Here is a 124,105-nt window from a genome sequence, read left to right as displayed (position 1 = left end):
CAGCATGCCAGTTGATGGTCTAGGCTCATTTTTGTGGTTTTGTAAGTCATGTAGTTCTTTGTATTTCGTGTTCAACATGGCTTTAAGTAGTTTTTTTCTGTAAATTTTGGATATTCAAAATCAACTAACAAAAATAAATATATCCCACGAATTAAAAAATCACGAAACCATATACTGGTGCATACAATATATTCTCGACATCAGCAGAAAAATAACCAACATTTGGCAAAAACTAGTAACAAAATATGACATTCCAGTTAATTCCAAATTTAGTCAAAAACCACGCACAAAACTAAGGTCTATACTATGTAAAAACTACACTGACAAACACCACAACAACATTATTTACAAAATACAATGTAATAACTGCCACGAGTTCTATATTGGAGAAACAAGTAGAAAAATGGAAACCAGATTCAAAGAACATAAAAAGTCACCTTCACACGTTTTCGAACACTGCAAGTCAAATAAACACAACATAACCATAGAAAACACTCAAATACTAAATAAAGAAACAAACATAAACAAACGCAAAATTAAAGAAGCCTTACTTATACGACAACTCAAGTCCAAAATAAACTAATTCAAAGGAACACCTTTATACGTATATTAATAAACATAATCAAACATTTAAGCACGTCTTCTACATTCCTATACTCAGTTACACAACCACCTTCAAACATGTGGTCAGCTATCGGTCAGTTACCTCTTTCTTTCTTTGTGAACCTGACGATGACCGAAGAAGGTCGAAACGTTGTTCGCTCCTCAACATAAAACATTTTCTCAACCCAAACCAGCCGTTTTTTACATATATATATATATTTCTCTACAAGTGGGTTTTCTCGTCATCACTGATTATAATTAAACAGATAACAATCGCCATTCAAATCTTGCAGTTACAACATTTTCAATAAAAAACTACGAATAGAATTGTGTTAATATTCCGAAAACTAAATTCATATACATCTTTACGTTTCCACATGTGTTAGTGCTATGAAGTATATTCGCTTTCATTCAGTAATCTAAGTAAATTCATTCAGAAATAAACAACATATGATGTATAACATCAAAAACCAATAATGTTACCTTCCCATAACATATAGAATTAGACCATAGATAGATTTAAGATTCAATGTTTATCGCGGACAATGTTTTTTCCCTTAAATGTCGCGTGTTTAAATATGGGAAGACAAGACTTAATTTCTTATTATTTTAACTTACCCTACCTGTGATTAACGTGCCAAAGAAAAGTGGTTAATTGGTTTATTTTGTATTTCGCGCAAAGCTTCACGAGGGCCATCTGCTCGAACCATACCTAGTTTAGCAGTGTAAAACTGGAGGAACAGCACCTATTCATCACCACTCATCGCCAACTCTTGGGCTAATCTTTTACCAACGTACAATAGGGTTGTCCATCACCTTATAATGCTCCACGACTGGTGCGACTGGGATTTGAACCCGCGACCCTCAGATTATGACTCGTGTGCCTTAACCACTTGACCCTGCTGGTTAATGCTTAAACACCTATTCGGGTGTTTTACTGTAGCAAAACTATGTGAGGCTATCTGCTGTGTCCATCGTTGGTAATCGAAACCCCCGACTTTAGCGTTATAAATTAATAGACTTACTGCTGTCCCACCAGAGGGACTACTATTTGAGATATGCCAGTTCTGTTTCATTGTAGATAAGATCTATTTATGAAATTTATTCATAGATTGTGACGTTCTTTGAGATCGAGAAGAGCAAGTAAACTGATAGGAAAACCTGAAGTTTTAAAATGTTAAAACTCGGGTTTCGATATCCGTTGTAGGCAAAGCAAAGTCACTGTGTAGACTTGAACTTAACGACAAATAAACAAACGAATTATCTCAGTCGATTTTGAATAATTTTATCTTGTCTTTATATATTTATTCTAAAGTTCACAACATTAAAAAAATGATTTGTCTAATTAAAAGTGTTAGATTTTCGAAGAGGGGAGCTCCCCCCAAAACTTTTCTCGGTGACTTATAATGAACTGTAAGTTTTCATGGATATTTTGAAAGAGCGTTTTTATTCTATAACATCAATAAACACGTTTATATAGTCCATAATTTTTAATCCAAGCGGCTCCTTAAAAAAAAACATGTGGACTAAGCAGCCAGATATGTCTTGAACATTGGATCCTTTGATCCATAGTTCCGCACGCTAGCCACTAGATCACGTTCTGTATTGATATCTCATGTTTATGTATAATTATATATATAAATATATTGTAATTTAATCTACAATGTAACACATTTTCACTTTATTAGCTTACGAATATTGTTCGCATCCCCGTCGCGCCAAACATGCTCGCCCTTTCAGCCGTGGGGTGTTATAATGTAACGGTCAATCCCACTATTCGTTGGTAAAAGAGTAGCCCAAGAGTTGGCGGTGGGTGGTGATGACTAGCTGCCTTCCCTCTAGTCTTACACTGATAAATTAGGGACGGCTAGCACAGATAGCCCTCGAGTAGCTTTGTGCGAATTTCAAAAACAAACAAACAAGCTTACGAATAACTACAGGTTACTTTCTCTTACAAGTTTGTAATCTTCTTTCACAGCTTCAATCCGTGTCAAAAATTATAAATCAATACAGAAGTTCTAACACATTCATGTAGTTTAGTTTCCAAGTGCTGTTCAGGCGCATTTTATCGTCTTGTGAAGTTAAGACTACAAAGGAAATCTAACTCTTACTTATTTAGCGTAACTTGAAAAAACAAGAACATCGAAATGTCCCAATCAATGAGGCTATATTTCACTTTGGCAAATAACTAGAAAACTGATATATAAGTGATACAACAGTTGTATGATTAGTTTTAGTAATATACAATTTTCGTAAGACTTTTCTTATGTAATAACGTACATCAGGATTTAGCGGCATTGGTCCTTTATCTGTTTATTACGTGAAGTACCAGGAAACTGTTTCTTGAAGCATATTATACAATAGCGTAACGAGCTGGAACAACAACAACAAAAGAACTATATAAGAAATGGTTTCCGTGCTTATAACCATTTCACGTACACAAATAAGATGGTATTGGCCTCGATGACTGTCGAAGTAATCTACCAATAAGGATGAAAAGACTACATATGTATTTTTTTAATTTTTGCAAATGAGTCGTTGTAATATACAGCGTATATCACAAATCTATACCTGTACGTATAATATGTACTAGAAGAAAGGCCACCTGACTGGCGGATATTTGTGTTAGTGATTATTAATTGTAGAAGTCATACGCCATTATAAAAGAAAGTGTTTTTTTTTCTGGGAATTACTTTACGTGAAAAGTGTTAGGGTTGTACTCTTTACTCATACACAGTTTTACTGACACAAACTGTAGTATTTTTATATATTAAAATTGGTATCATTTATTAATAACAATAAAAGTTTATTTTAAGAACTCCGGATTTTTAGTACTACATTGCAAAATTTTATCAATAAAGATATAATGAATCCCTCACGTACAGTCCTAGTACAGATCGTATTCTTGTTGTGAGGAGGATGTTTTTATTTAAAATCGTGTTCCGTTATAAAGAAATGGTGAATTTTTATATGGAATGTTGTTTGTGGTGTCATTCAATAGATGACGCTACATATCACAAATCTCAAATCATCATTTCTGGGATTCAGATATTGTATGTTAACACAACAGTTTGCAAAATTGTATCTATTATTTGGGTCACATAATAGATAGATATACAGACGGCCACGCTATTGTTTCATTATAGTAAAATGCTAATCAGTCTAAGTTTCTAAAAGGCTTAACTTGAATAAAACACTCGTTTTTAGAGACTCAGGAAATGCTGTTTTCCATCTTCTGGTTTTTCAGTGTTTTATAAGAAAAACCTCTGATTAGAATATACAAGATGGAAAACGATAGAGTCGATGAAAGAAAATAATCTTCCAAAATAATGTCGACATAAAAGCTAAGGTTGAATTGTAGAAAAAATTATATAAATGAAAGATAAAGAAAGAATTGTTCTGAATGATGATTAGTGAAGATAATCGTACTTAATTTCACCTTCTCGCTGTTTCAGCTAAAACTAGGATTTTGATACCACAGTGGAAATAATACAGATTGTCCCTTGTGTAGTTTTACAATTTTCTGGAATAACTTACTGGATGGGGAATGGAAACGTGTTTAGTTAATACACTGAGTTTGAAATAGGAAGAATTATACTAAATATCTTACTAGATTTAATATTTGCAAGGTTTGCTGGACAATATAGTGATTTAATGGTGTAACTGCGCATAATAATATGGAAAATTGAAGATAAAAATTACTAAACCCAAATCATTATTTTAACAAACGTCCATCAGTGGCGAACGTTTGGAATGATTCTCATCAAACCTATCATGCATTCTTAGAATCCTCAGAAAAGGGCATAGAAGAATTGGCACTCTCCGGGGGGTATCTATGTCTTCTGTGTGCGTTGAACAGAAATATCAGCTAGTATTGTGGTAAAAGACGGAAAACTCACTACATAATGTAATATAGTATAATATAGTATTATATTACATTATTATAATATAATATAATAGGTTGAACGTGGTAAAACTGTTCTAAAAGTAAACGGAAAATATCTCTTTTTATTTCGGTAAGGACTATTTGCGCATAGCTGTTGGTTATTTTAAACTGATAGACGAGAGGGAAGGCAGCTGGTCAGCAGCATCCATTGCCAACTTTTGGACTACTCCTATCTGGTCAAATAGGGATAGTAAAGTTCCTTTTATAGCGTATCTATGGATCCAGAGTGCAAAGTAAGTTTGTTTGTTTTTTGCAACGAGACTCGAACTTTGAACCATCAGATTTACAGTCTGGCCTAAGAGAGCTGTAACGTTATTTGTTGTTTTGTCTGATGTTAAAGTTATACAACAAGGAATTGTATTGTACAGTTTTATATGAAAGCGGTCATTTACATGCACATAAGTTACTTTCATTATTCAAAAATCAAAGAAACATAACTGCCTAAACGACAATTTTTTCATATATTTTTAGCAAAAAAATCGTGCAATACATTAGTTGTAAAAATGATTCAACAAAAGTAATATTTTCTTAGATGAAGCCATCAAATCAAGTGAAGGTAAACTTAAACCATCGCTGTCATTATCTTGAAACCTACATCATGATATAAATAACTATTTTAGCAATGTACTGCAATAAAAATAATATAGATAAATTTAATCTCAATTTCATAATCACAAATCACTGTGGTGCATAGACTGTTATTGTATTATCAAAGAGAGAAGATAGAACTTAGAGAATTATTTACAGATATGAAGTTCTAGAAATCAACGTATGCGTAAATATTGTTCAAGTATGTCAAGGATGGTAATGTCTTCAGCGTTCTATGGCTAAGAACTTCAAAATGATAAAATTATAAAACAAGCCATATCAAATCCTAAGTTTCATTGTATGAACCTAAATATATACAATCTTGCAAAACATCATAACAATTACATAGTTACAACGATAACAATTTATATGGACATATTAATACACTGTGAAAAAATATGACATATAAGATAAGATCTAAACTTATAATATAAAAATTAAAAAGATTCAACTATAACTATGTAGTATTATAATATATATATATATATACACAATCGTTATTACATAGTCTAATTTGGTTAGCAAATGGTGTTTGCCGCATCATGATAAAGTAACGTGTTTTCTCTTTATAGAGTGCTTTTATTAATTACACATACACATAGAATAGTTTTGTCACTTCGTTTTCACCGTTGTTTAAGCAGGTATTGTTTCAATACATTCAACAAACAATTAAGGTTAAATGATATTAATATACTTACCATCGGTGACCGCCATTTTAAACTCATGAATCTCCTTGTCCTTCCAGACTCTAGTCTTTCAGTAAATTACACGATTAAGACTTGAATCGTTTGACTACCATGACGTCCATTAAAGTGCACAATCAAGAATTAAACCTTCCGAATAACATGACGTCCATTAAAGTGCACAATAAAGAATTAAACATTCTGAATAACATGACGTTCTTTAAAGTACACAATAAAGAATTAAACCTTCCGAATAACATGACGTCCATTAAAGTGCACAATAAAGAATTAAACCTTCCGAATAACATGACGTCCATTAAAGTGCACAATAAAGAATTAAACCTTCCGAATAACATGACATCTATTAAAGTGCACAATGAAGAATTAAACCTTCTGAATAACATGACGTCCATTAAAGTGCACAATAAAGACTCAAATCTTCCGAATAACATGCCGTCCATTAAAGTGCACAATAAAGAATTAAACCTTCTGAATAACATGACGTCCATTAAAGTGCACAATAAAGACTCAAACTTTCCGAATAACATGCCGTCCATTAAAGTGCATAATAAAGAATTAAACCTTCCGAATAACATGCAGTACATTAAAGTGCACAATAAAAAAATAAACCTTCCGAACAACATGCCGTCCATTAAAGTGCACAATAAAGAATTAAACCTTCTGAATAACATGACGTCCATTAAAGTGCACAATAAAGAATTAAACCTTCTGAATAACATGGACGTCGGTCTAGAGAACACCTTTATTATTTCGTCTTCATATTTCCCTATTCTGTTTCCTACACCTGGTTTATTGTGTTTCCTACACCTGGTTTATTGTGTTTCATACACCTGGTTTATTGTGTTTCCTACACCTGGTTTATTGTGTTTCCTACACCTGGTTTATTGTGTTTCATACACCTGGTTTATTGTGTTTCATACACCTGGTTTATTTCACTGAAAGTTTTTCCTTTTATGTACATCATGTCGTAATATATCCAAATATATATATATATTTTCAGTTTTTCAGTGTTTGTAACAGCTTTCGAGAGTTTGAAGAACATCCAACCAGAAAAAAGTCGTACAATGACGGAATATTAATACAATCTGTATTAAACTATAACCAGTACAAATAAAATAACATATTATCAGCCAAAAGTCTAATATATAATTACGTATTTCCAGAATTACGTTTAATATTTATTTATCTATATTGAAATTTTGAATCACAATTTCATAAATTTAACATACTGAATCATTTTAAGTAAGTAGGGAAATAAGAAAAACATTTGCTATATTTTTAGTTTTTTTTTTTTCCCAACAGCGTCATTTTAGAACAATCTTTCTTGGTTTGTTTCTTGTCACCTGCATTTACTCATATTATGTAAAACTGTGAAGAGATATAGTACAACCATAAGGATAACGAATAACAGACACATTTCTAGTGATGACAAACTATCTAATTCATATCTTCTATTGAAATTAGTTAGTAAAGAACAGAATCCATCAATAATTATGTGAGAATTAAAACGTTCGATATTTAATTTTCTAGCTACTTACCTGTTATCTATAAGTACATACAACGTAGCAACAATTTGCAACAGGTCCTTATTTAGTAGCCAACATTTGGGGAACTAAGTTTATCTTTCCGTCTGTGTCTGTATCTCACTCTTAGCTGCATTATTACTTTCAGCGCCATATCAGTTTTCAAGTCTTTCACACAACACGATTGGTTGAACGAATAGATTGGCGAATTGTTACACAATTGACTATTTCCACACTCTGTCATCGGGAACTGAATTTTGAATTTTTAGCATTGTAAACCTGCAAACGTACCATTGACCTGCCAGGACACAGATTAGTGAAGCGATACAGTTCGACGGCTTTTTTTTTTTTTAATTTCGCGCAAAGCTACTCGAGGGCTATCTGTGCTAGCCGTCCCTAATTTAGCAGTGTAAGACTCGAGGGAAGGAAGCTAGTCAGCACCACCCACCGCCAACTCTTAGACTACTCTTTAACCAACGAATAATGGAATTGACCGTCACATTATAACGCTCCCACAGCTGAAAGGGTGAGCATGTTTGTTGCAATGGGGATTCAAACTCGCAACCCTCAGATTACGAGTCGAACGCCTTAACCCACCTGGCCATGCCAGACCCAAGTTCCACTGAGTGAAAAGGTTACTAAATCCGGAAATTAAAAAAAAAATCCAAATATCTAAATCCAAAAGGTTATTTAAATAACGGTATTTAACCATCTTGAAGTGTTATATGTATATATTTTTTCCAATGATGAACTAATTTAACTTAAAATACAATACGTATCTATTATCTAAATATTTCAAAAAATAACATAAATTACTTGCAACTGTATTCAGTTCCTGAAGGAATGAAATAAGAGAAGCAAATTAACATTTATAAGAAAACGCTATTGATATGATGCAATTAACAAACTAAAATATTGAAAGAAAAAAATAAATTTCTCTTCACAAGATTTTTTACACCGAGACTGTTTGTTCCGTGTAGTCGCATAAGGTACAATAAAACCATTTGCCAAAGACAACACGTCCTCTCCCTTCTAAGTGGCTTGGTGATAAATCTGCAGGTTTACAACACCAAAAATCGGGTTTTAGTATATAACTTTTGTTCAAAAACATCAAACCCGAGGTATTTGTTTACTTCTTTATTGTGTTAACTGATTATATCTGGAAATGTAGAAAAAAAAGACTTTAGTTCAATTATAAAGCGTGCTCAGAAAATGGCGCTGAGCTGATGTGGAATACATAACATCTAGTTTTAATAGGCAACAAACCTAAGGTTTAATGTCTTTAGCACTGGAAATTCTATCATGAGCACCGTTACATTTATCAACAGAAAGATCTCGTTGGTGACTCACTAATTAAAATCTGAGAAATGCTTAGGTACGAAAACCGTTTCATTTACTTACTGAATCTATGTAATTAACGTACAATAACTAACACTAAATACGAATATTGAAAGTACATTGAGGTACACAGCAATTTCCTGGACTAATTCTAGGATACAAACTTGAAGTCTTAGAGGCTTACTCACATGATGGTGACAGCTAATTATACTACTATAACTACGCAACACTTAAGTTGTTCTTACACTATACACTGACGAATGTAACCAATAAAGAGTGCAGTTATTTATACGTCAAAATCCACTTTCTGTTTCATTGGGTCCTCGCAGACATATCATTGAATGACTGGATTTTTCTACCCTGTAAACGATGTGGATGTCTCATACGTCACCCTTTTTAATATTCTAGATTGCACTTTATTGGTGTTTCGTGAAAACTATCATTCATATATGAACTTACAATCACGTGTTCAGCTTTCTCACTATATATATATATACGTTCCAACAGCTACCTTTTTTCCATATTCTCTTAGAAACAACACATCTGATACAAACACATATCTACATCTGTTTGACGCCATATTGAAAGATTACTACTGCAGCCACCAAGATACCGGATTCTCGTAACAAAGGAATTATCCGTGAAGTGGCGCCACTGCTCATACATCCTGGAACCGGGTTCACGTGAGGAGCTACAAAAAAGAAGGTAAAATAAAATAGTTCATATTTCTTTAAGGGAGACAAAGAAAGATACTTAAATACTATTATGTTCACACTTTCAATCCGAGGTTAATTTTGATTGGTTATTGTTCAATAAGGAAAAGTTTCTTCATAAGCAATAGCCAAATTTCTCTGAACATTTACAATTTCATTCATTTAAATTGTAAAGTAAAAGATGTGACACTGTAATAAGAGAGAAATTTATATTTCATTTTAATAATACAGTTATATTTATTGCTAAAGAACGGTATAGCTTTCTAATACGGCTTTTAATACATAGTTCTAAGCTTAAAAACAAAATCGCATATTTTCCGCACCTGGTTAAGAATTGCTACTTTTATCCTAAACGGTACCTTATGCGACACGAAATAAATGATCAGGCCAGAGACTTCTCGGATCCAGGAATAGCAGTTCATAGCTGTGAAATGCTGAACCGTAAGGCTATTCTAACACACTCAACGCACTGTAAGGCTATTCTAACACAATTAACGCTGAAAGTGTGGGACGCATTAAGCGATATTACTGAATTGACATTTAACCTTCCCAAGTGGCAGGTCATCAGGTTAACCACAAGGCTACTTCCAGTATTCTGATTAAGATAAAACGCACCACAGAAATCTGGGCCGTTACTTAGCACCAAGAACTGGATAATTGGTCTAACTCAGTTGTTTGGTCTTAAGATATTTGATAAATTGTTTTTAACTCGTGATATTTATTTAATTACTGTATCGAAATTAGAGCACGGAAGGAAGTTATCATGGTAATGGAAGAAACCTGCAAAAATATGAAACCTAAAAAATTAGGGAAAAACCCTCGGTTTTCTTTTTTTGTTTCATCGATATCTTTTAGCAGTATTGAAACAGTTTGCTGTTGAAAACAGTAACAGACTATTCAGCATATCGATAGAAACGTTTTCCTCGCCTAAGAAATAAGATTCCAGTGTCACAAAGTTAACCCCTCATTATCACTATGTTTATTTTACTTGCTTGTTTTTGTATTTTGCGCAAAGCTACATGAGGGTTATCTGCGCTAGCCGTCCCTAATTTAATAGTGTAAGACTAGAGATCAGGCAGCTAGTCATCACCACCCATCTCAGGTTCATATACTACTCTTTTACAAAAAAATTAGCGAGATTGATTATCACAATATAATACCTCCACAGGCGAAAAGGCAAGAACAAGTCCGCAATCTGCAGATTACATGTCAAGAGCCCTAAAAACCAGGTCAAGCGCTGATAGCTTTTGTTTCAGCGATAGTTTACACAATGGGTTATTTGTACTGTGCCCATAGTGTTGATCAAGCCCCGAAATTTAGCATCATAAGCCTTCAAGCTCATCGCTGAGCTTCCAAAAAACACAATATGAGAGTAACAAGTAACAAAAACTGCCGTCTTTAAAACTGTGTCGTAAACATTGTGAATTCAAAGAGTACAGAATAATTAAAGTCAGGACGGTTGACGTTTCGGGAATCGTCCTATATCGTCTTAAAACAGTGCGCACTAAAATGGAATTCATGTGAAAGACTGAAACTTTAGTTTCACTTTGATTAGTTCATAAATTTCTAATAATATGACTATTCAAATAGGATTTACAACTAAAACAAAACAATGCTAAAATTATTTTTCAATCTTATGTCCTCTGTTACACAAAGAATTCAATTAAATGAATTTGTGTCTTTCGTAAAGTGAAATTTGATGTGTTTCGATTTTAACTATAAACTAATTCAAATTATTATTTTTGTCACACAATGTTAAATATATATATGACTACTTATTTCAAACTTATTAAAAGCCCTAGACAGCACTCGGATCGTTTGGTGAACTCTCACGCAATCTTGAAATCAACGTGTAGCCTTACCTCAGTTTTCTTCTAAACATTGAAAATCGACAAGGACAAGAAATACTCTAGGCTTAATCTTTCTGTCTGTACCGATACTGTATGCTCTAGAGCAGTAAAACATCTATGAATGTGTACTTTGAAAATTGATTAGAACAGCTGGGCTGCTCGTTTACTACAAGTCCTCTAACAAATCTCCTTTATCTGCTTACAGCAAGATTGAGAATTTTTCGTGCAGTTAGTTCTATTGAACATGCCAATGACATATGTTACATCTAATTGGTGCATGCTTTTCAAGACGCCTTTTGCTCGTAAACAGATATTTAAATTCATAACTCGAATCTATGTTTGTTTTGAATTCAATGTTAAACACGATAAAGAAAACAAAAATGTATTATATTAATGTATTTTCAAAAGGGAAAAAGTCTGGAACCGATTCAAACTTTATAAGTAAATTTTCTAAATAAATTTTGGAAAAAAATGTTTTTGTCTTTTACTACAATTACGTCATTGTAACAAAACCAAAACAACAATAACAAAACTTTCCAATGAATCCATTAATATTTAAATTTTAAAACAAAATATTTTTCCTCCAACAAAGACAAAACTTGATATTTATATAAAAAAAAAACATGTGGTAAAAGTCAATAAAAATTCAAGCAGTCATAATAAGTAGCTCAGTAGTAGCAGTATGGCTTCAACTATTGATCCAAGCACTGAAATACCGTGTGAGAAGCGGGTATAAATCTATGTTTTTACTCGTCAATGATACCTCGTGCGAAAAGTTGCAGCAAGATACCGTTTAGTAAAAGCTGTGTTCTATACCCTGAAGAGGGTACGCGAAACTAGCTTTTGTGATAATAGAAGTAATCGAGAAAGAATACTGAAATTATCTTAATATCCTAAGATATAATTTTTACAAGATGGCGGACGTTTGATTACAAATCTTGCCAATGATCTTGCTGTAAGTACAGGACATGTGTAACAAGTACCTTGAAAGTAAAGAAACATGAATGTGTAACTACTCAAACACTGCTACTGAGAATCAAGAGGTAGTGATGGAAAGAGTAGAATAAAAACGATGAAGCCTTATGTTCTTTGCAGATGAACTCAGGTTTCAATTTTGGACAACTAATAGCAGTTTGTTCTTCTGTCGACAGGAGAACGGTATCATAGTCAATTTACAATATTTAAAGTGAATTGTAGGGTGAAAAAAGTACAAGTTTGGATATAAATCGCCGTAATAACAATGTGTCGCTGACCTGCACAAAATTGATAACACCTTGACTGCTGGTAAGTACAGGTCTATATTTCCATTTTCTCAGGAACCAAATTCATTGGCAGTGGATTCATTTTCAAGTAAAACAATAATAACAAGCATGCAGATAATGTGGTGAAGTGGCACGTTGACATTAAAGAAATCAATGAACGACAGTCATAGTTTATTGTGCCGAAAGCCCCGATATGAACATATTCGAAGCTTTATGGGCTTGTGTAAAATTGTGGAGGTCAAAAGGCGACCAAAAATTGGCTGTATTATGGAAAGTAATATATATACATATATATATGGTATGTGATACAATATTTCAATATCTCACCTTCACAGAGCCCAGCATGGTCAGGTGGTTAATGTATTCGACTCGTAATCTGAGGGTCGCGAATTTCAATCCCAGTTACACCAAACATGCTCGCCCTTTCAGCTGTAGGGGCGTTATGATGTGACTGTAAGTCCCACTATTCGTTGGTAAAAGAATATCCCAATTGTTGGCGGTGGGTAGTGATGACTAGCTGCCTTTCCTTTAGTCCTACGCTAATAAATTAGGGACGGCTAGCGCTAATAGCTCTCGTGTGGCTTTGCGCGAAATTCAAAACAAACAAACAAACTGCATTTGCTATCTTGTTTTATTTTGAACATAATGTTAATATTTTTTTTACTTTTCCCCATTCATAGATAAGCCTGACGAATGACATTTTTGTCACAAAACCTGTCGAGAGTAGTGTGTTGTTTTATCAGTAAAGGTGAAATTTGTATGAAATCTTTTTACATCCATTTTGTTTTATCTTAGAAACATTATATATATATATATATATGAAACTAAACAAAGTATAATATAGATCTATGTTGCAATAAATACATTTAATTTGTAGTTTCTCTATCTTCCCGATCGTTAGTAGTAAATGTGTTCACAAGACAAAAGTCGAAGCGTTTAAATAAAAATTGTAAAACAAATACGAATCGTGGTTCCCGTCTGTTTATAAAAGTTTTGTGCTTTTCAGTACCAGAAGAGCTCTGATATATTAACACCAGGTGCAGGAAGAAGTTTCGTAAAGTAATGAAAATTAAAAACATCAAGTGATAGAAACAAAAAGTGAAGAAACGAAAATCTAGGACTCACTGAGTGATAGAAACAGAAAGAGAAGAAATGAAAATTATAACTCACTGAATGATAGAAACAGAAAGAGAAGAAATGAAAATTATAACTCACTGAGTGATAGAAAGAGACAAAATGAAAAGCTAGGACTCACTGGTAGCAATTGAGCACACAGATCCCCGTAAGAAATAACTATCAATAATTTAAAATGCACAATACAATTATATATATGTATCTTTAAGGCATAAGAATTTAATAAAACAAGCACAGTAATTATTGACTTAAAAATCCAACAGATAGCGTTTGGAGAAGTAAAGTAAAATTATTTGTTATTAAGTGCATTATTAAGTTACAAACATTAGGACAAGAACTTGAAACTTTGATGGTTCAAATAGAACATTTTTAAGATAAGATTTAATCGATCTTGCAATAAGTGCAGTAAGAAAGCTTAGTTTTAGTTAAATACTGTCAATAAAATAAGATCTTGACATAAACGTATTATTTCAGAGGACCGAGAACAATACAATACAAAAACAAAACGACAACATATTTTCATAAATAAATATACTTATCTCTGTTAAATAACTTAAAACAATTGTTTTGTAGGCTGTAGAGAGTTCAGTCACTAATAGATGGATGTATATATTTTCCTATTATTCATCAAATGCGATAGTAACTTTTTCTTTCCACAGCAAGTTTGACCTTCACTGTTATTAAACAGGACCATAACTTATATTCTACATATTTCAGTTTAGAAACAAAGTACACGTCTTCGTAACCAAAGCTTAAAAAAACCAGGAAAATGAAGCGTCTACATTTACAAATATTAACTTATATTCGCAGAACAACTGTACGCCATGAAATAACCGTGATAAACTGTTCAAAAAAAAACAAAAAACACGCTTGTTTTGTTAATGTTGGATTTTACTCAAAGCTACCCGTTGCACTTTCTTAATTTTGAAGTGATGGACGGGAGAACTTCAAAAACAAAACAAACAAACAAATATAGGTAAATCGATGTTTGCAAAAGTTTGAGTTTTTCAATTTTACTTCTTTTGTGTAACAGATGCTACTTTAAGTCAGCGAATGGTGTAATTAAGCATTTAGCTTATTTTAATTTTTATCCACAGTTTTTTCATAAGCCATTAAAACTAAACGTTTTTCGTACCTTTGGAAGTAGATCAAAGATATTAATATTTATTGGAAGCCAAAAACTGTGGTTTGTTGTGTATTGTATATTACATGTATGCACGCAAACTGCACATTGAATGCAATATTAAAAAATAAATGTAAAAAAAAATATTTTTTCTTCGTATGGTCGATAACTTCCCATTTTTCGCTCACACCATAACGCCAAACACGTAATTTAGATGTTGTAACCTCCATACCGATAACCGAAATAGCAAGTAACTTGAAATATTAAATAGTAGCGGTTGAAATAACACGTTTCAACTACTACAAATACAGGATGAACGATGAGAGATCATCTTTCTATTAATTTCTGCAGGAAAGTTGTTAAGAGTTCCATTTCAGGAAACAGAGACTCAGTAATGGTTAAACCATTTCTTGTTCGGAACACAATCTTCCGAACAATTCCGGAATTGTTCAAAGAACTCTTATAAGAAAGAAAAAATGTTCAATTGAACTTTTATATGTTTGTTTGTTTGTTTTTAATTTCGCGCAAAGCTACTCGAGGGCTATCTGTGTTTTATATGTTTGTAGTTAATCACAAAGCTACACAATGGCATATCTGTGCTCTGCCTATTACGGCCTGTTTGATAACAGGCCTCTGTTATCGAAGGTGGACGGAGGTTATGTTTTCACCATTTGTGTTTGTGTGTTTATCAGTTAGTTTTCTCGTAAATAATTAAATGGATTTCGATAAAGGTTGGTATACATTTGAACTATGACTAAACTTAGAGGTGATTAGTTTTTGGAGGGTCGAGGTCAAAGATCAATGTCACGGGTATCAAAGAAATTCCAATCTGTTAGTATGGACACCAATTTTTTTACTATTTTCTTTATAACTTAGTCAAAAACTAACGGAATTTGAATAAACTTGATTGACCTGTGTAGAATATTATTGACCCTCCGAAAAAAGGGCCGTGTCCATTGAAACCGGCCCCTGCATGGCCAGGTGTTTAAGGCACTCGAGTCGTGATCTGAGAGTCGCGGGTTCGAATTCCTGTCACACCAAACATGCTCGCCCTTTCAGCCGTGTGGGCATTATAATGTGACGGTTAATCCTACTATTTGCTGGTAAAAGAGTAGCCTAAGAGTTGGCGGTGGGTGGTGGTGACTAGCTGTCTTTCCTCTAGTCTAACACTGCCAAAATAGAGGCTGCTAGCGCAGATAGTCCTCGAGAAGCTTTGCGCAAAATTCAGAACAAACCAAACAGTTGAAACCGACGGACATAAAGGATACGTTTTTTTTTCCTTTAAAATCCGAATATGATCAATATTCTATTGAATGCTCCTCTAGTGTGTTACAAGGCTGAAGTAAGGATATGGTGCAGACATTACTTTTCAGAGATTTTGTAATTATTTTGTCAGCTGAAAGTAATGTTAAAAACCATCAAAAAGGAACTACTTTTCTTTGTAAATGTTTAATCTTAACTTATTTTAAGTCTTTCTCTTTCTGATTCAAACTTATTCATAATTCACTTGGCTCATGAGAAATGTCATGAACCTGATTTGATATGTTTCAACGTGCTGATCATTTCAGATATGAAAATGCATTATGATAGCTGTGTTATGTTCTAGAAAACGTTATATATTAGTTCATATGTTGTTACGAGCTCAATATGCTCTTAATTTAATCGGTGGACCCAATAGATAGCCCGATGTGGCTTTGCTACAAGAAAACACACACACACACACACACCTGTTTAATAAAAGTCTGTGAATGAAAAAGTGAACATATAACGTTAACATATATCACATAAATCTTGTAAAATTTAATACGAAATATTATTTTGTGCAGGGTTTGCGTTATAGTCACTTTTTAGTTTTTGCATGTACGTTTTGAATTCTTTTAGTATTTTTTATTACCTATTTAAAGAAGGTGTTTATTAAAATTAGAAGATATTAATTTATTTACAACTACGTAGTAGAAGGACCAACTGCAGTTGAGACAGTTTTCTTTATAATTTCGGTGAAAACATTTTGTAAACTTAGTTTTGGGCACATCTGTATTTTCTTTATTAAGTTTAGTAGTTTAAGAAAGTGAACTTTTTTCATGTAGTGACGAAGATTGGCTATTTATGCATTTATATTAGTGCAACCAGCAATACTGTGAAAAATCAATTATGATAATCAGAGGTCTTCATTCTGCGACGATCCTTGCATTAGTAAATACTGTGGATGAACAAATTAAGCATGTCAAGGATATAGCTCATCTGGTTGATACCCAATAAATCTTCCAAGAATTTTCTGCCGGCCATGCACCAAATGAACTGCTAGTATTGTAAATCCACCGAATAGGCAAGAAACAGAAAAAATTATGAAGATAACTGCAAGAGGAGAAAATCACCCCACAACATTGATGTTGAAAGAGACTCAACAGTTTTTGGTGCCCTGGTTAACAGAGATAGCTCTAAAGAGTTCCGTCAATGGCACATATTTCAGGCCTTTAGCTTTTCTTTTCTGTTGCCCAGAACCCTTTGTAATTATTGTATCATTCACTGCTTTCTAAATGTTCCAATTGTCTTCTGTTATTATTATTATGTTTCTCGAGTTATGTTAAGCTTCTCAGCTCACCTTAAAATTAGCATGTTGTCTTCCGTTTCTTCCACGTAGGCCACAAGGATTGCAACAAGTGTTGGTAACTTCATCCAGTTGTGTCGTGTAACTAACACCCAGTAGGACTTTAAGTAGGTTTCTTCCACTTTGTTTTCTGAAAGACCTTTCCTCAAAGGTTAAACAGCAGTCTTCTTTCTCATTGATGCTTTACTTTCTAGATCTAGGAAGCAATATCACCTAATCTTTACTCACCATCTTCGTTTCTCTGCCTGATCACCCTCTTGATATTTCGTCTCTTCTGCCTTCTTTTCATGTTTTGATACTGGTTCTTATACAGTGTAACATTCATCTGCTTAACGGTATTACTATATGCCTCAAGTCTAATTTAGAACTAGTTTCATTAGTCAAAAATAATCCAGTGTTCGCTCTTTTCAACCTGTTACATTACTTAATTCTTACTATCTTCATGATGCTTAAATATTTGTGAAAGTGTCCTCGTTCTGATGTTAGCACAGACCTATTCTGTTACCACTCTTCAGTACTTCAGATGTGATCGCTTAATCCATCTACATAAAAAACCCTTTATGATATATTTCATTTTCTTTTTGTATTCTGCATTGTTTAGCGCAATAATTCATTTCCCATTTACAACGTAGATTTGTTCACCATGTATAAACGTCAAGAGAAAGATATTTGTTCATGGTTTTCACAAAGATGTCCACAGTTTTAACGATAACAACCTAAACAAGATGAAAGCTAAAACAAATGTGATGGAGCGTTTCTCCTGAGCGAGTAACATAAAGGTGGTGGAGTTTTCATTAACATTAAACAAAATTACAACTACTAGCTACAAGTCCTTAATGTTTGTTATCATGTTTCATTACAATATTGAACATTATACGACTCGTACGAACTGTGATGCCTTAAGACAATCTAACAATATCCTGTTTAATGATGACTGTTCATGTTCATTACGACATTCATTCTTCTCACAGCTTAAAACATTACAACTTAGACTATTGTAGGTGTTTACTTACTTTTTCTATTTCATGTACGTTTGATAAAATTAAAAGAAATACGACAACAAGATTTAAACTACTATGGGTATCATTATATTACAGAAGTGGTACTGTTTGTTTTTCAGATTGAAGGAAAGCGTTGAAATGAAAAATTAGAATTTGGGTTTATACAAAACAGAATATTTCAGGAATGGCATCTTTATTTATACGTAGAAATATAGAAATATAACCCTAGGATTATGAGTCGAGTGCTTAATCCACCTTGCCTTGCCGAGTCCGAAGCCAATGATCATGACCATAGTGTAATAATCTGTCACTTGGTTACTGCACAATAAAACGTATACTTAGAAACATTATAATTATCATAGTTACATCTAATCATATGGTGTACAGTGTAATGATACCATTCTTTTGTTGTCAAGCTGAGAAGAAATGTTTTTACTTTAGATAGTGTTAAACAAAATATCGTCATCATGTTTGTAGTTGTCAGTTGATTTGTACAATGTATTATTTTATTGCCATCTCCAGCAATGTGAAAATGTTATTGTGAACAGGAGTTTAGAATAATGGTATAATGCTTCGATTCGAAATGTTTACGACAAAGCACGATAATTTCAAAATAGTGGCTAACGTGTCAGTCTGCAGATGAGGGGGGGGTCAGGGTTAAAAATCTGATGCCACACAACAAGCTTCTCGCTTTTAGATGTGAAGGCTTTCTAAAGCTGACTGTGAAGTCCGTAATTCAATTCCAAATACCGAAAGAAGCGCTGGTGATAGGGGACGCCATTTACCGGCTACCACTTCTCCAAGCAATGGTTCAAAAATTACAAACTACTGTACCTAAACCTGACCTTGTTGTTTAACCCAAGTGAGTATAAGGTGCCGTTTAGATTGAATAAATCCAGATTTTTGATATCAAATCGTTGGCCGTTGTGGTGATGCAGTCCAGAAAGAGACAAATAGTAAATCGAGTGACAATGTACTTTATTTGCATTTCAACGATTTACATGGTTCTATTCATTACAACTGTAAGCTCGCATGTTAAATATTTTTTAGAAAATTACGCGTCAGAAGATTGAAACATGTCCAGTGTAATGGTATCTGTAACTCAGACCTTAATAAAAATATTTATTGTCTAAACAAAACGAAGTTTCTGTTTAAAACTGTAGTATTTAGTTATTCAGCCCCTTAATGACTCAGCAGTAAAACTGAAGGCCTATAATATTAAAAAGTAGGCTTCGATACCAATGGTGGACACAGCGCTGTGCAGATACTTAACAACAAATTAACTAATTTATTTATTGGCTTCTTTTTCACATTTCTCGTCTTTGGTTTCTTAGATTAATTTGTATCTAAAGACCACAACATTCACCGAGTCACACTATCGACCACTTACTTATAAGTCTAACATTTACCGAGTCACACTATCGACTACTTACTTATAAGTCTATTCTAGAATTGATGTTATTTCCCTAATGTTCTAGTTTATTCTTGATCCGTGTATAGTGAGAGAAAACTTATAGATACACCATTATTACACTTACACGTGAGTTGAACTTTTGTGACGATTACTTGTCTAAACTGCAGTTTATCTACGTGAAGAATATTGTGTTTGCCTTTACTGTTTCGTCCCCCACTGGAACAGCGCTAAGTCTACGGATTTACAACGCTAAAATTAGGAGTTCGATTCCCCTCGGTGGACTCAGCAGATGTAGCTTTGCTATAAGAAAACATCCACACACACCTTAACTGTTTCAAGTCGAATCTAATTATGTTTTACGTATGTGTTTAATCAAACAAGTCTAGATGAAATACAGACATCTAATTCCTCTCTTTCTCTTGGTCCACTAGTTCCGCACAATCAAATAACACACAGCTGATTGAATAACTACACATATTTTACTTGAATGTGTCGTCGTTTATACTTGTCATACAACTATTGTTCTTCGGAAATGTTACTGAAGATATTATAAGCATTCCGGTGAATAACAAATTTAGGAATATGCTTGTTTGAAAGTTAAGCACAAAGGGTAATTTGTGCTCTGCCCATCATGGGTATCGAAACCAGGTTTTCAGAGTTATAAGTCTGCAGACATTTGGTTATGCCACGGGGGGGGGGCGTTAGGAATGTTGCAGGTAATTTTTCTTTTAAACGAAACTAATTAATTATATGAGTTGAGAAGACTTCAATCAATAAAACTCTGCTTCTGAATGGATCAATGAGTGAGGTTTAATGCAATTAAACGAGTACTGGCTCATAAGAACAAAACTTCAAACTTGAGTGGTAATCAATGTGAGCATATACACATTCCTTTTACCACATCTGCGAAACTAATATTAAAACTTCACAAGTGACCAGTTTCTTAACTATTTCTTCAAAATTTCAAAACTTAAAAAACACATCACGAAAGCATTATTATAATAACTTTTACTCAAAACTTTACTTTGTTTTATATGATTATTGCATTACAGCCAATCACAGGAGATCATTTAGCTAAACTAGCAGCAACGAAATACACATTTATCTGAGAAAATTACGATGTAGTTTTAGAAATTTGTGATCCTTGAGTATATTGCTATATTTATAGAATAATAAAAGTTAAATTTACATATATTTGTGTTTCAGATGAATTATTTAATGAAATGTTATGATTATTATTCTTTAAATACGTTAAGCAAGATCATTTATGTTTAGTTCTTTATAAAGTCGTAAAAATTAGTTCTGTAAGATTAATTAGTAATCACAATGAAGCTACAAGGTCAAGGGATCGTTCACGTATTCAATCAGTACGTTGGTTACAACAGTTTAGGAAGTTACTTGTTTCGGATGTTCGCGCACAGCTACGCAAGGGCTATTTGTGCTAACCATTTCTAATTTTGAAATGTTTGTTTGCTTTTTTTAATTTCGTGCACAGCTACACGAGAGCTATCTGCGCTAGTAGTCCCTAATGTAGCAGTTTAAGACTAGAGGGAAGGCAAATAGTCATCACCATCCGCCATCAATTCTTGAGCTATTCTTTTACCAACGAATAATGGGATTGACCGTTACATTATAACGCCACAACAACTGAAAGGGCAAGCATGTTTGGTGTGACGGGAATTCGAATCCGCGACCCTCAAATTACGAATCGAGTACCCTAACTATTTGGCCTTGCTGGACCTTTTTTTTTTTTTCTTGGAAAGGATAGACTAGAAGGAAGGCAGCTAGTCAACACCACACACCGCCAACACTAAAGCTATTCTTTTAGCAACAAATAGTGGGACTGACCTTCACATCATAAAATCTCCACAGGTGAAAGGGTGAGCCTATTTAGTGAAGGGATTCGAATCCGTGATGCACAAATTGCAAATTGAGGTACAGGTAGCGCAGATAACCCTCGTGTAGCTTTGCGTGAAATTCAAAAAAACAAACCAAAAACAGAGAATAAGAAAAATTTACTCACATGTTTCTTTCACAAGCTTAGGCAGATAATGTTGCCAGAAAGCGCAGTATTCAGCACGTGGGCCTCGACCAGTCTTTGTAGAGTTAATGTCTAGAGTTAAGTACTCTCGACCGTAGGGGGTGTACATGGGCCAATAGATTTTCTCCCATTTTTCACCTGGACCTTGACTTGGCTTTCTATAGTGAAAATGCAAGATATAGATTAACATACCTGTATGGCAGTAAATAACTAAAACATATTTTTCAATTTTCGATTCTTATTTTTGAAAACATTTTACGCCATTATGCCAAAGCTCGAATAGATATTTGTACTGTTCGAAGTATGTGTGAATAATATATTCTTCCATTAACGAGGTGTTTTACTTCTGGAATTAAATTAACAGACTGCTGAAAGCTGGTCCTCATAAACTGAATGAGTGAAAAATTATGACTGTTAACAGTGTTTAAAGAGTTGAGTTTATGGTAACAAATCAGTTTGTGTCACCAGCTGTGTTGTCTATGTGAATTAAAATTATCAACCTGAATGCATGTTTTCTAAGCGATAGTCAAAATACTGAAAAATCTTTTTTTTCTTCAAATGAAAACAATAAAATTAGTTAACAGGAAAAATATTAATGCTTTGTGGACAGGCGGTTAAATTAACTTCTCAGATCAAACCATCTGTCAGATAACCATTTAATAATCACAGAAATAACAGTTTTTCGTATAGAATTTTACATTATTTTCTTAGGTAAAACCGTCTAAGAAGTAACGTGGAAATAGTATTGGTGTTTTGAAGTTGACCGCACTTTATTCGCACATGGGCTAAACGAACATGGCAACAGTCTCTAGGAATCATGTGCAGTTATGTGTTGTGAACTACTGACGAAAGGAAAAGCAGCCAACTTTGTCTGTTTCGTTTGAACCGAGTAACTAAATTAAAAACAAGTTTTATACCACAGCTTAGAATGCGGAATACGTTATGTAGTATCACGTATTTAGCACCTTAGAGTTTGAGCCGCAACCCAATACGTAACAACAGGCAACATTCACTAGAACTTTAAGTTTGTTTTTAAATTTATTTATTGGTTATTAAACACAAAACAAACAATGAGTTATTTGTGTTGTTTTAGCCATAGAAATCGACACCTGATGTTCAGTATTATGGGAACAGATGCTGGTCGCTGAGAAACTGGAATTAGGTATTTATCTTTTTAATGTCAAGAACTCTTGTAAACATATTTTCGGTTTCAGTTGTCTGTTTACTCTAACACTATAAGTCTATATCTGGTCAGGAATACATTGTATTCGTGTGACAGTAGACATTGCGATAACAAGGCAAGCAGGTATTCTCACTTCCAAGATAATTGATGGACATTACGGTAACAAAGCACATCTCTTCTGGTGTGATGGCCACTTCCAAGACAGTTGATGGACATTAAGGTGACAAGGCGCATCTCTTCTGGTATTCTGATCACTTTTTAAACAAATTATGACAGCAACAAGGCGCATCTTATGTGGTATTTTGGTTATATCTCAAGAATACAATAATCTGAGACAACAACCAGCCGATTTCTGGTGTTAGATAATAGCAAACAATGTGTTCATTCACAAGGAAAATGACTTTATCTTGGAAGTGTTTCTCCAAAAAGTGTTTCAATTAAGGACCACCATTTTGTATTAAAACTGTAATGTCTCTCCAATTTTGTTGTTACAGTATGGAAATCACATTGATTGTGAGCATGGCTTGAGACTGTGCAGCACTGATATATTGGTTTACAGTACATGCGGCAATGGTTCTTCATAGAAGTGTGGTTCAATAGTTAAGTCGTATGTGAAACCATACCACGCTGTTGTCTTACCAACATGGATTTGTGCTGGAAATGTTCATGTGAATTAGTTTCCAACCAATTAATGAAGTTATACGTGTTGACATTCCATAAAGGATGGAACTTTTTAATCAGTTCATAAGATATTGGTAGATCACTGCTAATCTTCTTTAAGCCTTGCTAAGATTTACAACATTAAATCAACACGATGGGTTAAATTCGTCTCCATAGAGATTGGATATGATGCAGTTTGTAAGAAAACACTCGCAAAATACGTCGAAAAGTATTATGAACAGATGAAAATGGCAAATCTGGACAATGGGCGATATAACGTGCACATGTGCTGGCTTGTTCTTCCACGGAATAGCTGACTTTTAATAGTTTCAGTAGTGTGTTTTACTGTCTGTACGTGATATAGGATAACTACAACCTGCTTCCTTAATTTCTTATTAATTGGTGCACAACAACACTGGAACAAAGCTTTCTGCAGATGTTACGCACCCTTAGAGTTGCCTTGGCATTATATCCTTTAGTGAAATAACATTTCACAAGTCCACCAGTTGCTTGGTGGTTGAACGATCTTACACTATAATCGATGTACTTGTTTATGCCGTGGGAAGTATACTAAAGAAACCACAGTGATACACTTGGTGGCGACATGTAGCAAATATAACATCTGCTTCGCACGTTACCTTTAAGACCCCTGTTCAATTGCACCTTCTTTTGTCTTACCTTTGCTTATAGTTCGTCTTAGGTTAGTTCGGATAGGAGAGCCGAGATAGGCCAACAGGTCCCTTGATATCCGTAAGCTTTATGTTGTGTTACCGTTTGTGAGCTATAACACAATAAATTATTTGAAATAATATAAATTGTTTGAAATGTGTATCTATAGACGATTCTTATTATGCTTTATAACTCTTAGCAGTTGTCTAATAATATGACTGTATGGACATATTATATTTTAACGGACTCTGTACTTTCAGAAATGGGTGCGTTAATAACGTGACAGTCATTTCCATTTTTTACTTCAAAATTGGACAAGGGCCTTATGGTAGTGGGAGGCTGCTAACTAACCATCTTTCCTCTGTTGAATAGTGTTCTATGTAATTTTTTATTTTTGTCTTGTTTTGTAAAAACGTGGCCTAAAATGTATTTTAAAGAATCATTTCACTTTAAGTTTACGTGTGTTTTTTTTACCTGAACGTTTAGCTCGTGTGCCTCATAAGGAGCCAGTGGGGTTCAAAGTACCAATACAATGATTTTTTTGTTCTTGTTCTAGTAATATTTTATCCTGCTATATAAAATGACAAATCTCTACAATGCTAGGGAAGTTTCTGCCTACATCCAATGCTTATTTTAGTGCAACTTGTTGAAATTCTGTAACTTTATTTCAGAAATTCGAACAAGGGACAATTGTGCATATTTGTATCTAATTTTAAACTGATAGAGTAGATAAAAGGTAGATAATAGACAGCACCTGCTGCTAATTCTTGGACTACTTTTGTCTCGTCGAATAGTGGAAGTTTAGAGGTCAGTCTCAAAGCACACCCGCAGCCCCAGAGCACGAGCAGCGTTTTTTGGCAATGAGTTGGGAACCATGAACTTCCGAATCCAAAGTTTGGACATTCTAACAAATACTCCATGCCTGGCTCCTTCCAAAATTAATTACATCTGAATGGGATGATATCAAAAGATATCCTTTAAAAATATGTATTATTTTAAAGGTAGTTCCTATGCACTGCTGTAGATAAACTTTCACCTGTAAAAACAATTTAGTGTAATTTCATCACTCTCCTTTCTCATGTTAGGCTAAATCTGTCAGCTGTACACCCCATAAAATTTCGTCACTCGCATCTATCCAGATATAATTCTTGTTCCTCTTATCAGGCTAAAGTTTGTTAACTGTACGTCCAATTAAACTTCGCCATTCGCTCCTACTTTGTCTGTCTACCTTCTCCAATGTTGTTCCTCTATTTCCATCCATTTTTTCTCCATTTCACCCTTCGTCTTCTAAAGGGCCTTCTTTCGATTCGTGTCCACTCCATACACTCCTTCAGGTACATCTTTCATCCATTCGCTTGACATGACCATAGTATTTCAAGTGACTTCTTTCTATAAATTCAAAAGCTCTTTCTTATATAATAATTTGTTATTTTATTTCTGTGAGTAACTTCATATAAAAGCCTCAACCTTCTGGCTTCTGTTAACTGTATCTGACTCTTTCTTTTCTAGATTAACACCCATGCTTCCGAGTCGTATATCAGAAATGGTCTTATAAAAGACAGTTTATACTTCCGCTAGCATTAACTTTTCTTTAAGTAAAGGGTACAGCGTTCTTAGGTCTGTACCGTAGTTTCCATCCCTTGGCCTTTCTCTCTCTTCCCATCAATCAGTTCTTCACTGCTGAGGTTTCCTCGCCTTCGTTGGGACAGTGGTAAGCCTAGGGAGTTACAACGCCTAAAATCCGGTTTTGATTCTGTGTAGTCGACACAGCATATATTCCAATGTGACTTTGTTCTAGAAATACACAAGCTAACTAACTAATATATTTGTAAACTATCAGCCTTTCTCAAATACTATTTACCATTTCATATATCACAACTTATTTCCCGAGTAGAAAGTACTATTGTCACAAACTTACTTGCATTGCATTTCATTCTGTTTATACCCTATACCCTTTTCTCTATACCATTTATGAACGCATTATACAAGCTTTCCTTATTTTATTCATCTATAAGATAAACAACAATCAAGTTATAATACTCCTTTTCTTTACACCACGTATAATATCAAACCATTTCTCATTGTTCTTTTTTGACTATGCCACTACTTAATTGTTATAATGGGGACTGCTATCTTTAATCCATGTAGGATATCATAACTTGGACAATCTAAAACTTTCCAAATTTTTTTTCTCAACACTCTATTAAACGCCTTTTTAAGTTCCAAGAATGATACAATATGATATATGCTCCGTCCCAAGGATTTCAACCATGATTTTGAGAACAAATATCAAACTTATATTGCTCCCCTTTAGGCTAAACCATATTGACACTATCCATTTTCTTGTAACACATATTCTTTCAGTTTTCCTTCCAGAACTCATTCATACTGGGAACCTATTCCCATAATCGTCCAATTCCCATCATTACAAATGGGGATATTATGACTTTCCTTCATTTTTGTGAAATCTTTCCATTTTTCCATTTTCCATTAAATAACTCAAGAATTCCACTGAGTAAAACATCACTTCTTTCTTTGAACAACTATGTAGGGCATTCACCCCATCTTGGGGTCACAATAGTTTTCATTTGTTTTAGAGTTTTCTTAACTTCTAACGTAATTTACCCATTTCCAAGCTGACTGTCATTAGTTTGTTAATTTAACCCTCACATCTACATTGAAGTAAAGTTAAGAGTGCAGGTAAATATTTTCACCATATTTCATCAAAGTCAGTCCATTAAGTAATTTTTTTCAAAATCAAAGCAATTTATTTTAAATTTGTTACACTGGTATAGTAATAATATTTGTATCAAGTGTCGAAAAGTCATTTGTGATACCAAATAATAATACTTTAATAATTTTTAGCTCAAATATACTGGTAATTATATTTACAAATGAAAATAATGCGCAAATAAATTATGTTATGTTGTCGTATATTTTAATGAGACGCCATAGTTCGTCTAGGAAAATTGGAAAACAGTGGTAAACAGACATAAAGTTCCTTAAATAGAAATATCCATATAACTTTTAATTATTTTACAAATTTTTAAATCTAGAAATTTCGCAATAATTTTCTTTTCTAAAACACCTGTATATAAGTCTGAATGTCATATGCTTATTCTTTAAAAGAAAACTATCAAAAGAAAACGAGAACTGCTCTAAAAGAACAGCTTTACAGATGTTATGTACTCTACAGTATTTTCAGAGAGTATTTCGGAATTGTATCGTTTGGTGTGACAACATTACACTAATTCACCAAGAACTGCAACGCTAAATTTGTCTGTTTTAGGGCTTCAACATGATGCAACTTGTAAGAAACATTCGCAAAGGCAATCAAAGGGTCCTACGACAGTTCATCTGCCAAATCCAGACACTTGATGAACATAAGGTGTAATGCTCACCTATGTGCACTTATGCTAGTTTCATACGCTACGGCATGGCTGACCCCAGTGATAGTTTTAGTAGATATTTGTGGTCTGCTTGTACGTGGCTTATTATATATTATATTATAACTTTAAGAAGTAGAAAGATAAACAAAGCTCTACCCACGTACATAAAGATTGCACACCTTTACAAAATAGAGATCAAAATTAAAATATATGTCGCAAGGTCAACAAAGTAACATTATGACATTAATATTTAAATTATTCCATAGACTTTTCCACAGATTTGTTTCACTCTACTGCTGTTTTTTCGTCAGTGACCTAACTTTGGCTAAATGTATATTTTTACATACAATCTCGCAACCTACGTTAACACCTCGCGCATGCGCAAATAAAATGCAAAATATATTGCACAGTTAAAACGTTTCGTTTGTTTTGAATTTCACGCAAAGTTGCTCGAGGGCTATCTGCGCTAGCCGTCTCTAATTTAGCAGTGTAATAAGACTAGAGGGAAGGTAGCTAGTCATCACCACACACAACTAACTCTTGGCCTACCCTTTTATCAACGAACAGTGGGATTTACCGTCACATTATAACGCCCCATGTAACGGGGATTCGAACCTGCGACCCTTAAATTACGAGTTAAGTGCTTTAATCACCTGGCTATGCCGGGTCGGTTAAACACTACTAACCATAATAATGCTGTATAGTTTATGCCAAGGGGAAATAAGAATAACCGCAAACTTTGGAAACCAGTAAATTTTAATGTCTAGCTCCATAGAATAGTGAAGCAGAGAGTCTAACTAAAACCATCTGGAGTGGTAAAGAAACGGCATGCTCAAACAGTGAAACTGACAATTTTTTGTTCATCACGAGTTAATGCAAAAACGGCGAAATCCGACTGTATGATAAGTCAAAATTACGTTGGGTAACTTTGCGCGAAATTATGAAACATATATAAAAACATAACCAGCATTTTTACTGGTCTACTCTCATTAAAATTTACGACATGTGTGACTAGAGAAAACATTGCACAAACAACAAATATTCGCCGTCACGAACCATGAATTATGAAGTAAGTTTGACATTTAATATTTTATTTATCGAAAAGGTATGTTATGATGTTAATATAGGGTTTCTTTGAAACCAGCTAAACTATGAGAGAAACATAAACCTATCATTTCTGAAATTGCTCATTAAAACTGTTTTATGACTCGTTTGTCCGAAATAACAACAAGAAAATAATTGCGTGTGTGTGTATATTCTTACAGCAAAGCCATACCGAGCTATCTGCTGAGTCCGTAGAGGGGAATCGAAACCATGATTTTGGTGTGTTAATCCACAGAAAAAGAAACGCATAGTTATGAACAAACGTATACAGTGCACAGTGAAGTCAAACAACACAAGCTGAGTATTATTGAATGCAGTACATTACATTATTTACTTTGTATGTGTGTGCTTACTGAGCAAACAAGGACATTTAGTAAACAATTTGTTTTCACGGTATGTGTAACAGTGGTAGTTCACCATGTTCTATTGATGATTTTCATCATATAGTTCATTCACTGCTCTGAGAAAAACACTTATCACAAAATCCCATAAAAACTAGCCGTAATATAAGAACAAGTTAAGCCTAAGTGAATAAAATAAACTTTTTTGGAGGTTCTTACACGAAACTGTAAAAGCAAGAGATACATTTTCATATTTAGTACAACATGAACTTGGTGAAAGTGTTTGATTTCAGCAAACAGTTAATATTTTGTGTCGCTGTTTTGCTTTAATAACTGTAGGTATAGTTGAATGCACTTAATCAAAGTGTCCTTTGATATTTTACTTCAAATGTCTCTAATACACTCCCATAAAGCTTCTTTGGATTTGTCAATTGTTAATTTGCCAGCTTTAATTTGTCAAGTTTTTGATCTATCAAACCCATTCAATTGGATTGAGGTCGGGGTTCTATAGGGACCATTGCATCCTTTAAATGACTCCAGCAGCTTCTTTTTAGCTAAGTAGTTTCTGCATACGTTGGATGAGGGTTTAGGGTCATTATCTTCTTGGATGTAAAATCTTTACCAATAATAGTACGCAAACGATTGACTTGTATACCATGCATTATGGTAAGTATCTTTCACCTTTCTTCTGTCCAACGTACAACCTACGCTTTGAAACTGGTATTTCAGACTTGGAGTAATCTGTCCATAAATGCCTGGCATGACCAGGTGGTTCGGGCGATCGACTTGTAATCTGAGGGTCGCAGGTTCGAATATCCGTTACACCAAAACATGCTCGCCACTTCAGCAGTGGGGGCGTTTATTATAGTCAGTCTCACTATTCATTGGTAAAAGAGTAGCCCACGAGCTGGTGGTAAGCAGTGATGACTAGCTGACGTCTCTCTAGTCTTCCACTGCTAAACTAGGGATAGCTAGCGCAACTTTGGCGAAATTCAAAAACAAATAAACGGTACATAGCACCTTCTTCCAATCATCATCAGTGCATTTGTACATTTTAGAAAAATTCAGTCTCTTGACAATATCTAGAGACTGAAGTAAAAGTTTTCTTGATATTGTAGATCTGGACTCTTTTCTGCATGATTTGATACATGGTTGTCTAACTCATGCAGCATCATTGAGTTTAGGTATTCTGCTTTTTCCTCTCCTATTTTCAAATTTGCCTGTCTTACTATCACGATCTAGAGTGTACTTAATAGCATTTTGGGAGCATTTTAAATCTAGAGCATCTGTTAGAGAGTCCAACAAGAATAACGTAAAGCTTATATGAACTCTCTATTCTATTGACAATTCTCTAAGCTTCTGGGGCATGACGAAGAACAGTGTTGAACACTGTTTGCATCAAGGTTTATTTGTGGAATGCTACTAACTTGATTTGCTCTAGCACATACTGGTACTATATGCTAGCTCCTTTCTAGCTTCTTTCATTATCCCACTGGAACAGCGGTAAATCTACGGATTTACAACGCTAATATCAGAAATTCGTTTGCTTTTGGTGGACCCAGCAGATAGCTCTATGTGACTTTGCTATAAAAAAAGCATACAAGCTTCTTTCTATATTGTTAAAAAACTGCATGGGGTACCGTGATAGTTATTTCAGATCTTAATTTTGATCAGTATGTTCATTTAAGCAGAATCCTTATGGCATACCCGTGGTACAAGTATGTGGGAATTATAAACAATGATAAGTATTATCACATTGGCTCATTCAGTTGTTAACAGAAATCAGTGAAATATTATCATAATGTTGAAATTTACATTCTGTAATGAAATGGAAGAATTAGCTCCATAAAATGGAAAGAATGACAAAATATTCTCTTGGTCTAACACTTTTGTGCAGTACTGCGTCAATCTAAAGTTGGTTTTTCTGATTGTTGCCCTTCTTAAACATAAAATAAAGTGTGGGTTAACAAAAGTTTGGGTTTTAATAAAACATGCAGCAGAAAATACCGTACTATGAACTATTTAACACAGTTTAGTCAAAACTGTGACAACCTTGCAAACAATCTACCAGCTGTAGTTTGTTTATTTAAAGTTAAGCACAAATCTACGGGTATCGAGATCTGTTTCTAGTGTTGTAAGTCTGCAGACATATTTGCTGTGCTACTGCGGGACTGTAGTTAATGAAAATGAATAAATATACTTATAAGCACCTCAACCCACCAGTTCTTACCCCTTCCTCAGCAATAATTAATTGAATTACATACTTCTCAGGGGAATGAAAGTGGGGGAGTTCGTACTCACCCTGTTTGCTGCAGTAATCTGTGTTATTTACTTCACAATGTTGTTAATTAGGTCTTTCTTTCTCAAGTAACTGTTTTCTACAGTGATATCTAAAGACAAGGTTTCAGAAGGTAAGATTTGGTTAATAATTTTATTCTCTGTGCTATTACGTATTTTTCGTATCATTTTTTTGTTTCCTTCAATTTTTTTAAAACTTATTTCTATAAAACCATACTGAACTCAAAAGTTTTTGAACTACTTCGTAAGTTAATATTAATACGTTACTTAACATCCTCTGTCATGTAGTTTGTTGATCGAGTGAATTAAAATAATCGATTCAAACTGGATTCTGACTATTTCCATTATTCATCGTAATCATTTGATGAAAAAGACCCAAACAGCCTTTCAATTTCAGAAGTCGTTTTCGTATTTCATATTTTAATAACAGAAATATTATTGTAATTTTTACTTAGTTGAATCTTGAAGTTCCTAATCGTACATTGATATAGCTTGTCTATTCTTTAAAACTTCACTAGAGAAAGAACTTCTGGTAAGCTTTTGTACAACGACGTTTTGGACACAAATAACAGATTGTTTTTACGATTATTATAAATAGTTTAATGTTTAACAATAAATCATATGCATCTGCAAACCGATAAGGCAATCAGCAACAGGGTTTTCAAACAATCAATCTATGTGTTTGAAGCGTGTAGACTTTAAAACGATATAGCTCATGTTACCTCTTCACTTTACTTCAATTGAGACTAATAACACATAACTCAGAACTACAATGTTGCTAAATCAGTTGTGTACTTAAAAAGAACTGAGATGGTAGGACAGATCCTCCGCTGGGACAGCGGTAGGTCTACGGATTTATAACGCTAAAATCAAGGGTTCGATTCCTTTCAATGGACACGGGAGAGAGTCCTACGTAGCTTTGCTATAAGAAAAACACATACACACAAACACTGGTAGGACAGTACAAACCATTTACAACATAAATATAATATTTCATTTACCCCTCTTCAAAGTGATTCAGAATCGATTTGTAACTGTATTTCTGAAAAACCTCAGTTCATTAAAGTTCTGCCACTGTGTCGATCAATAGGCAAGGCATCTTACTGGTACTGTTGGAAGTAAATTAATAAACTGATAGATCAATATTTATATTAAAAGCTGTGCATGTTTCTTTCGTGTGGGTTTTAGGATCTATTTACTTTTTCCATTGATCAGTTCAGCTGGAGAAATTGGTTTGGTTTTTTGAATTTCGTGTAAAGCTGCACGAAGACTATCTGCGCTAGCAGTCCCTAATTTAGCAGTGTAAGACAAGAGGGGAAGCAGCTAGTCATCACCACCCACCGCCAACTCTTGGGCCACTCTTTTACCAACGAATAGTGGGATTGACCGTAACATTATAACGCTCCCATAGCTGAAAGGGTGAGCATGTTTGATGCAATGGGGATTCAAACTCGCGACCCTCAGATTACGAGTCGAACGCCTTAACCCACCTGGCCATGCCGGATCCAGCTGGAGATCGTCTTGTTTTTAGTTTTTGGAAGTGCAGTCTTGTTTTAATCGATATCTTCGGTTCACAATTGGAATGTATGGTCTGAAAGTGAATTGCAGATCAGAGATAAACTAACAACGGGGAATATTTATAAGATATGTATAATTCTTTGAAAACTTTGCCCCATAAAGTTATAGGGATTATTTTGAAAAGATGCAATATGGCTAACGCGATGATAGTTTTTCTTTTAGATGTACAAAATTTAAGTACGTGGAGCACGAATGCTAGCAGTAAGAATTTGTACAATTTCCTGGAATTTTGCAAAATACTTAATAACCTAATACATGTACACATAACGTTTCAGTTTGCAATTTATACTATTGGTAGACTTTCACTACCTTATGTTCCTACAGTTGATTATACAGACCTCGTAATCTGAGGGTCGCGGACTCGAATCCCCTCACCCTAAACATGCTCGGCCTTTCAGCCGTAAAGGCATTATAATGTGACAGTCAATCCAACTATTCATCGGTAAACGAATAGCTCAAAAGTTGGCGATGGTTAATGATGATTAGATGCCTTCCCTCTAGTCTTACAATGTTAAATTAGGGGCGGTTAGCGTAGATAGACCTCGAACACCTTTGAGCGAAATTCAGAAAAACAAACGAAATTTATCTCGTGCATTTATAGAAGTCTGTAAATGGAATACAAGATAACACAAACATAAAAGAAGGATGTACAGAAAATTTAAAATGCTCTGGTTGTTAGGTTTGTTTGTAGCTCAGTTCCAGTTGTTCACGCATAGCTACTCAAGAGATAGCTGAGATAGTTGCCCATAATTTTAAACTGATAGAATATTAGGAAGGCAGCTAGTCAACAGTACCCACCACTAGTTCTTGGGCTACTCTGATATGAACAAATAGTGGAATTTCATCCTTATAGCGTATTCTCTGCCACAGAGTGCGGAATTCGTTTACGCAAGAATATAAAGCAAATAATAAACTTTTTAATTCGTAGTCCGGGATGCTAAACTTTAGAGCAAGCTGAAGAGAGAGCACATTAATCAGAAGAGAGCATTCAAAGCTAGTGGCTCAACAGTAAGTCTGCAGGTTCACAACGTTACAAGGTGGGTTTCTATGCCTGTTGTTTGCAGTGCAGAGATAGTTTATTGTGTAGTTTTATGATGCTTAACAGTAATCGAATCAAACATACTAACAATTAAAGTGAAGAAAGTGCTCGAGAGCTCGAATCTAGAACTTTTCGATTCATTGAGCCAAAAACTAAACACTAGGTCATGTTCAGGCGTATTTTTAGGGTAAAGGAAATCTAATACAAAACTAAGAAGGATTTGTTTAATAAACCTGTTTTGTTTTCGAAATTAAAAGCAGTTCTAATAAAACATTGATGAGAACAATAACAAAACTTTTCAAGCTTGGCAAAAGATAGTAAAATGTACTAGAAGTAACGGAAAGTAGGCAAAAAAATCGAATTCAAAAATAAACTTATTAAAGTCACGAATTGTCGTATTCATTTGCTTGTTCTCTGTTTTGAATTTCACGCAAAACTTCAATGGCTGCCCTAATTTTGAAGTGATAAACTAAAGAGAAGGCAGGTAATCAAAACAACCTACTGCCACCTTTTGGGCTATTCTAATCTCTTAGCGAGATTTGAGCGTTAATTTTATAAAGCACTCACAGCTCCTAATACTAAGCGAGAAGTTTCCTGAGGGACAGGAGTTAACAGGGCACTAATCGTGGAACGTTTTGATTACAGTCCGGAGGACTAACTACTGTTTTCTAGACGTTTTGATCACAATCCGGAAGGCTAACTACTGTTTTCTAGACGTTTTGATCACAATCCGAAAGACTAACTACTGTTTTCTAGACGTTTTGATCACAGTCCGGAAGGCTAACTACTGTTTTCTAGACGTTTTGATCACACTCCGGAAGGCTAACTACTGTTTTCTAGACGTTTTGATCACACTCCGGAAGGCTAACTACTGTTTTCTAGACGTTTTGATCACAGTCCGGAAGGCTAACTACTGTTTTCTAGACGTTTTGATCACAGTCCGGAAGACTAACTACTGTTTTCTAGACGTTTTGATCACAGTCTGGAAGGCTAACTACTGTTTTCTAGACGTTTTGATCACAGTCCGGAAGGCTAACTACTGTTTTCTAGACGTTTTGATCACAGTCCGGAAGGCTAACTACTGTTTTCTAGACGTTTTGATCACAGTCCGAAAGGCTAACTACTGTTTTCTAGAGAATGTGTAATTTTTTTGCAAAACTTCAACAACAGAGTAACATCTTTTCGTTTTCTTGACACCCCAATCCTGCATTTATGTGTCACTAATTAAAGTAGAGAGGTCTTTATAAATGTGATAAAGGTTATTCAGGTATTTTTTGAGAATGTACAATGAGACATCTGGTGATGATAACAAAAAAGTTTTGGTTATTTTCGTTCCTTTTTCTTTGAATACATTAAATCACATTTAGTTTATAAGTATAACAAATTTTCTAACCTTAGTGCACCAAAAAAGTTAATATAAGTTTTCTGGTGTAGTAACTGGAAAAGTTGCATCGCTTTGTAAAACGATTTCTTTGTTTAGTCTCTTTTACAGAAGAAAGTTAAACCATAGGTTTTTAGCGGTATAATTGCGTAAAATGACCACTGACCCACTGGGATACTTCTTAAATAAATAATCTGTAGAAATATTATTGGCTGACCATTTGTAGGTGTCCTGTAGATAATAATTAAAATGCTTTTTTAGCTGAATTTGAAGAAAGACAACTTCTTAAATACAACATATAGACACCACACTTTTCGATCACGGAAGAGGCTTTCTCCTGTTTTTCACAAGGTTTACCAAAGGGATTATTTGCATATAAAAATTATTTGTGAACGTTTTGAGGACCATCAGTGTAATAAAAATAATTAAATCCTTGCCTTTTCTTTTTGCTTCAACGCCAAGCAACACAATCGGCTATCTGTACTCTGTCTACTGAGGGGAATCGAATCCCAGATTTAGCGCTGTAAATCCGTAAATTTATTGCTGACATTTATGACTCATACATATATATATATATATACACACACACACGCAACAGTAATGCGTGACCACAAAACGAAATCATTATGAAACAATTAACAATATTCCAACCATTTTTGGTTTGGATTACGAATTCTTCTTTCCCCGAGTTAACACAATGTATAAGCAAACTTTATTTGTCATATCTTTACACACAGAGATAAGCAAATTACTTCCCCTTATAAACTTTTATCAGCTTCAAGACTCTTATTCTACAATGACCGAAAGTTTTAATTAAGTTAGAAACACTGGCAGAAAACTGAAGAATAGCTTACATGTTTCCTCCGGGGGACTCATCAGCAAGTTTTACTTTTTAGCAAAACTTTACGGAGGCAACGTAAATAACACAGGACACGTATTCGATCGAATAATTAGTTTTTTGACGGTAGACACGCCATTCTCAATTGACAAATTGGTCTAATTTTACGACGCAACCTTTTCTAAACAATACAGTTTCTTTCATTCCAGGAAAGTAACCAAAATTATTATCGTTGATAAATTTATATCTTTTAGAGCGAATAATAACCAAAATCCACTAAACCTCATTTGGTTTCACGAGTCTTAATTAGAATCCAATATAATTTTCTCTATCCAAAGTTGCAATTAAATTAGGCCCGGCATGGCCAGGTTGTTAAGGCACTCGACTCGTAATCTGAGGGTCACGGGTTCGAATCTCTGTCACACCAAATATGCTCGCCCTTTCAGCCATGGGGGCGTTATAATGTGACGGTCAATCTCACTATTCATTGGTAAAAGAGTAGCTCAAGTGTTGACGGTGGGTGGTGATGATTAGATGCCTTCCCTCTAGTCTTACACTGCTAAATTAGGGACGGATAATGCAGATAGCCCTCGTCTAGCCTGGTGCGAAATTTAAAACAAGCAAACAAAATTTTATTATTAACACTCACTATTAAACATCGATGAAAATTTGTTGGAAAATATTACAAAGTTAGGTGTGATGAGCTTCGGATAAAGTTGAGAGAGGTAAGAAAGCAGCCAAGCACTAAAGAATTATGGGATTACAGTTCTCTAATCATCAGAAAATTATTGGAGTGAGCAGCGGTTTTTCTAATTTCAGTCGGTATCGATATCCTCTCTAGTTAAGAAAAGTTGTAATCCCATATACATGAAACAGGTGTAAGGCCAAAAGGAAAGATACGGTTCAGTGTGTAGATGAAAGAAAAAGGGAAGGAGGTTCAACATAAAGAAAGGAAGAGGGAAGAAGACCAGAAGATGTGTGAGAAAGAATGAATGAATTTAAAGAAGTGACGGAAGACAGTAATATATTGCCAGTAAAAATACAAAATGTATTTTTAAATTTATATTATCAATTATAAATAATAAACAATAGTTTGTTATGTTTATACGAACACGGTTAAGTCTTGATAGGAATAAGTCCAACCTAAATGGCTGATGGGTATATGAGGGAAAAGCCAAGTGCGAGTATATTATGATCGTAACAAGTTTTGTTTGTTTTCGGAGTTTCGCACAAAGCTACTCGAAGGCTATCTGTGCTAGCCGTCCCTAATTTAGCAGTGTAAGACTAGAGGAAAGGCAGCTAGGCATCACCACCCACCGCCGCTCTTTTACCAACGAATAGTGAGATTGACCGTGACATTATAACGCCTTCACGGCTGGGAGGGCGAGCATGTTTGGTGCGACTCGGGCGCAAACCCGCGACCCTCAGATTACGAAGCGCACGCCTTAACGCGCTAGGCCATGCCAGGTCCTGATCGTAACAAGAGAGAATAACAAACACTTATAGAGCAGCTCAGAGCGTCTTATAATATAGAAAATCCTGTCTCCATTCGACTTTCCCGTAATTCTCAGAGTAATTTAATTGCAGTGGTAAATAGTCATAGCCCAATTTATTTATTTTTCACACGCTTATTTAGAATCATCACCTGTTTTAAGACCTGAATTCATGTAGATGCAAATGTGTTTCATAAATGATGTACTACTGTTTAATTATTATAGACTTATAGGTGTCTGTGCATTGCAACAGCCATGTTTTAGGCAATAACTAAAGGCTTTTACCAAGGATCAGTTCAAAAGTATATATGCTACAAAGAGAGTGTGTGTGTATATGATGCCACCGTGGCCAAAGGTTGTAAGTTAACTGTGTGGAAAAAAAGCAGTCATTGTTTCTTTGAACAAAGAGGATCTTCCGTCAAGGCAAATTGCTAGAATAATTAAATCTAAGCAGTTTACTGTGAGCCTTTGGGTGTAAGGATATATAGGAACTCTGATTGCATGAAGTAACAGAAGAGAGAGATCGAAAAAATCTTTGACAGCATCTGACGATCGTGTTCTGAAATGCATGAGCCTGCAAAATTGTTGAGTGCTGTCATTAGACCTTAAAAGAGCATGGCACTGTCTGGTCGCTTGTGTTTAGCCAGTCTACCAACAGTATAATGAAAAAGAATCTTCTCTTCATCAGGAAGACTAAGCTCAATTGGTCCAAAGAGGATGCTAACTTGATTGTAGTAACGTGGATCAAAGTGATCTCAGAAATCATAATTCTTTCTGCACGAGTCTGATGGAAAATACTTTGTATGATGTTAATGTGGTGAAGAGTTTTATCTAGTGTGTTTGAATGCAACCGTGAAGTAGATAATATGGGATTCACCTCTGGTCAGCATGCAAGACGCCTGTACTTTGTGAAAGACACTGTCAATGTCAACAAGTCCACCAAGATTCTTAGTCTTAGTTAAGACCAACAAGTGATGATCACTTTGGTGAAATTGAACAGCATTTCATGCAACAGGGCTAAAAATGTTAGTAATATTCAGGCATTTTATGACACAAAAAGGACATTTCACTCTATCTGTCTTGAAAAGACATCTTAGTTTTGACTTCATTGCTTAAGGGGAAGGATTACCTTAAAAGATAGAGAAAATCAAGACTCTGTGATGGTTAAGCAACAACTAAGGTTTCAACCCTATCGAAAACTGCTGAAAGATAATGTGTAATAAAGTGAAGAAAAAATCTAGAAGCACCTTGGAACTTGGAAAGCCTTAATTTGCGTGTAGCATCATATCTCACTTCTACCTACATTCAATCCTTTGTGTACTCTATGCCACAGCAATGACAAGCAGTTACCAATGGCAGGGAAGGTACAACTAAATATTAAATGAAGAAACAGACTCCCTGAACAATTGTTTTTATTAACAACGTGTTATCTTTAAATATACGTTTTTATTCAGATTTACCATGTTTCTGTTTATCATCTGCTGTAATATGTTTGTCACGGTTGGTTTGTTAATAAAAATACATATATGTGTTTGGATGACGGAACTATGAGTCAGCTTACACCACATAATGTTAAACACCATTTTACACTAGTTCTGACACTTCCTGAGTGCACACTTATTTAAAACATTGCAGGAATAAAGAAAAGTGTAACAAGTCTGGTGATGCAATAATTCTTTTGCCCTAGTCTAAATTTACGTAGGGATGTGAGCTTATCAAAGCAGATAAATTCTGAATGCTATTTGTTTCAAATTCTGTTAAACGTGGCAAGCGATGTAATGCATTTGCATGGCAGAAAAGGTACGATCTTTCCGCTAAAAAAATAATACCAGTGGAGGTGGTATAGCACTATTATCATGCCACAATACATTATTTTCAATTAACCAAAGGCAAAATAAAACTGTCAAAGATTTCATGAACTAGTGTTTTAGCTAAGCCTTACGTTACGTTTTTGTATCAGGACTAATGCCTAAATCAGACTACAAATAGATCTATTATTACCAACGTTAGAGTCAGATAGTATTTAATTACCTTTTTATAAGTTTGAATGCATAGTATTTAAATTAAGCAATTCAAAAAATATTAACGTGGAAGCTTTATGAAATAAAGTTACTTACGTTTTATAATTCATATCAACTTCTATTAATTTCAGCTAAACCAAGAAACCATTTGTCTCCCTTCATTAAACCTGACCTATTATTACTACAGTAAATGAATGTTTGTTCCTATATGTTTCGTTAGTTAACTGATAGCAGTATTTACACAGTTGTTATAACACCCAGCATTATTGACCGGATATACACTAGTATACTTATATTGCTTACCCGGTTTTAGCAAAGTTGGCCCAGTACCTCATAATTCTTTTGGATAATACTTTTTCTTGCTCATTGTAATTCTTTCTTGGGTTTAAGGGTTCCCCAAATACAAAAGGAATTTCGTCTCCATGCATAACACCCATCCATTCTGGCCAGAGACTGACGGAGGATCGATGAGTAAAATAATACATGTACACTTCATTACCAGTTTCGGCGTAGCGATACGCAAAGTAATTTACACTGCAGGTAAAATGATAATCGCCAACTATCTTATCAACTCCATCTCTGTTTTTTATAGGATCGTCTGGATCCAGCCAATCTGTGTACTGGAAGATTATGGCTTCCTGACCAACATCACTAATATACGGATTTAGTTCTTTAACTGAATTTGTAAAGTCTGCTCGTGTCAGATACACGTTTTCTTGTTTTTTGAAAAGATCTGTTAAGTAGTAGACGATCCAAAAAGTTCCCTCTTCCCTGTTACTTCCCAGAAGAATGTTAGTTTTTTTAAAGTTTTTTGTTTCGAGAGATTTGGAAGGATGTTCATCAATGAAAGTACCATCTACAACCGGTACAAAAGGGAAATCTACGATGCCAAAACTTCCAGATTCATTTTCGATTAAAACCATTGGGTCAGTCTTTTGAAGACATTTTATAACTGCTTCTAAATTACTTGGATCGTGTGGGCATTTCACTGCTTCGGCAAGCCTCAAACCACGCATGATCAATTCTTTGTGATCAAGAATACCCCAAGGAGATGTTGCAGATCCACTTTGCATAATTGCTTGATTGAATAAATGTCTGCTAAGAGGTGACACTAGATGAAGGCCAATGCTAACGGCGCCTGCACTCTCACCAAATAACGTTATATTTAGAGGATTACCACCAAATAAGCCAATGTTGTCTCGTACCCATTCTAAAGCCATTAATTGGTCATACAAACCGGCGTTACCTGGAGAGTCAGGACGACTAAAGTACAAAAACCCAAGTGATGCCACTCGATAATTCATCGAAACAATTATAACATTTTCCTCAGATGCGAAAATTTTAGCATCGTACACGTCCAATGTTGTAGTCCCGCTATAGAAACCACCACCGAAAATCCATACCAAAACTGCAGTATTATTCGGTCGAGGCCGAGGAATCCAAATGTTCAGTTTCAAGCAGTCCTCATTTAATAAAGTATTAGGATTCCACATTGTGGAACCTGAAAAGTTTCCGAAGAATGTATCACTAATTTGGAAACAAGAGTTAGGCTTTTCTGTAGCATTAAATATTCCATTCCAAGGATCTATAGGTTTTGGATGACGAAACCTATATTCTCCTATCGGAGGCTTAGCGTAGGGAATTCCCCAGTACACGTCTACTAATTTTCCAGTAGCTGATCGAGAAGTTACTCCTTGTACTAAGCCTTTGGTAGTCCGAACGATGAGAGGGTCGTTTTTATAATCGGGCAATGGAAAACTATTTCCTAAACAGAGGGCGCTACAAGTGGCTAATATAAATTTCACTCCTCGATTCATTGCTTGAAAATCCTTTAGAGAAGCCGTTTAAATGTTACGATGTTTTGTTCTGGACAAAAAGGATGAGTTTTAATTCCTGAAATAATAGAAGATACATATAATTGTTTTCAGACGCTGAAATACAGATGTTACATTTCTAAATAAGTGTATAAATATATTATTAAAATTGCCTTATATTATTTTATATATTTGTATATTAATGTATCAAATCGATAAAACGATAACGAAGTTGTCTTTAACCATGAAATATTAAAGCATATGACCTTATCTGACTACAATAAAAAAAATTATACGTTTCATTTTGGAATCGTTCGAGATCTTTAAGCACGAAAAGACGTTAAAAGGTCAACAGTTCAGGTTTAATTTGTATGTGAGACAACATTATTAAATAGTTCCACTTATAACTCTATGCTTCTATGTGTGTCAAGTTTTTGAAACAGCAATAAACAAACTAATAAAATTTTCAAACATCCTTACCGACGGAAGCAGACTCATATTGAAATATACATCAATTCTCTGATAACGAGGGATATTTTATGAACGAAATGACTAAATTGATATGAAAGATATAATAACTAAATCAAATGTCTGCTGGTAGCTCTTCCTGAGTGCTTTCTTTTATGACAAATTTAACTGGTATTATCACACCCATGTGCCTCAGTTTTATAAATTGATAGCAAAATGACTTAGGGAGTAAAACTGTACCTAAACTAGCAGGTAAGAAACCCATAGGTTTCAGATATGGATGTTCCTAAGTTTTAAGAACTGGCTAGGGAGAGAACAGCCAATCAGTAACAGCATTCTTTTTCACAAGGGCTATTTCAACTAAATTACGTTATCGACTGTACTTTTATAACACACCTATAACTGAAAGCTCCAAACCAATGTTTAGGGGCATTGTGTCTCGAACACTGGCCTTTTTAATCCACAGCCCAAACCGTTAACCTCCAGGTCATGCTAAAACATTAGAATTTAGAATTTCCCTCACAAAAGGTAATTGGGAAGAGGTTTAATCTGTTTTGGAAAAGCGTTTGGTTCGTTTAGCTTCTTTGAGTGCGATTTGCTTTTCTGTTTGGTTTTAAATTGTTTGTAGAAGCTGCATCCGTATGTGAGATAACTGAATTTTAAGTTAGATGTGTACCGTGTGTATTTAGAAAAGGATAATCTGCCAATTAGTTAAAGTTAACGCGCTTATTTCTTGGCTAGGTGGGGTTTTTAAGCGTGAAGCCACAAAACGGACTACGTGTACTGTAGCCACCACGGTTATCCAAAACTCTAAGAACTGAAATAATTAAAGAGGTACAATTATCTACAACTGAAACTTTGAAATACATAGAATACAGTACTAACGTTTTAATATGTTCTCATTTTATAACAAACATTATAATATTACCCGAGAGATGTCTGATGTTAATACAATATAAATATCTCATCGTCCGCTAGAGGTCTTGAAAAGAGTATAAAATAATTTGTATTTCATTAATAAATAAGTAGCGTAAAAAGAAAGGATATATTCGTAATTGCATTTTTTTTATTCTTCTGTATCTTTGTAACAGAACACTATGTCTATATGAAATTAAGCACAAAGCTACACAACAGTGCATCACTGATATTGAAACCTGGTTTCTATCGGTATATGTACCCAGACACAAATACATAAAAGGACATATTAGCGTTTATAAAAATAAAGTTTTAACAGAATACCACATACGTTTAAAATAAATTGAAAATAAAAAGTTTTTCAAACACATATTTAATTGACTTTGATTTGTAGCGCGAGTTGGTCATGAGTTACAGCTTTGTATTTTGGAGGTGACGAGCCAGGATCATATACCTGCAACACCCCAAAATATATCTCGTATGTTAAACTGTGGGTGGGTTATAGAAGTGACGGCCAGTCCCTTTGTGTTCATGGGAGATGCTGCTGTTTGACTGCCTTCTCTCTACTCAGTAGTTCAAAATTAGGAACGGTGATCTTAGTCGTTCTGCAATTTCAAATAGCCTAAAACTGAGTTAAATGATAATTTGAATTTATAAGTTAAATAAGTGTTGATATGTATCACGTTTATGATATTTTCCAACAAAAACTGACACACACGGTTTCTTTTTTTAACACAATTATATTTTAATATACAAGAAATAATACAGTTTATAATAAATGGTTATTACAAATGAGGACCTACATTCAAAGGTTTTACAAACTTACAAACAATATTAAATCTTCTTTTTCTTACTTGGAACTTTCTTGATATTTTATCGAGTGCTCACGATGAGCGAATTAATTTCTAGTAGATTTAGGTACAATTCACTTAACAGGGAGCTAGCTACCTCTGTACTCTTCGTTAATCACACATCGGGTTTTTCACCGCTGAAGTTATATAATGTTTTAGTTAGTTTGTTTGTTTTTGTTTTTGAATTTCGCACAAAGTTACTAGGAGGCTACCTGTGTTAGTCGTCCCTAATTTAGCAGTGTAAGATTAGAGGAAAGGCAGCTAGTCATCACCACCTACCGCCAACTCTTGGGCTACTCTTTTACCAACGAATAGTGAGATTGACCGTAACTTTATAACGCCCCCCACGGCTGAAAGGGCGAGCATATTTGGTGCGAAGGGGATTGGAACCCCACGACCCTCGGATTACGAGTCGAGTGCCTTAACCACCTGGTTATGCCGGGCTAGGTTCCAGAAAATTATTCTTATACGCAAGAACATGTATACATGATATAATCTAGGTTTACCATTTATTTGGTAAGATATTCCAGTAGTAGCATTTGCTAGTCTTTTGTTATCTTTTGCCTCAATTATTTTTAAGTTTAACAGTTTTTCAGCTATTCAAAAGTTCATATCAGTGTTTACATATTTCTTCCCGACTTTGTTGACAAACTGGGCTGTAAACTTAAATCGCATGGTTTAAGAATTTAAATAACCACCTCAAAGATTTTTTACATTCTCGAATTAGCTTTACAAAAGTTGTACTGAGTGGTCATATCAATATTATATATTATTTTGCTAAAACAGTCACTTTATATAGCAAGAAACGTATTATATTTGCTTTAACAGATACCCACTTGGCATTGACAGAGTTTACGCTTAAGATGAACACAATACTTATCGTTTGCAAAACTACCATCCACCCACACGACAATCTTTTTAACGTGACGTTTTCTTCTGCGTGTCGAATAGTGTTGATCAATGATCCAAGCTCAGAATTTTTGTACAAAAATAAATAAAGAGCTGTTTATTTTATAAACTAGCAAGATTTACTGACGAAATAAAATTGTAGAGTTAATGCGTTTCCGTAAAAAAGTTCGTCGTGCTTGAAATTTGTTGCACATTTTAAACATTTTTTTATTGCAAGATCTTACTTCAAAATTTCAATTCTTGAACAAAAACCGATACAAAGTGCACTTTTACCCTGAACATCTTTGTTAAAAAGATGAATGGTGGATAATATAGAAAATTGCTATGTTCCATTTATGTATCAAATATTCATGCTTTATTTTTCCATAAGGTATATATATATATATCTTCGACTTAAAGTTTGCTGAAGTAAACCCTTTTTCAAGAAGAACATTCAATCTAAAACAGCTTAAATTACATTTTCTCGCAACGCTTTCTTTATAGCACGAGAGATACATTTTACTACACTTTGTTAGGAACTGCGATAGATACCCTTCCAAGCACGAGACGGAACCTTAATTTGGTTTAGAAACAATAGCTAGTACAAAGTTCTCAAAAATAAAATTACCCCGCCCCCAATAAAACAGACATCTATCGTAAAATTAGCTACATCTGTGGATGACTATCTTAGCAACTGTCTTCAAATGGATTCTTTGACAATAAAAAACTCAAGACGTTTTGAAGCATACAACTAATCTTACAGTACCTGAAATAAAATATGTATTACACATTTTGTGGGTCAATAACTGTCATGTAAGAAGAATCGATATATTACATTAACTCATCGTATGAGACCAATCAGCCTTAAAACAAAAATTACTAATTTATGGTATCAGTTACCATCTAGAAATGGTAATCTTTATCCTTGTAAAGGAGGTATCCAGAAAGCAGAGTCCACACAACACTAGTGATTCAACGGCAGTACTTTAGTCGAAAATGTTTGAACAGCTAAAATGACTGTTTGCCATGTGCAGCCACTTGTTAGTAGATATTTATTATGAAACCGGTAACACAAAGGTAGAGACAACATTGCATGTTACAGTGTACATTTATAAAATAGCTAGAAAGTGTATTTTACGTAGTTAGTGTTAGATCTTCCGAAGGCCCGGCACGGCCAAATGGTTAAGGTACTCGACTCGCAATCTGAGGGTCGCGGATTCGAATCCCCGTTGCACCAAACATTCTCGCCCTTTCAGCCGTGGGAGAGTTATAATGTTACGGTTAATCCCACTGTTCTTTGGTGAAAGAGTAGCCCAGGAGTTGGCGGTGAGTGGTGATAGCCCTTGTGTAGCTTTCCGCGAAATTCAGAACAAACAAACAATCCAGCCTCCATGGCCATGTAGTTAGGGCGCTTGACTCATAATCCGAGAGTCGCGGGTTCACACGAAAAACATGCTTGCTCTTGAATAAAATATACACAATATCTGAAAAGCTTTGTTTGTTTTGAATTTTACGCAAAGCTACACGAAGGCTATCTGCGCTACCTGTCCCTAATTTAGCGGTGTATGACTAGAGGGAAGGGAGCTAGTCATCACCGCCCACCGCCGACTCTTGAGCTACTCTTTTACCCACGAATAGTGGGATTGACCGTTATATTATAATGCCCCCACGGTTGAAAGGGCGAGCATGTTTGGCGTGACCGGGATGCGAACCCGCGACCCTCAGATTACGAGTCGAAAGCCTTAACCCACCTGGCCATGCTGGGCAATATGAAGTCATTTTTTAATTTCGCGCAAAGCTACACGAGGGCTATCTGCGCTAGCCGTCCCTAATTTAGCATTTTAATACTAGAGGGAAGGCAGCTAGTCATCACCACTCATCGCCAACTCTTGGGCTACTCTTTTACCAACTAATAGTGGGATTAACTGTCACATTATAACACACCCACGGCTGAAAGAGCGAGCAGGTTTGGTGCGATAGAGATTCGAGCCTGCAACCCTTAGATTACGAGTGGAGTACCTTAACCATCTGGCTGTGCCGGGCCTTTGGTAGATCTCATACTAACAGTACGTAAAATACACTTTCTAATTGTTTTAAAAATATACACTGAAACATGCAATGTTGGCTATACCTTTGTTTTGTCGGTTTTACTATCGAAAGTTTACAAAATGCTCTTAACGAGACACATAGAAAACAATCGAATAGTGTGAGGGTTTGTTTTGTTGTCGGTCTACTTGCTTATCGAAAATCGTGTTTTTTAAGCTGTTTTCACAGACTATATTTCACCAATAAAATCAGATGGATCTTCGAATAATGAGAACTGGTACTAATAATATATCGCTAAAACGCTGACAACTAATCGAGAGTATTTAAACATATAATTAAAAGTAAAAACTTATTACTTCTTGTTTTCTGCAAGCACAATTTTATCAATATACAGTTGATGGAGCATTCAGGTTACGTTTACTAGCATATCGACTAAATAGCAAGATGGACGTAAAAAGTTTCAACCATATTTGTAATCAAAGCTGCTAATTTTGGAAGCAAATCATTATTAGACTAGACATCCAAAGTATTAGACGTTTTTATGTACAGATGTGCAATACCATTATAAAAAGGTGTAGCACACTTACAACGAAACGTTGTGATGCGACTTTCTTGTCTCATGTTTCAGATTAGTTTCTACTGAACACGTCTTCCCTCTTTAAACAGATGTCTTTTCCATTTCGTGACATAGCGATGAAATCGAGGGTTTATAACTCTATAATTTTGGTTCGATCCCAGAGGAAACCACAAAACAGATAACTCATGGCGCAGCTTTGCGATTGAAACTAAGGAACTTTTACAGAACACTTGCGAAATTTTATTCTACGTTTCAGTTACGGAATAAAATGCGCATTTAATTTTCTAATGAAAAGCTGCGAATAAGTTAATACAATAAACCAAATCTAAAAAATTTATAAGTTAGTTTGGACGGCAATATCGTAGAACACAATCTACATTTTCTGCTCTTAGGGGCATTATAGCAAATAGAAACCAAAGACACAAGAATGGTGTTAGTATTGCATTCTTGTTCACCCAGGACAGGCCTACCAAGTCTAACACAAGAAAATCAAACAGAGCCCTGCCGAGTTCATTAAAAACAAAGAAAAATTACCAAAATGTTCCAGCACTTTTTTATTTTTGACAAAACAAAGGCCAATACTTGAAAAAAAATCTAGCATTAATAGTTCATTAAATTTGGGTAAGATGTATAAACGTTGAGAAACTTATAAAAAAAAATCGAACGCTCTTTTGGTCCTGATGAAAGAAAGGAGACCAATATTTGAAAATACAAAGGTTTTTAGTAATTTAACTTTTTCTCTCTTTCAAACTGTTATTGTCTCCTGTAACAGAAAGTTAGGCCCGACATGGCCAAGTGGTTAGGGCGCTCCACTCGTAATCTGAGGGTCGCGGGTTCGAATCCCGGTCGCACCAAACATGCTCGCCCTTTCAGCCGTGGGGGCGTTATAATGTGACGGTTAATCCCACTATTCGTTGGCAAAAGAGTAGCCCAAGAGTTGGCGGTAGGTGGTGATGACTAGCTGCCTTCCCTCTAGTCTTCACTGCTAAATTAGGGACGACTAACGCAGATTGCCCTCATTTAACTTTGCGTGAAATTCAAAACAAACCAAACTTAAACCATCCTGTATGTACAGGTATTAAATACTAAAATAATGAAAATGTAATAAGAATACTAATTAATTTTTGTTTCTCTTTGTCTTTCTAGAATATTTCATATTTTCTCCTTGCTTGATAATATGAGTGTGTGTGTGTTTTTGTATAGCAAAGCCACATGGGGCTATCTGATGAGCCCACCTAAGGGAATCGAACCCCTGATTTTAGCGTTGTAAGTCCATAGACTTACCGCTGTACTAGCGGGGGGCTTGATACTATGATATAAGAGATCTTTGGTCATAGCTTTAAACTCGATATCGTTTAATTTTGTTTTTGTTAAACGCAAAACTACAGAATGTGGTATTTGCATTCCGTCCACCGCAGAGAATCGAGCCTCGAATTGTGCATTGTACATTCATAAAGCTGCTGCGGATCCCATCCTTTAAAGTCTGTATTATCACCTTGGATGTCTGTATTTTTCAAAAGAATAAGTTTTTTATTCTACTTGTATTTGTCAGGTCAAGTGGCAGTGACGTTATTACCGTGAAAGTTAAAAAAAGGTCTTGGAAAGCTTGTAAAAAATTATACATTTTATCCTACAGACTTTTAACTGGAGGTTTTCATTACCTTTGAAGTTCACAAGCCAAACACCTAATTTCTTTGTCCCATGCTTTTTATTTTATTTTTCAACTACAGTTAACTATCTCTGACTGTTCATTTTACCCCAAACTCAGGGAAATTCCCTTTGACAAATATGTAGCTGATTTCGACACACAGTTTCTGTTTACTAATGTTCCTGTAAATGCAACAGTTAATAATTGTATTTCCAAGCTTTTATTTAACAATAGACGAAAAATAATATTAATCATTCGACATATTTCTTTAATAATACCATGAACAATTAAGCCTATAGTACAATTCGCTAGTAATAGTTTACATTTTATATATATGTAAAAACGGCTGGTATGGGTAGAGAAAACTCTATGTACAGGAGCGAACAACGTTTCGACCTTGTTCGGTCATCGTCAGGTTCACAAAGAAAGAAAGAGGTAACTGACCGATAGCTGACCACATGTTTGAAGGTGGTTGTTCGCTCCTCTACATAGTTTTCTCTATCCATACCAGCCGGTTTTACATATATATCTTTCTGTACAAGTGGGTTTTCTCGTCATCACGGATTATTTACATTTTATAGTTAACAATTTACTTTATGAGTAAGTAGATGGCGATGCTATGTGCACCTCATGCGGACTCACGCCATTAAAGCTTACACCTTACTTTGTCACCGTAAGTATGTGTGACTTGACATCTACCAATCTTACAGAGTCCAAACCAGTCCATCATCACAGATGCATGTCACTTAGTATCCACCTGTCTTACAGAGTTCAAACCGCTCCATCACCATAAATACTATGACTTGACCTCACCCTGTCTCACGGAGATCAAACCGGTCCTACGGTCGTATTTACTCGTGAAACCGAAGTTTACGGAGTTCCACCTATTTTATACACTCGTATAAATCTTTCTTCTAATTTCTTACGTTTATCAAAAGAGAAGAGTTATTGACCTTTTCATATAGTTTGATGGTTTTAACAAAGGTTCCTTTATATCATGCAACATCTTTTGGACGTAATTACACTTCACACCAATATTTACTTCCTTCATATGCAATGGTTATCCTAAACCTTCACTTGATGATGAATAACCACACGTTTGTATTCAATAAACTTGGCAATTCTTCTAAAACACCTACCATACCTAAATGTCTCACTTACTTCTTTACAACAGAGCTTGGCAAATCAGGCTTCAGTTTTAGAGACCAATTTATAAGAAACAATTCCTAATGTTACCCACCCCGTCAACATTAAAATGGTTTTCAAACCTTCCTTACAATGAAACAATTTTTTCGTAAGAACGATTGCATCCTTGTCTCCAACTGTTCATGGTTTCGTTTGACGAAACTAAATCTCACCGTAAAATATGAGATTTTAAACACATGGGTTGCCGAATTAAAACGAGAAAGTATAAATAACTTTTGTTTTTCTTCAGTGCAAGAGAATTTGAGTAGCTAATTTAATTTTACTTTTTCAGCTGCTGCTAAAGCTCTTATTAACTACCCTTTTACCCGGAGAATCTTGGTTAACCTGTATAAATGTAATAACTCTGTCTGTTGTGTGTCGATGAAACTACATCGCAAGGTGTGGAACAATCTTCACCAATAAGAGTAAAGAGGTTCATTAGGTCCATGCAGGTGTATAATACAAACTCTGAGTTTTGTGTTTTACGGGAGTTTTTTACTATTACTTTGTTCCTGTAAATGAATCTTCACCGAATTTGGTATAAAGGTACACCTAGTCTGAGAAAAGTATACAAATTTTCAATTTTACATTTTGCGTTTTATGGTTGTTACGGGCGTTTTTTTTTTATTACTACTTCGCCTCCTGTTGATGGATCTTTGTCAGAAATGCAAAACCGCATCTTAACATGTTTCTTCGCACGAGCCCAACAAACTGTCATATCAAATTTGATTTTTTTACAATTACATATAATTCCAGCTAGTTAAACAATGTTTTACTGCTCTGAACAATTCATAATTCTCATTCCAGTGAAAACTGTTTTTTAGTTCCCAGTTAAAGTCGTTTTTATGGGTGCACAAAAGTAGGTCCGGCATAGCCAGGTGGGTTAAGGCGTGAAACTCGTAATCTGAGGATCGAAGGTTCGCATCTCCGTCACACCAAACATGTTCGCCCTTTCGGCCGTAAGGGCGTTATAATATGCGGTTAAACCGACTATTCATTGGTAAAAGAGTAACCCAAGAGTTAGCTGTGGGTGAAGATGACTAGCGGCCTTCCCTCTAGTGTTACACTGCTAAATTAGGGACTGCTAGCGCAGATATTTTTATTAAATTACGATTCCACTGCTATTAAAGATTACACTCGCCTGCATCTGGAAACTTTTTTCCAGCTGATTTAATTATAAGACCTGATTATAGTTAATTCGGTGGTCCTGAATTCGGAAATGACTTCCTTTTTTCTCTATCAGATCTGAGTATTTCACAAATTACATTTAGAAATTTACCAATACAGTAAATTTCTATCGTATTTGAATGTATGATGATTGATTACCTCTGTTACAAACTGGTTTAAATATGTAATTAAAGATGAAGAAATAAAGGTTGATATTTATATATGAAACCATGTAGAAACATATCAACAGTATATTCTATACTATAAGACTATATCTGCACTTTCTACGATCCATTATACCACTAAACTTATTGCAGTTAAATTTCAAAATTCAATCTGTAAAAAACAAAACAAACTAGTTGTTAGTAAGAGTATAATTAATATTAAAAATATAATTAATATATCGAGACTAAGAGTTTAGTATAATTAATTATAAGAAGTAAATGAAATTTGTAATTTCATTTTCCAGCTTTTGTGGGAAAACCTGATACTAAAAAACTAAAGTCATTTTCGGATTCAACATACTTTTTTACTTATATAAACAATTGTTACTTTCAAGTCAGCTAAAACAATTATTATTATTAGTTCAGTCAAACTGTTTAAGCTTTTCAGCCATGAAGTTATTGTTATTTTTATTCAATTATTGATGTTATTTAATCGAACGACCATCGTTAATTTTACACAACTATTGAGGCATTTATTTTGTTTGTTTGTTTTTGAATTTCGCTCAAAGCTACATGAGGGCTGTCTGCGCTAGCCGTTCCTAATTTAGCTTCCCGTCACACTAAACATCCTTGCCCTTTCAGCCGTGGGAGCATTATAATGTGACGGCCAATCCCATTATTCGTTGGTAAAAGAGTATTAAACTCTCTAGTATTAAACTGCTAAATTAGGGACTGCTAGCGCAGATAGTCCTCGTGTAGCTTTGCCCGAAATAAAAAAAAATGTAAGACCAGAAGGATGGCAGCTAGTCATCACCACCCACTGCTAACTCTTGGGCTAATCTTGTAAGAAAGAATAGGGAGATTGACCGCCACTTTATTAAGACCCCCACGGTTGAAAGGGCGAGTATGTTTGATGTATCGGGGATTCGAACTTGCAACTCTCAAATTACGACTCGAGTGCCTTAACCACCCGGCCATGCCGGGCCTCATTATATTCGATGTTTCAAAATGTGTATTGTGTATAATTGTACACGGATCTATTCCTTATATTCATTGAATGTTTCACTGAATTTTTATTGAATGTAATTTATGGATGTGTAAGTGAGAACATAATGGTTGGGAATGACAAAAAACAAAGTTTAAATATGTCCATAAGAAATATAGTTCCATTAACAAACGAGAATAATTCATTTTTCCCTTTTGCTACGTATCATTTTCGTTTAGATGAAAGTATTACCAGTAAGTTTATCTGACTATCTATCAGTAAGTCTTATGGTGCATTTATTTGTTTATCTATTATTTCATGTATGAATAATAAATAAACTTTAAATTGTAGTGTCAACATATATTCACAGTTTAATTACGTAAAGTTTTAATACAAAGGATGCTATTTAAATTTTACCCTAAAGACAGATTATTAAGCCAGAGAAAGCACGTACTGCTGATATTGTAGATTTTGCCTTAGTCTCATTAAGAATACCTTGCATCATGCGTTGACACTTCAGCTTACAAGCGTTTCAAACCAGTATATCTCCGCTTTCCCTTCATGTGCTTTAAATAACTTCTTTTTTATATTCTATTTTACGTGCTTGTTTTAAGACTGTGAAACTTATGTGAGAAACAGAGTAACTAAATATCTTGTGTTATACGTAAACTGTTCAGTTACAAACAAAAATTAGTTGTTGTTTTTGCCTCTGAGAACGTAAAAATTTCAAGCCAATTTATCTTACTTACGTCAAAATCATTTGAAGTTTTCGCTTTAGTGACAAGATGACGCACCACGAATGCCAAAATTCAGTTTTTAAATGTTAGTGTCAAATTCGTATAAAATGTAAGTTTCAAGTGTTGTTAGCTTTTCAACAAATGTTGCTTACACTTCCCTGTCACCTTTTATTTAAAACCTTTCTCTGTAACCTTTGAACTTTGACCCACGAACCATAAAGATAACTCGAGTGCTCGCTTAAGATTCATATTAAAGTTTGTTTCAGCTTCATTATATGTTTTTTCAGACGAACAGTATTTCTTCCATTGCTAAACTGCATACGCATCAAAACTTGAAATTTTCAACATTCTGTACACATCTGAATAATTCTAATCTGCCTAGATAAATTAATTTAGGCTTTTTTTCATTTGTTGTTCAGCAAAAAACTACATAATGGACCTTTTTATGCTCTGACCACCTCAAGTGACAAGATCCGATTTGTTGCGTTATAAGCACTCAAACCTACTGTTGAGCCGCCAAGGATAAAATCTACGCTCTGCCCACCATGGGTAACGAAACCCGGATTCTAGCGTCGTAAGTTCGCATACATATCGCTGTGTCACTGTGGGAAGGCGATTCAAAACTGTTAAGCAAAAGAAGTGAAGAAACATTTAATGTAAAAACTAACAAAAACAAAAACAGTAAAAAATACACTTCAGGTACCGAAAAATACTAATGAAAATATCAATAATCAAAGTGTTGGATTTGGTTACTGGAATTTAAATTAAATTAAATGTATTAATATATTTTTTGTAGGTTGAGGGACAAAAAAAGTTTTGTGCACAAATCTTTATCTTATATATTTTTACAAATTAGTGACAGTGATCCGTAATCTATTATGATTTGGAATTACGGCCGAAAATACTAGTAACAGCTAAGATACTCGACTAACGAATCAATACACCTTAACCATTACAAGTATTATTCTGGGTAATATCATACTCCTGGATAAACTGTTTTATTATATTATCTACATCATATACTAAGTAAAATATTAGTTCTCACATGCTGGGTAGTTGGTCTTGATCAAATCTTATTGATAGCGTTTGTTTGTCTTTTTCACCGCAAATATTGGACCTAGTGAAACAATAGAGTTTCACTAGATTTTAGTGTTTTTGATTTTTTTAATATTACACATAAGTGGTATTTTACATAGATTTTGACTAATGTAGTACGCAGACATAATAGTGGTTTTTTATTTCGTTTGTTTAGTACTGTGAACTCTGCAAGATCGCCTTGGATTTTTAAAAAAATCATGCATACATATATGTAGATTTAAGAGTAGAAAATTTTTATAAAATGTTGCTTTAGCTCTAGTTACCTATTGTCTTCTGGTATGCCACTATCCTCTAACGTGAGATTTCTTGTGAAAACATTACGGTAAAGTAGAACACATTACGTAGGGGTCGACGGTGATTTTTTTCTACTCTCGAGTTAGGTGATACTTTGAGAAAATATTATCTTTGATTTTAGTATTGGAATGACAATTGGTGATGTGGGCATCACATACAAACTGATAGAGGTGCTATTATAGAATTTTGTATATAATAGTAAGCTCACTAAGTCAGCTATCTCTTCCTTTATCAGCTCAAGCTCTCAATCTGATAGTTGAAATTTATGCTTTTTGTTTATCTAATAAAATTTTCTCCTAAGATTAACTAGTTATTCACTAGCCCTAACAAGTTCCTAAGGTTAGTACTAACGATCTAGAAATGACGCCATCTACATATTGTGAATTTGTTTATTTTGATGGAGTTCAAGTATTGAATAAAGACTGCTTTACATTGTGTCCAGTCTTTTCCATTTTTAGCCAAAAATCAAGTTAAGATAGTATAACTCTGCAACATATTTTCTGCTCTAACCTCATGTTATTTGTGGGTTTCACTGAATTAGTTCAATGAAAACATCTTAGCTGACATTACCACAATACAATGAAGTAGACGTATACAGTTATCCGCTGAACAACCTTTGTTACCACCTCAATATTTGTCATGCTTCTGTCTGATTATTTGTCCTATTATATGGCTCTCATCATATCCAGTTAAGATTATGAATTCTAATGAGTCGTCGTGGACAGTGACTTGCAACAGACGTAAAACAGATCTGAAATGCTATTTTTTTTTACACACGTCTGATCTGAAACACTTGCCGAACAAGTTAAGAGTAATGTGAAAAAAAACAACTCGAACACTGTAACGTTCTATTACCTTTTCTGTGTATAAAGTTAAATGCTTCATAAAGATATAAAAATTATATACAGATTAGACCATCATGTTTAGATTAACCCAGTTCTTTGCTACGCATTCAGACAAGATCATTTGGTTAGGTAGTCCTATATCATAATGACCACATAATCTTTGCAAGCAACTCACATTACTTAGTCGGACATTTTTCTTTGAAAAGTGATTAGGAATTTACAATAGTTGTTATTTTGAGGTTTCACAAAAAGCTATAATCTTGTATAAATTCAGAACCACCATTCACTGCCTGATCAATTATATAAACTGAACCATATTTTTGATAAAATACCTGAGCTTCAATAGAGTAAGTGTAATCTTATACATATTATACATGATAGAACAGTTTTCTTTGTTTGATAGTGGGAGCAAAATCACGTTGGGTTATCTGCTATGTTCCCCGTGGGGAATCGAACTCAGGTTTTTAGTGTTGAAATCCGTAAACTTACCGGTAGTGCACCATTTAGATACTCTTTTTACACGATTATTTTAGTGTCCAAATAATGGTCCAGTTGAAGATATCCTGTAATTACAAATAGTAATTTTAGTGATTTTATTATTTAATATATTTAAGGGCATATCAAGATTTACTTTTCAACGATAAACATTTTTAAATGTCTCTTATTTTTTACCTATTTCTGTAGACTTTAGAAAATTTAAACAGTTTTCTATTGTTTATATTAATTAATCAAGTGTAATAAATACATTATATATATTTATGCATAATTAGACACTTAGCATAAATATTGCTGTGGTGTAAAGTTTTAAGTTGATGATTTAGATCCGTATTGCAATGAAAACCGGCTCTGGATGGCCAGGTGATTAAGGCACTCAACTCGAAATCTGAAAATCGCGAGTTCGAATCCCCGTCACACCAAACACGCTTGCCATCTCAGCCGTGGTGGCATTATGATGTGACGGTCAATTCAACTATTCGTTGGTAAAAAAGTAACCCAAGGGTTGACGGTTGGTGGTGATGACTAGCTGTCTTCCCTCGAGTCTCACACTGTTAAATTAGGGACGGTTAGCGCAGATAGCTCTCGTGTAGCTTTGCGCGAAAAACACAAACAGTGAAAACTCTTTGAAAAACAATGAATATTTATTGAATTTAAAATATAGATAGACTGATGTCTAGTTAAGGTCGACATAATCGCTATTAAATTATGTTTAAGGCATCTGCTTAGTCAAATCGAAAAGCAACAAACGCACGAGAAATGAGCGCAACCATCCAGATATTTCGTTAGCACAATATTTCAGTAATATGCTGTGATAGCACTGTGATAGCACGATGGCACTGTGATAGGAAGGTCCTGCTTTGGAAGGTAAACTTGTAATAAAGTCTCATTTTACACTCACTAATCTGTACTTACACAAACATACGCAAGGTGTCATGATGTTATGTTTGCAAAATTTTTCTTCACTTGTGTTTAAGAGTCAAGAGCTTTGAACCTATTTGCTGAGCTGCTTTGTTGTTAACGGTTGTACAAACAAATATTTTCTACTCCCTCAAAAATTTAAGAAAATAGCCTCCGAAACATTTTCTAGTATTACTTGACTTTATGTGTTATGTGACGAACATTATTCAAATATGCTAGCAAATCGCACTTCAAGTGAGATCAGCTTGTTTAGAACAGTCTAAGATTTATTGTACCCTTGATTATGTGATGTTATGCATGACATAACCTCCTTGTGGTTGGGATGGTCGAACGTAAAGGGTTAAAGTTCGTATCCCATCTTACCTCCAAATGAGCTCCATAGTTTGGGGCTGTGGGTATTCTACATGTGAGGTAGTCAAAAGCTACTGTTTGCTCAGATAAGAGTAGCCCAAGATTAGTGGAAGATGTTATTGGTTAGATATTATATTAGTATTATGGACGACTGTGCACAAATAATATCTTTTGTAGCTATGCGTTAAAACGATTAGAAAACAAGCTTACCAATAGTGAAGTGTTACTGAAGAGAAAATAAGCGTTTCCCTCAAATTTGTTTGTGTTGACCAGTAGGTAATTTACCTGTGAAACACACTATATATACACACACACACAGAGCTTAGTTTACAGTAAAGTAACCATGAACATTCATACTAACACGTACATATTTGTTTGTTTGTTTTGGAATTTCGCACAAAGCTACTCGAGGGCTATCTGTGCTAGCCGTCCCTAATTTAGCAGTGTAAGACTAGAGGGAAGGCAGCTAGTCATCACCATCCACCGCCAACTCTTGAGCTACTCTTTTACCAACGAATAGTGGGATTGACCGGAACATTATAACGCCCCCATGGCTGGGAGGGCGAGCATGTTTGGTGCGACGCGGGCGCGAACCCGCAACCCTCGGATTACGAGTCGCACGCCTTACGCGCTAGGCCATGCCAGGCCCTCACGTACATATAATGCTACTCTGAAAAATGGTAAACGTACAAATGTACATAAACAGCTAAAGCTACACTGAATAAAGAGGAAGTATATTAAACAGCCGTTCAAGTAAACTGTTATTTTACAAAACTGATTGAAAATCACATCAGTACATTTTGTGTGATAGGTCTTAACGTTTGCAAACTTTATATTTTCACCGAATTATCTTTCTGTGTGATGAGTGTTTTAGGCAACATTATAAAAATAAGGATGTTACCTTTTTACCAGCTTAAAGTTTTTTTCAAAGCCTGTAAAATAATTAGAAATCCCTAATTTCTTTACTATCTTATACACAAAGGCAAGGAGCCCTCTAACAGTCATAGAAATATTTACAAAGTATAACACATTAATACCCAAATATAAACAGGCCAGTAAAAGAAAGTTATAATTTAAGGGTAGAAAGACAATTACTTTGATAATAAACAGCCACGAAAACAATTCCTACTGATTATACCGCTAACAATTCACACTGAACATACCGCTAACAATTCATACAATATATACCGCTAACACTTCACACTGAATATACCGCTAACACTTCACACTGAATATACCGCTCACAAATCATACAGAATAAACCGCTAACAATTCATACTGAAGATACCGCTAACAATTCATAGTGAATATACTGCTAACCATTCATACAGAATATACGCTTACAATTCATACTGAATATTTACTAGCATTGCTTGAATGTTCTTAATGTTTTATTTATTTATGTCCTTGAAGACTGTTCATTTGATTTTAGAATCTTACACTAAGCTACAAAAAGTCTACTTGCGTATAGCTGTCCTCCCCATTTTAAACTGATAGACTAGAAGGAAGACAGTTAGTCAATAAAATGCATTGCCAAATCTTCGAATACTCTTTTCACACCGAACAGTGAGATGTGACTGTCTTTTTTATAGCGCAACCAAAACCCAAAAGTGTGGAGTGCATTTTGCACAGATACGGGACTAATACCATAAATCTGAAAGTTACAATCTGGACAAGCTAACCGCTAGGATACTCCCGGCCCAAAGGTGTTCAAATGCTCAAGAATGTTCGTATAAGTCAACCTACGACTCTTAACAAATATCTAAATTCCAATCCCCAATGCTACGTAACAAATAAATTATTATGCGCATAATTGGAAATATCGATACCTTCCTATTCCCCAACATATCCTGAACCACTTTCAGGATAAAAATAGAGCAACAGGATAAAATGCTGTTGCTAGGATCAGATCGAGTTTGATCTCAGTTTTGCAACGCCAAGAAAGAAGAACCTGAACTAATAATTATTATCTTTATTTGTATGTTAAAACCTTTATTCAAACATATAAAATGGGACGAATTAAAATTATTAAATGCATATTAGCCAACTCAAGCCACTCCAAAATTACCAGAAATAAAAAATAGCGAACAGCACGGTAATGTGTACAAGAAAAGTGTGGTTGAAATAGCTCTAAGGAAATTGGTTTGTTTATAATTTCACCCAAAGCTACACGAGAGCTATCTGCGCTAACCGTCTCTAATTTAGCAGTGTAAGACTAGAGGGAAGGTAGCTCGTTATCACCACCCACCTTCAAGTCTTGGGCTACTCTTGTACCAACAAACAGTGGGATTGACAGTCACATTATAACGCTCCCACGGCTGAAAGGGCGAGCATATTTGCTGTAATGGAGATTCGAACCCGTGACCCTCGGATTACTAGTCAAGTGCCTTAACCACCTGGCCATGCCGAGCTGTCTCTAAAGGAAACAAAAATGAGACCACATTTAGATCAAACAGCTTTCGTTGTGTTATTTTCAAATCTGACAGAAAAATAATTGTTTGCTTTTAAAAAATTTAAACTTTTTTTTGATAAACGTAGCAATAGGTATTTTCGTTTTAAAAGATTCATCGCCTTCTAAACATTTGATCAACATGAAATTAAGTTTCAATAACAAATTCAAACGAATATTCTAATTCGTTGAATAAAAACACCAACAGAGTATTTGGATATAAATTTAATATAAATGCTTTCACACATACTCCTGGAGTAGTTATTAACGGTTATAGAAACGTTTATCTCCTAGTTTTCGTCTTTTAGTAGAAGCTATTAAACAGTATTGAAATGTTTGACTCTTAGTTTTACCACTTTCATAGAAGTTACTAAAAGTTATACAAATGTCTCGCTTTTAGTTTTCTGCTTTCAATAGAAGCTATTAAACAGTAGTAAAATGTCTGGCTTTCAGTTTTAACACTTTCCTAGACGTTACTGAAAGTTATACAATTGTCTCGCTCCCAGTTTTCTACATTTAATAGAAGCTATTAAACAGCAGTGAAATGTCTGATTAAATATTATATAGTTATTCTTTAATTACAGTTTTATTTTAAACGTTGTCCTTTTCTGATGGCTCAGCAGTAACTTGTTGTTGTTTGTTATTAGGCACAAAGTTACACAAAGGGCTGTCTGTGTTCTACCCGTTTTATTGCACTATAAGTCTGCGGACATGCAGCTGTGCCATTGGGAAACTCAATGGTAAGATTTATGGCTTATAACGCTAAAATTCGAAGGTCAATCCACGCAATGGGCACAAAATGAACACACTATTGTGCAGACCTGTGCTTAACAACAAACATATTAAACATAAATCAGATCTTTTAGGGGTATCTTTGGCCGAAGTTAAAGGATTAAGAATGTAATTTTCTAAATTAATTTGTTTTAACACTGAGATACAAGATAGATTATTTGCCCTTTGTTAACCAAAGAGAATCCAATCACGAATTTTTGCGTTGTAAATCCGTAATATTACTACTAACCAATGACTGTACACAAATGTACTTTAGGATAGGTTGTAGAGTGAATCAATTATGGTGTCTCTAAGAGCAAAGATAAAACAAAAATAGGTTTAAACTTTGATATTTTAATGCAGTTCAATAATAGAAATTATGTCTTTTGGTTGATAGTAAATATTCTTGCCATAATAATTCTTAGAAAGGTCATATAAATTTTTCATCAAAAATGTTAAGGAACAATATATATATATGTACGAAATGATTGTTATGTAAAAATGCATATGTTTTTAACACCGTTGATATTAATATTGAAGTTTACGTGGTTCCAATTAGGTTACTTAATAAAAATCTGTCTTTATATACAAGTAGAAAACTAATGACCAACACAAATATATGTATAACGTTATAAACAATAATAAAAAAGTGTTATTTCCAAAAACCGTGACTGATGCATTCATTGGTAAATAGCTAAAGTATGTATCTATTATGCCGTATCAAGCTTGTTATTGGCTAAAATAGTGATTACAAGAAGTGATATTATTTTGAAAATTGTAATAAATGCGTTCCCAGGTTTACAATAGGAATGTTTCAGTTTACATCAATAAGGTTTTACGTGAGCAAAACAGTATTTTTGCATCCACCACATTAGACACGTTTTCAATTTACCTTCTCCATGAAGAACTTAATTCAAGATAAGACGGTTATTGATAAGATTTTTTGTTTCTTTCCTGGTTTTCCATAAAACGTGCACGTATAATAAAATAGGTCAATATCCATAAATTCAAGCCTTTTTGTTTTATCTAAACTGAATGAGTGTGTAAAAAAATGTACATAAGCTAAAAAGAAGTTACTCTGATAGTATCTGCAACAGTAGACGCAGACATCTGATAATCTACCCAACGTATGTATTATTAGTTCCATATGCTAGAAATATATATACATATAGTTTGCTTGATTTCTTATTCTAATAGAAATTTTTAAACGATGTGGAAATTACATTGAGTAACATAATTACGCCTGAAAAATTTCTGTAAGTTTCATATCAATCGTTTTATTTTATAAAAAAACAACAACATTTACACAGCTTTTGAGCGGTAACTCGGACTTGCAGAACACTCAATGCTTTGTACATTGTACAGTTAGTGTTTATATGGAGCCAACTCCTGTGTTACGTATGAAGCGAAGGAGTAAAAAAGAAATCAATACACATAATATTAAATTTTATTATACACATTTATAGAAGACACTAATTTTCAGCCAAGAAGAAAGTCTAGTGCTTTTCGAGGTATCTTAAGAACACAACAAGCAGCATATACTTTCGCATTATACAATAAGAGATAACTAGTGTTCACACATGCATTACGATTGCTCAACTAAATATCAGTTACGCTAATTACAACAGAAAAAAATACACACGTGACTTATACATGGTATATATTTGCCAGTCTGTTCAATAATTCACTAGCCCGTTGTTTCAAGAGGGGTGTGAAAGTGTATTATCACAAAGCGAAGTTACACACAGACTATATGCTTGTAGCCGTCTCTGAATTTGACAAGCTAGAGAAAATACAATTAGCCAAGAGCATCCATCGTCAACTCTTGGTCCATTCTAATCAAATAGTTAAATTTGGTTGTTATTTTCAGAGCGCGCCCATGGTCCTAAAGTTCAGAGCGAGGTTTTGTGACCACTGGTCGCAAGCCACGAAATCTCGGATTCATAGATCAACCACTTGTCATGTTCTACTAATGCAACGTTCGAAATTATTCATTTTAAACGATAAATGCTTTGAAAAAGAACATATTTTTCGCTTACATCCAGCATGTTTCAGTGTCATCAATTCCACGAGTAAAGATTGAGTTATGTGCACGGCACGCTATGCATGCCTTGAAGTGTCCTTTTATATGAAATCCATTTAATGATGCTTTAAAGAAAAAAAATCCCAAAATAATATGTCCACTTGAAAAAGCAATTAACATATCAAATATATATTGCTATTCCATGTAAGGTTTAAGACAAAGGGGTCATTTATGAATTATGATGTAGAGAATTCGAATAGTTTAAATGAATATTTCTCAACGTCATCATGAGTTGAAAATCAATTCATTCGAAATCGTCCGCCTTAGCTCTTGCTCATTTAAAGGGCATGACAATTGTTAATTTTTATCCTACTCTTGATACCAATAATACTAAATGTTATTTAGTTCTGTTGTTAATTCCTATTGATAGCATAATGTCATAAATTATTAAATTAGAAATGAAGTCATACATTGAGTTAAGAATAAAATCATGCACAATTGTTCGCAAAAGAAAGGTGAATAAATGTTTCTCTAAAGGGCCTTAAGAATTTTGGACGTCAAAAATTTATTTTGAAAGTCGACAAAATGAACCACAGTATATCAGCTTCAAATTAATATTTTACACTGTTAACTTTACTCAAGCGTAATGAACATTTTAAAAAATATTATAAAAATATAAAACACGATTTCAGTTTCAATATTTCATATTCATTTAACACGAGTGTTCTAATTCTTTATCGTTCTCCCATTATTTTGTTTTATAAGACAGCAAACAGAAAAGAGAAATAGGAAAGACGGTTTAGTTGTTGTACTAGTCCTTGCACGGCTAAATGGTTATGGAACGCTTGACTCGTAATCTGAGGGTCACAGGTTTGAATTCCCTTCACACCAAACATGCTCGCCCTTTCAGCCTGGGGACGTTATAATGTTACTTTCAATCCCAATATTCGTTGGTGGAAGAGTAGTCCAAGAGTTGGTAGTGGGTAATAATGTATAGCTACTCTCCCTCTAGTCTTACACTGCTAAATTAGGGACAACTAGCGCAGATAGCCCTCGTGTAGCTTTGTGCGAAATTCGACAAACAAACGAACAGTTATTTTAGGAAGAGGTCAAAAGCACATGACCTTTCCAGATTCTCAACGACCAAATCTCCACAACAAACAAACAGTTACTGTACTAGGTTTTTTTTTTAATCCCGATTTATCTTTGATTAAAACTGAGCTAGCTTATGTGCAATAAATAAAGGATATCGAATGTAAGATTTATTCTTATGGCGAGGTTCTTTTCAAAACATTGTTAGAGGAGAAAACTTTTGTCATTTACAAGTACCTGAAACGCAAGTTTGTAAAGAATAGCGCCATTAAACTGTATAAAGCAAGGAATGTTTATTTACATTCACTCTATGTTCCCGCCGCTTAATTCTGTTTGTTCTTATTAAGCACCGCGTTCTACCTTCGTTTTTATACCAGAAAGAAAGAAAGAGTGTTACTACAGAGTCACATGTGTATCGAGCGGAAGCCAGCAGACAGTAATGTGAACTTCTCTAGTGTTGATGGGTACCATAATTAATTCAGGAACGACTACCTACCTTTCTTAGTAGGTTGGGAAGAAATGTCGTTAAAGCACCTGACTGAGGTTGGTGTGGTATTCCAAACAACGTTTCTCTACATAAATCAAGTAATCAAACTTATACCACACTTACCCGTACTGATTCTGTATTGGTGTTTTTTCCAAGCGTATATATACAATACGTCCAAACGCTAGGGCAAATGATGCCTAAATATATATGTACAGGTGTATGTAAATTTATACTGTGTTAATTCCGAAGTCTCCTTGTGTTTTTTCTTCTTCCCAAACGTATAGTCACGATACGTCCAAACGTTAAGGTACGAGATATTTAAAAGTCACTGCTATTTGTTCATACATAATCGGAAATACTAATACAAGTGTATTAGAAACCAAAATCAGTTTTCCTTCATGTTTTCTTTTATCAATTATGGAAAAAAAGTTTTACTTATGTTCATGGTGTAAGAGGTTCCAATTAGAACCTCTAGCACATGTCTTAAGCTGTTAGTGAATGAATGGAGTTTAGAAGTGGGTCTGCAGTAAGATTACGGACTTACAACTTTACAATTTTGGGTTCGATTCCTTGCAATGGACAGAGTACAGCTAACCTATTGTGTAGCTTTGTACAAAGAAAACAACCTCACAATTCTCTGTTTGCATAGTATGCGCATTGAAAGTTGTGTTTCCATATACATTTTTGGTTTGAGTATATGTCTAACCTGTACTGAAAAAAAAATCCAATGTGAGTCACGTCACGCTTGATTTCTTGAAATAGAAAAAGTCATAAAAGATAAAATGCATTTATCCATATAGAATAGTTCGATTACTGTTTGCACATTACGATTGTAAACCGAGAGGTGTAGGTGTCGTAGAACCTTATAAGTGTAGTGGGTGTTGGTATAACAAGCCTAAAGTAAAAACATTGTGTGGGATCATTTAGTCTATAGCCAAGTACATAAAATTTATCATGAAAATAAAAATATCGGTTTAACATAAATCATAAATCGTTTCTGAATTAAACTATTTTCTGTTGTATGACGAACGTCTTAAATAAAAAAAAACTCTTTAATAAATGGGCTCTAAGTAACTAAATCAACAAATATTTTTCTAGTTGTTTCTCCACACATTTCATTTTATACTTTCAGTACATAGAATAACAACAATACTAGGTTATACTGGTTGAGGCTCTTATAAAGAACCACGGTAAAATATGCTGCAGGATGTCCCTAAAAGTCCGTATCCTTAGAGCTCATCTTGATAAATTCAAGGAGAACATGGGAGCATACTCAGAGAAACAAGGCGAGCGCTTCCACTAAAATATACTGGACTTTGAACGCCGCTACCAAGGAGCGTATAACGAAAACATGATAGGAGTCTATATTTGGGAGCTGATACGTGAAAGTGATTTACATTACAGTCGTAAGTCTTGTAAAACTACTCACTTCTAAACATTTCTGTATAACTTTAGTATAAATACATGTAAATCGTGATTCATATGTTGTTTTATTCAGACTTAACCTAAATGAAAATGTGCAAATTTGCCCGTTTTTGCATAGAAAATAGGTTAATTTCTAAATTTCATTATTCAGGTCAGAAAAACAAAATTTGAAGGGAATAATAGCCATTTTCTGCAATTTTACAACATATGCGATTAAGAAATAACACATACTATCAAGGAAAAAAGTGTGTTACATACTGTAATTAGAAAAACACAAGTTATAAACAATTATAACAAGAAAAGTTCAGAATACGTTATTTTAAAATATCTTGTTGCATCATAAATTCTTTGGTGAGAAACAAGAAGGCATTCTAGAGATTGAAAACATTGGTCAAGTAGATGTCACGTTTGTCAAAAAATACAGCAAAATCATTCTCCAAATAACATGTCTGTACTAAAAACCGTTACGGGTCTTTCACAGAAACTAATAAAGGTCCTGTAGGAAGTCTTGTTCAAAGTTATTAAACGAGGATCTGAGTACATAATTCGGTCTTGTGCTGAAATCATTAATTAAACTTATTACAAAACTTCAACAGTTTTGAAGTTAGATTATTGGTTATTGTTTGTGGATCTCTTGTATTCTGATTGTATTTAGGTAATTAATCGCACTAACATTGATCAAACGCTTTGGTCTGTCACTATCATTCAGCTGCGGATGAGTTTTGAAAACTGTTTAAATAAAACTCCTTATACATCACTAAAATGATGTCCTGCTCTAGTGGCTAATAGTCTATTACCAACTTGAAGAGTAAACCGACATCTTGCTGTAGGTAAGTAAGACATAAAAATGAGAATAGGGTCAAGTATTTTCTTGGAGCGCTGTAATTTGTCAGTGTCAATAAGAAAGACAAAATACAATCTGTCTTATCGATTAATCAGAGCCGTACAAACAAACCATCTTACTGGATTACCACTTTTTGTTCAACCGTAATCAAATAAACCTTAGACACCATTCAAACATATACGTTTTAACAAATTCATTTTGTTTTCAAATTATATTAACAGATTTAATGCAGTGTAAACAAACGTTAGGACCATTACTTGTTCTTATTAGCTTATTCAAGAAAATATTTGAAAATATGAGGCTTTAAATTATGCCTATATACATTGTTTACGTTCACTATAATACGACCCTTACTGATGAACTTATGTATTCTGATGGACCATTATTCCAAAAACGAAACACCTAGTGGCTCAAGAGTAAGTCTGAAGTCTTATAATGTTAAAATCTAGGTTTCTATACCCGTGGTGGACGCAGCAAAGATAGCTCATTGTGAAGCTTTGTGCTTAGAAACAAACAAATATAAATAGTAACATACAGTAGTTGTTTAACTGTTCATGTTCATTAGATTATATCCTTAATATTTATACTTAAAATGTATAACATATAGTGTTATATAAGTTCCAAACTCATATTTTTGGGTTTGATGAACTAACTCTTTTAGTCAGTTCAGAAGGACATTTACGTTCAACAATCAATTCAGTGAGGTAGTTTCTTCAAGATGTTTTTTACGTAGTTGATGAAGTAAATGGGTATAAATATCAACCAAACAGCAGGATATTCTTTAACTTACTATTATTTTTTACCATGCTTTACTTGCTTTACTCTTTAAAAATAGCAATAACTATAAACTGTTGATATAAAACATATCTGAGTACGTTTTCTTCTGATTCCGGATCTATTGAAACAAATTAAAACATGAATGAAAATAGGGAGAGATATAAAACAGTAATGTAGATTAAATAATGCGATTCAAGATCATATATGAATGAATAAACCAGGTTACTACTCCAATATGACTTTCCATTGGGTGATTTTAAACTGTCGGGAATTAGCGAAGAATTACGAATCGCACGCCTTAAGACGCTTGGCCATGCCGGGCCAGTAAATTACTAGAAACAAAACAAAAATTACGCGATTAGTGATTTTGTTTATAACATATACCATTGTAAGTAGTAATACCAAAACCAACCTGACATTTCAACGAGAAATATATTAAGTTAGATATTGATGTACCTGTAACTTAAAATCGCTGAGTATTAGCAACTCATAGCTGTGTTTTAAAGGATTAATGGAAAATTCTATCACGAGCAAGTGACTGTTTTAAAGTCACTTAATGGCCAAGCGTGTTAAGGCGTGTGACTCGTAATCTGAGGGTCGCGAGTTCGCATCCCCATCGCGTCAAACATGCTCGCCCTTTCAGCCGTGGGGGCGTTATAATGTGACGATTAATCCCACTATTCGTTGGTAAAAGAGTAGCTCAACAGTCGGCGGTGGGTGGTGCTGACTAGCTGCCTTTCCTCTAGTCTTACACTGATAAATTAGGGACGGCTAGCGCAGAAAGCTCTCGTGTAGCTTTGCGTAAAATTCAAACAAACAAAAGCTAAAAACATATGACAAATATTTCATTACCATAGTCCCAGTTCCATGTTATTATTGAGTGTTGTTGTTGTTTTGAATTAAGCACAAAGCTACACAATGGGCTATCTGTGCTCTGCCAACCACGGGTATCAAAACCCCGTTTTTAGCGTTGTAAGTCCGCAGACATACCGCTTAGCTACTGGGGGGCATTTTTGAGTGATTCATCTTGAAATTTTTTTTTTTATTTTAAAAATTTTCTCTATTGAATATATGTTGTTGATTTTTCTTGGTAGTTAAAATATGTCTTGTTTTATAAATCAAACGTCTCAATTTTACTTTTTTAGTAAAATTAATTTTTTTGTCCATCAGTTCCTCTGCTATTTTCTTTCACTGATAAAAAAAATATTAGCAATTACATTATTATGTATTTCTGGAGTTGCATAGTTAGTTAAGTCTGTGAAAAAGATAGGTGTTTCTGCGAAGTAAATAATTGATTTAATAAGTTTGATGAATGAACTATTTATGTTTACAGCTTTGCTTCCTCTCGCAACTAACGAACGCCTTCCTTATTCCCCTTAGAAAGCGATAAATTAGATGGGGTTCACAACATTCAGAATGGATGACGAAATGCTTAAGTATAGCTCAACTACTTAAAGAAAGGTACGATAAATAAATTATATTTATATAAACACGTACAGCGTAGAAATAAAGTTTCTATGTTTCAAAATATTATATCATATAATAACTAAAAAACTGTAGAAAACACTATAAAAACTACATTCTCATTTCGTTAAACTTCTGTCTCTTACACAAATAAAGCTAATTTTTGCATGATTTTCATATAAATAATGTTATATTTCCTTGGTTTATTATCTTTATCTTCCACTTTTTTCTTATTCATTAAGTCACGCAATATGCAAGGCTTCTTGGAATCGACTTATATCAAACTTCTATTTGTTTATGTTCTTCTGACTAGTTCATTATATAGGTTACATTACGAAAATAGAGACAGTTACTATATAATACTCTTTATTCAAACTGGAAGATAGACACAGAACATTGTTGGCATAATCAAAGTAAACGAAATTTTGAAACTTTGTAGAATGGACAGCAACTGACTGTTGTGGAGACACAACTGTAGAGGACGACGTTTCGAAAGTCTTCTGCCTTTCGTCTTCAACTCACTGTATGTGCTTTCGCTTTGAACGTGGCAGGGGTTTACTTTAGAGAGAGAGAAGTCTGAGTAATTCTCACCCCAACATGGATGGTCAGGAACGTTGTAGTTCCTCTTCGTCCCCTTCTTTGATTTTTCTTGCCTTCCAGAATTTATATGTGTCTATTATTCTAGATTTCTCTCAGTTTATTCTGTGTCCAGTTGATGTGACATGCTCTGCAATGGCTGAAGTTTGTGTTTTCCTAAGTCTTGTACTGTCTTTTATGATTTGATTTGAATTTCGTGCAAAGCTACACGAGGGCTATCTATGCTACTCCTCCCCAAGTTAGCAGTGTAAGAATAGAGAAAAGGCAGCTAGTCATCACCACCCACCGCCAACTTTTTGGCTACTCTTTTACCAATGAATAGTGGGATTGATCGTCACATTATAACGCCCTCACAGCTGAAAGGGCGAGCATGTTTAGGGTGACGGGGATTTGAACCTGCAACCCATGGATTACGAGTCGAGTGCCTTAACCATCTGACCATGCTAGGCCATTATTTTAGGAAAATTTATATTGAAGTACAGATTTAGCCACCGTGACAATTCCCTCCCCTAAGTCCGCCACTGAAGTAGCTGTCTTTAATATATTAAGTGGGAAAATGCTAGAATCTGCATATGTTAAGCCAAGTAACTATAGCTACCTAGTTGTTACCCATGGATTTTTAAATGAAAAATAGAAATGTATCGAATTTATTTTATGGGTCGTTATCTATTGAAAATAAACCAAACAAAAAGTTTACTGTTTTATGAAAAAAATTTCCGTTGTTAATGGTTTTTTTATGTTTACGTTTTTAGTTTTATTGAAAGAAGGATATGAGAGTCAATTGGACTACAATGCTTTATAAATCCCACTTTAAATAGAAGACAGTAAAGAGTGTTTTAGACATAATCTCTTCTATAATTTCTTTGAAACACAAAGGTGGACTTTTAAACGTTTAATTAGAAGAAAGCCGACATGAAATTTCTAATCGTAACACGCTACTCAAAGTCCAGCCCTGTTTTTAGGTATTATGGAGTAAATACTACAAAAGATATTCTTTACATGTTTAATATTGTAAGGAGAAAAACATAAAATATCAGACTAGAGTTAAGGGAAAATATGTATGAACGTGTTTTGTTTTTGCAAAAAATAAAATTCGGACAATTCTTGAAAATGCAACAAAACATTTTTGCTTCCATGGTAAACTGGTAAAATTATTAAGCATTGAACTTAAGTGGCTGAAAGTTTTAACTTTAGTATTCTTTAATTTTTGGAGGGTTTACTAAATATTAAATATTAATGTTCTGTGTGTTTGTGTGTTTTTCTTATAGCAAAGCCACAGCGGGCTATCTTCTCAGCCCACCGAGGGGAATCTTAATGTTCTGTTTAATTCACATATTTTGTTATCATTGCGATATGCAAACAATTTGCTCGTACCCTGGCAATACACAAACAGTGGTATATGCTTTAGATACTGTATAACCTAACATTACAAGAACAGTGGTATATACTATAGATATTGAATAACCTCGAAATTCCAAAGCTTGTTCTTTTTCAGATCTTCTGTAATCAGACTGGCAAAACCAATTTGTCAAATTCATTTCCCAAATGAAGTTTTACACATTGCAAATGTTTTGCTTTCTTAAAAGCTTATTATTTATAGTAGTAGTTCTAAGGCACAACCACTATTATTTATGAGAACAGGATTTCTAAACGAGAACCACCCGATTAGCATCTACAAACTTGTATGTGTATTTTCTTATAGCAAAGCCACATCGGCCGATCTGCTGAGTCCGTGGAAGGAAATCGAATCCATGATTTTAGCGTTGTAAATCCGTAGACTTATCGCTATACTAGCGGGAGACTACAAGCTTGTGAGTTTCACTCATAAAAATACCTAAAAATAATTGATATTTTTTAGAAAAAAATGAAATTGTTGGGTTTTAGAGAGGAATGTTCATATAATCAGCTATTATGTGATACATACACAGATCAGAGACTCCTCAAGTCCAGACGAAACCATCCATCATTTAGTATTATTGTGCTAACTGATGTTAAACTCTAGAAATACAGAAGAAGTCCAAACTCTTCTCAGCTTCTTCTAAACTATTGCTTGGGAGAGACCGTTTTAATGTATGAACCTTTTAAAATGCAGACAAAAATAGCATTAACATTGAGATTTATTCTGCACTGTATCATTAATAAGGTTTTAGTGATTTAGTATTTTTTGTTAACCTGAAGATGACCTAGGAAGGTCAAAACGTCGTTCTCAGCTTTTCTAGTAAAGGTGTCAGTACCCATAACAGCCGTTCTGAGATAAATTTTTATTTCAAGTGGGTTTCTTGTCATCATGTTAACCGGCCCGGCATGGCCAACCGTGTTAAGGCGTGCGACTCGTAATCTGAGGGTCGCGGGTTCGCAACCCCGTCGCGCAAAACATGCTCGCCATTTCAGCCGTGGGGGCGGTATAATGTGACGGTCAATCCCACTATTCGTTGGTAAAAGAGTAGCCCAAGAGTTGACGGTGGGTGGTGATGACTAGCTGCCTTCCCTCTAGTTTTACACTGCTAAATTAGGAACGGCTAGCACAGATAGCCCTCGAGTAGCTTTGTGCGAAATTCAAAACAAACAAACTTGTCATCATGAGGTTTTGCAATTATTGTTGCAACGTACAAAAATACGATTAAAATGTTTAACATTACGCTATATAAGTAAGGTAAGTACAGTAAACGGTATGAAAGTTGAGCCTTAGAACACGGTATTGTATTTGTGGTTACGCCACTTACATATTAAATGCAAAGTATTGTGTTTATAGTTACGTTACACACCTGTATTAAAACATTCTGTACGATATTGAGTGCCCACGGAAACCGCCGAGCTATAGAACAGACTATTTAAACGTTAGTAGATCTATGTTTATTCTATACTCGCTAATAAACCAGAGCCATACAGTGCATCTGGCCAAATATGAATTCAGTGTCCATATTCACGTATGGACTGATACAGGACTAGATATTAACATAGCTTTAAGAAATATACAGAGCGTATAAAGAAACGGAAGAGTCCTTGCAGCGCTTTAAATAAAAACCACAAAAATGTTATAAATAAGCTGTTCTCGTGTATTTTTCGTCTCAGAGTTAGACTTCTGTTCTGACTTAGCAACCTTGTTTCTATGTCAGACAGTTAGGTTTCTATTCTGGCTAAACCTTTTTTCTGCCAATGTTCCTTATATGGAACACCGCTTAAAAAGTGCAGAAAATTAATATTAGCTGCAAATTTAATTCCAACATTACTTGCGCCTTCTGTGTATTGATAGCACGTGTCCTCATCTCTGTGAGAGAAATGAACAAAATTGGTTCAGCTTGATAAATACACAAAAAAAATTTAAAAAGCAGGTTTCACCAACACGCAATAATACGTGCCACGTAAAAATAATCGGAGCTTAACTAGTTATTGGTTGAAAATTCGAGGAAATATTCCATCTTCTATTTGTGGAACATTCGTAAGGTGGTGCCACTAGTAAATTTATTGTGAATTGGTTGTGATCATTAAGAAAGGAGAAAGCAGAAACAGTTCCAAATATCTGATTTATAGGTCATGGATACAAAATGTTTTTGTGGATTCAGAAGTACAATGACAGTAACTACAATCTAAGAGGCACGCGACAGAAGAACTACGAAGGTACCTACCATCCAAGAAGCACGTGATATTGAAGGATGCTCCAGACACACACTGAACATTATCATATTGCTTCCCATGCCGGAGACTCAGGCAGCCAAATAAATCATACTGAAGATGTTCCTGATGACGTGGAAAAAGAATATGAAACGGCGGGAGAGCTTGAAGTGGGTAAAGAACGGTGGTTTACAACAGTTTCAAACGAAACAAAGGAGTTTGATTGAGTGTCTGATTGTTTTTGAATTTCGCGCAAAGCTATGAGAGGGTTATTTGCACTAGCCGTTCATTAGTTAGCAGTGTAACTCTAAAGGGAAAGCAGCTAGTCATCACCACCCCCCGCCAGCTCTTGGGATACTTTATTGAATAATAAGATTGACCGTCACATTATAATGCCCCCACGGCTGTTAGGGCGTGCATGTTTGGTGTCACGGAGATTCGAACCCACGACCCTCAGGTTACGAATCAAGCGCCTTTAGCACCTGATCATGGCGGCAGAAACAAAGGAGAGAAGTGCCAATTGTCAAAGTAAAAGAAAGAATGAGATTTTGGTAAAACTTTTCTACAGCCAAAATTTGTTTAGCAGGAGATTTGCTGGAACTAGACGCGACTTCATCATAACATATTTGGGAAAAAGATATTTTTTGATGACATGTTGGACCTTATCACTGGACAAAATACATGTATGAGAACCGTAACATAAACAATCCGAACTTCCAATACTTCACAATAAGGTAGGTGTTCGCGACTTTATGGGTGTTCTACTGCTATCAGGATACCACAGTGTGTCTGAAGAGCACTATAATTAGTCAATTCAGCCTGACTTGGGCGTGACGGTTGCGTACAATAGAACGAGTAAAAACAGATTTCTTGAAATCAAGAAATACATGCATTTCACCAAGTTAGAATCTTGTTCAAGGAGACTAGCAGTACAATATGTTGAATGATAGCCTTTGTACGATGTTGTGAGTTTCATAAGTTGCTCAATAGGGATTGGTCCATGACATCATACTTTGATCGCCATAGTTTTCAAATTTTCAGTAGAGGAAAACCAATCTGGTTTGAATATAAAATTTAGAGTCTTTGTGGTAGTGATGGTTATCCCTACCACGTGAAGTTGTGCAAAAGAAGGAAGCAAAAGAACTTAAAGCAGCCACCCGACACACGTGTCATTACCACACTGTTTCATATTATTGCTAATTATTCGGTCGTCGAGAGGCACCAACTTTGATAATTGTTTTCATCACTAAGGGGTTACTTTGACCACCGTAGTGATGGAAGATGTACATAGCAAACTGGCACGACAGTTCTGTCGTAACATTTGCCAGAAACTGGACAACCCCAGTCCATGATGTAAAATGACCAGCGAAGGGAGGGGAGAAAAATGTCATACAACCGCACCTAATCAGTTTCTCCAACAAAGGGGCGGTGTTGACCTCATGGTTTGACTTTCAGCGTTCTACCGCGCAATGATTCATGGTAAAATTGGTTACCGGTCACTTTTTTCTGAATATCCTGAACGTAGCTATGATTGGAGTGTGGCGTGTTTACTGGGCAGTTGACCAGAGCGAACTGTCCAATCTGGATTTCCGACAGTAGGTGACACAAGGGGTGATCAAGTATTACGTCACAGGGCATATATCGGTGTTGTTGCCCTTCCTGATGATGGCATAAACCAAGTTTTGAGTTGCACATCGGTGCAAAATGTGCAAGAAGAACACAAAACATATGTGCAAAAAATGCAATGTTAGGGACAAGCAATGTTTCGAGATCTACTACCGCCCCTAAGTTCAGTGCCTACAAAGAACACATGATTTTATCTAGTGTAAATTTTAGTGGAATGGAAAACATTGAAGAGAAACATAAGTTGAAATGTGTTATGTAATAAATTTTGATTTAGTAAGTTATGAGGTCCCAGTTTCGCTATCTTATCGCTAACCTTTTATGTTACTTAAGTAGAACATGCTGTAACTCTGAAACTGAAAGTACTACAGGTCTGAGATTATATGTACACTTATATGTAAAAATAATCAAATAAAAATTGCGACAACGTAATAAATAGTTTATACAATAAAGGTTAACAACCCTTGTTTCAGGTGTTCTATGTTAGAGAGTTAGGTTCCTATTGTGACATTACAACCCTTGTTTCAGGTGTTCTATGTCAAAGAGTTAGGTTCCTAACCTGATTTACAACCCTTGTTTCAGGTGTTGTATGTCAGAAAAGTAAGCCTTAGAGTATTACAGAAACTTTGAGAAAGTTTTAGACTGAAAACAACAATGATAATTTAGGAAACACTTGACTGATTTAATCTAAAATCGGTCATGTTCCAAGCCAACTGTATAAAAAGCAAGTGAAATAAAGAAGCCTAAAGTATGCTAACATCGACAAAATTATAGATTTCCATTAACAGACAAGACGCAGTTACAGAGTTTGTACGTGACTACATCTACACTTTCTTAATTATCCTCTACTAATAGAAACACTCTCAGTGATCAGTATACATTCTATCAATCGTCAGTTACTGACGGAAGCAGCATATGAAATCTAGCTTATCGTAACATCAAAAACTAAATGACAAACGTATCTGATATTGTCAACTATATAGAGTCTTTTAACATCAAAAACTAACTAACAACGTATCTGATACTGTCAACTATATGGAGTCTTTTACGTTGTAATAACCGGAATTATATACTTTTCACTGGGTAGTATAGTGGTGAGTATCCCAGCTTCTCACGCTGAAGACCGGGATTCAATTCCCCGTCGGAGAGCAAGTGTATTTACTAGGCCCATCATGGCCAGGTGCTTAGAGCACTCAACTCGCAATTAGAGGGTCACGGGTTCGAATTCCCGTCACATCAAAGAGGCTCGTCCTTTCAGCCGGCCCGGCATGGCCAAGCGTGTTAAGGTGTTCGACTCATAATCCAAGGGTCACGGGTTCGAATTCCGGTCGCACCAAAACATGCTCGCCCTTTCAGCCGTGGGGGCGTTATAATGTTCCGGTCAATCCCACTATTCATTGGTAAAAGAGTAGCCCAAGAGTTGGCGGTGGGCGGTGATGACTAGCTGCCTTCCCTCTAGTCTTACACTGCTAAATTAAGGACGGCTAGCGCAGATAGCTCTCGAGTAGCTTTGCGCGAAATTCAAAACAAGCACACAATATAAACGTAACTGCAAAAACATTCCAAAATAGTTGTAATATATGTGATTTTCCAGTTTAGATTCAATGAATATTTAACATATATCTTGATAAAAAACAACAACTTCGAAACGTTCTTATACTGGGACGTGCAAAGAAACGTATATAGTTTCTGTGACAAAAAAAATGTCTTAGAAGCAAATCGAACTTTGTCGTGTTTATTTCTGAATCCTAGCTGACGGTACCCATTCAGAGATTTTGTCAAATAGAATTCATAAAAATATAAATTAACTGATTTTAATTTGCCTTCAACACAGAAAAGGAAACAATGAGCTACTTTCGTTAACGAGGTGTTTGCCGGTTATTTCCTGTTTTATATATATATGACACTTTCTTTCAAATTACAAAAATTCATTTGCTGCAGTGCGATCAATGCATCAGATAAAGATAAGAGAAACTGACTGATTTTTGTTTCGTCAATTAGTAAAACTTCAATATTTTATGAATTTTGTCTTCAGTGTTTGCTAAATTTATTTTTTTAAGCAGATAACTTTCGTCTCAATTTAAAACTATGTGCAAAAAACTGATTGTTAATTGCATTCGAGAAACGGGATCATTAAATCCGTGCAAAACTGACTTCATAGCAAATTTCAAATTCGCGTCCAGTATATAAATCGGATCTAAATCCCCAACTAAAAGTTCAAATCTCTTGAGATTTCACAAGTACAGCGTGAAAACTCAGACGTATAAACACTATTACTTCCTTCGTTATTATAAAATGAGAAATGGGTTTTAAATACACGTGAGCTAAAAATATATTCAAACATTTTTTTTTTGCCAACAGTCTGGCTATAATATTATGTCCTTTAACGTAATAGCTTTACAAGAGAATGGGATACGTTTTGTTTGTACTTATTAATATGTATGAGTGATTTTTTTCAAGTTTAGTACAATGAGAAAAATATCAGTACACCATCATTACAGTTGTTTACAATTCCGTTACAATAATAAAACTGCCTATCTCTACCAGCAGTGTAATAATACCATCAAGACGTTTCAATATCTATATAAAATAAATAACTAAATACAAATTAACAACATTTGTTTTTACGGTATTATATTTACAATTTAATTGTAAGGCCCAACATGGCCAGATGGTTAGGGTGCTCTACTTGTAATCAGAGGGTTGCAGGTTCGAATCACCGTCATAGTGATCACCGATGATCTCCCTGTCAGCTATGAGGAATTTATAATGTGACGGTCAATCCCACAGAGTATCCAAAGCGTTTGGGGTAGGTAATGATGGCTAGCTGCCTTCCCTCTAGTCTTTCACTGCTAAATTAAGGATGGCTAGCGCAGATAGCCTTCGTGTAGTTTTACGCGAAATCCATTTTTTTTCTCTCTGTTGTTAAGCGCTAGACAATACACTGTCAATGCTTTGCATGCCTTGGGCATCTATCATGCGCGAAGGATTTCAATACAGCATTTGATATTTATGGTTTTGTGTTTAGGAATTAAACATGGTAATACTTCCTTAAATTACATCGTTGAAATATCTTAATACTATACTTAATGTTACATTCCGAATATATAAAACCTGTGTTTTGAAATAAGTTCTCTACTCGCAACGATAGTTTGGTAAAATTTTCTGAAGTTGACCTGTTTGGAATATTACATTTAATGTTATATTGTAAATGAGCACGAATTCTGTGAACTTGATCTAAGAAGGTCGAAACGTTGTTCTGTAGTTTATTTTCATTAAAGTTTTCATACCCATACCAGCCGTCTTGAGAATACAGACTTTTAAAAATTCTGGCCTTCTGCACGTTCGAAGTGCTAAAAGCATTTTAACATTGGAAGACGAAGTGTGGTTGATGTTAATCTATGGCATACAGTGTGTACGTTTGATCTAGTTTCTAAATCAACATGTACTTAAATGAAGTGGACATTGAATTATAAACCTTTCAATTCACTACTAAAACAGTTTGCTAGGAAACTTACAGTTATTTCATATCTATAGAATTGAAATACGATTGTTTTTCAAGTTATTTATTTATTAGCCAGATACACAACTAATGGGTTTATCGCGTGCAATATACCTTGGAAACGTAATATTATCACATAAGACGAAATTTAAGAAAAGTTAAAAAAAATCATAACTAATTTCGAATATTTTTTCAATATATCAACTATCGTTCCAAAGACCAATAGGTAACAAAAAACCACAAGCTTTATTTATTGGATTTTTTTTGCAAAAGCTTTAATAGTATTTTTAATATAAGAAAAATTGTAACCCGTAAAGTTGTGTAAACTGTGTGAATTATTCTCCAAATTATTTGTTAAACAAGATCCTAAAAACGTATGCTAACAGTAAGATGTTATTACACTAATTTAGGGTAAGCGCGTTTAATGTCACGCTAATTTATATTTTACGACAAAAACCGTACATAAAGTATTTAAAATTAAACCCGTGTGGCTGAATTATATACTGAAGTACAAACTTACCTTAATTCATTCCTAGTTGTGTGAGACAGAATGCTGTGTGAAGAAGAAAGAAGATTTTTAAGGAACTTGTATGAACTCAAAAACCTTTCTGTTCTTAAATTCTGGTGACGTCGGAAACAGTACGTACACTTTACAAATAACTTATCCACGTAAAGTGTCTTTAAGCTTTAGACGAGAGTCATAAATTTCATAACGTAATTTTGTGATGTGTTTCACTAACGTTTTTTTTTTTTTTTTACAATTTAGTGTTCAGTAAGCTTAACCTTGCTTTTTGGTATAGAACTCTCTGAGGTGATAATGCTCTTAGGCTTTAGTGAAGTAAAGATAATTACGATACTGTTAACAATCAAGGCCTAAGTTCCCGCTAAAGTTGCGTCTGATTAACTTACCCTAGTGCTGCAAGAGAAAATTTGACAGTGTCTCACTCAGTCGCTAGACTCTTGTCAAAACCCTCCAACTTTGCGAGCCTAGCATCTCCTAACCAATCAGCTGGTCTGTCCAGTTCGCGCAGGTATTACCATAGCAACCAACGGTACTCAAGTTAAAAAACGGCAGAAGAATACTCGTGGTTACGAGAAGTTTTGTATAGGCAAAGCAACGAACAAATAAAAACAACTTTACAGCAAATAATTTTTCACACCAGTTGTGCATAGCAAAAAGAAAATATACAAATGGGTTCTTGGGGATCTGCGAAGCAAATCATTTTTTTCATGAAGATTACTGTGAGTTGCAGGAAGGTAAAACATCTGTGAATAATTCGGTTTACCCTACTCGTATCTTTAGGGCCCGGCTGGCGAGGTGGTTAAAGCACTCGACTCGTAATCTGAGAGTCGCGGGTTTGATTCCCCGTCACACCAAACATGCTCGCCCCTTTAGCTGGAGGGACATTATAATGTTACTGTCAATTCCACTATTTGTTTGTAAAAGAGTAGCCCAAGAGTTGGCGGTGGGTGGTGATGACTAGCTGCTTTTCCTCTAACTTACACTACTAAATTAGGGACAGCTATCACAGATAGCCGTTGAGTAGCTTTGCACGAAATTCAAAAAACGAATAAACAAATATATCTTTAGCTAAGTCATCCATCTATAAAGAAAACTACCGAGATATTGAATGGAAATGGTCATTCAAATACATCTTAAAGACTGCAAAACACCATATTATGCAACAGATATGCTTCCATACCATGAAGTTTATTTTATTTTAGAAATATTTGTTTTTAAACAAGAATCCTATAAAAGACGCTGTATTTGTCTTGGAACAACAAAGTAAGATTGCTATAGAATTTGCAAGATAGTTAATACCTTTTTCACAAACATACCGTTCGTTTTAACAGTCATTTAGAGAAACCACAAAAAAACCTTGAATGTGACTGGTTTGAATTTCGCTCAAACCTACACGAGGGCTTTCTCTGCTAGCCGTCCCTAATTTAGCAGTGCAAGACTAGAGGGAAGGCAGCTAGTCATCACCACCTACCGCCAACTCTTAGGCTACTCTTTTGCCAACGAAAAATGAGACTGACCATCATATTATAACGCTCCAACGTCTGAAAGGGCGAGCCTGTGTGGTGCGACCGGGATTTGAACCCGAGAGCCGAGTGCCTTAACCACCTGGCCATGTCTTGAGTGTGAATTTTATCAAACATTAAATAACTGGGCTAGCCTTTAGTTTAGTATCAATATAAAATCAATTGTAAAAATAAATCATAACAAAAACCTAGCAGGCTAGTCAACGTTGACTGGTTTATGATCTGACAGTACCTACTGTCAGTTTAGTATCCGTATAAAACTAACTATAATAATAAATCATAGCAAAAGCCTAGCAGAGCAATCAATATTGACTGATTTAAGATACTGGCAGCACCTGCTGTCAGTACCTACTGTCAGTTTAGTATCAGTATAAAACCAGTTGTAAGAATAAACCTTAGTAAAGTCCTTAGAATACTGCCTTAAATATATTATTGTATCACCAATAAGTAAATCAATAGGAATGAATTATTTCTTGAATGAGAACACAAATCAAATAAGCTAAAGCGGTTTTCGTAAAGTAATTTTCACCGAGTATTTACCGAATAGCTTCATGTATTAGTACTTTTGTCTGTGTTTATGCCACTGCTACACTATGGATTATGTATGCTGTGACCACCACAAGTTAAAACGTTATTTCCGTGGAAGCTTTGAATAAAAACTATCGGAGAACGCTCGGTTTTGGAACTGAAATTTCCCATTTATTAAGTACTTAACGCTGTGTTTGTCTTACGCAGAACTTCGGTTCATAGTTCCGTATGTGCATAAATGTATTACTCCTGATTCTGCGTATCGGCAATGTACTAAAACTGACTCGACCAGTTCAGGTAACACGTCAGCGTATTGTACTGAAATTCTACATTTTTAGAGCTATTTCCTGACATTTTCATTAATTGACTTCAGTTATTTCTTTTTAGCTAAAATTAAAGTAAGCATTTCCATAAGGATTTTTGTGTCACATCTGTCAGTGGTGTTCAAGGAAAGAAGACGCTAAATGAACATTATATATATATATACCATTTAAAGAAAGACTCAGCATCTTGTTCAGAAGGCAACAATGTCAAACAAGCCAGATTTGTTTATAAAGAATGTTTTGTACCCTAACGTTCTGTATATATTCTGTATTTTTAAAGTCCTCTAAATACAGTATCTATCATAATGTAGTCAAAATCTTATGTACGTCTTAAAGTTTGCTAGATACTGTGATTATCTTAAAATTCTCCATATATTGTATATAATATATCTTGAAGCTCTTTAGATATTGTGTTTATCTTGCATTTTTCTGAATAGTGTGTCAATGCTAAAATTTATGTAAACTTTTACCGACCAGTCATTTATAAATGTGTATAACTGTTATGTAGAATCTTAATTGTATAAACTAAAAAATATGTGTATCAGTTTAATTTATTAGGACTATTTTTTTTTTCATTTATAATCATCTTTATCAATCTGATAACAAATTTTCTCTAACCTTCACGAAATGTTATTATTCAGCAGTTTTACTTTTTTCTAAAAATATATTACATAGAAAAAACATAAAACTTCCGGAAAAATAAAATAAAAACTTACAGCATAACTGGTTTCGACATAAGGATCATACCAGGTAAAAAACCAAAACCAAATATAGCTTAAACAGTGCCTTCACAAAACATTATTAACTTTAACTATATTATCTTGTTTAAGCTCAGTTGTTACTGAATTAGAAATCACACAGTATCTTCTGGATGTTAGTTTTATTATAATCATTAACTGTGTTAAGCCTTTTTTTTAGTATGAAGACTATAATGTTTTCCACTTTGAATACCCTAATTAATTTATAGCTACACAGGATTACATCATAGTTGTAAAACGTCACGGAAACAGCCGAACGACCGAGAGGAACTTGAGTTCGAGGACCCGCATATTTTGTTTCATTTTGTACTCAAAAACTAAAGTGTCTAAAAACATGGCAACCACACAGGAATTATACCTAACTAAAGTATAGTTTCTAAGGCAATTATTAAATTTGTTGAAAATTCACCTTTAAAGTTGATGCTTGTTCAGGTGTACATCTGGTACAGGCAAATGTAAACACATGCAAGCACCAATATAGGTGCGAGTATTGAAGAAATGGAAACAGCTACTGAAAACAATGATTGAGACGGAACAATGATCAACGTAATTAATTTGCAATTACACATTTTGGCTGATTTAAAGGATGAAATTAATGAATTGAAGGAAGCTAGGCAACAGAATAATAATACTATCATTATTATTACACCGTGAAAAATAGCTAAATGAGGCTTAGGACACTATAGAAGGAAAAACAAAAATCACTTTACAATTACAAATGCTCAAGTTAGAATAATATGATAGGAATACAAGATATACCAGTTATTGAACCAATAATTATTTCGATAAAAATAAAAATGCCTGGTTTCGATCATGAATAACAACAACAAAAAAGAATTAGCCAGTTATTTTTATAAAAAAAATGTTTTATTGTTAAGTAACAGAGCAAGTACCTTCAGCTAAGAAATGTCAAGTGCTGTCAGAGAAAATGTAATGCTAATGAAAATATTACTGACAAATTTGAATATTTGTAAATATCTACGTACAAAAGCCAGCAATGACCAGCTTGTTAAGGGTGCTCGACTCGTAATCTGAAAGGCGCGGGTTCGAATCCCCGTCACACCAAACATGCTCACCCTTTGGGTGGGAGCTATAATGTTACGGTCAATCCCAATATCCGTTGGTAAAAGAGTAGCGCAAGAGTTGGTGGTGGGCGGTGATGACTAGCTGCCTTCCATCTGGCCTTACGCTTTTAAATTAGGGACCCTTAGTGTAGATAGCCCTCGTGTAGCATTGCTCGTAATTCAAAAACAAACAAACAAGTAATACTTGTTATAAAAGAAAATAATTCACCAACATTTTAAAGTCAGTAAATAATGAAAAATGAAGTCGGTTATGTGGAAATTGAAAATCAATCATGGCAATAATTCTACCAACAGAAAACTTCAAATCTGATGGAATGATTAAGGAATAAAAATCCATTACTGAATAATTAGGTTGTGATTTTTATATAGTACACATTAATATTTAAACAAACATCGGGGTAAATTTATTATAAGTTTTAATTACTTTCTAACAGTGAAAAAGTATTCGTTTTTATCATGTTTTGTTCAATCATAAATATAATATAAGTGTAGTCGTAGTTTTTAGTCTTTAATATAATAAATTTTGTTCAAATTAATTGCAACGAAGTTCCAGTAAAAACCACAGACATATGGGTCGAAAATAAATTTCCTAATTTAAATATTCTGACAAATTATAGACCTACAAGACGTAGTATATGAAAATAGTTATTACTTATGTGAGATATGAAGATATAAATATAAAAATAATAGCGAAACTGAAGCTGATGCACATTTCGCCACCTTGGCAGGATTCATATGTTACATATGTACCACACTGAATACAAGGTATCCCCTGTAGAAGTACCACAGATAGGCAAATAATGTTAATGTTTTTTATACACTAAACTGCTTCCGAAAAAAAGAACATAAGTACCAATACCAATGAAACGTAACGATCTCAAATACAGATAATCGAACAGTGTACTTTCTATTTGAAATTGTTTGTGAAACTCAAAGTGTTATTAATCGGGTTGATTATAGAATGTCTTCAGGTGTTAATGACATGCAAAGAAATGAATTAAAACAATATAATAGATCGTTTACGATTTTCTGAGACTGTTAAGTATATTATATGAATTGGGCCACTTACCTAAGACATTAAAAACCTCAGTTATGAGGTCAGTATTTAAATATTAGAAAACTGGCAATGATAATTTAAGTACAGTTCTATTACAATGTATTAGAAAGTTATGTAGCTAAACTGATCAGTACAATTAAACATAATTGTAGAATAAAAGTACGATAAAGTTATTTAGAAGACTTGTCTTATAAATATGTTTGTGCATTGCTTTTATACCAGATAAGGCCATTTACTGAATACGTTTAATATTTATGGTTTAAGAGGTCTCTTCTTATAACAGTTCTGTCCCGGAAGCTATTCTTATGTGTATCTTCTATAAATTATATTGTTGGTCTGCGTTTAGGTAGCTCCATCTATTCATATGTATGTGACATTTATCTTGTAATAAAGATTCACATGTGAAAAAGTCTTTTGCAAAAAATATTGCAGGTTAAGTGAGTAAATGTTTTAAAATACATGCTAGTTATTTAAATAGTAAGAAATGTGAGTTAGTTTGTTTCCATCACAAATGTAGGAATTAATATTCCTACATATTAATGTATTAGTTATCAGTATGTACCAACTTGTAAATGTGTTAGCTTAGAAGAAGGTTGATCTACAAAATATTTAGAAGTAGCTTTAAATGAAACATTTTCAAGACACACACAAAACGTATGAAACATACTAGGATCCTAAACCTATCTGGTTTGGTATTTTTGGAATTTCGCGCAAAGCTACACGAACGCTATCTGTGCTAACCGTCCATAATTTAGCAGCATAAGACTAGAAGGAAGGCAGATAGTCATCACCACCCACCGCCAACTCTTGGGCTACTCTTTTATCAACGAATAGTGGAATTGAGCGTCATATTATAACGCTCCCATGGCTGAAAGGGCGAGCATGTTTGGTGTGACGGGGATCCGAACCCGCGAATTACGAGTCGAGTGACTTAACCACCTGGCCATGCCGGGTTAAGCTTATCTAACATATAGCATATGATAGTTTCTGCTACTAGGATATATAAAGTGCTTTTCAGAACAATTGGACAGCCAATACGTAGTTACAGGTTATCTATTTATGAGAAAAAATATGTTTATGTCAATTACAAAAATTCGCTTGTTAGTTTAGCAATAATTTCCCAGGTTTATCACACTATAATTTGTAACTCGATTCCCGATTAAGAACAAATAAAACTTCGAAGCTTATAATATTGAGCATATAAACTATTATATGAACAGTTTACTTAAGTAAAATTTGGGAAGTAAATTATTTTGGGGATTATTACCTGTTATGGACTTATATGAATAAAACATAGTAATATACTTCAATTGTTATGATAGACTGAAATAAAAATGTATCATTTTATCCAAACTATGTTGGAATCAAAAGAAGGTACGATATGCAAAACCTTTAAAATAGCTGTAAGAAACAAATTAAAAGTGCCAAGTTCCATATATTTTGATAGTGCAAAACATTATTTTTGTTTTAGTGTTTCTGTTTTTGAATATGTTTTGAAAACGTATAAAATAATCGGTAACTTTTATTATATTTATTTTATCATACAATATTAAATAAGTGCACTCGTATGTATCAATGCTCACCGTCAATAACCTGTATTTGCCGGGTAATGTATAGATACAGGTAAGTGAAACTTTTCAATGGTAAATTAAGTTAAGGAACAGAAAACACTCAACTATGTATAAATAAACATAACCAGTTCTTCTTACTAACCTGATCTAGAAAATGGTGACTTCAGAGCTTACCAAACGACCCGAGAGAGAGAAGCAATATTTCTTAGCGATGCACATAAAAAAATTCGAACGTGCACTGGTTATAAATTCTGATAAAATTATTATTATTTTTACAAGTCTGTAACCTTGAGAGATCTATAAATCATTTGAACGAAAAACTCTTTTAAGATACAAGATAGTAAAGCGTAAGCATGTTACGTACGCTAAAAGTAAACTTCGAAAGTCGCACGTGTAATTTATAAGATCTAAAAGTTCGTTATTTTAAGTAAATATTCGTAATAATTTGAGTTTATGTATTTGAAGCAGGTACTTGAAAACGTTATTTTTTACCACGACAGATGGCGTACATAGTTGATTATTTTCTTACAACCTGTGGATAAACCAATTAACCTTAAGTCCTTTTAAGAAATGACTTAAACTCATTTAAAAAGTCGCACTTGGACGCATTACTTTTGAAATGATCGTTATAGCAGATGGTAACGAAAAAAATTCTTCTAAGATGAGCTTTAGTGTTTTAAAAATATTTTGTTGAAAAATTATAGTTTCATTCATGAAGTGTCTTTCCTTTGAGAAGAAATATTAACTATGCATCTAGTTTTCAAATTATTTTTACAATGTAAAATGAAAATAAAGTCTTGCACCATTAACTATAAACTGTATTTCCTTGTTGTGTGGTACATAATCAATGATTTGCTTGAATACCATATGCTAAATCTAACTCTAGTCTGTTCAGCACTTCATGGCCAGATAGTTAAGGCTCTCGACTCGTAATCTGAGGGTCACCGGTTCGAATCCCAGTCACACCAAACATACTCGATCTTTCAGCCGTGGAAACTTTATAATGTTACAGTCAATCCACTATTCTTTGGTAAAAGAGTAACCCAAGAGTTGGCGGTGGGTGGTGATGACTAGCTGCCTTCCCCTAGTCTTACACTTCTAAATTAGGGACAGCTAGCGCAGATAGTCCTCGTGTAGCTTTGTGCGAAATTTAAGAAACAACAAAACAACAACACCTCACAAATCAAAGGTTGATTGGCCTCACAACGCTTGTAAGCAGACTTTTACCGACGAAGGTATTTAATGTCCTCGTCGAAATACTAATGTCCAAAGTTAATTCACTGAAGTTGAACGGCTTGTAATGTTCAAAATCCATAAACGTTCCTGGTCAAATTTTGTAGTTTCTTCAGTTAATAAGCGTTAATCACGATTATTGCTTCCGAGTCTTTTAGTTCACTGATAGTACTTGATCAATAATAGCAATATATACCTGTCTCTCGCCTAGCTAGCTTTTTTTACGAATAACGCAAGATTTTTTAACCTTCAACTATGTTCGAAAACACGTTGTAGAGTCATATATCATTAATTCTTGCTCTCGAGAATTTTTTGCAAATTTATAGAATAGGCAGGACTTGCGCAATACTCATTAAAAATATACGTATAACAGTAAATCAGTTACAAGTTTAATTTGTTTGTTTGAGGTTAAGCACCAAACTACACAATGAGCTATCTGTCCTCTGCTCATCACGGATACCGAAAACCTGTTTCTGGCGTTGTAAATCCGTAGACACAGTGCTGTGCCACTGGGGACAAGTAAAGTGAGTTTTCAGATGTTCCAGTGATCAGGCCTAGTGTTAAGCTTCGTAATTAACCATCAAGCTCCTAATGCTTTAAAATTCTACCAACTTTTCATCTTGAAGTTTTTTATATACAACTGATTCGTGTGGCTTCAAACAGTAAAGAAATAAAAAATATTTAGAAATAACCCACGGCCATAACGTTTTCATAATTCATAAAAAGTTTTGAGCTAAAGTGTAAATTAAATAGCACCGATTCTCGAGGTGTAATTTTTCATTAATTATTGCTAAGGATAACATTAACGCTAACAAAAACTATACTCTTCTGAAACTGAATCTGTAAGATTATAAATCTTTACTTACTATTCAAACACGAAATCTATTGTAGCACCTATATTTGGAAAGATTTACAAAGATTACACGAAAATGGAACTTATTTACGAAATAAAGAGGCAAAACGAGTAAATGTGGAAATATTGTTTATAAATGTTAAATTAACAGGGTAGACACGAAAATATTATATTATTATTAACTTAAATGTAATTTTACCAGCTATTCGAGTCCCAGCATGATCATGTGGTTAGTGCGCTCGACTAGCAATCTGAGGGTCAAGGGTTAGAATCCCTGTCACACTAAACATACTCGCCCTTTCATCCGTGGAGGGCGTTATATTACGGTCAATTCCCCTATTCGTTGGTAAAAGAGTAGTCCAAGAGTTAGCGCTGGTTGGTTATGACTAGCTGCCTTAGGGACAGTTAGCGCAGATATCTATCATGTAGCTTTGCTCGAAATATTTTGGTTATTTCTAAACGTAAATGCATGTGTTCTACATGATTAATGACATTTTAAAATACAAGGTACTATTCCATTAATATTTACACCTAACAAGTTTTCATGAGAATAGTGTTAAGCGATCCGTAATAATTTGCTCATACCACTTCTACTTGAGTGTAATTTATTTTTTTGTGTGTGTCATTAGAAATTCCTTGTAAGACTAGACATTCACAAGAGGCTGTGACTGAGGCTTGTTATATAGACCTCGTTTCCTATCGTTGATGTGATCCAATGATTATTTAGAGAATTGATTAAAATTGAAGAAGAAAATCGAATTTTGTCGTTTTTCATTACACTAGAATAACTATGTCCATTAAACATTTATAACCTGAATGAGCGACCTACTTTTCTGGCTGTAAGCTATTCATCCTGCATGAAAAATACCCAATAACAGAAGTGGAGAGAAGGGTGGTATCTTTTTCACATTACATGTGCAGTAAGTACTTTTATATCCACGTGCCTGTTGTCGATCATCCAATTATTTTATCACATTACATATGAAATCATGTAAAATTATATGTAATATGCGCATAATACATTCCACTTCCCCATTCTCCAGCGCGTTATTTTGTGCTATTAGATAGACGGTTGGTGTTGTATGGAATATATAAAAGAATGAAATACCTTTTCTTCCTTAAGCCAGAACGCTCAGCTTTTTTTCAAAACAAAAATTAGCAAAGTTTTCCAATAATATCATTACATACTGTATACTGTTCTAAGACAGACAGCAGTTATGAATAAGTTCTGCACAAACACAAGGAAACATTAAAATGACATAAATTAAAATACAATACACACCAATCTAGACCAACTGGTTAAATTCAAAATTATATAAGTTTAGTTCTAAGCAATACACTAAGTTTACTTTGAAAGGCCGTTTTAATAGAATTTTAATTATGGGAAGGACACGATTTTTAATGTTTATTAATGAAAGGATAGAAAAACGAATAGTGAAAATAATTCGTCAGATCACCAGTCGATATCCTTGCAGTTTAACGATGTTTTCGATCATAATTCTAATAATAACTCCCTTGTCCTGATTCTTAAATTGAAAGTAATTTCTCGTATAAGGTAGCCATACAACATGTAGTTTGTTATTAATAATTATATATATAAAAATCTATGTAATATGCCGTTTATTCTTCACAAACTTGTCAAAAAAGTGTATTTTATTAGGAAAATTAATTTTATTCCAAAGATAACAATAAAAAACTTTCATTTTCTATTTAACGTTGAGACTGTGTTTGTCATTCTACATACATTCACACAATAGTGATTTAATCTATTTTTAAAGTTTTTTTACTTCTCTTTTTAACAATCTATTTATAACAATACTTGTCGTTTTTTAATGAAGCATAAAGTTACACAACGGTCTATCTGTGCCCTATCAACCACGGGTATTGCAACCCGCTTTCTAGCGTTGTAAGCCGATAGACATTGTGTTCATAGGGGATAGTGATACTCACTTTTTTGGTTTTGTTTTTTTTTTTACTTTCGCGCAAAGCTACTCGAGAGATATCTGAGCTAAACGTCCCTAATTTAGTAGTGTTAGACTAGAGGAAAAGCAGCTAGTCATCGCCACTCACCGCCAACTCTTGTTCTACTCATTTACCAACAAATAGTGGGATTGACCGTTACTTTATAACGCCCCCACGGCTGAAAGGAAAACATATTTGGTGCGACGGTGATTCGAACCCGAGACCCTCAGATTACGAGTCGAGTGTATCGTATATAGCAACAAGATTAGGATATAAATACCGGAATCAATGTATTAATGAGTTTTCAGTGATTGAGTTGATTCAGTGACAGTTAAGAGTGATTGGTTTTGAAATTCAATTAGAGTTAAGAATGTGATGGTTAATGTGTCAGTGATTGTATGTTTTGTATTTGTTAATTAGGCATACGTTAGTTTGGAAGTTGTATTAAACGTGACAGAAGTTAAGGAAGAAATAACTAAATTCATTATTTTTAATGAACTTTAATTTTAATTGATTTTATCAAATGATCCAAAAAACACGTCCAACTACAGAACACACTTGATTAGTTTGAAAATTCGATCGAGCCATTTAAATTTATTTTGATGCAAGCAATTTGAAAAGTAAATTATAACATTGATAATGATGTAGTTTTAACGTTGAGATCATTGTATAATATGGAAAAGTATAACAAATGTGGTTACACATGTAAACAGTATCTACAATAAAAAACAAATAACCTATTAATTGTTTGTTTGAAGATAAATACAATGCTCGCAAGAGAATATGAGGGCTTTGCCTATGACTTTTATTGAAACCTGATTTATAGCGTTGTAAATCTGCAGACATACAGTTATGCAACTTGGTATCGCCTTATATACAAGTTGTAACTAGTCAAATCGCAATGGTGTTCAACAAATATACTTTATGTCTATTTTCAAACTAATTAACGAAATTCAAACAACAATAATTTGGCGTTAAAATACTTATATATTATTTAAGAAAAAAAAGGAGATTTCGTTTTTTACACTTTTGTGTAAAACCGCTAGAGGGCGGTCAGATCGTTACTTAATGATAATGGAAAACAATCGCTTACACAATTAGTAGTAATAAATTAACTGTAATAGTTTATTCTTCTAATTTTTATTGATCACTACACTTACACTTCATGCACGATTCCTGTTCATTGTTTGCTTTATCGAATTATTTTCTACAAATTGGTTCAACAAATTATTTTAAATACGAGTTTTTAATGCTGAAAAAACTTGATTTAATATTTACATGTTCTTATAAGCGAGGTTGAAGCCACCTACATTAACGGATCCAAAATATTGGACACTTAGGACATTTATACTTGCATACATTGTTTGAAGGTTTGAACATAGGTATTGCATTAACGAACCTAAAAAATTATTGTAACCTGTATTTAGGTTTAAAAACAGCACCTTAAATCAACTTCTGAGTAAGCTCAGTGGCAGAACCTGTATAGTTAATTTCTCATTACAGTTGCTGGTTTGCCTGTGTATTGTAATTTAAAAGCAATGTTCTACTTAGTAACTTTACAATTTCATGGATTAGGATCTTTAACACCATTTAAATAGTCGCAATTATTTGATTTATAATTCGTAACGGAAATACATTTTAATTCTTTAAAAATATGAAGAGCATCATCCACATATTGCAAAAGTTATAACGGTCTGAACGGATCTAATTGGTATTCTAGACCACTTTCAGCATGTGAAACTAATCTGTGTAATCATACATGCACAGGAATTTTATGTGTTTTTAATATACTTGACATTCACAGCCATTTTGGTCACGTGCTACTGATCTACTTGACCATAACATCCATAGCCATTTTTATCACGTGATAATAATATGCTAGATCACACATCTACAGTCATTTTTGTGTTACTAACCTACTCGACATTCACAGGTATTCGTGACAAGTGCTACAATCTAATTGACATCAGTAGCCAATATCTTCACGCACTACGGATCTGACAATAAATGAAAGCACAGTTGGCAATAGTTTATAATAATAATCGACTTGTTTAAAAAACTTATATTATATTCTAACAATGTTACTTGAATTTAATGAAAATCTTTGTCTAGTGAAAGAAGTGAGATATACAGCATACTTTGACAGACTATTTTACAATATTCAGTAGTCAATTAAAGTAAAAAAATATTTAAATATCACTTAGTCGATCAAGCCATTTTGGGAATAAATTGTTATTAAGCTAATCTAAATGTTCAAATTAATCCTTTCGGATGTCATTGTTAATCTTCAAAAACTGACTATTCCAGCTCTTTTATTATTACTGAAGGTTATTTATGTACTAAAGTTTACAGCTGATATGCCATGTTGGTGAGGGAATTTATTTTACAACGATCTTTTGACCTGTTTATAATGACACTTATTGCTTACCAACTCAGTTAATTTACGACAATATATTATTTGTCTTCAAAACAACTTAAAACAAGAAAGTGTAAGCGATTTAAGAGTATAAAATAAGATTCGAAAATATTTATGAGTTTTATTTAGTGACCAGCGCCCTCTATGTCAACATTGTGGGAAGTCGAATATTCAGGACAAGCCCATACGTTTATCTTTAGTCTTCGTGTTGTTGTAGATATATTTTCATTTTTGTTGGGAATACGTTTGGTGTAAACAACATATACTTTAGTATTATTAAGTACTGTTGTAGGCATCGACAAAGTTTCCAATTAAATGACGTACCGAAAAATAGTACCCTATTGAATTTCGTCTTTTAAATACTTTCCTATACTGGAACCAGTTTAATTTAAAATCCTCTTAATAAAGCTACGTTCTGGCAATATATTATTATTATTTCACTTCTTCCATGAAACGACGTGAATAAACCGATGCAGTTCAGTGATGGTAACGTTTAGTATATATGTTTTTGATGTATGTTGTTCACTCACAATATGTGTTTATTCAGTGATAGTAACATTTAATATATATGTTTTTGATGTATGTTATTTACTCACAACACTTATTTATTCAATGATGGTAACATTTAGTATCCATGTTTTTTATGTATGTTATTTATTCAATGATGGTAACATTTAGTATCCATGTTTTTTTATGTATGTCATTTATTCAAAACACTTGTTTATTCGTAATTCTTTTCAAATGTTTGTCCTAGATCATTTTTAGCGCCATATTGGTAGCAGGCAATTCTTCGTCTCGAGTTAAATTATTCTTGTTTTTTTCTGTGCAAAGCCACACAACCGACCATCTACGCTTTGTCTATCGCGAGAAATCCAAACCCGGATTGAAGCCTTGTAAATACGTAAACATTGAATTATGCATAATAGAATACAAATATGTTTGAAACTTTTTAAAAGGTAGGAAACAAAGCTTTTTTTTCCATTACAGACATTGTTGGTAGGGCGTCACATTCCACCAAGATTGTGGGTTTGACCCATTCTGATGGGTTCTGGTATTGAACCAAAACAAAGTATAGCTGAAATTTTATCATTCGTTTCTCTTTCCAAAATACTGAAATCCACATTAGACCAGTAAAGAATATACGATTAAAATCGTTAGTAGTCTGTTCGTGGCGTAAAATCAGATATACACTCATTATTTTAAAAGATTTGTTGTTGGAAACGTATATAGCTTCATCTAAGAATACTTTCTGACTCAACACTTTTTAAATACTGTTTTACAGCAACAATAATTCTGTTAATGAATATTCAGAAAACATAGAGATTACAAATATTAAAATACCAGTAAAATGGAAAATTAAACTATATTATTAGTGGAAGATTCACAAAGTGTAGACAATACACTGGTGTTTGTTTTATCGTAGACCCTTCGATAGTTCAGTGGAAAGACTGAGGCTTATAAACTTAAATATTGGGTTTCGATATTTGCGACGTTTCGAGCATTGATAGCTAATCGTGTTGCTTTGTGCTTAACAATAAACAGACTGTATTATATTAAACAGCTTAATTACATGAATGTTATTCTTTAGTTAAATGTTTTTAAAACATCTGCTGAGTTAACAAACATTATAGTAACGTAACTGTGTTGGAAGAGACAACCAACGAGTAAGTAAATCACCACTTTCTAATTTTGAAACCATTAACTTGTTTTCATACCAATCGCACGGGTGGAGTCTTTCACACTGCTTCACATTTTGCGTTGTCAGACTCAACCACTTATTTGAGTAGAGCTTCGAAAGTTGAAAATAAGAAAAGGAAAATAAAAAAAAATTTTTTTATCATTTAATAGGGAAAATGTGAACACCATAAAATTAGCCTAAATTCTAGCTGGTCAAAAGTTTAAGACCACACTGAAACGAAGCGTTAATTGGTAAACACGTAACTAAACTTAGTCATTTTTGTTCAACCATTAGCGTTGTCAACATCTCCCACTGACAGATCCTGTGTTACATTAGGTAAAAACATGGCAAAGGCTAAATTTTGATAGAGTTTGAACGTGGCAGAATTGTCGAGCTGCAAAAGCAAGGTCTCTCTCAACGTGCCATCGCTGGTGAGATTGGGCGTAGTAAAACTGCTGTTGCAAATTTCTTAAAAGACCATGAGGGATAAAAAACGAGAATTTCAAGTGGTTGGCCCAAGAAAATTTCGCCGGCGTTGAGCAGGAGGATTCGACGGGTTGTCCAGGAACACATCAGCCGATCGTTGAACCAGATTAAGGCCCTTACGAACGCAAAATGCAGCTCAAGAACAATAAAACGGCATTTACGAGAGAAAGGCTTTAAAAACAATAAACGTCTTCTTCCACAGCACGAAAGAACTCGGTTAAATTTTGCTGAGAAGCACCAAACATGGGACGTAAAAAGTGGACGAAGGTTTTGTTCTCTGATGAGAAAAAAATTAACCTAGATGGCCCACACAGCTTCCAACGTTGCTGGCACGATAAGGATATCCCACCGGAGACATTTTCTACTCGACAAAGTGGAAGAGGTTCCATCATGATCTGAAGTGCTTTCTCCTTCCATGGAACAATGGAGCTTCAGGTTATATAGGCGCGTCAAACAGCCGCTGGCTACATTGGCATGTTGGAGAGAGCATCCTTATTGACTGAAGGCCCTCGCTTGTGTGGAAATGACTGGACCTATCAGCAGGACAACGCTGCAATCCACAATGCCCGTAGGACTTTTTCATGGCGAATAACCGGATTCTTTTGGACCATCCAGCGTGTTCGCCCAAACTGAATCTCATTGAAAATGTTTGGGAGTTGATGGCAAGGGAAGTCTATAGAAATGAACGTCAATTCCAAACAGTGCACGATCTTCGTGAAGCCATTTTCACCACTTGGAATAACATTCCAGCTAGTCTTCTGCAAACGTTTATATCGACCATGCTAAAGCGAACGTTTGAAGTTATTTGCAATGACGGCCGTGCAACTCACTACTGAAACCTCTTGTTGGGTATTTCCTACCCTGTTTAGGACTTCTTTTTGGTATGGTCTTAAACTTTTGACCTGCTAGTATTTAGGCTAATTCCACAGTGTTCACATTTTCCCTATTAAATGCTAAAAAAGTTTTATTTTTATTTTCCATTTTCTTATTTTTATCTTTCGAAGCTCTAATGAAATAAGTGGTTGAGTCTGACAACGCAAAATGCATATTTTTTCTTTATGTTCATTGGTCTTAATATTTTGGCCAGCAGTGTACATAGAATCCATCAGTAACGAGTGAGACTAAATACAGTGCCGATGTTATTTTTGTTTACAGTTTTTTGTGTGGCTCGCACTTTAAAATAGACAATGGTCATCAACAAAGTAACTGATCAACAAGAAAGTTGATACAGCAGCTGTTTTAAACAAATTCTATAAACGAGTGGTCAAACTTCAGTTGGTAGTTCTACAGTTAATTGTTCTCTGAGCAGATATATCAGCTAAACATTGCAGTATATAAATTTATTTACTTACTAAACCAAATATGTGCTATTTGATACTCACTATTATATCTTACTTGTAACCCTACAATGAAAAAATGACGCTACGATAAACTATCACTTCAATCTAAGTTTGAATAATACAATAAATTTATAATTTACATATATTATATGACCAATTCTGTGAAAGGATTTTAAACACATGAAGAAATAAACATTAAGACAAGTAGAATTTTAGTTTAGACAGAATATTACAGGACGATTAACAGCGTTACAATAGTTTATAAACGTTTTGTATAAATACAAATGTTAAAAATAAAAGTTAATTCTTCAAATTTGGCCCTCACTGTATTGGATGATAAAGGTTTGAAGTTTATTTATTTGTCAACTAAACAACACTTGATATAGTCAGAAGCACCTGCTATCTGAAGTAACCGAATAGCATGACTGATAGAAGTCATTTCTATAACGTACCTTTAGCTAAAAGTGCAGATCTGGTTTGATATGTGTTTTATTATTATTATTATGTAAGAAACATAATGACCAAATCTAATTGAAAATTTACTTTCTGTCCAATTTTGGTTTGGTTTATTTTTAATTTCGCGCAGAGCTACATGAGGGCTGTCTGCTCTAGCCGTCCTTAATTTAGCAGTGTAAGTCTGGAGGGAAGGCAGCTAGTCATCACCATCCACCGCCAACTCTTGGGCTACTCTTTTACCAACAAATAGTCGGATTGACCGCACCGTTACTAACTCCCAGGGCTAAAAGGGTGATCATGTTTGATGTGACAGGGATTTGAACCCACGACCTTCGGTTCTGTCCATTTTATTTATGATGTTCGGTGGCAGATAATTTAACTGAGTTTAGAAAAAGATTGGATGAATACATAAGTATCAGTGGGTGGTTATAGTTGAGAGCTGGAAGAGATATTTTTAATGGGCTAAAAACCTTTTTATATGCCTTCACAATTTTACGAAATCATAAAAATTTTACGAAATATTCTAGTGGAACTTATTGGTCATGTAGTGAATTTGTGTTATTTTGTATAAATATATATGATTAAAATTCTAAAATGGAATAATAATATATTTAGATGAAAGTATTAAATCTGTTTTACTAAATTACTTCAAATAATCATGGGTTCAGCGCAGCCCAGTATTTAACATATCGGAATAAATCTTTGGTTTCGAAGTTCCTTTCTCGTGACACACACACACACACACACACACAAATATCACATTCTCCACTTTTGGGTTGTGGATTTTTTTGTAAGAATGAAGGTCAAACCTCACTTTTCATTCTGGGAAAATAGCGCAAGAGTTTGCACCAGGTGGTGTTGAGTAGCTGCTTTCCTACTTGAAAAACAGAAACTACTAGTGCAAGTAGCTTTAGTGTAGTTCTGCGAGAACTTCTACAAACAAACAGTGATTCTGTATTGTTAGTTTCAAGTCAAAAGCATGAATAAATTGTAAGTTTTCTAAAAATAATTGAATAGTTATAAAAACTCAGTGTGAACTTAGTAAATATTTAATCAAATTAGGGTTTTTTTGTTTTGAATTTTCACACAAAATTTGGGGTTTGATTTTTAGTGGTAGACATTGCTTCTAGCTCAGTGTGTCTTGGCTCTGTAAGAAACATAATGACCAAATCGGATTGAAAACTTACTTACCGTTACATTATAACGTCTCCATGGCTGAAAGGGAGAGCATGTTTGATGTGACGGGGATTCGAACCTGCGACCCTCGAATTGCGAGTCGAGTGCCTTAATGATCTGGTCATGCCGGGCCTAATAACATGGCAGAGATAAAGCCAAATAACAAAATAACAAACATTAAAGGAATCTCTGGCAATAAACTAACAAAGAGAAAAAGACAAAAATATATGTAAGAAGTAAGGAAATAACTTTGGAAGAAAATATCTCCCGCAAACTTAATTTAAGCTCAATATATAAAATATGCAAAGCTTCAAAGTATAAAACCTTTGACAAGTGTAAACAAAGCCAGGGTTTTGCAAAAGAAAAAGTGTTTTGAAAGATAGGTTGAAGACTTATCAGGAAAGATTAATTTTATAATAATTACCAATGTTTTCGTTAACCCAAAACTTTCGAAACGCCCAAAATGTTGTTTTTGTGTTGATGAAAATTATTCAAGAAGAAAATCTACTTTTATTCAGGACCATTCTACATTGATCTGTATTGGTACTGTAGGAATGGTTTTTGGATTAGTACTATAGGATTGGTTTTGGATTCGTACTACAGGATTTGTTTTGGGTTTATACTATAGGATTGATTTTGAATTAGTGCTATAGGATTGGTTATTGGATTTGTGTTATAGGATTGGTTTTTGGATTAATACTATAGGATTAATTTTGGACTAACACTAAAGGATTGATTTTTGAATTAGTGCTATAGAATTGGTTTTTGGATTAGTGCTATAGAACTGGTTTTGATTAGTGCTATAGGATTGGTTTTGGATTAGTGCTATAGGACTAGTTGTTACATTAGTGCTATTGGATTGGTTTTTGAATTATTACTATAGGACTGGTTTTTGCATTAGTGCTATAGGATTTGTTATCAACATGGTCATAATAATTTATATTTTTAGTACTTTGCCCTTTAACTATTTCTTGAGATTTTTTTTGTTGAGGTCTGATCATGCATATCTAAGTCTATAGGCCACTGAAGATCAAGACAGTGAAAGTGGTAACAACGAGAACAACATATTCTATTATTTTACAGATTTGTTGCAATCTTTTGCTGAATTTCTATTGTTTCAGGACGACCTTTCTTTCTGATCAGTTTAACTTGAACAGGAAACTCTTCGTGACGACATCTACAATATTTGCATTTCATGTATATGATTCAATACGTCACATTTTCTAACTTTGCGATGGCATTTTTACATTATATATTTACTAGTTTAGAAATAAAACAACTGTTGTACGAATAAATTACTTTGCAAAAATTATTGATTTTCACTAAAACCTTGACAGAAACGTAGAGAAGGACTCACCTCAGGATCACAGATTTCTCCATTAAAGATGTGATTTAGAGAAGTGCTGCTAGTATACAAGAATTTGTTAGTGAGGGTTTATTCACATCTCTTTTTAATACAAAGTTGTCATCGACTTATTTCCTTTTAACAAGAGGACTCGTGCTCTAAATAATTTTCTTATAACAGACCCAATTGTAATGAAATATTGATAGGAACATTCCCTTATCATGTTGAATAATCGTTCGAAGTTTCATCCCAATCAGACCTTAACTGTGGGAGTTTTGCGGAGAGGCGGACATTCGCGTCTTGTATATTTTTAGATTCATAAATTTTGTAATTCACAGATAATGTGTTTCGTGTATATTTCCAGAAGGAACTGGGTTTCACTTCAAACTATATTCAACGAATAATGAGTATACCACCCTAGTTGGATTGTTTTGATATTTTATTGGCTACGGTCTTCTGTTACATGACAGAAATAAATTCCAAATGTGTAAACTAAGCATCCTGATAAAATTTTCGTAAAATCATTCAAGCAATCTTAGTTTTAAATATAATCACGAATTTTATTAAGTGCTAATTCAATGAGCACAAAAAATAAACAATATTTTAAATTTGATTCGACAAACATAATTCTTCCCTCCGATAGCACAACAGTAAGTTTACAGACTTGTAACGGAACACTTTTAAGGTTCAATGCTCACCCCTATTCAGTGGCAGAACGATATGTCTGCAGAATTGCAACACTAGAATCCGCGTTTCGATACCAGTGGTGGGCAGAGCACAGATGGCTTATTGTGTTGCTTTGTTTTTTACTTCAAACTTACATACAAGCCATGATTCAATTCCCTGCGGTGGACATAACATATAGCTCAATTTAGATTTACTCCCAAATAAAAAAAAAATGAATCGTTGAACGTAAACATGATTTCAATATGACTGGTCATCATTGTAAAGTATAATTTATGTTTTTATAACAACTGGGAAACAAAACAAACATTCTGTACGTGCAGTTCTGTACTCTACGAATAGTTGCATGTGAAATCGCAAACATTACAAAGTAAAAACATAAACGAGTTAATATGTTAACATGCGAGCGTCTGACATAGCAAGTTGTATTCAGTTAACCTTCTGTCCTTTTGAACGTCAGTAAGGGCATGACATCCGGGTTTAGTCATCCTCAACGACGTAACTTGTCAATCAGGGACTACTTTCTGTACAGAATCTTAACCTAGTAAGTCATTGATCGTAATCAGGTTTATTTTTTCTTATATCGTAAAGAAGACAGAGCTTGCTATAGGTGACAGCACTGTGCAAAGCTTTCCACTAAAATGAAAACAGTGGACGTAACAAGTAGAGCCATCTACTGAGATGTAAACAGTAGATGTAAAATATAAAGCTGTTTACTAAGATGTAAACAGTGGACGTAAGAAATAAAGCTGTATACTGAGATGTAAAAAGCGGACGTAAGAAGTAAAGCTGTTTACTAAGATGTAAACAGTGGACGTAAGAAGTAAAGCTGTCTACTGAGATGTAAACAGTGGATGTAAGAAGTGAAGCTTAGAACAACTAGTCCATCTTGTAGCTTTTTGCTTAACTTCAAACAAACTCTGTCCTAGTTTTGTAAGTTGTATTAAGTAAAGCTGTAATAATAATTTCAGTAAACTATAAAATAAAACAAAACATATTACGTAATTTGTTATTTATTTTTCAGTATCAAAATCCTTGAAGGCTTTAAGCCTATTCTAGTTCTTTGCCACGTTATGAATAAAATTTATTTAGCATATATTTTAATAGCGGTAAGTTAGAAGCTTAAGCCTGTTTAAATTTTTCTGTGTTCATTACTGAGATTAAAATGTATAACGTGTAGAGTCACTGGTGTAACCAGGAAATCTTTGCCATTGCAGGAAACTACAAAAGTTAGAAACAGTATTTATTTATAGTGTTAAGTGCTGAGTACTTCGATTCAGTTTGAAGTACACACAAATCCAATAATTCTTATAGAAATGTAATAAGTTTTCGAACATCAGTAGCTTTTGTGTTTTTATTCTTTCTTCTATCGCCATAAACATATCACCGAATTTACACAAATAAATAGATAGAACGACAAACTGGCCCGGCATGGCCAGGAAGTTAGGGCTCTCGATTCGCCCTCGTCGAGTGCGTTATCTCCCTCTATTGAAATTCAACTGAATTTTGATTGTACAGTCAAACTAAATCTGGCGCTATGAAAGTGACAAACGTTTTCCGTTTTCTCTTGCTAACATATGTGCTCAATCTAACATAAACTTTGTTGTTGTTGTTTGGAATTTCGCACAAAGCTACTCGAGGGCTATCTGTGCTAGCCGTCCCTAATTTAGCAGTGTAAGACTAGAGGGAAGGCAGCTAGTCATCACCACCCACCGCCAACTCTTGGGCTACTCTTTTACCAACGAATAGTGGGATTGATCGTAACTTATAACGCCCCCACGGCTGGGAGGGCGAGCATGTTTGGCGCGACTCGGGCGTGAACCCGCGACCCTCAGATTACGAAGCGCACGCCTTAACGCGCTAGGCCATGCGAGGCCCCCATAAACTTTGTAATGTATACCTTCATTCTAACGAGAACCTTCTAATGTGCCTGCTTATTCAGTCTAACATGAGCCTTGCTATAGGTTATCCACTGGACTACTACTAAGTCACGACTTGTGTTGTTGATTTTAGAATAGACCCAACGCTTATAAACACCTTATGATATTTTTTCATCGTGTCAATTTTATTACGCAATAGATGTTGTAATTCACAAAATATCACTTCAGCAAATAATAATAAGAAAATCACGTCATTATATATTCTAAGTGATATAACGTTACATACATTTCATGATTTACTTTTATAAACATACTTTTCTTTTGTAGTTGAAGTGAAAGCTACACAAATATAAGATTGTGTCTAGGAAAACATAAATTCAACCATAGCAGAAAACCAGAGGCTGAGATGATCCTTAATAGTTTTAACCTATATAAATAATCTAGTTAAATACACAGGTTACAAAGTCATCCACTCTACGGAAAACGACCTGCATTTCCACGTGACTTAAACGCTCATTGCGCATGAATGGAAGTAGTTTGTTTGTTTTTCACGCCTGCTCTTCAGTGTAGAAAATCTGCGTTACATTCAAGGTCGCATCTTTATAACATAGATATTTAACCTGTGTCGGTGGGTGTTAGTGTATAACAGTTTCGTCAGTTTCCACGACCCCGACAAATCGGTGAAGAGCGAAAAGAATACTTCTTCATCTAAAAAGTTGTTGTTTGTTATTAAGTACTAAGCTGAATAAAGATCTATCTGTGTTCAGCCCACCACAGGTATCGAAACCCAGCTTATAATAGTATAAGTCCACAGACATACAAATGTACCACTAGGGGGAGACATAAAAAGAAAGAATTACTAACCCAGAATGTACGAAATAAATCAGTTTCGGTTCATGTCAACGTTTTGGTATGAACCTTTCTATTTCTATAGGTCTTAGCTATCGTAACTGAGAGAGGTGAAGGACATATTTATAACTTTGGCTCTCTATGTACTGAACAAATCATTATTAAATGGATCAGTTAAGTAAATAAACAAATAAATATATATCGATTTTTGTTTTCGTTTGTTTATTTAATTCGCGCAAGGCTATACAAGCCAGCGGTCCTTCACTTAGCAGTGTAAAACTGGAGGAAAGGCAGCTATTTATCACCACCCATCGACAAATCTTGGGCTACTCTTTAACTAACAAATAATGGGATGGGACCGTTACATTATAACGCCCCCACGGGTGAAAGGGCGAACATGTTTGGTGTAACGGGGATTCGAACCCGCGGATGACGAGTCGAGTGCCTTAACCACGTAGCCATGTTTGACAAGTATATATCCACACCTTCTGAATGTGACAAAGAACAGATAAGCCTTTTATTAAGTTTAAAGCGTTTTTAATAAATATTTTCTTTGAATTTCTTGCCCAAATAGGTCTATATTGCACACATAAAAAGTTTTTGTAAAATATGTAAGTTAAATGAATACGTTACCTAGAAATAACGTTCAGTTGAGGTACTAACAAAAGTAATTCCATGTTTTATTTACTGTTAAATATAATTAAAAACATTCAAATACAGAACTGAATCACTTGTTTGTGCATTAAGGAACAAAAATAAATTTGATATCTGTATACGCAACATGAGCGACCGCACTATAAGGGGGTGGGCAGTTGCTCCCTGGAAAACGAGAAACGATAATTTTATACATATCCGTAAATATCAAGCGTTAAAGTTATATACGTCGATAATGTATTAATAATTAAGCTAGCAAAGTCTTAAACAGTGACTAGTGGATCGCACTGCAATCCTCATTCAACTTACGAAATAACGTTCGTTTGTGCGACAAAGATGACCCGAAACACAGGATGTAAGGTACAATTAATATCTAGGTAGTTTTTATGTTTTCTTGCTGTAATTGGGCGGACTACTGAAAAGAATAAACACACATTCTAAATTATTTTTAAAAAATCTCACTTTTCTTAAGTACAGTCTGTTTTTAAGAAGAATCTTCTGCCAGTCTACTTTAGTATTTTTAATATGCGGCTCGTAGGCTAACCGGTCTGGTCAGAGAACCCAAGGTTCAAGCCTCGTCGTCAGGACTTAGGACTGCTGACAAGAGTTATTCTATATAGAATAAATAGATTTGCTGTCACTTGTAGAACATATGCACAGTTGAACGAGCGAAACGTGTTCACTGATATATTGTGACTTCGATAGTTGGACATTTTCGCCTGCAGCCCGGACCTTATACTGCAGATCTTATCAAATTACTCATCAAAAACAATATAAGAATTCATTCGTGATGACCTGAAACCCACTTGAACTAACAATGTATCTCAAGACAGCTGGTATGGGTGTTAAAACTTTTATTAAAATAAAGTAGAGAACAACGGATTAAAGGCCGGCATGGCCAGGTGGTTAAGGCGCTCGACTCGTCATCCGATGGTCGCGGGTTCAAATACCCGTCACACCAAACATGCTTGCCCTTTCAGCCGTGGGGGTGTTATAATGTAACGGTCAATCCCACTATTCGTTTGTAAAAAAGTAGCCCAAGCGTTGGCGGGGGTGGTGATGATTAGCTTCTTTCCCTCTAGTCTTACACTGCAACATGAGGGACGGCTAGCGCAGACAGCCCTCGTGTAGCTTTGCGCGAAATCCACAAATAACGTTTTGACCTTTATTTTAATAAAAGCTTTAAACCCCATACCAGCCGTCTTGAGATACAATATAAGAATTAGTTTACTCTCAAAATGTCTCAATGCTTATAAAAAAGCTCTAATCTTAGTTAACAAAAATATACGACTTACCTGAAAGGTTTTTAATTCTCTGTTGATAACCACGATGTTCCAACGTTCACCTTGCGTGTATTTTTTTTCAGAGTGCGACTTGATGACTGTTATACTTGATCAACAATACGTGTTTCTTGTTGTTTTGTTTTTAACTTATTCTAACTAACAATTCTAACACCGTCTGTTATGACCGGGTGGTTAAGGCGCTCGTTTATCAACCTGCTTGACATGAAATCGAAATCTATTTCATCCTTCTCTCTCTTTTCCTCATGTGGACGTTATAAATATGACAGTTTACATTAGTATTCGCTGGTAAAAATAGTCCAAAAGGTTCACTTGATGCCCTTTTCTTTCGTTTATTATTTTAAAATTAGGAAAGGCCAGCACAGATAATACGTAAGAGAAAATGCGTAAATATGCCAATTGTTGGCTATTTAGGTCCAAACAATTTACCTATACACAAAGCTTAAATATACCTGTGAGAGTTTATACAGTTTTAGTGGTGCACTTTATTATATATTACACAATTGATAAAAACAAATGCACTCCAGCTGCCTATCTGGAGATGTATACAGCTGTTTTATTGTCACGTGCGATTTAAACAGAAAATTGAAATATACAAAGTGTGTGAGACTAATTTTCGTAGTTCTTTCTGAAACATGGCGACCAGAATTAACCAAATTAATTCTCAGGCTAAAGAACAAGAAAACAGTGACTTATTAAATAATATGTGAACAAAGGAGGAATTTGTTTTAACATACAATATTCAGTTAAAGAAGGAAGTTAAACTACATCGTAATGAAATACAGAAACGTAAAAAGAAGTCGGCTGTTTTACACGGTAAAAATGTAGAAGTTTCTATGTCAAAAAGAAACCGTGTTTTGGAAGTTAGCTTCTCGAAAGTTCCTAGTTTGTCTTATTCTGTTGCTGTTAACGCGAAGCATTAACCTATACGTGCTATTCAGATCGAATATCTTATTCAAGAAGGAGGTAAATAGAATTAATATGAAAGGAATGCTTATTATGAGAGCCCAAAGTTCTCTGCCATTGACAATGAAGTTCGTGATTACCTTGAAGGTAAATTTGCAATCGTACGAAACACTAGTAAACAGTCGTGTCAACGTCTCGTTAGTCGTGATGTTAAAACAAGTGATGGTGAAGGTGCCGTAATATCAACACTGTGTTGTAAAACTCTGTATTATAAAACATTGTGTTATAAAATACTGTATTGTAAAACACTGTATTATAAAACATTGTATTCCAAAACAAATGTATTGTAAAACACTGAGTATCGTAAAACACTATTATAAAACACTGTGTAGTAAAACTCTATGTTGTAAAACACTATACTGTAAAACATTGTATTGTAAAATCCTGTGTTGTAATACACAATTTTGTAAAACACTGTATTGTAAGACACTGTACTGGTTGATGTGCTATAAACACAACTGAGATAGATATTTAGATTTTTTTTTAAGGTTTCACTGTTTAAAACTGTGAGAAGTTCGGTTCGAAAGAATGACTAGATAGATATACGTTCTTTCCTTGTGGAGGCCTCCCGGTGTTACAGCGGTAACTAATGGTGGACAGAACATAGTTAACCAATTGTGTAGCTTTGTGCTGTATTCCAAACAAACAGTTTCGTGTGAAGACTGAGTGATAGTCATCAATAGCATGTAATGTTTGTTCTCTGGAGGTTCGGCCTGAGGATTTAATATTCAGATTTTTTAACCCTAGAGTTAATTACAAACAGAATAAAAAGGTAGCTATCAAATTAGTATCAATAAGGTTGACAATGACTATCAAGCTCAGTTTGGTAAGTATAAGTGTCAGAAATTTAGGCATAAAAATGATGATGTATTAACACTTTTTTTTAGTTGTGAACTAATGGCTGATGTTGTAATGTTCCTTGAGTCATGCTGTTGTGATAGAAAGCCTCCATTACTAAACTATAATTTTTTTACAGACCCTCTTAGCATAGAGATGGCACTACCACTTACATTCGTGGTGACTTAAAGTGTAAATTTAATGTGAAGTCCCTTATTGAGACTTATCATATTGATTTGTTTAGCTTTACTGTTAATGAAGCCCTCGCTGGTGCAGCACTAAGTCTACGGATTTACAACGCTAAAATCAGGGTTCGATTCCCCTCGGTGAACTCAGCAGATAGTCCGATGAGGCTTTGTTATAAGAAAACACGCACGCACGAACACCCTGTTAATAAAACTTACAATTTTTTATGGCATTTATCGCCCACCTTCTCGAAACTGGTATGATTTTATAGATACATTTAGTTTACCAGTATACAATAGAAATAAATTCTGATAAATCTGTTTTCTTTCGGAGATTTTAATGTGAATTTTTCAAAGTAATCCAAACAATTACAGATCGAAATTGTGTCACTGACTTGTCCCCCTGTGGCCCATTGGTATGTTTGCCGACTTAGAATTATACTGCCAGAAATCGCATTTCGATACCCTTGGTGAGCACAGACAACCCTTTACGTAACTTTGTGCTTAATAACAAACAACAACATTGTTTTTAAAGTAAACAATTTGATGTCTGTTATACAAGCCTAACCATGTAATTATCAACCTACTGGGTTAATTGGGGCAGCTGTGCCAATAACTGATAATATTTTTTACACATGTAGGTGATGTTGCTACTGGTGTAACATTTTGTACCATTATCTATTATTTTTATTCATGGTTCTCTCCAATGTTTCGCCTACGTTTCTTAACATCCATAAAAGATGACACACTTAATAGTTTCACTCCTATCCTGAATAATTATGATTGGAACCAGGTGTATATTCGACATTGTCTTCATTTGTCGAGAAGTATTATATGCCCTATACTTTATGATTTCATTTTACCAAAGTTTTTAAATTCAATAACGCGAGATACCCTCCATGGATGACCGTATTATTATTACGTATCATTAGGTGTAAATAATGGTCATTTCGTCGTTTCAAACAGACTTACGATAAATATTCAGAGCTCAAAGTTCTTCTTAATTTATAAACAAATGGGCAGGACCAACAGTAAAGATAAGATTACATGTATTTATAGCAACTTAGGTTCTTTGTTATTGACTATTGAGCCTTGTGAAGCGAAGATATTTGATCTGGTTTGTAGCCTAAATATCGAAAAGGCATTCGGCAGTCTAAGTCATCCAGTATTACTGTACAAGTGTGCGCAATATGGGTTACGATACAGTGTATATATATATATACATATAATATTCTAAAAACGTATTTAAATAACAGGCAATGTTACAACGACATTAGCGGAACAAAATCCACTTTCAGTAGTTTTCACTGTGGAGTTTCTCAGGAATCTGTTCCTGGCCCTGTTTTGTTTACTAAATGAACGATTTATTCACAGTATGTCCAAATGGCACTTATTACTTGTATGCTAATGATACGACTCGTATTACTGATTCATGTTTTAAATTATTTGTTGAATTGTTTTAAAATGGAAAAAAATTATATATATATATTGATAAATGATAAAGTTTGGCTTTAAATATTAGTAAATCACAATATAGATTATATCTAGATAAATGAGGGTTTGACTTTTAATGGTAAGTCCCTGCCGAAAGTTGCTTCGCAAAAAATTCTTGAAGTGACTATTGAAAGAAACTTAAAGTGGGATTAACAAGTTGGATCATGGAAAGATATAAGAAAATATCTTTATTATTCCACCTTTTACAGTCAAATGAATTATTGTTTAATGTCTGGAACTTTAAGACCCATCTGGATGTTACAAGGTGTTGCAAGGTGTTGATATTCAACTGTTATAATAAACAAATTCAAGGAATGTGTTGTTGTTTCACCGTTTAGTGTGCCTGTGTCTATCAAATCATTTATTATACCAGAGATATCATTACTTTTAAAATTGAAGTTAACTGCTTTTAGAGAAGGGCCTTCCATACCCTTTACGTCACCACATCATATTTTTCTATCCAAAACGGACACTATCTTTTAGTTCGAAGTTCTTTCACTATATAACTCCTGTTATTTTAAATCAAATGAACCTAAACATTTGGACTATCCTTGGTTTCAGATTATTTAAATTTAAGATTTCGAATTGTGTTTTCAAATATTTTGCTACGTTTGGATTAATGATTGTTTAAGATATTTTATGAGTGTGTTTGTGTTGTGTTTTGGTTACTTATCCTACATATCTTAATCATGTAACATTAATAAAGAACTTAATGGCAGTCTGGCCAACAGAATTCCGGTTCGGTGTATGTCTTAGTCACTACTTGGTCTTTGGGAAAACTGAAGATAATTATTCTTCACTAATACGTTTGCAAATTCTTTTACGATAAGGTTTTTAATCATGGAAAATATCATTGATTTCACACATGCATTTGTTTTTATATGCGAGTTTAAAGCTACCCAGAGGTCGATCCAATAAAATCGAAAAAACAAACATTTTGATCATTTATATTCACAAATATCAGCTTAATTAATAAATGTAAATATTTAGTCTTTAACCTTACAACGTGTTGTAATCTGCGTTCAGGTTTAAATATACTTCTTAGTTCATTTTACGTGTAAGTTCCATGTACAGGTTGATTGCCAGTTAAAATTGTTTGTTACCAGTGTATAATAACATTTGAACATTGATTTCTGTTCAACGACCTTCCAGTATAGTGTTTTAAGAAATTTTGTGTAGTAGTACCCATGTTGGTTTAAACGCCCTTTACTTCACCGTTTAGTAGACTAATTTAACGTAGGTACGTGAATAATGTTATTACATTTTGGGGAATGCGATATTCGATATTATACATGGGCGAAAAGGAAAATAAATCTTTAACGTATATATTTAACACTAAGAAGCCATTTTCATCAAGAATTATTTCTTGTTTATCAGGTAAGTGGATATCATTTAGTTTATTGGTTTCTGTTTTATCAGTAACAAAGTTTCAGGTAACTGTCTCTCGATTTTCAATTTTCTTTTATTTCAAAGTTTGGTTTGTTTTGACTTTTGCGCAAAGCTACTCGAGGGCTATCTGCGCTAGCCGTCTCTAATTTAGCAGTGTAAGACTAGAGGGAAGACAGCTAATCATCACAACCCACCGCCAACTCTTGGACTATTCTGTTACCAACAAATAGTGGGATTGACCGAACAAATTACAACGCCCCCAGGGCTAAAAGGGTGATCATGTTTGGTGTGACGAGGATTCGAACCTGCGATTCTCGGATTAAGAGTCGAGTGCCCTAACTACCTGGCCGTGTCGGGCCTATTTCAAACTTTAGCAGTTGAGTTTTTAATTGCAACTATCGCCTCTAGTGATGAAAAAAGACATAAGAACTTTATTGACATATTAATTAACTTTTATTAATTAGCCTTTCTCAACCAATAAGATGTTGCTAGACTAATCCGTTTCCAGGTAATTTGTTTATATTATGTTTATAAGTTGTTTATTTCGAGTCAATGACTGAGAATGTTTATTTTTTCATGGTCATAAAATTTTTATGTTTCTAACGCTAAAAAAAACCTTTATTAATAAAGTGCAGAAAGATTAAGGCCATGTTGCATATATTTACTGTTAATGTTTAATACGTAGCGATTGTTCATGTATTTCTCGTTCACGAGAAACACACATAAGAGGAATAACCGTTAAAATATTCGTTACATATCGTAAACACTCGCTCGTACATGAAGAAACCGTGTTACACATCACCCATAGACACTGCAACACAGCCTTGTGACACGTAGATATGGGTGGCACTCAACCAAATCTACGAGAGCCTCCTTACTCGTTAATGCTCGTACAATCAACACATCATATAAATCAGCAGAACCTGGATACTATTCCTGAATTAAAATATGTATATGATTTACCATAACGCTTGAAACTCACAATATAAAAATTAAACAAACGTTTGTAAAGATGTACACAGATGGTAGTTAATTTATATAATTGCGTGTGTATTTAAAAACATTAAAATCTTTTGAATACTTTGAAACTTCTGCTTCATCAGTGCCGTTGAATATGTCCTCTAAACTAATAAAAACAGGAACATAAACATGAAGTTTCATAGAATTTAATTCAGAGTGTTGTATAATTGTGGAGACGTGGTGAACAGAGGAGGACCCATGCTGTATACTTTTCAACTTTATAGGTCATGATTATGTAAATAACGATTTTATAATCGTGTCTAATACACTGAATATTCTCTCTAAAGTTTAGAGGTCAAGGTCATTTAATAAACAGAATGTATATGACCTTAGATATATGACCAGATGTTATGACCAGAGAAGTCCTTCTGAGATACAGAGGGATATATGCTATTAACAAAAAGCTGTGTCACTGTACTGGAAAGTGTTGAATAATATCCAGGGTTATTATACTAATAATACGTTATGCTGCTTGAGTATATTTTAATTAAACAGAAAGTTGGTCATTGATAATTCTAATGATATAACACCTCAGATAACAAAATACCTGACTTTGACTAACAGTAACTTTAAATTATGTGCTTTATCTGTGTTTTGCTGTAAGCTTATATTATCCGTCGTTGTGTTTCTTGTAAATAAAAAGGATGTAAAGGTTACCAAACATAGTAGCATACGTGTGTCTCCAATGTTAAGGCTTAACTCGATAACATGAAATCAGGATGTCTGTTTGTTTATAACTACCAATAATCATTTTTTATTTATCATACACATTAAAGCGGGAAAGAAGCCAAGCGGTCACCATGAGTTTTACGTAGGCTGACACCTCCATACACACTTACACATTACGACCTTTTAAAGTAACCTTACATGTTTTGTGCGCTATATAAACCTTGAAATTAACGTTAGTTGTGCTTCCTCATTGCCCTAAACAACGTTCTATTAAAGTATTTTATCTGCGTGTTTTCAGCCAAGGTACGTAGGAAATTAACAGAATGTTAGTTTTAGAAAGAAACGTTTTATTAGTTAACTTTTACTGGTCAATGAAAATATTAAAACGAAACGTATAGAGAAAAAATACTCATAGGAGAGACTCGTACAATGCAGGAAGAATGTTTACCTTTATGACGGAATTTTTCCATTGTGGAAACCACTGTAATGTATTGGTTAAATCTGTGTTAATTTTGAATGTCATATTTTCCTGGCAATACTAAAACCAAGATAGAGAATTTTGTGTTTTATTATTAGTTAAATTGTGAATCAACGGTAAGTTTGAAACCTTAAAACATTAGAATTCGGGATTTGATCCCAGATAAAGAGAGAGTGTACGTAGTTCATTGCTATAAAAGTAAAACAAAGTATTAAGTTGTAATTTATGTTAAAAGAGCTCTTGATTGAAGAACTGAGTCTAAACAACAATCGTTAAAATTACCGGCAGCGAATTTCAGATTGGTGTGGTTTTCACTTTCTTTTAAGAGTGTATTCGCGCACGAGTTCATTATTCGAATAAGTCGAGAATTAGCAGAATCCACTTGAAATCCTGGAAAAATTTCGACCCATCCAAGACGGACTTTCTAAGAGTTCCTTTTTCACGTCAAGTCCACCGGAGGGTCAACAGTAAGTTTTCATATTTACAGCACTGAAATCAGGTAGTTCGATTCCTATCTGTAGACACAACAGAATGCAAATACAGACTCTGCTCTTCCGTTCTTGTTGCTGTAGTTGTTGTTCAGTGAAAAATCAGTAAAGAACAAAGTCTTCACCTTCTCTTAAGTCTGCTTTGTTATTCAGAGAAGATTTTATCATTTGATACTACACTGTTTCTTCCTCCTCACATAAAGAAACTGCTTGTATTCCATCACTATACAAGGCGTACTTGCTTTATTTGCTTCCTTCTTTCAGATAGCAATGCTGAGTTATGAATTCGGTAAAGCTGATCTGGTGCAGTAGACTATAGTGTATAACACGTAAAAAATTTTGTGTTTTTATACGGAAAAGAAATTCACAAATAAACAAAATTCAAGTTATTAAATATTAATCTCTTAATTAATTACAGTTTTTGAATAGAATTATACGCGGACTTCTTTGTCTCTTTGTTTTAGAATTTCGTGTAAAGTTACATGAGGGCTATCTGTATTAGCAGCCCCTAATTTAGCAGTGTAAGACTACAGGGAAGGCAGCTAGTCTTCACCACCCACCGCCAACTCTTGGGCTACTCTTTCGCTAATGAATAGTGGGATTAACCGTAACATTATAACGCCCCTACTGCTGAAAGAGCGAGTATGTTTGGTGTGACGGGGGTTCGAACCCGGACTTTCAGATTACGAGTCGAGCACCTTAACCATCTGGCCATGCCGGGGCCAGACACGGACATGTTGAAATACTTTTACTTACAAGCTCTCAGCAATACTTCTGTAAACTGTTGCCCATCGAAGGCTCTTAATTGATAAAAGATAAGTATTTTAAAGTAAATAAAAGCCGTGTATAGTTCTAGGTATTAATTTACTTACCTTATGCAGTTCTAAAAATAATTGCAGTTTTTTGCGTGTGAAACAAATTATTGTAAAAATGAGAAGTTGATTTATTAAATGTGAGTAGATATTATATTACCTTCAATTAAAATAATATTTCTCTTTATCTCGAATTTTCCAACTTTCTCATGAAACATTTTATATATTTCTTCCAAATTTCCGGGTTCTCCGCTCTGGGTTGGTTGGTTAGTTGGTTTGGTGTCTTATGGAGCAAAGCAAATAGGCTATCTGCACCAATCCCCTCTCTGAAACAGCAGTAAGGCTTCGGATTTACAACGTTAAAATGAGGGGTTTCACACTCCTCCGTGGACATAGCAGACAACCCGTTGTGACTTTGCTATAAGAAAACACACACTCCATATTTCCGGAGTGCTTGTTGTGTCATATGGTATAAGATTCACAATGTCAGTTGTAAATAATAATAATAATACGTAATAGCTGTTTCATGTTCCTGATACTGGGCCCTGCATGGCCAGGTGATTAATACACTCGACTCTTAATCCGAGGGTCGTGGGTTCGAATCCCTGTCACATCAAACATGTTCGCTCTCTCAGCCGTGGGGGCGTTATAATGTAACAGTCAATCCTACTATTCGTTGGCAAAAGAGTAGCCCAAAAGTTGGCGGTGGGTGGTGATGACCAGTTGCCTTCCTTCAAGTCTTATGCTGCTGAACTAGAGATGGCTAGTGCAGATAGCCCTCTTGTCGCTTTGCGCAAAATTCAAAATAAACCAAACCCTGGTACTGTCCAAGAAACTGAGAACATAGATAAATTTCTTTTGGTAATAAAATAATTTAGCTCTAGGCATATTGAATGATTACAGTCCAAGTACAACTGAAGGAATTTTTTTTGTTGTTGCAGAATCTTCAAAAAGTCATGGTATACTTCCGGAAATCTATACTCCTGGCAGTTTTCTGTTGCCTCGTAAATTGTTTCGCCGTTAGCCAACAACCAGGCGCTGCCTACTACCAGTACGTTCCAGCCGATATCAAAAGACAAGAGGCTTCTGTAGGCGGTCTTAGTGGTCTCAACACAGTGTTAAATTCAGGAAGTGGGTCAGGATTTCTGCCTATTTTAATTTCAGGACTTCTTCCTTTGCTTCTCTTGGGTGGTCTTCTGTCAGTTCCATTCCTTGGTCTCAGCCTGTTTCGTGGGAACGTTGTCCGGGCTTTCACTGAAGCGAATCCTACATTTTTGGAAGGCTTAAACGATATCTTCGATAGGGTAACCAAAGCTCTAGATAACGTGAGCAAAAAGTACATTCAAAGAGCTTAAATTGTTTTTGTTAAAAGTTAAAGTTAAAACAGATGCGAAATAAACAACAGCAAGTGCGGAAACAATTACGTTATTTTTAATAATTGCTTTTGTTATGTAAATAGACTTCCTAGCCACATCTTGATTCGTGTTAACTGCAATTATTCTATTTAGTTTAATTAGAGATATTATTTGCATATTTATCTTGTAATTATATTTATCTATATCGTTCAAAATATATGTTTCCCACAAAAATTTCAAGTGTACTTGTCTGATTATATATATATATTTTTTGTGCACGAATAAAATACATTGTAACATTAACGCTACGTATGTTTCAGTTGAAAGACGCAGACATTTTTATAATATTTTTTTTTTTACGTTTCAAGTGTTTAGCATAACAAAGACAAGCCCGGCACGGCCACCAGGTGGTTAAAGCGCTCGACTCGTAATCCGAAGGTCTAGGTTTCGAATTCCCGTCATACCAAATATGCTTGCCCTTTTAGCCGTGGAAGTGTTATAATATGACGACCAATCTCACTATCCATTGGTAAACGAGTAGCCCAAGAGTTGGAGGTGGGTGGTGATGACTAGCTGCCTTCCCTCTAGTCTTACACTGCTAAATTAGAGACGGCTAGCACAGATAGCGCTCGAGTAGCTTTGTGCAAAATTCAAAAATCAAACAAACAATCCTTCTACCAAAGATAATCATTGTTACGTTTATAATTCATTTCGGACGATTTTCCGATTCATCATATTACGTGCGTTACGTATTATTATAATATTTAGAAAAATCGGAAATTTTAATTTGAATCTTGTAAATAATTAAATATGTATCAAATTTATGCCATTTGCTACCAAGATCGTTTTGTTTGTTTGTTTTTTAATTTTGCGCAGAGCTACTCGAGAGCTATCTGTGCTAGCCGTCCCTAATTTAGTAGTGTAAGACTAGGGGGAAGACAGCTAGTCATCACCACCAAACGCTAACTCTTGGGCTACTCTTCTACCGACAAATAGTGGGACTGAACGTCACATTTTAACACCCCCACGGCTGATAGGGTTAGCATGTTTGGTGTGACGGGGATTCGAACCTGCGAACCTTAGATTACGAGTTGAATTCCTTAACCCACCTGGCCATGCCGGGCCTCCAACAAGGTTGATACACACAATTTCATTTTTTAACACAAACATATACAACAATTTTACAAATTTACAGACAAAACTAAGTCTTATATTCGGTCTAGAGCTGGATATCTTATCGATGATCCTAGTTCACGACAAGCAAATTAATTCCGAGTTGATATTGTTACACCTCACTTAAGCTAACGACGTCTTTCTTGGCTAGCTTTACATTGGTTAGAAGTTCACTTCTTTCCGAAGAAGATATTTAATGTCCTCGAAGAAACAGTACCATCCGAAGTAATTCACTGAAGTTAAACGGTTTGTAATGTTCGAAATTTATAACATTCCTAGTTAAATTCTGTAGTTTTTCGATCAATAGATGGTAATCACAATTATAGCTTTCTAAGCCTATTGCGTACTAACTGTAACTACCCAATAATAATTTTTAATCTCTTTCCATCTCTCGGCAGGCTGTTTTTACAGAAATCACGCGAGTCTCTAGAACCTTCACCAAAGTTTCGCTTGCAACAGTACTGTCAATCACTAGTATTATACACACATCTAATACACTGTTGATTCTTACGCACAAGAACGTTCTACAAATTTTGAGAAAAGGAGGGACTTGCGCAATGCAAAGTGAAGAATATACGTCATGTACAAAAAATAAAACTATACAGAACAAGCGTATGCACTAAAATAAATGTTCAACGTTAAATTTATTACAATATAAAGGATATTTTAGGCCTGGCATGGCCAAGCGTGTTAAGGCGTGCGACTCGTAATCTGAGGGTCGCGGGTTCGCATCCCCCTCGCGCTAAACATGCTCGCCCTTTCAGCCGTGGGGGAGTTATAATGTGACGGTCAATCTCACTATTCGTTGGTAAAAGAGTAGCCCAAGAGTTGGCAGTGGGTGGTGATGACTAGCTACCTTTCCTCTAGTCTTACACTGCTAAATTAGGGACAGCTAGCACAGATAGCCCTCGAGTAGCTTTGTGCGAAATTCAAAAACAAACAAACAAGGATATTTTATTTTTGCAAACCGCTGAGCAAGTTAATTCGAATTGTGTAACTATTCCATAATACTTCATAAATATATATATACAATTATATTTTAACTTATTATGAAAAAAACTAAAGTTATTAACATTATTAATTGTAATATCCACATAAAACTTTCTGTTCATTTGTTACCGCCACAAATGAAAGTTATAATTTATGAAATTAATTCCTTATTACCTTTTAATAAGGGCCCGGCATGGCCAGATGGGTAAAGGCGTTTGACTCGTAATCAGAGGGTCGCGGGTTTGAATCCCGGTCGTACCAAACATGCTCGCCCTTTTAGTCGTGGGGCGTTATAATGCAACGGTTTATCCCACTATTCGTTGGTAAAAGAGTAGCCCAAGAGTTGGCAGTGGGTGGTGATTACTAGCTGCCTTCCCTCTAGTCTTACATTGTTAAATTAGGGAAGGCTAGCGTAGATAGCCCTCGAGTAGCTTTGCGCGAAATTCTAAGACAAGCAAACAAACCTTTTAATAAATAGAAAAAAAAGTGTAACTAAATATTCTCCTTCTTTATAAAATGCTTCGTGTGATACGTGAAGTCGTTATTCTGATATAATAAATTATATATTAACGTTTTTTTTTTTCTTGGATTTCCTTTTGTTGGTGGAAAACAATATTATTGTGAATTTCGTGATGACGAGAAACCCACTTGAAGTAAAAATGTGTCTCAGGACAGCTGGTATGGGTATTAACACTTTTACTAATAAAGCAGAGAACAACGTTTCGTCCTTCTTAGGCCATCGTTAGGTTAACAAATATACTGTGATGATGACAGAAAATTACCCAGAAAGGTCGAAACGTTGTTCTTTGCCTTATTTGTAAAAGTGTTAGTTCCCATACCAGCCGTCCTGAGATACATATTTTGAATTTTATTTGCTTTGTTACTCACTGAATGAAACTACAGTACCCGTGTAATATGTTTATAAAGTTACTATTTATGCGGAAGAAGTGGAAGTACACTGTAGAGACGCTCACCTGAATCGTATAGAATAAAGATATGTGTAACCATAACAAAGCACTTATACTTGAACACAAAAAGTAAATGGTTTGGTTGAAGCCTTACATTATTATTTTAATAGGTATATAAGAAACGGTGCTAAATGTTATCCTAAATATTAGCATATATGCAAAAACTTCAGTGCAAACTTTAGTTGCCCTTTTCATTTTGTTATGATGGTTTTACCTTTCATTCAGCAACTTATCAAATAAACTCGTGTATGCAAATTCTACTTTTAGTATCAGAAGCAAAGTACAAGACTCATTATTATATCATAAAGTTACAATGAATTTCGTACCTTTGAAATGACTACATACTTTGTGTTTGTGCTAATTTGATTTATAGTGCCTCAGAAAATATCGTAGTCATGGGATGACCATAAATAGAAGTGATGATAAAGCGGAAGAGAACAACATCGGTGTTGAATAGTGAAAAGTTACTTAAGACGTTTACTGAACGTTACCTCTTCCTACACAGAAAATTAACACACTGAGAAACTAGAAAACTGAGACACCAACAACGACTGATTGCTTTTTACGTGCACACTTTCAGCACGAGAAGGTGGTGTCCAAAGGGTCTTCATTGGATCGTGTGGTAAAGTGGTTAGTTGTTTGATTCTGTTATTGCAGATGTACAGTGAACTCTTTTACATTTTTAAACCCTATTGCAAATCAACGATTTACTACTGAGAAACGCTTAATATCAGTAAATTTGTTTTAATAATTCTAAAATGACTACAGTCAAAGGAAAGTTTGATTACGATAAAATATTCTAATAATAAATTGAAAATAACATAACGTCGATGTTGTTACTTTGATGTAGTTACAGTGGAATTTTATTATATTTTCCTTTGAGTCTTCATTATTTATGAATAGTAACATCATAAATCATCTGGTTTCGGTTTTAACGTAGTTGTATTAGTAGTTTCTTAATTTTATCTTGGTGTTTAGCTCCCTAGTGGCTCAGCGGTATGTCTGCGGACTTACAACGCTAAAATCCGGGTTTCGATAGCCGTGGTGGGCAGAGCACAAATAGCCCATTGTGTAGCTTTGTGCTTAATTCAAAACAACAACAACAATATTTGTGTTTAATCCTATGTAATAACATGTTATCATCACCTGTTTTGTACTTTTAAGGAATCTACGTTGAACCTTACACTTAATTGTAATATACCAAGTGACCAACTGCTAAAGATTCTTTGTTGTAAAGGTAGTACTTAATAGTTATACGCAATAGTTTCAGGTAAATTAAACATTCTCTTAAATTCTTCTTACTAGATGATGGAGAAACTGTATCGTACATTGTATTTACTTTCTCTTCTGGTGATTCTTCTTTTCCCAAACATCTGTAATCAGAGATTTCTGACAACCGTTTCTGCCAATAGTCACACAGTGAATGCTAATACTAGTAGTGAAGTTCCAGACTCCAGAAATGCAATACACGAAACGTCTCTTCATAGACAAATCGTCGCTCTTGATACAGCCACAAACTGGATTTTACTCGGATCACGAATTCTTGTTCCTCCACTAGCTTTGCTTTCTGCAGCCAAGATACTTCGTCCTTTGCTCTCTTACGATGACTTTCGTTATAAATATGCATATTACCTTCCACTGCCTCCCCATAAAGCAAAGGTTCGTCCACACAAACCACATCAAACAGGAGGTGCACATGACAATGTAAACTGGCATTCTCTTAACGTCTCGCCTATCCAACCTCCCAATGTAAAGATGCCTTTATTAATTCATACTGGAAATTATGCAAAACAAGGCTACGGACAGAGAACTTATCATTATTCAGCCTCTCCTGGGAATATTGGTATTATTCCACAACAAGAATCCACCCAAATATCGAATGTAAACTTATTTCCTAGTAGCAATTCCATCAATTTGAAATCGGGATATGGACAACAAAATTTACAATTCTACCACAATCGCAGGAAAAAACGTCACGCAGTGCGAAGGAGACATCATAGAAGTAGAATGGCTTTACTACAGAGAAACTTAGGCAAAACATTACCCATGGGTCATTTCATCGATCTTTTGGGATTTCCATTTTGAAGATATTTGATTATTTTAATTAAATTATTAAACATATGTGCAACTTTGAGTTTTCAAATGTCGAGCATGATTAATTTATTTTATTTAATGTTATTATTTGTATAATTTGCAACAATAAAACAAGTATCTATGAATCGTGGTTTTATGACCTAAATATTTTGTTTATCATACGACTGATCTAAGCACGATATATTTCTTTTAATTTCGTGCAAAGCTACACCAGGGCTATCTGCGCTAGCCGCCTATAATTTAACAATGTAAGACTAGAGGGAAGGCAGCTAGTTACCACCATCCACCGCCAACTCTTGGGCTACTCTTTTACCAACGAATAAGGGAATTTACCGTTGCAATATAACGCCTCCACGGCTGAAAGGGTGAGCATGTTTGGTGTGATGGGAATTCGAACCCACGACCCTCGAATTACGAGTCGAGTGTCTCAACCACCTGGCCATGCCGGGTCCTGATAGGTATAAAACGACGTGATAGATACATTGTAGAATTCCATAAATTCATCTTACAAAGATATAATGAATATGTAAAAGCAACATGTATTTTTGGTCCCCTATGTTACATTCTTTACAAATAAAAGCAATAAATTCATTGTTATAATATTGTTTCGATCCAAACATGTTTGTGTGACAGGGATTCTAACCCGCGACCCTAAGATTACGAGTCGAGTGCCTTAACCATCTGGCCTTGCCGGGCCCAGAAGGAAGGACTGCATTAAAAACAGCAAATCCAAACCTCTGAGTAAGGTTAGTTTGTTATAACCAAACACACGTAGATACTAAAATAAAAAACGCTACACCAGTTGAAAGGATCCCAGGGTACAGGTTATAATGTGGGATATAGAATGTAACCTACCGGATTAAGATCTAGAATAAGCTGGTAGCGATCCTGACGAGTAAAATAACTGAATCAATTATCCGCTCATCCCACACTTGGTATTATTGGCACACAAAACATATAGTGAATAAAAAGGGAAAATTTCTCATAGATTTATTTACTGAAATTCCGTGCAAAAGAATTTCAAGTGCCGCGGCTATTGAGAATTCTCTATTGTTTTTATTTTCTCCTGAAAAGTATAACAGACGTAAATACTTCTCCTAGTTATAAATTAACTCGAGTAGCATTACATTTTGTACTTAACGGATTACGAGTCGAGTACCTTAACCACATTGCCATGCTGAGCCTGCTTCATTTGTGTCGAAATTGTTCAGTGACCTTATATATTAATGCAGTTGGTGTCGTGTAATACTGACATTTTAAATAGAAAAACCATTGTCGTGAAAATATAGTTTATCAGACATTGTTAAAACATTTATTTTGGAAAAAAAGTTTTTCCCTAGTAATTATATTTTAATAGCATAAGACACTAAACCTACCTAACACATTTGTTTTAAGAATGCAAGATACTAAACTTACCTAAAATGGACAAGACAGGTTCACTTTTGATTTGATTGTTTCGATTTCCAACTGTTATTCTACTTTGTAAGCGATGAGTTCATAAAATGGTGAAATACTTACGTTTATTTTGGCTTAAGGCAAAACTAATGGCGGGAGCTATGAATTCGGTGTGCAATTCCAATGTTGACTGAGGATCTTAAAATTGAACACGTAACTTTAAATCATCAGTAAAGTTGGTAGATGACGTCTTGTTTGGGGGTATCTAGAGTTACCAGTAACTGGTTTGCTTTCTAAATATTTATATATATATATATATATATGCTTAGTTTGCTGGATTTTTTCATCACACATTAAACTTCTTAAAGAACGGTCTGGCAGCACTACCCATTTGACTTTAATAACAGTAACTGGAACTGTATATACTACCATTTGACTTTAATAACAGTAACTGGAACTGTATATACAGGCTGCAAATACATGATTGACATTTTGTCTGTTGATATTGTGCAAAATTCTTCTTTTCCAACTCTCCTTGGCAGATATCCAAACATGCTCTTCCCGTTCTTTAAAAAAACACTCTCAACAAATCTATTTTTTACATCATAAGACTGTTTACTCTGTAATTCCAAGGTCATAACATTTTAACGAGTATAAAAACAAGTTTCATATCCTGCTTTCGTTTATTACTCGTTGGAATTATCTAGTGGAATAGATTGTAGTAAATAACAACATTCCTTCCCCTTAGATACATCCTGATTTCCTAGAATATGAAGATAGGAAATGGCTTCACCTGATGATAACGATACACGAAACACGAACTATGAAATTGTGTTTTATACATGTAAAACAAATGCTAAGCCTTTAGTTCATTTTATGCGCTTTTTGTAAATTTCGATATAATTTGATATTTAAATATGTACTTTGTTACTGGACGTGAAAGGATATCTTTAGCTTTATTACAATAATAATAAAATGCAAATACATTCTTACTGACAAAAGCTAGCAGTATAGAATTACATGTAGAAGAAATGATGTGCTAAACACGCGTAGGTCGAAGAAGTCTTGATAAAACTGAAATAGAAACCTTTATAACCCGAGCGATTTCGAATCTTGCCCAGACTGCCCCTGAAGAAGAAAGGTCCATCTTTCGAAAGCGCTCGAGTTATAAGGGTTTCTATTTCAGTTTTATCTAGAAGGAATGTTTATCTATATGGAACACTTAGCGATTAAATTATGCACTTCCTTAAACAAATTTAAAATATAAATTCAACTCTAATTTTCTCTTATATTATTGAAAATAAGAAGAAGTGATTACATAATATATAATATACTTTTAAAATTATGGGACTTATGAATTAATTAAAGCACAATAATCTAGTTGACGGGCTGCGAACATATTTTAAGCTTTAATGTTTCGTTACGTGTTGCTTAAGAATCAAAAGTCTATCGTCTTAGCTTTAAAAACCATTTTGAAATGGATTTAAAAGCAACCAGAATGAGTCTGTTTTGTTGTTTTAGCGCCAATCAAAACGGCACAATGGGCAATTTGAACTACAGCCTCGACAATTGAATATTGAATGAATAAAGTCAGAGTGTTTTTGTTTAATTTAAGTACATGCGTTTTTGGTTTATAGCACATCACGAATTCTATGTTAGATCATGCACTTCTATTGGAATCACTTCCTCTGTCACTAATCGCGTTCAAGCTTGTGGCCATGAACATATTGCCCAACATCACAATTTGCACTGAAATAAGATGATTTGGGCCAGGTATAGCCAAATGGTCCATTCGAATTGCAATCTGAGGGTCGTGGATTCGAATTCCCATCCGACCAAACATGCTCGCCTTTTCAACCGTGGGGATGCTATAAAGTAACGGTCAATCCCACCATTCGTTGATAAGAGAGTATTCAAAGAATTGACGATGAGTGGCAGCGAGTAACTGCTGTCTTTCTAGTCTTTCACTTCTAAATTAGGAACGGGCTAGCGCAAATAATTCTCGTGTAGTTTAGCGCCAAATTCAAAAATAAGGTGTGCGAAAAATAGTGATATCGATCTTACACCACACATTTCTCGACAAACTTCCACAAATCCCACTGTACTTGCATGATATCTAACAGTACCAAGTATAAGCAAAGCAGAATGGTCGAGTGGAACCGGTGTGATTCCAGTTTCTTCTGCCGTCTTCTTTAAGGAAGAAAACGCCGATATCGAGGTGTGGATATAAATGTGAGAACCTTTGGCTTATGAGTCCTCGTCGTCTTCAAATTTTTGTTAATTATCTTACTAACTGTCCGAGGACAAATTTTCAGCTACATCGCAATGACTTACCTTTCATCTTTGCTCTGGAATTGAGTCTGTATGTAATTTTGGATCCCGTTTATTTCACGGAGAATATTTAAGGCTTCTTTCATTGTAATATTATGCTTCTCTATTCTTCATCGTTTAAAAATCTCACTGTATGTGTACATCTCTCAGGAAATGTTTTTTTTAATAGTCATCTCGCCATATGATTCCGATGGAGGTCAAATGTATAGATAGATTTTGTGAGACGTCTTATCCATAGCGTCGCAGTTCAGATCTAAGGTATACAGAAAGCGTTCAAACACAGTATGATACATTGTATACATACGAGGTCTGTTCAAAAAATACGCGGACTGACGTCATAAAACAAAATGTACTTTATTTAGAAGTTACAGGTCTGGGACCCCTTCAAAGTACTCTCCTCCCCAACGCACACACTTATCCCAACGGTGTTTCAACAAGTAGAAACAGTCCTGGTACGCTTCTTCTGTAATGTCCTCCAGCTCCTTCGTCGCATTTGCCTTAATCTCGGAAATCGTCTCAAATCTTCTTCTTTTCAAGGGTCTTTTGAGTTTGGGGAGCAAGAAAAAATCGCAAGGAGCAAGGTCAGGTGAGTAAGGGGAGTGAGGAAGAACAGTGATCGAGTGTTTGGCCAAAAACTCACGAGTTGTGAGGGCTGAATTTCGCAGCAACGCGGTGCATCTTCAATGTTTCGGTCAAAATCTCGTAACAAGATCCAACTGATATCTCACACTCTTCAGCAAGCTCCCTGACAGTCAGACGTCGATTTGCCCGCACCAGGGTGTTGATTTTGTCGACGTGTGGGACGTCAGTTGACGTGGAAAAACGTCCAGGACGCTCATCATCTTCAATGGACTGTCGACCATCCTTAAAACGTTCATGCCACTTGAAACATGCCGTACGCTTTATAGCAACATCACCGTAAGCCGTGTTAAGCATAGCAAAAGTTTCAGTCGCAGATTTTCCAAGTTTAACACAAAATTTCACAGCAAGTCGTTGCTCCTTCAGGTCATTCATTCTGAAATCTGCCAAACGAAAAAATCGCATTTCACTTAAAACCGCATAGCTAATACACAAATGAAGATGTCTGCAGTCGGGAAATGGCGTCGTAATCAGCTGATCTGTGCAAACCTAGCGACGCCAAGCAGATTCCCCTGGAACCAACTGGAGCCGCGCAATTCAAACAGTCCGCGTATTTTTTGAACAGCCCTCGTATTTGCCATCAAAGCAATAAAAAATAGATATTAATAAACGTTAATTGCAAACGTATGTAATAGAAGTTAAACATTTACCTCTTTTGTTAATGACACCTCTTACAAAATGTAGGAAGTTTTATTTTTATTTTTTAGCCGCAGCATATTGGCTCATAGAGCGGATCTAAATAACTTTTTTTTTCCTCAAGTTCGAATGTTTAGTTCGTAGCTCCATTAGCTCTTGACCGATTTTTGACATAACAACAGTTTTGAACTCAGGAGGTTAAACCCTTTCCATTAAAAAATATGATTACACCCAAGTTTTCATATTTTAATTTACGCTAATCCTTCTTAAAATAATTCTACTTTGAGGATAAGCTGGTAGAGGTTTGGGTTGGTTTGTTTTGCATTTCTTGCAAAGCTACACAAGGGCTCTCTGCGCTAGCCGTCCCTAATTTAGCAGCGTAAGTGCAGAGGGAAGGCAGCTAGTCATCACCACCCACTGCCAACTCTTGGGCTACTATTTTACCAACGAATAGTGAGATTGACCGTCACATTATAACGCCCCCATGGCTGAAAGGGTGAGCATGTTTGATACGATGGGAATTCAAACCTGCGACCCTAGGATTACGA

At 34.6% G+C, this 124,105-nt stretch overlaps 3 protein-coding genes across 9 annotated transcripts; 2 read left to right on the top strand and 1 right to left on the bottom strand.

Annotated features, from left to right (window-relative positions):
* Nucleotides 1–5,000: 5,000 nt before the first annotated feature.
* On the bottom strand, nt 5,001–120,453 carry LOC143243965 (acetylcholinesterase-like). Of its 6 annotated transcripts, XM_076487846.1 has the most exons (7): nt 103,633–104,048; nt 96,941–97,057; nt 78,478–78,510; nt 56,014–56,087; nt 40,146–41,735; nt 21,831–22,006; nt 5,001–9,393 (listed from the first exon to the last, which is right to left on the bottom strand). In XM_076487846.1, exons 5-7 carry the CDS (start codon nt 41,657–41,659, stop codon nt 9,263–9,265), a joined length of 1,821 nt encoding a protein of 606 aa, XP_076343961.1. In that variant the 5' UTR covers nt 41,660–41,735; nt 56,014–56,087; nt 78,478–78,510; nt 96,941–97,057; nt 103,633–104,048; the 3' UTR covers nt 5,001–9,262. The 6 variants fall into 6 exon arrangements, with proteins under 6 accessions (XP_076343961.1, XP_076343962.1, XP_076343963.1 ...); XM_076487847.1 differs by lacking the exons at nt 56,014–56,087; nt 103,633–104,048 and adding an exon at nt 120,075–120,453; XM_076487848.1 differs by lacking the exons at nt 56,014–56,087; nt 78,478–78,510; nt 103,633–104,048 and adding an exon at nt 120,075–120,453.
* Nucleotides 110,387–113,634, top strand: LOC143243966 (uncharacterized). The gene is made up of 2 exons (XM_076487853.1): nt 110,387–110,501; nt 112,918–113,634. The coding sequence occupies exon 2, from the start codon at nt 112,933–112,935 to the stop codon at nt 113,329–113,331; it is 399 nt and encodes a 132-aa protein (XP_076343968.1). The 5' UTR covers nt 110,387–110,501; nt 112,918–112,932; the 3' UTR covers nt 113,332–113,634.
* On the top strand, nt 116,962–118,852 carry LOC143235765 (uncharacterized). 2 transcript variants are annotated; one of them, XM_076473976.1, is made up of 2 exons: nt 116,962–117,084; nt 117,768–118,852. In XM_076473976.1, the coding sequence occupies exon 2, from the start codon at nt 117,768–117,770 to the stop codon at nt 118,545–118,547; it is 780 nt and encodes a 259-aa protein (XP_076330091.1). In that variant the 5' UTR covers nt 116,962–117,084; the 3' UTR covers nt 118,548–118,852. The 2 variants fall into 2 exon arrangements, with proteins under 2 accessions (XP_076330091.1, XP_076330086.1); XM_076473971.1 differs by having other exon boundaries at nt 116,970–117,092.
* Nucleotides 120,454–124,105: the final 3,652 nt, after the last annotated feature.

This window comes from Tachypleus tridentatus, chromosome 2, assembly GCF_004210375.1.
Source record: "Tachypleus tridentatus isolate NWPU-2018 chromosome 2, ASM421037v1, whole genome shotgun sequence".
NCBI lineage: Eukaryota > Metazoa > Arthropoda > Merostomata > Xiphosura > Limulidae > Tachypleus > Tachypleus tridentatus.
The sequence above is the reverse complement of the archived record's forward strand: the minus strand, read 5'-3'. Positions and strand labels throughout refer to the sequence as shown.

What these genes read in the sequence shown, in the direction of transcription:
- LOC143243965 (XM_076487847.1), bottom strand. Translation starts at nt 41,659, where the DNA reads ATGAATCGAGGAGTGAAATTTATATTAGCCACTTGTAGCGCCCTCTGT. An exon ending in GCCAACTTTGCTAAAACCGG is followed by an intron (nt 22,007 to 40,145) that starts GTAAGCAATATA and finishes TTTTCACTATAG; the next exon opens with AAAGCCAAGTCAAGGTCCAG. An exon ending in TAAGCTTGTGAAAGAAACAT is followed by an intron (nt 9,394 to 21,830) that starts GTGAGTAAATTT and finishes TCTTTTTTGTAG; the next exon opens with CTCCTCACGTGAACCCGGTT.
- LOC143243966 (XM_076487853.1), top strand. Translation starts at nt 112,933, where the DNA reads ATGGTATACTTCCGGAAATCTATACTCCTGGCAGTTTTCTGTTGCCTC.
- LOC143235765 (XM_076473976.1), top strand. Translation starts at nt 117,768, where the DNA reads ATGATGGAGAAACTGTATCGTACATTGTATTTACTTTCTCTTCTGGTG.